The sequence below is a fragment of the Malaya genurostris genome, chromosome 1 (assembly GCF_030247185.1).
Source record: "Malaya genurostris strain Urasoe2022 chromosome 1, Malgen_1.1, whole genome shotgun sequence".
Lineage (NCBI taxonomy): Eukaryota > Metazoa > Arthropoda > Insecta > Diptera > Culicidae > Malaya > Malaya genurostris.
This window is the reverse complement of record NC_080570.1, coordinates 91,950,289-92,094,467: the sequence shown is the minus strand read 5'-3', so window position 1 is coordinate 92,094,467 and position 144,179 is coordinate 91,950,289. Positions and strand designations below refer to the sequence as shown.

At 36.7% G+C, this 144,179-nt stretch overlaps 1 protein-coding gene across 1 annotated transcript; it reads right to left on the bottom strand.

Moving 5' to 3' along the window:
• Positions 1–81,858: 81,858 nt before the first annotated feature.
• LOC131440731 (homeobox protein Hmx) lies at positions 81,859–131,656 on the bottom strand. Its single transcript, XM_058612259.1, has 4 exons — positions 130,536–131,656; positions 88,195–88,310; positions 84,241–84,646; positions 81,859–83,122 (listed from the first exon to the last, which is right to left on the bottom strand). Exons 1-4 carry the CDS (start codon positions 131,090–131,092, stop codon positions 82,810–82,812), a joined length of 1,392 nt encoding a protein of 463 aa, XP_058468242.1. The 5' UTR covers positions 131,093–131,656; the 3' UTR covers positions 81,859–82,809.
• Between the last annotated feature and the right edge of the window lie 12,523 nt (positions 131,657–144,179).

The window sequence follows — 144,179 nt, the reverse complement described above, 5'->3', positions numbered from 1 at the left end:
GATACGAGAAGCCTTCTGCTTACTTAAATGACCCTTGTCACGTCTCACTTTTCCGCACTTTATTCTTCACATCCTTGCTCTTCCTTGAGTACTATGGCTCTATGATTTCATATTCTTTCTCCTCTTATAGTCTCCAGTTGGTTTGATATCGTTGAACAACCGAAAAAAAATTATTTTGTAATCTATTATATCATTTTATGTTATATTAATTTCATTACACTATGTTTCATTGTATTTATCAATATAAAACATTTTGCACGGGGGCGTAAAGGGGAGGAAGCATCAGGGCATCGGACGAATTGATGACTGGACGAGGGATTGTGGATAGCCAGCCCAAGTCACTTGAAGGAAACTTGTTTCTTTCTGAAGGTTTGAAATGAGTCTGACGCGCCCTTCTCAAACAAACCATCAGGCGGGTTCAAGCATGTATAGCGATATGCTTCATCCATGCACTGGATATTATGGTTGGAAGAGCATCTTTTATTCCCGCGGAATACGAGTAAGTGACTCTACTTACGTATCCGCCCAACCCTTTTTGTTCGCTTTTCGGTAACAGCTATAGTTAGAAGGTGAATGGATGAGTCATATCGGGGCTACTGTAAGTCTACCCGCATCCACTGGCAAGTCCTTGAACTGATGGTGGCTTCACTTCACATCACATCACATCACATCACTTTTTATCAAACACGTTTACGCAATCCCTGTAGAAGAAACTATTCATTTTGAACTTCATTCTTCAATTCTGAGCTATTTGTTGTTTTCACTTGATTATATGTCACTTGATTGCCTGTCACATGTTTCTCACTAGTTTATTTATTTGAAGTACCAGATTGTTTTATATACAAGAAAATTTTCTTCTTTGTAAAGGGGATTCAAAGACGATCCACAATCGTTACAAAATGTAAAAATTTCCCGAAATTTTTATTTTAAACCACTATATGTCGAGAATGGCAGCATATAACAAAATTATGATGATCATAATTTTTATTGGAAATTTAGCGTTGCGTTTCAAAATTTTGTTGGAAGATATATTATAATTTTTTTCATGATGTACTGTGAAGTGAAGTTACCTTCAATTCAAAAACTTGCCAGTGGATGTGGACTTACAGTAGCCCCGATATGTCGATATCCATTCACCTTCTTAAAAAAGCTGTTGCCGAGAAGCGTACAAAAAGGGCTGGGCGGTTATGGAAGCAGAGTCACATACTCGTATGGTTTGTTTATCCTTTTCGACTCATGCTAAATCTTCAGAAGGAAACAAGTTTCTTTCAAGTGACTTGAACTGGCTATCTACAATACCTCGTCCAGTCATCAATTCGCCCGAAGTTCTGATGCTCCTCTCTTACGTCCCCACGAAAAATATGTTTTGTTACCATAATATAATACAATGTAATACAATATGATATAATATAATATAAAATGATGTAATATAGTATAATATAATATAATATAACGTAATATAATATAATATAATATAATATAATATAATATAATATAATATAATATAATATAATATAATATAATATAATATAATATAATATAATATAATATATCATTCAGTAAAAACCATTCAAGCGAAGTGGTTGTGTTTCGATTATACTGCTCGTGAGTTAACGGCTGCAGGTAGTTAAAACTGCTGGTGCTAATAGCAAAGGCAATATTCGGGGCGTTTCCCGACTGGAAAGCTAGCAACGAAGGCCATCCCATTCATACGCACAGAGGTGTAGAGACACAGAGGTGCGTGCGCATAGAAGTGACGAGTCACAGAGGTGCCATCGCATAAAGGTTCGAAGACTTCCTTTACGACGAACTAACTACAATGCTATTATTGGCTTGCAGAGGTTATTCAACCGCGTTTCATCAGGATTTAACTTCAATCTATCACGCAGTAGGATACTTGGAAATTTTTTATATATTACTAGAAATTATCATTAGGATCATATTGTGTCTGTTGATTATACCTAAATAAATAAATAAATAAATAAAGACGAAGGGGTGCAAAGGCACAGAGGTGCTAAAGGAACCCAGTGCTGATCTACCAGGTACGAGAATTTGTACGCTGCGTAGGATCGGAAGAGACGACATATATCGCGAGGTGCTACACTGCAAGCATCACATTTCTTTTATAACTGAAATTTTACTATACATAAGTTTTTATTTTGATATAATTAATTTACAAAAAATTATTTACAGTCAATGTAATGGATGATATTTTACAATAATTTACAGTCAATGTAATGGATGATCTAATGTAAGATCATCCGAATCCGATTCCGGATACTAGTGAGATATTAAATTCTCCAAGGGCTAAACATTATCCAGAGGGATAGTCCACTGGGCCATGGATAGTCTATTTTCGAAAAAAAGAAAAGGTATTAAATTTGATGCAAATTACTAAGGAATTGACATCACATTTCTCAGAAATCTCTAAAATTAATAAAGATAAAATTCGAGTTGTTGTTAACAATTTGAAACAGGCGAAAGAAATTGTAAATTATTTGCTGTTGAATATAGAGTTTACGTTCCATCGAAGGAGGTGGAAATTGACGGTGTTGTCACTGAAGCAAGTCTGACAGCCGATGATTTACTTAAAAACGGAGTTGGTCGTTTTAAAAACTCCATGCTCCGCGTTGCCTAGCCATGTCTATATCGATAAAATTCGGACATACAGCTAATTATTGTTGTAATAAGTTTAAATGTATAAAATGTTAAGGGCCTCATAAGAATAATATTTACGATATATATTTAAAAATGTGTTTATTGTGGGGAGAGTCCTCATGATCTCTCAGTATGCGCTGCATTTAAGTTGCGTAAAGACAAAATGAAGCTTTCTTTAAAAGCACGGTCTAAGCGCACATATGCAGAAATGCTTAAAATGATCATTGATGTCCCACCTTTGGAAACCGAAAACGGTTTTTCATATCCTGCGGAGCCAGAGGAATCTGACTCTGATGGGAATAGTGAAGATACCTCGTTTGTCACTCCTCAAGGGTCTGTTAAGAGGAAATTACCAAACCACAAAATACCAAATAAGACACCTAAAATTACACCTTCAAAAAAAGATCCATGTGTTAAGTCTAAAAAGCCAAATATAAAACCAAAAACTGTGTCTCCTTGTTTGTCAAATTCACAAACCAATCCAGGAACTAGCACAAGAAAAAAACAATAATCCAGTGGGTTCCGTTTCACAGCCACCATCAGGATTACAGAAGTTTTCGGAAATTGTAGAATGGATCTTCGCAGCATTTAATATTTCTGAACCTCTAAAGAACATCATAACGGCATTCCTTCCAATAGCTAGAACTTTTTTGGAACAGTTATCAGCTCAATGGCCAGTGCTCTCAGGTTTTGTTTCATTGGATGGATAATTTATCATCCGCCGCAAATGATTCAATCACTGTCCTGCAGTGGAATTGTCGAAGCATCATGCCAAAACTTGGTTCACTTAAAATTTTGTTGCATAGTCGAAAAGTCTAGCCTTAAATTTTAATGACTTTATCATTATACGTCTCGATAGAGACTCTCCGTTTAGTGGAATGCTTTAAAGAATTAAGAAAAGCTATTCGTTTTATAGAATAAATATACCTTCAACTTCTAGCATAGAAGGGGTTTCTTGTCAAATAAACAATAAAGGAAAGGACATTTGCATTGCTTCGGTGTATATTCCTCCAAGAGCACAAGTTGGACAGCGACAGCTTAATGAAATGGTCGAAGCCCTCCCTGCTCCACGATTAATTCTGGGAGATTTCAATTCGCACGGAATTATGTGGGGTTCCGTTTACAATGATAACAGATCATCCTTAATATATAATATTTGCGATAATTTTAGCATTACGGTATTAAATATGGGTAGCATGACATGCGGACCTCCTGCACGTAAAAGTGCATTAGATTTATCTCTTTGCTCGACTTCAATTCGACTTTAATAATCATTATCTCAATCAGCAGTAACAAAGGCGTTGCTAATTCAGTTAATATTCCATATGATTTGACAAAAAATGTAGACTGGATTAAATACCAAAGCAGAATCTTAAGTACTTTGAACTCAATGAAAGAGCTTCCCCCACCTGAAGAATATGACTTCCTCGTTTGTTCGATTCTGGAGGCCGCAGAACAAGCACAAACCAAACGATTTCTTGGTCCATCGTCTAACAGAAGGCCTCCAAACCCTTGGTGGGACAAAGAGTGCTCAGATACTAAACATGCGAAACAAAATGCTTTCAAGACGTTTTTAAAGCGAGGAGGATGAACTCCTCAGAATTTTGAAAAATTCTTGACTTTAGAAACCAAGTATAAGAGCATACTTCAGGCCAAGAAATGTAGCTTTTGGAGACATTTTGTCGAAGGTTCGTCAAGAGAAACCTCAATGAGCACTCTTTGAAATACGGCCAGACGAATGAGGAATCGTAACGTAGGTAATGAGAGTGAGGAATACTCGAACCGATGGATATTTGAAATTGAGAGGAAAGTTTGTCCAGATTCTGTTCCTACGCATAGCATTATTAGGGAGTCTTCTCCAAATAATAGATTCATTGATAGTCCCTTTTCAATGATGGAATTTTCCATAGCACTCATGTCTTGTAACAATAACGCTCCTGGGTTGGACAAAATTAAGTTCAACTTAGCGAAGAATCTGCCCGACCTTGCAAAAAGACGTTTGTTGGAATTGTTCAACAAGTTTCTTGACCTGACTGGAGGCTAGTGAAAGTTATCGCCATTCAAAAGCCGGGGAAACCCTCTTTCAATCACAGCTCATATATACCCATTGCAATGTTGTCCTGCATCAGAAAATTGTTCGAAAAAATTATTCTTCGACGTCTCGACACTTGTGTGGTTTCAGTTACTAGACCCAAAGCTATTGATCTGCAAAAACCATTACAAGATACCTTAGATAACTTGTCAGTTTGGGCTGTTCATTTGGGTTTCAAATTCTCTACGGAGAAAACAGTGCTGGTCGTCTTTTCAAGTAAGCACGATCCCGCACAGCTTCAGCTTCATATGATAGGAATGATCCAACAGGTTTTGACTTTCAAATACCTCGGTGTGTGGTTTGATTCCAAATGCACGTGGGGAGGTATCTGATAACAAAATGTCAACAAAGAGTAAATTTTCTTTGAACAATAACAGGATCTTGGTGGAGTGCTCATCCGGAAGATCTAATAAAATTGTATCAGACAACGATACTTTCAGTGATGGAATATGGATGCGTTTGCTTTCGTTCCGCTGCAAACTCTCATATTATCAAACTGGAGCGAGTTCAGTATCGTTGTTTGCGAGTTGCTTTAGGTTGCATGCATTCGACACATACAATGAGTCTTGAAGTTCTGGCGGGAGATCTTCCATTGAAACATCGTTTTTGGGAGCTATCATCGCGACTGCTAACAAGATGTGAGGTACTGAATCCCCTGATTATTAATAACTTCGAAAGACTAGTTGAGCTTCAATCTCAAACAAGATTCATGACAGTATGTCTTTTAAGTATAAAGTATGTCTCAGGAAATCAAGTCTTCAAGATATATTCCTATCCGTGACACGCTCCTAAACGTCCCTGACTCAACTCTATTTTTCGACACATCCATGCAGCGCGAAGTGCGTGAAATCCCGGAACACCTTCGCTCGATGGAAATCCCAAAAATATTTATAAGTAAGTTCAGGCATATTGACTCTGAGAAAATATTTTACACGGCCGGATCACGAATTGAAGAGGCTACTGGGTTTGGTATATTCAACAAAAATGTTTCGGTTTCATTTAGGCTTCAAGAACCTGAATCTGTTTATATAGCAAAGTTAGCAGCAGTTCATTATAGTTTGAGTGTAATCGTCGCATCATCTTCAAACCATTATTTTCTCTTCACAGATAGCCTGAGTGCAATTGAAGCCATTCGCTTGAACGCTGCTGGCAAATATGAACCGTTTCTATTGGGCAAAATAAAACAGTGTCTGAACGACATATTAAATAACAATTATCAAATCACAATAGTTTGGGTCCCGGCTCATTGCTCTATTCCAGGTAATGAAAGAGCCGATATTTTAGCCAAACATGGTGCTATTGAGGGTGAAATTTATGAGAGACCGATTGCTTTCAACGAATTCTATAGCGCGTCCCGCCAAAGAACACTTGCTGGCAAGTTTCTTGGGATATAGATGATCTGGGTCGGTGGATGCACGCAATTATTCCTAAAATATCGACAAAGGCATGGTTCAGGGGACTGGATGTGAGTAAGGACTTCATTCGTGTGATGTCCAGACTCATGTCCAATCACTACACGTTAGATGCACATCTCCTTCGAATTGGACTTTCCGAGACTAATCATTGTGCTTGTGGCGAAGGTTACCGCGATATTGATCATGTCGTTTGGACATGCGTGGAGTATCGTGATGTCAGATCTCAACTAATAAATTCCTTGCGTACTCAAGGTAGACTATCCAATGTCCCAGTTCGCGAAATTCTTGCTTGTCCTGACCTTACATATATAACACTTCATTATCATTTCATTGGAGTTCCAATTTAAATTTTATGTTATATTAGACTGTTTTCTCTTCCATGAGTTTAACCACTAGCCAGCTATCTTATATTAAATCAAAGTGATAAACAAACTTGAAAAAGTTATAAGATCATGTACAATATGAATGTATTTTATTTTATGTAATTTATAATAGCAAATCACTTGATAAAAACAATGTTTAGATTAACTAATGAATACCATAATACTAATATGATATTCGAAATGTATTAAGTTTAAAGTACTATGTATTAAGGATGTCACGGTGAAGAAAAACTTATGTATGTTGCCTATGAAATAAACTTATTTATGGAAAAAATATAATATAATATAATATAATATAATATAATGTAATATACCCTGTCATGATTGCTGAACTTGACGGTATTGCAAACATTATCAGATACAATCAATTGCAATTTAATATAAATATGTGTTACTGCTTTTAGCTTCTTTATTAAATTCATTCAACCATGAAATATTGTGGAACGAGATGGAATATTGTAGAATAGAATAAAATAACAAAGAATGAACATATGAGCAATCAGATAATAACTGCTAAACGACGTTCATCCAGTTTATTTTGTGAGATCGTGTCGTTTTCTTGTGAGACCTGATGGATGAGATGATCTGTGAGTAAAGTGTAAGAGGAAGTGCATGCAAGAATGGTAATAAAGACCACCGTTTCAGCTCAGGACTAATAGTTTCAGCTCAGAAGATAATAGAAATAAAAGTAGGGTACCGGTATCCCTTTTATCTCACTTCCATTAGTCATCTCATATACGAAAACCATTAGTTAGAGTTAGATCTGTTGTTCAATAGATTGACTTCAAGAGTAAGATAAAATATCCTAGTGTATGTGTATTGATTTAAAATATAAACTCATAGAAGCAAATCTTATCAAGGGTCCAGTGTAGAACTGAAGCAAGGGACTGCTGCCTTTGTGACTACTTACAAAATGATAATAATAATAATAATAATAATAATAATAATATAATAAGTGTTGGTGTTTGCCGATAATTTGACAGAAGCTGCTCGATATTTATCTACATTGTATATAACATTTTCAATCCTGTAGAGGATGCTACAAGAATCCCGTAGAGGATGCATGAATCGTGAGAGAATTTTTCTACATTTCTTCGCTCCACTTCATACTCTGAGTATTTCACGTCCCTTAAAAAAAATTACAGTCTGGTAATGATCGGTGCTGTGTGCAATTTACCAAGAGAGAATCGCAAGTTGAAGATCATCGCAGAAAATCGAATCGATGATTCGACTTGATGATTCTCATACTCGGTTGCTATATTTAAAAACCCTTGTGTTGAGCATTCACACACATTTTCATAGACACAACTTATACAAAGGTTATATGCAAATAATTAGAATAAGCGGCAATAGTAAAATGATTCTATCGCAATTATCAACTGCTCATATATAATCGGATCGTGAAACGAGAATAAGCGACCGTTTGTTGCTTCGGCGAGAATCCCCACAGCAGCGTGCTAACTCGTGATGCTCAAACAGTGTCCATTCTATGTTAAATGAACCATGCCGTTTTTTTTGTTGCTGAGATGATATCCGTCTCTCTTTGATGGCACTGATTAAAGCGTGTGTAGAGTTGGTAAAGAGCGTTCTTTGATACGATGAAACCCATTCTTGAATATAATATAATATAATATAATATAATATAATATAATATAATATAATATAATATAATATAATATAATATAATATAATATAATATAATATAATATAATATAATACACGATAAAATAATTCATCACAGTGTCACCATTTCATAAGTTCCTTAGATGGCCCGATGTGCGATGTCCAATTGATTGAGTATTGTAAGTAAGTTCATTAAGAAAAAGTGTGTGCTTGATTAGCTCTCTTACAATGACATTACTTTCACGTATATATGACATAAAATAAGCAACTGATTATCAAATTGCAACACAATTTATGTTTGCAATGGTATATGTACTGGTGAAGAAAATGATAGCATTGCTGATGAATCGCTATTTGAAAAAAAAGTAGCGGCAAGGGACGCGGACGAAGTGAGACCACAACCATAGAAATAAAATGTTTCATGATTTTCAAAAATTCACATTATTTGACTAGTGCTCTCAAAGATCAAAGTAAGCGACTAGCGCATGCGGCAGCATTTTGTCACAAGCGTCAAATTTTCGATTTTTTAAACTAGTGATCGGAAATTTTTAAAACTTAAGGAAACAAGAAATCGAAAACTGGCATAAGTGAGTTGCGGTCGATAGGGAGTACTTTGAAGGGGACAATATCGATTTTTATGAATAATCTTGTAGTTTTAATTTTCTGAATAAATTCCGGAAACTTTTTCCTCAAGGTAGTATGTTGCGGTTTTTCGAAATTTTTTTTTATTTTATTCTACAATATACAGGGTCCGGCACTCGAAGTGTAACCAATTAAAAAGGCCATAAATTCAGTTTGAAAAATTACTTTTACTTAATTCAAAGTACAAAATGTGTAAAAATAATACAAAATTCAGAATCAATTCACTTTTGCTCGATATGACCACCTTTTGCCTTGACTTGATGACTTGAGAGAGCGAAGGAGTTGCTTCGTTTGGCCGAATGTGACTTGCAGGTATTTTGGCCCACTCGCGGACAATAACTTTTTTCAGCACCTCGAGACTGGTGTATCTTTTAGTTCGGACTTTGCTCTCCAAAATGGCCCAAAGAGAATAATCCATTGGATTCGCATCTGGTGAATTCGAGAGCCATTGTGTGGACGTGATGAAGTTCGGAACGTTGTTTTTCAGCCATTCTTGGTTCACTTCACAGCTTTGTGAGACGGTGCCGAGTCCTGCTGAAACGTCCATGGTCTGCCACCGAGATGTTTGTCTGCCCACGGCTTCAAAGCAACCTCCAGAATACTTTCCCGATAATATGTCGCATTTACCTTGACGCCAGGCTCGATGAAAACGATTGGAGAGCGCCCATCTGCGGTTACAGCGGCCCAAACCATTATCTGTTGCGGGTGCTGCCTCCTGGTGGCCAATCGATGACTCAAATTCTCGTATGAACGGTCGGTCAAGTAAACCCTATCGTTTTGAGAGTTTACGAATTGCTCAATTGGAAAAATTTTCTACAATGTTCGGAAATTGACCGCTTTCGGCCAAACGAAGCAACTCCTTCGCTCTCTCAAGTCATCAAGTCAAGGCAAAAGGTGGTCATATCGAGCAAAAGTGAATTGATTCTGAATTTTGTATTATTTTTACACATTTTGTACTTTGAATTAAGTAAAAGTAATTTTCCAAACTGAATTTATGGCCTTTTTAATTGGTTACACTTCGAGTGCCGGACCCTGTATATTAAATTGAAAAAACAACATGAAAATAATAAATTTTTATGAAACGTATTGTCGTTTCTTCAATGTTTTAAATGTCACCAAAACCCTCCCTCAGTACCTTGACAACACAAACTCTAACAAATTTTTTTTATACTTTTGTGTTTTTACTATTATAATAAAAATTGCAACCTTATTCTAATTTTAGAACTAGTTCTCGTAACAAAAATTTCCGCGAATGCGTTCGAAATACCGCCCAACACACCGTCTTTTATTTCATGATGGCAAAACAAAGCCAAAGAACAAAGATGAGAAACTCACCTTTTCTACCCGCTGAATGTAATAGGTAATAGAATACACTGTCTTCCTCGTAATTCTACTATCAACAGCTACACTGCAGTAAATATAAAAACAGAGCATTATGATGACAATGATTGGCTTGTGGATTTGTACTTTGTTGATTTTCTCTGCCTGAGTGAAATAAGTTGGCCTGCTGGAGACTTCATGAGCAACAGTTTAATAGATGAGAAAAATCCGCAAAATAATCAACTTCCCTTTTGAAGTTTGATTACATAGATAAAAGCCCTCGTTCTTGCTTTTGTAACATGTTTTCACCGCTAACTTGTTGAAACATCAGAAGAATGTTGGTGACATGGAAAATGCCACACAGATAATCATCAGTGAGAGAGAAATAAAAATCCAGCAAAAGATACAAATAAGCATGCAATTATCATAACATCAAAAACAAAAATGTTCCTCTCTTCATTGAAGCAATTTTCCTGTTATAATAACCGACTGGTAAGTTGGTATTCGTCAGTGGTAGAACACCACGAAAGCAAATGAGGAAAACAGAAAGTTTTCTATGAAAAGAATCCACGCTGTGGAAAACTGCAATTCTTTCGAATGAAATAACCGATCCAAATTAAAAATAACTGGTCAAAAGACGTCCCTTGCTTTTGATGGTTCAATATGATGATACAAACCGTCAATGATTGCGCGTTATAAATTATGAACTCCGTTGAAAGTAATTAATTAAAAGTTACAGAAATTAATTAAGCCAACTAATGTTCTATCGTCGAGCGATTTGTAGATTACCTCTACCCTACTCAACAGAATATGCCTTGCCATAAGGTAGTGTAGATCCGAACGATAGAACGTAATAAAATGAATTAACGTAACAGATGCTTTTTGAATGTTGTACCGAATATTGTATTTTCAAGGGATGTTTCAATGCTGCAGATTCATAACAAAAAATTTACGAAAAAAAACATCATTTGGAAATTTAACCAGCCATTTCATTGTGTTATTTTTGATGTTATTTGAGTGTCAGTATAGAAAAAATATTATTCGTTAAACAACCAATGTGTTTTAGTCTGAATTTTCACAGTCCTTGTCTCGGAAAATGGATGTCCTATGAGAAAAACATGTTTACTATTTTAATAGCAAACAAAATCGGTATATTAACCTTGTTACTATACCGCCCCTCTGATCAGACAACCTTTCTGGCCCATCGTGTAGGGTTGAAAAAAAAAGAACTCAGATATGATGCGTGAAAAACGATCAATTTACCCCCGACGATTTTTCTTTCAACTCACAAATTCGGATGAACTGGACAATTTTTTTATTCACAGTCTAACCGCAGCCGACAAGGCTGACATTTTTTTTCCTCTTCGGCTATGAGTCCGGTCGTCGCTACGGTGCGAAGAACTCGGTGAGAAATATCGTTTCCAAAGATATCTATTTAATGTCGGGTTATATCGGAGGAGTCGGCTCGGCCAGGAGCGGTTAGACCCTCACTGTATACCCGAATATCGAATATAAGAGATAATATCGAGCAAAATCGAAGAAAAGCGAACGTCTTTCATTGACGTTCGTTGCATTTTTGATATTCTCGCAACATCGGGCAAAATAAAGTGGAACAAATAATGAGATAACGATAGTTTTGAGCATTAAGTCACACTTAAAAATCACCTTCGCTTCAGACAAACCGGAAATTAAATTTCGTGCTCGATAGCAAGTGCAAACCTAGCGAACAATACACCGGTGGCAGACATCGCATCCAACTAAACCTATAGTTACGGTGAGATCAGTTTGAGAAAAAGATTTGGAGTAAAAATTTCTGAAGTGACCCCGCGAGAGATAACCAATTTATTTTATAGTTCATGTATGCACAGATATGTTTGCAAAATATTTCGTCCATTTCGATTTTTTTGTAATATTTTCAGTTACATGACTGCTTTCTATTTTATTGCATCCAGACACAAGAGTTTCTATTCCAATTGTACGGAACTTTGCGAAGTGATAAAAAACTGTTTTTGTCAGAAAATAGATCAAAAAATAAAAGAAAAGTGTACCTAGTTTTTTTATTAACTGAACCAGAAAGTTGTATCTCTAATCATGAAGAACAAATCAATGTCAATACGTGATTTTGCCAAAACAGCAGGAACGAGTGTCGGAATGGTCCAGTGTATCAAGAGGCGAAATCACCTAAAGACCTACAAGAAGCAGAAAATCTCGGAACAAAGTGTAAAACAGAAGAAGCAAGCAGCAACAAGGGCCCGGAAATTGTATTCGCGTCTTTTGCAGGGTCCGGATGCATGCGTTTTGATGGACGATGAGACTTATGTAAAAGAGGACTCAAAAACCCTTCCAGGTCCACAATACTTTACTGTCGTCGTTGGGGAGGATGTGAGCGATGCGGACAGGTCGATTCAAGTGGAGAAACTGGGTCGAAAGGTACTGGTATGGCAAGCAATATGTTCCTGTGGTTTGAAGTTAACCAATTTTTGCACTACCGGAACAATAAATGCAGAAATCTATCGATCTGAGTGTTTCCAGAAGAGATTGCTGCCTTTATATTAAAAGCATAGTACACCTCCACTGTTTTGGCTGGATTTGGCGTCCTCTCACTATGAAAAAACCCTTCTCAATTGGCTTGCGGAAAAGGGTATACATTTCGTTGAGAAAAATATCAATCCACCAAATTGGCCTCAGCTTCGACCCATCGAACGTTACTGGGCAATCGTGAAGAGGGTCTTCAAGAAGACTGGTTAGGCAGCTGGGAACATGCAGGAGTTCAAAAAAATTTGGGCTCTAGCGCCAAAAAAATGCGATGCAACACTTGTCCGGAACTTGATGAAGAGCGTTCGATCAAAAGTACGAAAACTCGTGAAGGAATAACTTAAATTTCATCCGGTTTTCTTTATGCTCAAGTTTAATCTCGTACAATAAAGGATCAATTTTTAGTTTGAATAAAAAATCGTTTTTCATCATAATTTGAAAGAAAAATTTGTGGATAGCTTATTTTCGATACACTCCTTATGGGAGATCGATGTGTTTCGAAGTTTTCTGACCACTACTTCTGGGACTTTTGTTATCAGGACAGTTGTCAACACAATCAAAGAAATTTTATATTGCCTTCAAATAACTAGTTCTACAAATTTTATTGATTTTAAAACCAGTAATGGAGATATGATTCCTTTGAAAGTCGTCACTTATATAGGAATGTTGAAATTGTTCACGCTCATGATTCATTAATCCCGTAACCGAAATTCGGATCCGGATAATATTGAATGGTATTGTCTTTCACACTGAAAACCCTACTTTTAAATCGTTTAAACAAATGTTTACAACGCAGCAGATGGAGCCTGTTTCCTGTAAGCTGATCGAGCATCCGATGGAATTCAGTAGCAACTTTTTTGGATTAAAGTAGAGCACTCCACCGTAAATTATGAATTATTTCTTAAATTTCATGTTCGTTTTTGTTATTTGGTTCATGAACAAAAAAAATTATTTGTATCATCAGTTTGCCATTCTAACTCTGGTTTTACTTTTGAGAAAGGCTTTTGAATTCTAATAATTCAGTCATTTGTTCATGGATTTGTACAATTCAACTATCAATCGATTTGGCAATATTTAAATTAAATATGTATTAGATAGTACACCATTAAAAAATCAGTTTGAATCGACCTATGCTTTCACGATCCAATCATAGCATGCCATAATAATGTCATACTATTGATTCCTCTAACACGACCGATGGTTTTTATCGTTGTTGCACTCCTCGCATTTCTTTTAGTAGCAGTTATGCATAGGTCGGCGTAGGAAGGATTTATGTCATGTATGACAAAAATGCCACCGCTCTGTGCAGTACAAACTTGCACACAAAACGGAATCTTTAAACATATACCCTGTCGCATTCTTCAGCTCAGTCGGTGCCTGCCTGTCTGCTAACAAAACAAGTAGCTCCTCTAGCGACGGGATGATAAGGGTGAAAATTATATCAATTCGCTCACTGGCTTTTGCACTGTGTGGGATTTTCAGTTTGCTGCACACTTTACTCACATATCACTTCACTTATTACCAGTATCACACTGTAGTGAAAAATATCCTTTTTTTCAACAAAAATTTGGTGATTTAATGTTCATAATAACAACAAGCTCATCTAAGTAATCACTTTTTCTCTGAAACGACTTTCGTGATAAAGACCTACATTTACTTCACTTGATTTTCACCGTGAAGTGAAGTCGATAATAAGGTAAAAATCACTTCACTTGGTTTTCACCGTGCAGTGATGTAAGAAGATGTTCGTTTGAGTGTATTAAATATCAATTATCTATTTTATTCTCCGATGACTAGAAGGCCAATTTGCAACTTTTTGTGATAGAAGACAGCATTTGGAAGACTTGGATATCAGTTTGATGGATTTGCCACAATGAAATTGATTTTAAAACAATTGCCGTTTTTCATTGAAAAACACTGGTGGCGTGGATTGCTCTGGTTTTGCTCTTTCGAGCAGAAATATCAATAAAACACCGTCAGAATGTTAAATTTCTGCTCGAAAGTGCAAAACCAGAGCGATCCACGCCACCGGTGTTTTTCAATGAAAAACGGCAAATATTTCAATAGCGTGTGCTTAGAAGTGAACTTATGTTCTATTCACGTGGCATCGGTGGCACTTTCGGAAGGAAGGTACAGTGTCCCAAAACATGCAGGAGTTCAAAAAAAACTGGACAGCTGCCTCCAGGAAAGTCACAAAAGTAACTGTGCAGAATTTAATGAAGAATGTCAAGTCCAAAGTGCGAGCGTTTCACAGAAACTAGGATTTTCTTCAATACAATCAGTGAAATGCATAAAAATGTAATTTTTCTACAATATATCGAAAACTGATATCAAAATAGGTTTTTTTCGCTTTTTTATTCCATAATCAATGTTGCTAACTACTTTTCGATACACTCTTTATATTACTGGATTGCATTTAACGGATATATATCAAAAAAATTAAGCTCGAGCTCGGCTGCTCGGCTGCTCGGCCATCCATGGAAGTTGACCATCAATGTTAACTTCCCTCTCTGAGCAGCCTAGATAGCCGTGTAGTGTCGGTAGCGGTTTTCCAACTGGCTAAGAATAACGCTACGATCCACCTGTACCGGTGGTATAAGTCCACCAAACAGGTAAGCCGTGTGGTATCCGGCGGAATTATTTTTTACCAAGAATTGATCCACTGGTTTCCTGTTCCATGTCGTAAAAGGCCACAAAAATAGGAACTCCTAAGTCAAGGTGTATTTCCGTGCCGATGGCTGAATGGCTGCAGGAGGCTAAACATTGCAGTCGTGAACGGAATATCTTGGGTTTTTCCTCAAGGTGGTGTACTATCCCCACTTTTATGGAACCTAATCGCTGATGGTTTGTTAAAGAAACTTAATAACCTTGGATTTCCGACTTATGGTTTTGCCGACGATTATCATATATTGATGACCGGTATAAGCATTAACACTCTCTTTGATTTAATGCAGCAAGCCCTGCGATCTGTTGAACAATGGTGTTGTCAGGTTGGATTATCTGTAAATCCGGGCAAAACATCAATGGTGCTTTTCACTCATCGTAGGATAATTACAGGAGCTCGTCCGTTGCAGTTCTTTGGTTCAGAGGTCACTGTGGTCGATCAAGTTAAATACGTCGGGGTTATTCTTGACTCAAAACTGAATTGGTCTGCTCACATTGACTTCAGGATTGAAAGAGCTTGCATGGCTTTCGGCCAATGCAGACGAGCTTTTGGAAAATCATGGGGACTCAAACCCAGATATATTCATTGGATCTACACAACTATTGTTAGACCAATTTTAGCATATGGATGTCTTGTATGGTGGCAGAAAGGAGAAGTCGCGACAGTTCAGTCAAAGCTAAATCATCTCCAAAGGATGGTCCTAATGGCGATGACAGGAGCATTCATGACAACTCCTAATGCTGCTCTAGAGGCGCTACTGTGTATTAAACCACTACATGTGTTCCTAAAACAAGAAGCATTATCTTGTGCATACCGTCTTAGGGTTACAGGGCTTTGGAACAGTAACCCATTAGATTATGCTACCAGCCACACTCGCTTGTGGTCTCAAATGGTTACGTGGGATGAGTATTTACTCGCTCCTAGTGACCTAACTCTCACATGCAGTTTTCCTTTTAAAACATTCAATGTGAGCTATCCTCTTCGTTAGGAATGGTTGTCTGGTTGTCTGGAACGACAACTTGATGAACACATAGTTTGTTTTACGGACGGTTCTCTGTTGAATGGTCGTGCTGGTGCTGGTGTCTACTGTCGTGAAATGAGGCTGGAGCAGTCTCATTCACTTGGTAGATACTGTACTGTGTAAAGCACAAGATACGTTCTTGGGCTGCCTCCAAACATGCCAGCTACTGGCGCAGCTTGCAAACTTGCGCTCAGACAAAAGCATTTCTACCAGATTTAAATCTGAAAATGTCAAAGTGTCTACATCGTTTTCCAAGTATCATTGAAGTATTTTGGTCAGAGCTCTGACTGGACATTGCAAACTCAATTATCACATGGCTACTATTCAACGTGCTGAGTATTATTCGTGTGATTTGTGTAAATGCGATTATGGTACTTCATATCATCTGATATGTAACTGTCCCGCATTGACGCAGCTACGTATCCGGGTTTTTGGATCACCATACATGGTTGAGTCTGTGTATGCGGAGCTAAAATTGAAGGATATTCTCTCGTTTCTCACCCAATGTGGTAAGGAGCTATAGTCAGAAGGGTTCATCGTTCTTCCTGGAGTGAATGAATCCCTTCTGTATTCACCTTAAATAGGGTTTAGCAGATTGTTTGGCATCCTTTGGGGGGTACCGAATTTACTTCTGCTCGTACATACTGCGAATCGTTCTGCATTTTTCCGGGAGTGCAGAAAGGTGTCGCTTTTGTAAGATCTTCAAATCCTCTCGGGGGTTGGAGGTTTTATTAACAGCAGACTGTTCGGGACCTCGTAGAGGTTCAGAATTTCCTTCTGCTTCCACTAAATGTGATCCTCAGCAGATTGTTCAGCATCCCTTAGGGGTGCAGAATTTACTTCTGCTTTTATGTGTTTTTGTGTCGTCAATTTTTCCCATCCGCCTAGTCCAACCCTTACCATTTCCTTTCAATCCTTCCCTCTTATATATCCGGAAAATGATGCTAAAAACAAATTGATGGCAAGGCACAAATCTCCAAATATCAAGGGGAACGTGCCATTTGAGCCAATTTGTTCTGATTCCTGATTCCTGATATCAAAATAGGTTTTTTTCGCTTTTTTATTCCATAATCAATGTTGTTAACTACTTTTCGATACACTCTTTATATTACTGGATTGAATTTAACGGATATATATCAAAAAATTTAATTTGTATAATATTAAATTGTTTCTTTTCTCTATGAACTTTTTAGTTAAGTTTAATAAGGACCTGTCATTCTCTAGATATTGGTATATTATGGGTTATTTTAATATCAAATCTAAAGATTTATTGTTAGAAGATAGTCTTCAAAACCTTTGAAGTATACAAATTTTTGGGAAGAGTCTAAAGTATCTAAGTAGAATCAATCATTATCAAAGAATCAAGTTGTAATTTTTTTCATTCGCTAGCAATCTAAGCACTTAAAGTAGGATGAGTTTTTGAAATAAAAAAAAAATATTCACACGTGAAGAATAATCAAAATTGTGTCATTTTTAATGTCATGGTTCAATTTTTACCTTTCTCATACAAAAAAAACTATCTAAGATTTTTTAACTAGCGGTTATTTCGACATTGGTAACCTTAAAATAACTTCTGATTTGACAGAAACTTTGTTTTATCCTTCCGCTGAACGAAAATGGTTGTATATACGCTTGAGAAACGCGACGCCGCTTTCGTAAAAAAAATCATCTTCTCTGGTGAGGCACATTTTCATCTCGGCGGGTATGTTAATAAGCAGAATTGTCGTATCTGGGGGACGGAAAACCCCCACGTTATCATGGAGAAGCCGATGCATCCTCAGAGAGTGACGGTTTGGTACGGATTTTGGTCTGACGGCATCATTGGGCCATTTTTCTTCGAAAATGAGGCAGGAGCCGCAGCCACGGTCAATGGCGAGCGCTACCGCGCCATGATTACCGATTGGTTCTTCCCGTTACTTGAAGAGGAAGACTTGGACACCATTTGGTTCCAACAGGACGGCGCTCCGTGCCACACAGTCAACGCTACGATCGATCTTCTGCGCACAGTCTTCGAAGATCGAATTATCAGTCGAAATTCGGATGTCGTTTGGCCGCCTCGGAGCTGTGATTTGACGCCGTTAGACTGTTATCTTTGTGGGGCTGTCAAAGATAAGTGTTATGTGGACAAGCCAGAGACAATTCAAGCCTTGAAGGACAACATTCGTGCAACTATAGCTGAAATAAAGCTACATACAATCGAAAATGTACCGAATGGACCGACCGTATGGCGTACTGAAAGGCTAGCCGAGGCAGCCATTTGAATGAAATTATATTCCACAATTAACCGGAAGGATTGTAGTTTAATATGAAAAAATAAATTTTGAAATCCGATGAACCGTTTGTGTTTTATTGCTTGTTTTAAAAAAATTTACATGGCGGACCCTGTACTGGCACTGTAAGAACCGATTTTTGAACCGAGGGCTAGAGGGCCGAATGTCATTTGGATCTGACTTCCGGTTCTGGAATTACAGGTTGATATGCACCGAAAATGTGAAAATAGTGTCAGCAGCTTTTCTCGAAGATGACTCAACCGATATTTACCATTTTAGATACAAATGAGACGTCTTCAGATACCATAAGTATATTTCAATTTTTATTCCGATCTAACCTCCGCTTTCGAAAGTAGGTTGCTAAAAGTAAAAAGTTTTTTTCATAAGTAATGTGTTGAATAGCGAAATCATTAAATAGGCTAATAATTTTTTCTAGTTTGCTGAACAAGACAGTCCAAATAAACTTATATCAGATTTTCATAAAATCAAACTCGAATTAACTGGTCTGATAGTCTCATAAAAATATACACATCCGGTTTCTGGTTCCAGCATTACAAAATGGCAACAGTTAGGCTCGAAACTATTCAATTCGAAGGTCATGTTGGTTAATGGTCATATCAAGCATAGGAACCTCTTTCAAATTGGGCTTAAAACTGTTTCAGTTTATAGTTTATATGTTCTGATGGTTTAATGATCCGAAATTCCGGTTTTCGGTACGAGAAATTGTGAGCCAAAATCATTAAAATAAAGGTCACTTCATTTTCTCAAATATGGTTGAATCGATTTTCACTAACCTAAATTCAAATGTAGTATTTAGATGTGTTATACAAAGAAGTCTTGAAAACTGGGTCCTATGCTTTTTAAATTTGTAGTATTATGATTACTCTAGATGTAATATATAGATGATTTATAGTATGAGAAAAGCACCATTACACCACTAGATGGATTAAGTTGTTTATATGTTGTAGCAGACAACTAATGAAGCTTTTTTTACTCTAGCTCAAGAAGTAGAAATAATACACCAGAAGGTTATTTTTAATGCCACTAAATTTTTGAAAATTGGTCAAATATGCTTTCAAATGGTTTCAGTGAAAGAGCATAAATTGTGTTAAGAACAATTTTACCTTATGCTACCGTTCTCAAGATACAGCGAAGTTAAAACAACGTTTTCTGAAAATCGTTCTGGAATGGTGTTCAAGTCATGTAAACCTTACAAGAATTTTATGTGGAAGAATAGACATTTTTTCACTAATATGCTTATAGTAATTCCGTAATATTATAATTTTACCTAGTATGAAATTGTGTAAAATAATGTGCATATGAGAGATAGTGACAAAAGACCGCATTTCCATGTGTGGAATTTCTCACCCAGACATTTTCCAGGTGTGGAGTTCAGTACACTACCAGTAGGATTTCCGCCGCCCTATCATCGGACAATACTATTCGTAGTTTAATTTCTGAGCACACGACAGTGGGAGATCGTAAGTCGTTCATCAACGATCGAGACATTCCAATGAAGCTATTGAAGAAATCCACGAGAGCGTTGCACATAACCCAAGAGTATCACATTGTCACCGCGCTTAGCGCTTGGACGTCAGTGAAACCATTTTACGGTCAATTTTGAAGGATGGTTGGTATTTCGTATAACACACAATAAAAAAATAAACATTTTTACTGACAGGCCGTGAACGACGCTTGGAATACGGTCAAACAGTCGCTCAAATTGTTGACACTGAACCTGATATATGAAAGCGAATTTTTATGATCCGAGTTTCCAGACTTGACTCGAAAATTTCAACAAAATTAGGCTCGTTTGGAAACTACTATTGGTTACTTAAATAGGCTTGAAGTTCAAATGGTTATCACTTACGGTTCCGGTGATATAATGGTACAATTGACGTAAACGTCAAAACTCGTTCGCGTCTAAAATTGGACTGTGGATTGAATCCGAAGATCATATGGCTGATACTTCTAGTTTCGGAGATATAATCATACAAGTGAATCGAATCGACAAATAAATGTTTTTCTATTCGCATTCGAATATGTGACATTAACGCTGCAGCTTTCTTTTGTGGACTACCCGAATCAATCTGAATAAATTGGTGTCAAAAATGAGCCCAAATTCGTGTCAGAAATTATTATGAAAAAAGACAAAAAAATGTTTTTATGAGATTGTGTTGATGAAAGAGAAAGGCATTATCATACCATTAGGTGGATTAAGAATAGTTATTGAATGTTTACATATCGACATAAAAAATGGCGCAGCTTCAAAGACGTACCTCAAAAAATTTGTTTGGTGCCCCCATCGTTAGTAGTCAAAAAAGGTTCCTACAGTTCTGGGTGGACCGGTTTGGTGAGAAAATAAAGGTCTCAAGGTTTACTTTGCCGCCTCCATCGATCGTTGCGCCCGGGGCGGCTGCCTTCTTTGTATCTTCCTAGATACGCCACAGACTACAGGTATTGCTTTTTGCATAGTAGGTCAAAGAGATAAAAAGAATATGGACTAGAATATATGAATTTACACAATAATGAAATCACGAACTAATAGCAATCAATTGACAAAACGGTAATGAATCGAGTTCAGATAAAGAAATACGATAATTAAATAGAAATTATAGCGCTATGAAAAAAAAAACGTTATTGTTTGTCATCTGACAGAAGCGTACTAACACACAGAGAAATAGAGCATGTTTAAAATAACAAAAGAGTTAGTGGATTTTTAATTTGATTTATGTTAATTTCAAGCTAGAATATGATTGTTTCGAATCAATTTCTCCCTTCAACATCAACAATGATCTCTGACTGATTTGAATCGAAATTTTGGTCCAGCCGAACTAAAATTATATCTGTTCCAGCTGATTTTATTGTTAAAATGCGTATTAAAAGTGGAATTATCTTCTTGTTCCGTTTTCTCGGAGCTTTTCAACAATTCAAGCTTAAGTTAATAGTGGTAAATTAATATGATTATTTAAAACTACATGACACTACTTAACTCGTTCTCTTTATAAAAACTATTTGATGCAGGTTATCTCTGTCTTGACTGGACTTATAGAGCACCAAATCCCACGACAATAACGCATGGGAACCTTTGCTAACTTCCTCCTTCGATTATTACGGTGCCATAATCGAAATTACTTCAAAGATTCCAATTATATCCAAAGTTTGTGGTTGTGACTTGGAAAAAGTGCGAATGGTCAATTGTCGAATATAAAAGAATTTTGAAGTGAATACACATCGAAACAAGAGTAGAATCAAATATTATTTTTAAAGAAATCATGGTTTTTTTTTATAAACAAGAATAGAAAATGATTTTATCAAACAAAATCGTTTGTTGAAATAACTAATAGTTTTAAGTTGATTTATTTCTACTAAAAACTTTGTAAAGTTCGTTAATGTAAAACTGATTTTTTAAACTGTAAAAAAACTGTAGAATATTTGTTATTTTTATCAAAAGTAAAATGTAAAATATTTGTTATTTTTATCAGTTCTGGGAACACTGTTCAATTAAGTTTGTTGTGTTTTAAAAAGTCCGTTATTTTTGCAATTTAAACTGTTTTCCGCATCATTATATAGTTCATACTTCAACTGGTGATTGACTATATGCTGTTTGAATCTGTGTGAGGTGTTATTCTTGGCCATCAATTGCATATTGACTAGTGATTTACGTTAATTCGTGCTGTGCTTAGTGCTATTTTTACAGCTGCTGTCGCTTTGTGGTTTAAACAATAAGCTATCGTCTTGATCGAGTTCTTCGTATACTTAGTCATCTGCTTGGTGTATAGCCTAATCAAAGGCGCTTCCCTGGATGAACATGGAGAAAAATTGTGCTAAATGCAGTCAAGTCATTACCGGTATTGATTCAGTAGTTTGCCGTGGATACTGTGGATGTTCGTTTCACATGGCATGCTCGAGAGTCTCATGTCCTCTTTTGGGGTATTTTACATCGCATCAAAAAAAACTTTTCTGGATGTGCGATGCTTGCGCTAGTTTGTTCGAGAACTCGCATCTCCGCTCTATCACGAAAGCTGCAGACGAGAAGTCGCCATTGGTATCACTCACGGAGGCAATAAACGGCTTACAGAGTGAGATAAAAGCGTTATCTAAACCGACTCCACGGACACCCAATCCATTCAATCGGCCCTGGCCATCCTTGGACAATCGTCGTCCGGCTAAAAGACCTCGTGGACTTGATATCGAACAAAAAGCTTCCGAGTTTCAATCGGGATTTAAACTTATAGGCGATAACGTCGTTCATGTTCCAGTGTGCGAACAATCGGCTGATAAGTTTGGCTTTATTTGTCCCGTATTCGACCTGATGTCACGAATAACGAGATTTCTCTCATGGTACGAGCCAATCTCGGACTAGCACAGGACCCGGTTGTTGTTAAATTGGTTGCCAAAGGTGCTGACGTTAGCACCATGACTTTTGTCTCGTTCAAAGTCGGTCTTGATCGAGGGTTGGAGTCCGTCGCTTTAAATCCTGCAACGTGGCCAAAAGGAATTTACTTTCGCGAGTTTAAGGACAAATCTACTCAAAAATTTCGAATTCCTCCTGTAGTGGACCCGTCTCCTACGCCTGCATCGCCGCAAGTGGATGCTGCTCGACAATAACTGGATGTAACACACTGGGACGGACCGTTGCTCGATTAATGGAAGCCTCCGACACCCCCGCCGCCAGCGTTCATCAGCCGTCCCGGTCCTGTGGGCGGATGCGGTGAAGGGGGTTTCCAAACTTTTCTCCATGGCAAGTATTCATCATTTCCCAGTTATGTATGCGCTGATTCGTTCTCCGGTTCCAGTTCGATGACTTCTACTCACCGGATACTGGGACGCAATGCAGTTGGTATTATGGAAGCCTCTGATGCCCTCGCCACAGTCGTGCCATCGCAGCCAGCGCTCGTCAGCCGTCCCGGTCAAGTGTGCGAGAGCGGTGAAGAGGTCTTCCAACCCGTCGCCGCCGGCATGTATACTAGCAACTTGCACAATTCAACAATTGACTGCCTCCCTGCTTCCAGCTCAAACTTACATAGAAACGTTTTACAAATTCAAGTTTGTTATCAGAACGCTGGCGGTATGAATTCATGCTTGGAGAACTATCGACTAGCCTGTTCGGACGAGTGTTTTGATATCATCGCATTAACAGAAACTTGGCTGACCGAAAATACGCTGTCCATATAAGCATTCGATAGCAACTACGAAGTATTTCGAACCGATCGCAGCTCCCGCAATAGTAACAAAATCATCGGTGGTGGAGTTCTTATTGCTATTCGTCGTCGTTTGAAAGCACAACTTTTGCAAAACGCTTCTGAAAACAACGTTGAGCAGGTATGTGTGAGGATCGGTTTGAGTGATAGCTCATCATTATTTCTCTGTGTGGTTTATCTTCCACCGGACCGAATACGTGACCTGTCACTGATCGATACGCATATACAATCGATAGACGAAATTACTTCCGTTCAGCGTTTTTTTTAGAGAGACCTTAAGCCCGTACCAAATCTCTCAGGCGGCTCTTAATGTTCCCATATCGAGCCAGTCTTTGAATTTAATCAATATCGACATCGACTCTGTACTAACGGCAATCGTAAAACTTAAACCTTCACATTCTGCTGGACCCGACGGTATCCCGGCAGTTGTCTTGAAGAGATGTTCAAGTGCAATAGTAACTCCCTTATGCCAACTGTTTCAACTATCACTCACGACCGGAGTCTTTCCCGTTATGTGGAAATCTTCCTACATGTTTCCAGTTCACAAAAAAGGAGACAAAAAGAACATTGACAATTATCGTGGAATTACTGACCTAAGCGCCATACCTAAATTGTTCAAATTAATAGTTCTTAAGCCAATTTTCGACCACTGTAAACAATACATCGCGGAAACTCAACACGGATTCATGCCGAAACGCTCCACTGCTACTAATCTCTTATCTTTTACGACGTACATAATGGATGCTATGTCTAATGGCTTCCAAACTGATGCTATTTACGGATCTCTCCGCAGCTTTTGATAAAATCAATCACGCTATCACGATCGCCAAACTGGATAGGATGGGTTTCGGTTCCAGTATTCTTCGATGGATGCAATCGTATCTCTGCAATCAACGGCTGGCGGTTAAAATCAATGACAGTCTATCGCAGGAGTTCTTTGCTTTTTCCGGTATACCTCAAGGAAGCCATCTTGGTCCACTGATTTCCCTCCTTTATTTCAACGATGTAAATTACTCACTAGAAGGCCCACGACTATCTTTTGCTGATGATCTAAAGTTATACCAAATAATCAAGAGTGCAGATGAAATAATCAAGAGTGCAGATGATGCTTCATACCTTCAGCGTCAACTGACCATTTTTTCAAGATGGTGCGAGATCAACCGAATGACTTTAAACATTAGCTATATATTACACTCACTCATAAGAAAGACCCTTTGCGGTTTGATTATTGCCTCCATGATGCAGCGATTGAAAGAGTCACTTGTGTCAAGGATCTTGTCTTATCTAGACGAAGAAATGAATTACAAACAGCATATTGGTTACATATGCCCGGGTTGGCGGTTCAATGCATAGGACGCTGGTTTTACAAGCCAGTTGTCGTATGTTCGAGCCCCGACCTGGAAGGGTTCTTAGTGTCAGTAGGATCCATAGTACTAGCCATGCAATGATTCTGTACACTAAGAATCGGCTGCGAAGTCTGTTGAATCAGAAAGGCCAAATTCCACAAAAGGAATGTAATGCCAAGACTTTGCTTTGCTATATTGGTTACATAGTTACGAAGGCTTCTCGTTGTTTGTGATTTGTTATGAGAATTGCTAAGCGCTTCACAGATATATACTGTTTGAAGTCGCTCTACTGCTCACTTGTTCGCTCAACACTCGAATACTGCTTGGTGATATGGAACCCTAACTATGTTAATGGTGTTCTCAGAATTGAGTCAATCCAACGACGTTTCGTTCGTTTCGCTCTTCGCAAATTGCCCTGGACCAACCCTCATCAGCTGCCGAGCTACGAAAGCCATGGGATGCTTATCGGGCTCGATACTTTGCACTTCGGCCTTAACTGTTCCGTGCTATGCTGATTGCCGATGTCTTGACGAACAATATCGATTGCCCAGCACTTCTTAGTCAAATCAACATAAATGTTCGTTCCAGAGCTCTCCGCAACAACAACCTTCTCAGATTGCCTCTACGTCGTACTAACTACGGAATCAACGGTGCCATCATTGGATTGCAACGAACCTTCAACGGTGTTTCGACGGGACTCGATTTTCATTCTTCCCGCAGCCGAATAAGAGAAAAAATTTTAAATATTCTTAGAAACAATCATTAGGACTTAAATTTGTCTGTTGATTAAATAAAAATAAATAAATAAATAAATAAAATATAGGCTTTCTACGGAGTCTGTAACCAGCTGAAATCCCGTAGTTTGCAGACACGCACAAAACTTTCTCTATAGAAGTCGTTGATACAACTTGTTTCTCTATACGGCCACGAGACATGATCGTTGTAGAAAACAGATATTCGAGTACTCGGTGTCTTGGAGAGAGATATTTTGCGCTCAATACTCGACGGTAAAGAAGAGATTGGATAATGACGCAAACGCATGACTCACGAGCAGTACGAAGTATATATTGGAATAATTATAAAATACGGTAGAAAACAGTGGGCAGAACATGTAGCAAGAATGCAGGAAGAGAGAATAGCCTACGCGATGCTCAACAGAATACAATAAAATACTGGTACTGCAAAGACACAAGCTTCTAACCTCTAACAAGAAACAATAGTGCTATTGTTGGCTCGTTACACAAATCATCACTACTAGAGAGGGTAATTCGTTCATCCAAACGAAACGAATCGTATTTTTTAGGAATATTTGATAAAATTAGTTTTGGCACGTGTTTGTCATACCACGGAAAATATACAAACGTGCATACTTGAAGAAAAGATAAGATATGTTAACTGGGGCACGTTATTCTCCTACTACTTAAATTATCAAACTTAAATTATCTTCACCGGAATCCCAAAAATCTCTGGAATTTTGTAAATTCCAACCGTAAATCGACAGTACCTTGATCTGTATGTTACGATAGTGTTGTATCCAAATCAATATTGTAGTCTTGCGACTTGTTTGTAAAGTTTTTTGATTCGGTATTTGCTGGAAATACTGTCTCTGACATCGAAGCTAAGGTTGCAGCGTTGGATGTTCCTGAGATCTTAGTACACATAGATACTTTAATTATGACTTGGCCAGATGGCATACCCGCAGCAGTCTACAGTCACTGTGCCTCTCTGCATGATATTCAACAAATCATTTGAACGAGAAATTTCCCGATGATTTGGAAGCAGTCTAATATGTTTTCTGCGTTCAAAACCGGTTATCGTAATAATGTAAGTAACTACCGTGGTATAACAAATTTGTCTGCTGCTTCAAAGCTCTTTGAAATGATAGTGTGGAATGAGTTGTTCTCTCGTACAAAAAATACATCTCTACTGATCAACACGGATTTCTCTGAGAGAGTCGTGTCTGAGAGCAACACATAAGCTCACTAACTGGCTATGTTTTTACTTAAGTGGAAGAATCTTACGAGTCAAGTTTCATTCCTGTGTGTCATTGTCGTTCACGAACATATCAGGTGTACCTCAAGGCAGCAACATGTGTCCACTTCTATTCTTAATGTTTTTTAATGACGCTACTTTGCTGCTCGGTGTTGGCTGCAAATTAGTTTACGCCGACGATTGGAAACTATACCTTGAGGTACACTTTATTCACGACTGCGTGCGTCTTCAAAAGCTTCTAGATGAATTCGTCACCTGGTGTTGAAGAAACTGGCTCATCGTCAGCATTGAAAATTGTCAGGTCAAAACGTTCCACCGGATATTGAATCCATTACATTTTAAATATGAAAATGACGGATAAACGCTTCAAAGAGTTAATCGTGTTTATGATTTTGGAGTTTTATTGGATTCTGAATTCACTTTATATTTGTGTTCATCATTAATTACAAAAGCGACTCGACAACTAGGTTTTATTACTAAAATCGGACGTGATTTTAAAGATCTAAAATAATTTGAAGGCGTTATATTTCTAGCAAGTCGACATATACTTGAGAATACTAGCATCATTTGGAGTCCGTATCAGTTAGCTTGAAGTTGTTTGCTCTAAGATACCTTCCTTGGCAAAATCCGCAATCGGCAATTCCACCGTATCCCGATCGCTCTGATCGTCTGATTGGCTTGGAGTCACTGGAACGGCGCAGAAAGATTTAGTAAGCTATTTTTATTGCAAAAATAAGCAACGGGAATATTAATTCTCCGAAGCTTTCATCTAGTCTAGACTTCCGTCAACACAACTATCGCTACATTCTACTGGTTTATTTCAATCGAGATTTCACCAAACGACGTTTGGATTTTAAGAAACGATAATAGCATGTATCAGAATATTTGGAACTGTTGAATATCTCTTCGATTTCGGCGGACCTACACAAGTTTGTGCAGAAAGTGTTACACAATTTTATAAATTGACTACTTTGTATTCATTAATACCTTTCATTGTCGGATGAATTAAATAAAAATAAATAAATAAATAAATTAGTTATCAGCTACACCAAATCAAAAAATTAGGCTTCTATAAAATTTTATCCGGATCCAATTTCCGATCCCGGAAGTACCGGAAATAGTGGTCATAAACTCAAAAACGAAACTCAAGATCTTATGGTCCCATTGGATGTCTTTCGGTGCCGGAACTAGCGACGATACAAAAACCGAAAAAATCCAAATATGTCTCAAAACTGTTCGCTAAAGGTTTATGCTCAAGTAAACTATCTTATTTCTGTTCATGTAACACTCATGACACATATTATCATATGTGGTATGAGCAAAGCGTCACTAGGTTTATTAAAAGTGGTTTTTCTTAGGGGTAGGGTTTTACCCTACCTTTTTTTAAATAACAATTTATTAGAATATGAGTTAAAATTAAATTATTAAGACTTAAATTGGGCGTTCAGCCACAAGTGGTGACTTTTCAGCCCTATTATATAAATGATTCAATTTAAGATTGCATCGATTTTTGTCGGAATTTGCTTATAATATTATGTGACATTACATCTAATGGTTTTATACTTGTGAGTCTGTGTAACTCATTTGTACTAAACCAGGGAGGACGCTTCAAAATCATTTTCAGAATTTTATTCTAAATCCTTTGAAGCGTTTTCTTCCTGGTGGAACAACAACTTGACCAAATTGGTACTGCATAAAGCATGGCTGGTCTGAAAATTTGTTTATAAATTAATAATTTGTTTTTTAGACAGAGCTTAGAATTTTCGTTTATAAGAGGATATAAACATTTAATATATTTATTACACTTTGCCTGGATTCCTTCAATGTGATCCTTGAAAGTGAGGAAACTTACCAACTTGCTGCATTTGGTTTTTTTGTCATACGTTAAACCTAAGTATTTAGCTTGATCAGACCATGTCAATTCCAAGCCATTCAAATGGAGAATGTGATTATTGTTTGGTTTAAGAAAATAAGCTCTTGGCTTATGAGGAAAGATAATTAATTGCTTTTTCGCTGCATTTGGTTTATTTTTACATTTTGACAGATAATTATTGAAACTTCTTTGTAGGCGACTGCAGATCACTCTTAGATTTCTTCCTGTGGCTAACAGACTTGTGTCGTCACAGAATAGCGATTTCTGACAACCAACGGGTAGATTTGGAAGATCAGAAGTGAAAATATTATACAAGATTGGTGCTACGCTCGAACCCTGCGGAACACCTGCCCGTACGGGTAGCAATTCAGATTTACAATTCTGATAGCTAATCTGAAGAGTGCGATCAGTTAAATAATTTTGAATCATTTTGATCAAATAAATAGGAAACTGGAAATTAGAAATTTAGTGCCAAAAACTGTCGAATGCTTTTTCTATGTCTAGAAGAGCAACTCAAGTGGATAACCCAGAAGACTTATTTGCTTTTATCATGTTTGTTACTCTTACAAGTTGATGAGTAGTTGAATTTTCATGACGAAATCCAAACTGCTCTGATAAAAAAATGAATTCTCATTTATATGAGACATCATTCTCAACAAGATTATTTTTTTCAAAAAGTTTACTGATAGAAGAAAGTAAACTAATTGGTCGATAACTTGATGTTTCTGCTGGGTTTTTTTTCAGGTTTGAGGATAGTAATTACTTTAGCGTTTTTCCATCTTTTTGGGAAGTAAGCTAATGAAATACACTTGTTGAAAATTTAACCAAGAGTCTCAAGGCAACATCGGGAAGATTTTTAATAAGAATATTAAAAATTCCATCATTACCAGGAGCCTTCATGTTTTTAAGTTTCTTAATAATTGCCTTAATTTCATCAAAGTTCGTCTCAATAATGTCATTTGGTGATGACACTTGAGTTGAAATATGATCATGTTTCAGTGAGACTTCATTTTCAATGGGACTAATAACGTTTCAATAAGAATTGTGGACACTCTCGAACTGCTGAGCAAGTTTTTGAGCTTTTTCGTCATTTGTAAGAAGTATTTGATTTTCTTCCTTGAGAGCAGGAATTGGTTTCTGAGGTTTCTCAAGAACCTTAGAAAGATTCCAGAAAGGTTAAGAATAAGGTTTAATTCGTTCAACTTCTTTAGCAAAATTTTGATTTCGCAAAAGAGTAAATCTATGTTTATTTTTTTTTTTTGTAAATCCTTAACTATGTTTTTCATAGTAGGATAACGAGAACGTTGAAATTGTCGTCGACAAACATTCTTCAACCGAATGAGCAGTTGAAGATTGTCATCGATGATAGGAGAATTTAATTTAGTTTGAGCTTTGGGAACTGAAAGATTTCTAGCTTCGATAATGTAATGATTCAAATTATCAATTGCTGTGTCGATGTCCGCAGAATTTTCTAAAATAGTTTCATGATCCACATGATTTTCAATGTGAGATCTGTAATCCAACCGATTAGCTCTATGATAGTTGAATATAGAACTAATTGGATTAATTATAGCTTCGTTGAAAAGTCTGAATGTTACAGGAAGATGATCTGAGTCAATGTCCGCATGTGTAATCGGTTCACTACAAATGTGACTTTGATCCGTTAGAACCATATCAATTATAGACAGGTTTTTTACGGAAGAGGAGCAGGTCGGATTGCTGGGATGAAGAACTGTGAAGTAACCAGCTGAGAGTTGATTATGAAGTATTTCACCATTAACGTTATTTTGCCTACAATTCCACTGGACATGCTTTGCATTTAAGTCCCCTATCACGAAAAATTTCGGTCGATATCTTGTGAGTTTTTGCAAATCACCTTTAAAGAAATTTAAGGTGCATTGGAATGGTAAATATGCTCCAGCGATGAAATAAATTCCATGAATGGTGTCAACTTCGATTCCCAAGCTTTCAATAACTTTAGTATTGAAAGAAGGTAAAATTCGATATTTAATTTACCGTTGGACAAAAATGGCAACTCCACCACCCAACCTGTCAAATCGATGAACCACATAATGTGGATTGCTTTTCAATTTGACATTTGATTAAAGAAATGTTTCTGTCACAATGGCAATATGAATTTTGTGAACTTTGAGAAAGTTATAAAATCCATCTTCACTCGATTTTAAAGACCGAACATTACAATTTAAAATATTCAAATGGTATTTAACATCACTGTTAAATTTTAAATTCATTATAATCTTATTTGCAAATTGCCATCCTATTTGAAATGCTTCAAAAAGTGATGAAGTCGAATTTATTCAGATGATCATTTGAAAAAGTTGATCTTGTAGGTAGATCATTTTATTTTCCGTTATATCGCCTAAATCGACTTCGTTTAAAGAAGCGAATGGCATTGAAGGTATATTGGTAGGTAGATGCCTACCTGTTACGTTAATGTAACTGCCATTAGAAGAAGATGGCATGACCGATCTACCTACGATAAATTGTTTTCGTTAGAAGATGAACTGGAAGGCGTTTCTGTTTTTTGTTTTAAATTCGAAGAAATAAGTGTCTTAGAAGAATTAGGCGTGGTATTTGCAACGTTTTTTTATTTTCAGGTATGATTTAAGATCGATGATTTGACTTGTTGTCTAAGCGAACGATCGTTTAAATTTTGTTCCCTGACAGGACATTTCAAATAATTGAAGTTATGATTTCCATCGCAATTTGAGCAGTTTATCAGTGGTTTTATTCATTGGACAAACGTCTTTCGAATGCGATTTACCACAATTCAAACACCGTATATCCATATGACAATTTTGGCAGAAGCCTTGGCAACAACGACATTGCGTTAAGTTTGCAATACTATTATGCCGTTTATAATGTTCCCAAAGAATTTTAATGTGGGAAATGAAACGTAAGTTCATGGAAAATTCCAGAGCGTGGTTTAGACGTACCATTCGCTCTTTTTTTCATAAGTATTACTTGGGAAGGGGCAGAACCAAGCAAATCTTTTAGTTCATTTTTAATTTCACCAGTACTTTGATCATTTGATAAGCCTTTCAAGACAGCCTTGTAGTGTCAGTCTGATTTTATATCATATGAATAAAATTTATGAAGTTTCTCGGACAAATATCCGATGAGACGTTCGTAATCTTCCAATCCATCAACCAAGACTCGACATTCTCCTCTTCGTCCGATTTGAAAAGAGACTTTCACTTCCGGGAGAAACGGCATAGGATCAACGGAAGGGAAGTCCATCCGTTGTCTTTTATTTTTACATTCCGATTCTATAAGATCGTCTATGTTATTAGAAAAATTTAGAACAACGGATTGAGATTTCTTCCGTGTAGAATTACTTTTAGCCTTAGGCTTATTGCCTTTCCGGTTGGACGCAGACATTTTTGAAAAATATAAATTAACAAGGCTAAATTAGTTTTCGATTAGCCTCCTAGTTTGGATAAATCTTGATAAAGACTGATTTTGTTGTACTCTTGTGGCGTTTTTCATTTAAAAACACTGGTGGCGTGGATTGCTTTTGGTTTTGCACTTTCGAGCAGAAATGGGACTTCCGGCGAAACTCTCAACGGGTGAGCACGTTGCATCGTGTTAGTCCGGAAAAAATTCGAGTATTTCACCAAAAAGAAAGGATTTTCAGCCGTACTTTGACGATTCGACGCAGCCACACAGCGAGATTTTCGCTTGTAGTCAAGTGAAAATAAAGTCCATTGGACTATAAACGAAAATTAACTGGCAATATAGCCTTAGTTGCTGTGCCATCAAAGAAAGAAGAAGAAGAAAGAGTAGAAATGGCAATAATACACCGTCAGAATACTGCATTTCTGCTCGAAAGTGCAAAATCAGAGCAATCCACGCCACCAGTGATTTTCAATGAAAAACGGCATTAATAAAGATTGATTAGTTTGAAGAATAATTCTTTGAATGGCTGCCGTAAATTTATATCAATCTTTGACTGACTGACTAATTGTTAGTCTTTAAAAAGACTGTTAGTGATTCAGGTAGCCTTGAAAAAGACTGAAGCCTTGAATCAATGAAACTTTAGGTAGCCAGAAAAAAATTCCAGGAGCCAAAACCAACATCCAACAGTTCAACACCGACTGATCTTACCCTACCTATTTTCCATCTTATTTCTACTCTCACCACTGCGATTTTTTATGACTCGTTCCTCTTTCCCTTTTTAAAAAATAACGTTATGTACAATATTTCACTCGATTGAGATTTGTAACCAGATGAATAGACAAAACCCCTTCTTAATCCACCTAGTGGTGTGATAATGCCTTTCTCTTGCCATTTAAATAGTTTCATATTATGACGTTCCATAGATCCATATATATATATATATATATATATATATATATATATATATATATATATATATATATATATATATATATATATATATATATATATATATATATATATATATATATATATATATATATATATATATATATATATATATATATATATATATATATATATATATATATATATATATATATATATATATATATATATATTCAGTGTTTATGCTGCTTGATTAATATTTAGTCACCTCGTAATCAAGCAGTGACAGGAGAAATGAAGATAATATCAATCGCATCGGTAATCAATGAGCCTGGTTGGCAGCAGTCCAGTGACATAAGCTTTCCAATTTCCGTCGTGCAAAGTTGCTAGTTGATAGTGACATTTAGCAGCTCTGGTTATGTCACCTATACTATCACATCTCCGAAACCAAAAGTCACAGTCATTTGCTCTTCGAACTTGATCAATGATGCAATAGTAACTTGCAAACGAGCTTAAGCTTGTCAAAATTTATTTAGCCATCTCCGAGAAAATTGACCGGGTAAAAACTCGATGAAAGGTGCACGCACACACACAGACATTTTCCGATCTCGTCGAGCTGAGTCGAATGGTATATAACACTATGGGTTTTCGAGACTTCGTTTGAACGTGGGTTTTTTCAGCAACTCTAATACCTTTCTATAGAGAAAGGCAAAAAGCATTATCAACGAGTTCGTTCGGAGAAAATTATAATACTGTAGACATGTATAGTTTTGCGGTAATGATTCGTTCGCTTACACCGCAAACATCTCTTCATGTTTATATGCTTACTACAACTGCAGTACTAAGAACAGAAACCGTTGGAGATGCATTGTTTGCATTTGGATTGTAACATATATACATGCGGATCTCAAATCAAATATGTGGTAATGGAGTGTGAACTATTCATTGACCTTAAGCTTGCAGATGTCATGCAGTGACTTTATCGCCGGTGGCGATAGAGACGATTAACGGTCGCATATTGTGCTATGATTCTTTATATCAGAACGACATCGGTAATGCATCCCAGAACCACATTATTATGACATTGCGCATGGAGACCATGGAATGTGTTGTAACCAATTCTACTCCTCTGCAACTTTAATAAAATCGTTTGCATCTAACGACTGGTTTAGAAAAAAACGTTAACGTTACAGAGTATTGAATAATGTTCTGCCTTCTCATATAGAAAGGTTATGCAATCACTGCTGAGTGTCATATACCATTCGACTTAGTTCGTCGAGTACGCAAAATGTCTGTATGTATGTATGTGTGTATGTATGTGTGTGTGTATTTATGTTTGTAACATTTTTTGCACACACTTTTCTCGGAGATGGCTGAACCGATTTTCATGGACTTAGATTCAAATGAAAGGTCTTGTAACCCCACACAAAGTTCCTGAATTTTTTTTTAATCCGACTTCCGGCTTCGGAATTACAGGATGAAATGTCCAAAATAAATGAAAATAAGTGGTGTACTTTTCTCAGAATGGGCTGAAGCGATGGTACAATTGTCCTATACAAAGTTCCTGAATTTTATTTTGATTCGATTTCCGGTTCCGGAGTTATAGGGTGATTAGTGAAAAAAATCTTATTTCAAATAACTTCCTCACTTTTCTCAGAGATGGCGTGACCGATTTCAATAAACTTAGATTCAAATGAAAGGTCTCATAGTCTCATACAAAAGTTCCAAATTTCATCCGGATCTGACTGCCAGTTCCGGAATTATATGATGAAGTGTGTTAAAAATTGGATACCGCCACTTGATCGATCGATCCAAGAGAAGATTTTATATATTTTAACGAAAAATGTTGTACCAGTAAACTTAGTAATAGTGTAATTTTATTGATCCTTCTTGTGTCAGTTAATAAAATGGCCACAATATGAGGAAGCAAACTTGTGAAACAGTTCGCATAAAATATTTGGTTACTTACATTGATTTTTCAAGGTAGACTATCCAATGTCCCAGTTCGCGACGTTCTTGCTTGTCGTGACCTTACATACATGAAACTTCGTTATCATTTCATTAAATCCATTGGAGTTCCAATTTAAATTTTATTTTATGTTAGACTGTTTGCTCTTCCATGAGTTCAACCAATAGCCAACTACACTGAGGTCTTTTTTATGCGTTTTTTTATGCGACTTTTTTATGCGAATTTTCAGAGTTTTGCGGTTTTTTTTATGCGAAGTTTCAGAGTTATGCGGTTTTTATTCTGCGGTTTTTTTATGCGAAGTTTCAGAGTTATGCGGTTTTTTTAATGCGAAGTTTCAGAGTTATGCGGTACGTAAACTCGCATAAAAAAAAAGACTTCAGTGTATATCATATTGAATAAAAGTGATGAACTGATACAAACAAACCTGAAATAGTTATAAGATGTATAAAATAAATGTATTTTATTTAATGTAATTTAAAATAGCAACTCGCTTTATAAAAACAGTGTTTAGATTAACTAATGAATACCAACATACTAATACGATATTCGAAATGCATTAAAATTAAAGTACTATGTATTGTGGATGCCACGGCGAACAAAAACTTATGTATATTGCCTATGAAATAAACGTATTCATGAGAAAAAAAATACAATGATTTTCGCTTCGGCATTTTAGGAATATACGGAATGGATACGCAACAAAATTCCGAAATTTTGTTCATATTGTAACTTCATGTTATCACAGATAGCAGATATACAGGCTCGAACAAATTTTTTCAAAATCCTGTGTAAATTTCATATTGGTTCGATTCAATAAGACAAATAATCTTGTTTACATTCAGTTTTATAAAAATTTGGATGCAATTCAATTCGCAAAAGACAATAATAATGTGCATTATGTGGAGCACGAGAACATTAAGTACAACATTCCGGTATATATGGAAGATAGTGCTATAGAAGAGCGTGTGCATGATCTTCCCTCAAGCGTCATCGATCCTTATATTCGTAAAATTATGTCCCAATACGAAGAGATTCTCTCTATCGAAAAAGAAAAGTGGAAGAACTTTTTCCCCGGTATTCTAAATGGCGTACGTTTGTTACGCATGCGCTTGAAACTGTGAAAACCTAACCTTCTTATGTAACTTTCGGTCAGGATACAAGAATCCCGTTCAAATCACTTGTTACCTATGATAATCAGATGGCATCATGTCAATATTACCAAAGCTGTTCATTACGGTAAGCCATGTGATAAACTGGACAAGGAGACAACCACACCAAAGGACAACGGTGCTTCCTTCACACCAACCCCAAGCAATCCCAGTACACCTGTGATAGTCACCAACAACAGTGAAGTATCCCCTTCAACGAAACCATCCAACGTAACCCCTATAGAACAAAGTACACCAGCTGCAGTTAACAGCTTACCATCCAACCAACCAGCAACTGTAAACAATGTACAACAAGGCGCATCTACAGCAACTAGCAACGAAATCAACAACAATACCACGGCAATGGATGACGAGACGAACCACGAACAAACTGCCCCTCAATCCTCGCAGGAGGGAAATGGAAGCTCCTCTCCCCCTAGAAAAAGAATGACAACGAGATTCAATACAAAAAAAAATTTAACTAAAAACTCAGCTCAATCGGCCACATAAAGCTTGTACGCAAAAAGGCCTGAATAAAAATATCTTTAATAAAAAAAAATATTGGCTATACGTTGGAAACATTACTGCCTCCTACTCGACTGTTCGCCGCGATCTTTCAAAACTTTCCACTGCGTTCCGAAACGATAACAAAATTCTCCTGTCTGTTATAGAAATATTCAGGCGCGTATACAGGGGGGGGTTTTAGGGGTTCAAACCCCCCCCGAAACAAAAAATTATAACCCATGGGAAACATTGTGATATAAATTGTACATGTGTTGATTTATCACCATGTTCTAAAACCCCCCCCGAAAATTTTCTCTGGCTACGCGCCTGGAAATATTCCAACTACAACAATTTTAACACTTATCACACGATTTCCGTAAGTGTTTAAGACAACTTTATTTCCATGTCGCATAAATCACACGAGATTTCGATCGAAATAAAACAAAATTAAGCTTGTCATTTTAACCAACAGCAAAATAAAAATCAAGGGTGAAGTGAATGTTGCACCCAAAATTGTGGCTCAAATCGTGGTGGCACCTCACGTCGATCGTGGTGACATCTGCAAGTGTTCGCTACACTGATTGAGCAAATTTTACACACAGTTCATATGTGAGCCTGTATATCTGTGATGTTATTAACACATGAATGAACATTGTCATACTTACAACCAGGCGCGTACACAGGGGGGGGGGGTGGTTTAGGGGTTCAAACCCCCCACCCCCCCCCCCCCCCCCCGAAACAAAAAATTATAACCCATGGGAAACATTGTGATATAAATTGTACATGTGTTGATTTATCACCATGTTCTAAACCCCCCCCCCCCCCCGAAAATTTTCTCTGGCTACGCGCCTGCTTACAATGCGTGTAGCCATCAGACGCTTATTGTTTTGAAGCAAATAATAATTGAACTGAAACTGGCGGTTACCCAAATTCTACGAGGGTTCCTATTCAAACGATACATGTAAAATCGCAAGTAAGCTTACCTTGAATTTATCTTTGATACTATATAATATTGCATCTAATAGTTCTGTACATGTGAGCCTGTGGATCACTTTTATACAACTAAACCAAGGAGGCCACTTTTAGACAAGTTTCAGAATTTAATTTTGAATCTTTTGAAGAGTTTAATTCCTGGTGGGACAACAACTTGTTCAAATTGATACTGCATATTGATTTGCATTGCATTGTTTTTGTTACACTTAGTCTGGATAAAATCGTAGCACCAGCCATGCAATAGTTCTGTACAATCTGAATCGGCTGCGAAGTCTGTTGAAACACTCGGTCAAATTCCACTATAGAAATGTATTACCAAGGCTTTGCTAGTCCGAATTCCTTCTATGAGATTCTTGAAAGCTAACTTAGACTAAAATATAATGCGTCATAAGATTAAATCAATTTCTAACTATTCAATTAGATTATACGATTATTGTTTGATTCAATAATAGTGTCTGAGGGCCCCAGCCTGGGTTGGCGGTTCAATGCTTAGGGCTCTGGTCTTACAAACCAGTTGTCGTATGTTCGAGCCTCGACCTGGAAGGATTCTTAGTGTCAGTAGGATCGTAGTACCAGCCATGCAATAATACATATACAATAGATTCCCTTTTGTGCGATAGTTCATGTTTCGCAAATCGGACGAGAGGATGACAGCATTCACGCGCTGCTACTGTTATTGGCACGTGAAAACATAGGTCAATTCAAAGCAATTTTTCAATGGTATGTAATTGAAATATTTAAATTACGTTACCTCATAAGTTGAAGTTGAATGTTTCCGAATCTATTGGTTGTGAAATTATATAAATCCATCAACATATGACTGAGTTATAAGCGTTCAAAATTTTGACAGAAAAATGTTACGCGATAAGTTTTGAATTTTTTAAATTGACACCCAGCCTCGTGTAGCTAAGAGTAAGGCATATTTAATGCAAAATAGACCAAAAATTTGCTAATACATGGGAGATTTTAAAAGAATCGGTAACCGCGCTGATTCGGTTCTTCAATAGCTAGATGTTATATAAGATACTCAAGTGAACACGGTGTTGCGCGGACAGCAGAAAATTTCACCAACACATAATGCAAAAGCGAAAATCCAGCGAGCGAACGTAATATGCAATAATAATGTTAGTCCAGTCATCAGCTCACCTAAGCAAAGAAATATTGTGCAGCATATATTTATAGATTCCTCTTCATACTACGCAGAACGATGCGGTGTTTTTTATGCATAACGCAAAGCATCCTATGCCGAACAGTAAAATGACGTCAATTTGTGAACTGGGATTGGTGGATGAAAACATAGGTCGGTTCTAACCATTTTTTTCAATAGTATGCTATTGATATACTGAAACGACGTTGCCATACATGTTTAAGTTAAAAGCCCGAATCGATTGGTTGTTAATTATATCAATTCATCAACAAATGACTGAGTTATTAACATTCAAAATTATGACAGAAAAAGGTTGCTCGGCTATTTCTGAAACTTTTAATTGACACCCGGCCTTGCATATCGAAGAGTTAGGCATGTCAAAAATTTCTTAATTTACCTCGAAACTATTCCAATCGGTAGCCATTATCAATACACAACCAAACAATCCGATTCTAGCCATGCCGGTTCTCGTTTTCTGATTCCGGAAGCACCGGAAATAAAAAGTAAAGCCATAGTCTCAAAAATGGATCCCATTCACTTTTCTCGAACCAACTTCTGTGTGTGTGCGTATGTGTGTATGTATGTGTGTGCACTTTTAGAAGATATTTGAACGCGCTCAATTTTCTCAGAGATGGCTGAACCGATTTTAACAAACTTGGGCTCGTTTGAAAGCTACTATCGGATCATTGATCAAGTTCGAAGATCAAATGGCTGTAACTTTTGGTTCCGGAGATATGAATGTATAAGTGACGTAACCGACAAAACACGTTGATTTTTACCGCTCTTATATATATAAGGGTGCCAAAATTTTGGGATCAACTCTATTTTCGTAAAGTTCTAGTGCTCAAAAGTTTAAGCACCTCGAAAAAAGCCTTCATGCAAAATTTGACCTAAATCGGACATGCTTAAGGGGTGCTGCCCGGTGGTAAAGGTTTGACAATTTTCGATCTTGAAAAAGCACCATAGGGGGGAGTACATGAAGTTTCCAAAATCGAAAATTTTTTTTGATGCCAAAACTCTTAAAACTGCATAAAACATCGAAATTTAGTGTCATCTCAAAAAAATTTTTTTTTGAAAAAATCAACTTTCTGGGACTTTTTCGTATTTTTTCTAAGTCCCAAAAAGTCGTTTTTTTCAAAAAAAAATTTTTTTTTTGGATTAAGAAGGGTTTTTTTAGATTAGCATCACTGTTCTCATACAAATAGGCAACGCAAATGTCAAGCACTAGTTTGGAAAAATGATGCTGACTGTGTGACATAAACACTGAAGCATACTTTTTCGAACTACTTGAATCAATCTGAATCAATTGGTGTCAAAATTAGTGTGTTATTCAATGAAGGTATTAAATATATTTTCATGTGACTGTTATGAAAGAAGAGAAAGGCATTAAGAAGAGTTTTTTTTTGCATTAGTTTCAAAACTATCGGAAATTGAATATGTATTACTTCATTATACGGTGCCAATTCAAAACTGGTTATATCTCTTGTTGTATTGAGCTGAATTACATAATTCTTGCTTCATGAATTTAGAAATATCTTTAGTAAAGGATTCTTAGTGTATGTAAGATCGTTGAGCTAGTCTGTTTGGCTGCAAAGTCTGTTGAAACAAAAGGTTAGGTTGCGCAGCGAAGTTTATTATTCTAACTTTGTTTGCTTTTGTGTTGGAAAATAGTAAGCAATGTCGTTTTGTTTATATGGCTTTAACCTAATGATGGTCGTTTGCCGATGGAACATGTCGTTTAATCTTGGAGGCAGAAAAATAAGTTTAAAAAAAGCATAGCGTAATATGTTACAGGATTACATATTAGTACTAGCTGACCCGTCGAACTTCGTCTCGCCCAAAAATTTGTTCGAATTTATGTTTTCGTACATCAGAATTGTAAAACGACTAAGTGGTTAACGTTTCTCTCCATTATTTTTCTGATTACTTAACCTACAATCAACGGAACTTCTTTAGCCCGAAAATAAAATATCACAAAAAGTTAAAGTGAAAATGTGAAATACTTCTGTTAAGCAAAAATCGAGCAAATGCACAGATTCTCATCTCTAATTAAAGAGTTTCTATTCTAGAGTTGTTCATTCGGTAGTGTAGGATATATTTACAATTAGTATTTAGCCCAAGTAAGCAAAAGTTCGTAAAAAAGATTTGGTTTAAACAACATACAAAGCATTCTGAAGACTCAATTTTAAATAAATTGCTCATACTTGAATGTTCACTCCACGCAACAGAACAAACTTTGAAGCAGTTCCTAATACAGTTTTTAAACAGCGAGAAAGTATCCTCAGAACTTTTTCTGTACGGTCAAGTTGTCAAATAGGCGTATTTTTTCTGATTTGCTAAACTCACGCTCACAATGGCCAATGTTATTCATGTGACTTCATCACACAAAATCCTTTAACTGGTAAACAATATCAGAACTTTTTCTTTTGTCTACACTGCCCATACTCGCATATCAGTCCCATATCGATTTTCGCCAATTTTGAGTTAGCTTTAGGAATGCAATCTATCCTCAATATACTCTCAGAAATTGCAATACAAGTTGAGGGTTTGTAAATGTAAAATGTGAAAAAATATCAACTCATATCAGTCCCATTCAGTTCAATAATTTTATTTGTTGCAATATTGGAATAGCAAAGGTGTATTACCGATATTTCATGTAATAATACCACGATATAGCATTAGGTAGCACAATAAATCAAAAAAAATAAATAAAATTTTGATCGTCTTTTTCTCAGCATGCCGATTTTTCATATGGGACTGATATGCAAGTATAGGCAGTACAGCGGTCATACAGCCATATGCATTCCGCCATTATTTCATTTATTTCGTATTCACTTGATTCCAAACCTAACCCAGTTTCAACCCCCGGTTTTGTAAAACCGTTTCTTTAAAGTCAGTTTCGAACCAAGTTTCAACGTGGTTGAACTGAAAATCGAGTCAATTTCGAACCAGGTTTTATATCAGGTTTGCTCAAACCCCCGTTGCTAAGGGCGGACCCAACACAGTTTCGTGAAAAGTGTCTGTTTGATGAAACTACCCTGGGTCAGTTAAAACAGTCATGTGCATCCGGTAATTTTTCATGCATTAATTTCGATACCCAATTAAGCACGTGGCTCGAAGTGAAAAATCGCATGGATCAAGTATGCATCCACACAAAACTACTCGTTGCGCGCCAAACGATTTTTTCAAAGATCTAGTATACTTTTCTTCGACGACCAAACACTTATGCAACTCGTTATGCGCCAAACACCTATCAATGATCTAGCAAGCATAGGCGACTTTTTCAACGGAAAATTCCATTCTCCATACAAAACAACTTTATGGATTTTTCCCACTTTTCCGGCAGATTTTCCTAATTTTTTTGATGTACGAACCCGGTGGGGATAAAAACTGATCAAACAAAAAAAGAATCATGTAAATCCATACATACGTTCTTACGTGATGCGATTACAAAGAATGATCTCTGCATTTTTATATATATAGATGAATCAAAAAGAAGAAATAATAATATAAGGAAATATATTAGCATAAGTAAAAACAAGTGAGCTGATATAGTGAAACTGTATCACATTCTCACTAAGAATAGAAGAGTATCCTCCATGAAATGATAAATAATGAAATTTGATTGCAAGAAACCCTCGTAAAGACAGTTCAAGTCAAACAAACAACAGCGAACATAGCACATCCTGTGTTAAACGGCATATTTGCGAATGTGAGTAAACGCGTTAATAGGACGTTCGCCAAGTGTACATCACAATATGTATAAAAAAGGAGAGCATACCATTCCGAACGGAAAAATACGGTAGGACTACCATACACCTAACGACAACTAAAACAACTGTGTGGTAAAAAATAATAGCCTTGTCACACAATTCTTCATTATGTCTAAGGGGGTGACACATCAGCAAAAGCGTCGAGCGGCAAGCGCTCTGAATGGTGTCCTCAGCCGACAGATGGAGGATAATGTACATTCTCATCAACCACAAAAAACACACCGCTTTAGACTTATTGCAATCTATGAAATGATACGGAACATGTTGCTAAATGGCACACAGACAATAATAACAATAAAATGTGAAGCAATCTATTATCATCAAACTGACGTTCGGTGAGTGAAATTGGATTCCTAGGCTTGAATTTTTTTTGGTAGGTATGAAGTGAACACATGAATGCAGTTGATACAGTGGGATTTTTATTTCAAATTTTTTGACTTACTCTATAGAAAGGTAACAAAATCACTGGAGAAACCGAACGGACCTCCGGAAACCCATAGTGTTATACATAATTCGACTCAGCTCAACTAGTTTGGAAAATGTATGTGATCATTTCCGCGTTTTTCTATGCGGTCACTATTCTTGGAGATGGTATAACCGATTTCAACAAGCTTAGGCTTATTTGAAAGTTACTATTGGATTATTGATCAAGTTCGCATATGACTAACTCTTCCAGCTCTGTAGATATAAACGCATAAGTAACGAAACCGACAAGTAGTACAATTTTCTGTTTGAACATTTTTCTCAGATTCATCCCGTGATCAAGTTCAAATTTATTATTTTCCATACATTTGGTTTGAGGAATGTTGCAAATATGTGACGTAAGCGCTAAAGCATACTTTTGTTATCTGCCCGAATTAATCTGAATGAATTTATATAAAAAATTAAATTTAATTAGTGTTAGAAATTATCCTAATAAAAACTTTTATGAGACTTTGAAAATAAAAGCATAAAGGTACCAAAACTCACTCACTTCTCTCGGAGATGGCTGAACTGACTTGCATCATCTTTGATTTAGCTGAATGGTCCTATATAAAGTTTCTGAATTTCATTTAGACCCGACTTCCGGTTCCTGAATTACAGTATGATATGCATCAATAAGGTAAAAATAATGTCACTCACTTTTCTCGGGGATGACTCAACCAACTTTTACCATTTAAGACTCAACTGAGACGTCTTCAGATACGATAAGTATATTTCGATTTTTATTCAGATCTAAATTCCGGTTCTGAAGATAGGGTGCTCAAAGTAAGAATGTCAATTTCAAGAGTTTTTTCTTCATAAGTAATGTGATGAGTAGCGGAATCTTTGAATTGGCTAATAAATTTTTCTAGTTTATAGATCAAGATAGTCTAGGGGCAAATAAACTCATATCAGATTTTCATAAATTCAAATTCAAATTAACTGGGCTGATAGTCTCATAAAAATATACAAATCCAATTTCTACTTCTAGCATTACAAGGTGATAACTTTTCAAATTTTCAAACCGTCATAGAAATATCTTCTTCTTGAACAGTTGTGATCGAAACTGTTCCAATTCGATGGTCATGTTGATTAATGGCCATACGAACTGTTTTTAGTTATACTAGACCCGTCATTCATTTCAAACTGCCATTTAAATCAAATGTGCAGCAGATCATGGGAACTCTTTCAAATTCAGCTTAAAACTATTTTAGTTAATTATACACGGGCAAAATTCGGAATTTCGAAATGAGCAAAACGAGTCATGATTTGGGGAAAATAGTATATTTTCATGTTATGATAATACACCATGATTAAAAGTTCTCGGATCATGATCCATTTGGACTGATTTCGGTGAAATTTAAGCGTAACGCACTTGACGTTGTTGGGTGTATAACTTCAGGCGTGTTTCTGCTACTATGGTTATCTTTGCAACCTAAATTCAGGCGTTGTTTTAAAATATGAAGATTTCAAATATGAATTAAATGGAATGGTTTGAAAAGGAGTGGCGTATTTTTTACACGATCCTTACTAATGTCTCAAATGATGTACATTTGAATAGCAAAACAGTGAAAAGCACAACGAATTTATTTTAATCTGAAGCATCAACAATTAAAATATGTTTTTGAAAAATCACGATACCCAAAATAACGTGTTTACTTGCGTGCATTGTTCCAGTTTTGATTTTGTTTTTCAGAATTTAAAACCTTAAATGAACTGAATAAAAAACACGTGAGAATCAAACCTCTTAAAAAGAAACTCTATGTAGAATTCTTGCAAATATCGGGGATTGATTTATCCTTTTATTTTTTCGAAACATCATTTGGAAGATAGTCTTATTTAAAATATTTGGGTAAATCAATACAGCTTTTGTTGTTATCTCTATGAAACAAATTAATCGAAGTGGTTAAACAAAAATAAATTCTAATTTTCGATAGATCGAGTTCAAAATTCACAATCCATTGCATCACTTGAGGCAGAGGGTTCAAAGTGATATCCGGATAGAAAATTGGAGTTACGAGCTTTAAAAGAAATACATTCCTCAAGTAACACATTTTCGGACCATGATTAATTTTCATTGTAGATGTCTTATTGCTCATGGTCTCATAAGAAGTTTAAATGATTGGTTTCATGATTTTATAATCATGACAGCAGTAACGGATTTCTTTCCGTGTACATATTTTCTGATGAGTTTATGATCCGAAATTCCAGTTTTCTGTACCGGTAATTCCGGAAATAGTGGGTCAAAAACATTAGAATGAAGCTCACTTTATTTTCTTAAATATGGTTCAATCGATTTTCACTAACTAAAATTAAAACTCAGTATTTAAATGTAATAGTATTATAACCTGTTCGCACTATACCGGGACGGTACCGTCCGGGACTATGCGGGACGTTTTTTTTTCCTCATCGGCGATGACTGAGCTGTTGGCGTGTGTATGTATTGGAATCCCGGATCCGGGATAAAATCCATTTGATTGCCGCCGATATTCCTCGCCGAGTTTTTATCACCGTCGGCGGCAACCAAATGGATTTTATCCCAGATCCGGGATTCCAATACATACAAACACCAGCAGCTCAGTCATCGCCGATGAAGAAAAAACGTCCCGGATAGTCCCGGATGGTCCCGTCCCGGTCGTCCCGGTATAGTGCGAACAGGCTATTATTCAAAAGAAGTCTTGAAAACTGGCTTCAAAACTTTTTTAACTTGTAGTTTATTTGTTTGGAGCCTGGAAAAGCCTGCTGGAGCATACATTCTTTAAACCTCTTTCTCCAACTGGCAAAAATCCTTCTCGTCTTTTGTACCAACAGATAACAAATATCCAACAGATACATACACACAGATGCTTATGATTACAATTATCGCTAATATTGATCTCGATATTAGAAATTAAAAAAAACTGCAACCGTACCGGTTTCTGAGATCGTAAATAGAACTGAACTAGCAAGAAAGAGTATTCAGAAAACTTTTTTTTTTGTAGTGGATGTCGAAATTCAATTTTTGTAACAGATCTGGACAATCAAATCGTGATAATATTAAATCAAAAACAAAGACTGCTTTGGAGACATCTCGACAAACGGTTCAAGATCAATTAGCTTATTACGGTCCTGGTAGCTGGGAAGGTTATGAGGGTTGAACCAAGGAAGACGATGAAGTGCAAAGCGAACGAAGTTGCGTTGGATACATTCAATACGCTGGATGTCGTTTTGATAGTACGGTGCCCAAACAACAGCAGCGTACTGGAAAGCAGATCGGACCAAAGTACAATACAGCGCTTTTAAACATTATATATCCGTGAAGTGCTTAGCACCATTTTAGAAACTTGAAACTTGAAATCCAAGAGAACGCCTAGGTCTTTAACAATGGGCTTACGAGAGAATGAGATAACGGCGCATTTGGTTGCGTTCAATATCATCCTATTCACGTCGCACCACTAAGTAGGTATATCTAACTCTTTCTGTAAGAATTAGTGTCTTCGGAATCGCTGAGCCAAAAGTTCGTCATTGAATCCAAGCCTCGTTATAGCAACGGCTATTTGATGATTTATTTTGTCTAAAGCGGCTAAGACCTCAAAATTTGTGAAACGGGCGAACAAGCTGTTTCAAATTGGGTGGTCGGTTTTTCCCAAGCTTCATCTTTATTTGAGCCCAAACGTTCTGAATTTGATTGGCATCGAGCGGCTGAGAGGGCCATCCAAGGTCACAACACCATTTTGCTCCTTTGCCCATTCAAGACGTTTTTGCACATGTTTTTCACTCAACATCGGTTTTTGTAAAGTACTTTCACATTATTTTCGATCAAATGTCTGCAAACAGTTTCGTACGATATATTTAAATCTTTTTGGGTCAATTTTGAAGCACCTTTGCGTAAAGTTAATGTCGGATTCTTCAAAAACAAGTCACAAATCATTTTCGTCTTTTTCCGACAATACACCGACAGATCCGCGATTTGAGAAATCGTTGACATTGTTCACCTCTTTAAACCCACTTACTCACAAACTGTTTCGACTTTTCATGTATTTCACCGCGGCAGTTTGGGCCGTTTTGGGACCTTTCGGGTACGAGCACAAAAAAAACTCCTTGCGGTACTCATTTTGGAAAAATGTTGTAATCGTCTTGTAAACAATAGTCAGCTGATTTATTCTCGGATTGCATCAATGGGCACTAATGCCCTTTTTGTTAAAAAAAATATATCACACCATTCCACTTTACCGATCGCGAGTAATCGTGACCACGCTCTTATGTAACAGACTGTATATAGCATCGACCTGTAGTCGCACTTGTAATGACTGGACGATAAATGATGTATAAGGCACAAGATTTGAAGATGTAGATCTCTTAGGCATAAAACCGTACTGAGTTTAAGATGTATAGTTAGAGCAGTTATGAGTGATGAAGTCAAGAACGATTATTTCGAATAACTTAGAAACTGCACATAGCGCAGCTATTCGTTTGTAGTTTGTCGTCTTTTTTGAACACAGGGAAAATGAACGACTTCCTCCTCGGTTCAGGAAATGCTTTGATACGTAGAGAGGTACTATTTTGATTATTCTTGAAGTAATATATAAAATAATGAATAATATAAGAAAGGCATCATTGCACCACTACAGGGTCCGCCATCTAACTTTTTTTTGAACTAGCGGTTATTTCGACATTGGTAACCTTAATGTCACTTCTGATTTGACGGTATGGCGTACTGCAGACCAGCCGAGGCAGCCATTTGAATGAAATTATATTCCACAATTAACCGGAAAGATTGTACTTTAATATGAAAATATAAATTTTGAAATCGTATGAACCGTTTGTGTTTTATTGCATGTTTAAAAAAATGTTACATGGCGGACCCTGTAGGTGGATAAATTTTTTAAATGTTGTAGCAGACAACTGATGAAGTTTATTGCGCTACAGCTCAAGAAAAAAAAACAATAAACCAGAAGGTTATATAACCGCTGTATTTTTGAAAATTATTCAAATACGTTTTCAAATGTATTTAGTCAAACAGCATGCTCGATCCATAGCCGCAATTCGCCAGCCATTCAAGACCCGGATACTTCGTAAATCCTCCTCCACTTGATCGATGAACCTTGCTCGCTGTGATCCTCTTTTCCTTGTGCAATTCGTTCCATCTTCCATCTGAACTCCGCCATAGATAAACGTAGCACTTTTCTTTCGAAAACACTAAAGACAAGTTGATCCCCTGCCAATATAGTCCAGGTCTTGTGGCCATAGAGAACAACCGCGTTTTTAGATGGTTAATTTTGTGCGTTGACGTATTTTACTCGATCGAAGGGTTATTCTGAGCCCAAAGTACGCATAATTTCCTGCCAAAATACGGTATCATTATCCGCGGTCACCAATGAGCCCAAATACACGAACTCGTCACCTTGATATCGTCACCGTCTATCAAAATACGTGGTGGGAGGAATTGTGCTTCTTCATCAGAGCCTCCTCTTCTCATGGGCAGTACTACAAAAGGCCGAAATACGAAAGGCGGAAAAACGTAAAGCCGAAATACAAAAAGCCGAAAACAAGAAAAGCCGTACGTCACAGAATGCCGAACCCTTCTCATGTATTTTATTTTCGACGCATTTATAATGGTAGTCCATCACCCTGGTAGTCCATCACCCTGCCATAGCCCTCTCTGAGATTCGAAGGAACTCCAGAACATCCCAGATACTAGGACGTAGCACATCACTCTATTCATCGTTGCTTTAATCAATCGCGTCAGTTTATCCGGAAAGCCGTATTCGTGCATAATCTAACGTAGCTTTTCTCGATTGATTGTGTCGTATGCCGAATTGGACTTCTGGAATACTTATCTTATCGCTAATATTCGTAGTGAGGCGGACCTCAGTAAATCACGCTTTGTACGGCTCTTCGAATTCCTTCCATCCATTCATGTGGTAGAATCTTCTCCTTCCACATATTAGAAATCATCCAGCGCAGCACTCTAGCCAGTACCTTTCCTCCATGTTTGAGCAGCTCGCCTGGCAACTGGTCATTGTCCGCGGCTTTGGTACTTCTCTGCTTGGCGATCTCCTCAATTATCTCCGATAGATCAGGTGCTGAGAATCTCTCGTCGGCTAAGCGTGCACCCAAATTGATTTCTATGTCGTTTTCTGCATCTTGTATTTCGTCATTCAGATGCTCGTTGTAATATTGCTTCCACCTGTGGCCTGTTCACCTTCGTATATAACTTCCGTGTATCATTTACGCAGAACAGCTGTTCCATCGCTTCGCGATCATGATCTTCCAGGCGGCGCTTACTAACTCTTACTAACAGTAGGTTTATGCTCCAATGAAATAGAATCATCTATACATGGTTGTGAATGTGTGATGATATCAATAGATCTTACAAAGCAATTACCGATAAAGATATTAACTTCGCATTCCTGATTTCTACTGTAACTCCCTTTTATGACCACTCAGTTTTCTTATTCAACACAATGCATTTGGGGATTGAAGCAGCATGTCTGTCGGATTATTTGCGAATCCCTACGCGAACATCGAAGCTAGTCAAAAGAAATCAACTGCTATTTCACTGAAAAGAATCAATTCAGTATCACTAAAGCACCATTTCAACCTCTCCCTAAGAGCACTCATTTCTTAATTTGCTGCTCTCTTATTTCCTATTCACGAAACAATCACTCGTAAAAAACCAAAACTCTGAAACCTCACGATTGCAATCCTCAAATGATTTATTTACCATTAAATACTTGCAATTCTCTGCTCATAATCACCCTCCCAGCAGGTTCTACGCCAAGTGGTAGAAGCTGAGAGTGAAAAAGTAATCAAAACATAAAAATGCTTTCCTCCCCCTACCACAGTTCAGTGTAACTCTAGCAGACAGCACAAAGTGGAACATGGGAGTGAGTTTGAACATTCAACAGGGACTAGCATGCAGTTTTGAATGGATTTATCATATTCGGAATTCGTTTGCCATTTCCACGATGCGATGCTGGTTTTTCTTTTCCCGGTGTCAGCTTCCTCTTCTATTGTAAAAATCAGGAATCGTAGTCTGTATCCTTATGGTTACAACCCAGACTTGCACAAAAAACTGACGGCAATTACGTAGATAAAGATAATGATGTACATGCAACTAGAAAATAGAAAAAAATAGTGAATAGAGGCTTACCAACCATTAATTCAAAGGAATTGCGTTTCGTTGATGATTTATATTTTTTTCAATAATCGAAATGAAATAGTTGAATCTTTAAAGCTATTATGCAATAAATTGGTTAGAATAATAAATCCTGAAATTTATTATTATTACTACTATCCAGTGTTTTATTTCCATGTTTCAGGTTTATCGTTCTTTCGAAAGTTATTTATTCCAGCTGGCAGTGAGATGATACCTCATTTAGCAAAAGTCAAAATCAAACATACATTTCAATTCTATTTCATCGCATCTTCCATAGATTTAATTTAATATATATATATATATATATATATATATATATATATATATATATATATATATATATATATATATATATATATATATATATATATATATATATATATATATATATATATATATATATATATATATATATATATATATATATATATATATATATATATATATATATATATATATTGCCATATGGTTCAGATACCATTAGTAGATCAAGCCTTTTGAAAAAGAAGAAATAAATTTTTTGAGAGTAAGATCTCCGTTATAGTGGTTTTTCTGAAATGTTTGAGTAGTATGAAAGGTTGTTTCTCGCAAATTGCTGCTAGGAATCATTGCGTTCGAAAGCAACATTCAAAGCTCATACTATCGAGATATCGGGAACTTTTTTTTACAATTTATAGCTTGTTGGATATATATTATATCTTCAAAATTCACTCAGTGGTGTGCGAATGCATTTCTCATATCACTCATATTTTTATAAATATAAAGTATATTTTAGTATTCGAAATACTTCTTTTTGACTATTGAATAAAAACAAAAAAAAATGTGCATAATGGGAATAATGTACAAATTGAAACTGTTTTGAACCAAATTTTAGTAGAACTTTTATGTGTTTTTGCTTCGTTGTTGACGGTTTGAAGTTTCAAAAACTCTCCACTCTGTAATACCAAAAGCCGGATACCCTATTAAAATTCAACTACAATCTGTGAAACTATACGATCTTTTAATTAAATCTAAGTTTGTGGAAAATGGGCTATGCATTCTCTGAGAATACTATATCCAATACTTCTGTAACCGAGAACCGGTAAAGTTGATGACATTGCGTGTTGTCACAAACTGAAATGCTATTGAACCAAGTTTAGAAGAATTTCATGGTTTTTGCAATTTAAACTAACTTCACCCTGTAATTCCAAAACCGGAAATCGGTTTCAAATGAAATTCAATGGTGGATGAGGGGGTTCTCAAGGGAGGTTTCAAAATGGGGGATAGGATATTTTTCTTCGCGCATTTTGTCCACCATTCTATCCAACTAGAAAACGTTGTTCGTTGACGTGTCCAACACCGCCAACAATTCTGAAATTTCTCCAGCTAGCAAATGCGGCCATAACAACCAGTAACCTCTTCCTGGTTCGTGACTTAGGTGGGGAAGGCAAACTCGCACAGTTAACGCTATGTGATTGGTAAAAAAGAAAACGTGCGTGGCGGCACTTCGTAAATGCTCACCTTGTGATTCTAACTTCATTGCGTTCGGAACGTTGTTGATGTTTGTAGTACCGAGGTTATAACGGAAGTATTCAGCCATTACAACGGTAGATCTCCTTTTTCTCGCTTGTCGTTCTCGCTCTCCACCTGAGGTTTTTTCCCGATTGGGCGATGACGAAGTTGCCTTTTGGAGTTGGACAAACCTACCGAAGAGTCTGTCTCATTTCCGTCCGACTTGCTTATCATGTTTTTACGAGCCACTGTGCTGGTGGTTGCTAGACCATGATCGAGTTCGACGATTTCGGCTGCCGATTCACCGTCGGAAAGATGAGTTTCAGATGGTCCGAGCGGTTTCGCGAGGAAGTTTTGTTCGGTCGTAGCCGGTGAAGGCAAAAGCGGCTTTTGTTGACGTTGGAGAATTTGTTTCGGCGGTGGCATTCTTGCCGAATTAGTGGAGTTTGCGGCTGCCTGTCTCACACTTGCTGCCGGGGGACTTGTGTTCGTGATAGCGTGGGGAGAATATGGAGAATTACCAATCGATCTAGCAAATTTTTGAATTCGAAACGTCTTCCGACAAATCGAAAAGCCGCACTTCAACTACTCCCTCCTCCAGCAATCTCGTGTTTGTTATTGTGTTCCTCGCAGATACGTTGTGACATGGTTAGGTCGATGACCTTCACAAACAAAATACCGAGAGCTCTACTCTTCTGTATTCGAAGTATTTCACCCTTCTTTAGTCCCAAGATGGTCACATAAGAGCCGTGCACACGGGTAATATCCGGTTTCTTCGGAGCATTAGAGAAGTCCATTCTAACCGAGTTTTTCCGACGCATCATCGTGGATTCGTTTGGAACCGTAGCGAGACTAAACGGCACAACGATTAGCATAAGAGAAATTTTAATTGTTTATGCTGTATAGCTCACCTCGTTTGTAACTTCCGCGTTGACCAAGACGCCTGTGTAGCTCGGAAGATGAGCACTCACTATTGACAATTCCACTGCAGGAAGGTGATTGAATCATTTACGGCGGATGATAAATTCTCCATCAAATGATACAAACCCTGATAGAATTGGTCATTGAGCTGATAACTGCTTCAAAAAAGTTCTGGCTATTGGAAGGAATACCATTATGAGGATCTTTAGGGGTACAGAGATATTGAATGCTGTGAAAATCCAGCCTACAATTGTCGAAAACTTCAGTGATCCTGTTAGTGATACGAAGTCCACTGGATTATTTTTTTGTTGTTATTCCTGGATTGGTTTGTGAATTTAAAAACTGGGGGGGCTGTGAATTTGAAAACTGGGATTCTTTCTAGTGTAGTTTGGGGAGTTCTTTCTCTTAACTGACCCTTGAGTAGTGACAAACGAAGTACCTATTTTTATTAGAGTCAGATTTCTCTGTCTCTAGATTTAAAAAAGAGTGTTGTGTGTGTACGAGAGAAGGACATCAATGACAGTTTTAGATATTTCTTCATATGTGCGCTTAGACCGTGCTTTTGAAGAAAGCTTCATTTAGTCTTTGCGCCACTTAAATGCGGTGCATGCTGAGAGATCATGAGGACATGTCTTTTTGCATAGATTATCTGCATGGGGCTCTTCACATCTGATACATTTAGACTTTTTACTAGTAGCTGCAAGGCAGATATTTTTACAGTTCATAACATGCGAAACGAAAAACCGACCAAGAAGACAAACTTTATCGATATTAACATGAGTAGGCAATGCAAACCCGGTGAATGTAACTCGAAACGAAAAAAGGGCGATAAATGTCTGTTTTCCTTGTCTAAAAATTACTGAGCATAATTGCTTGCATTCGAGTATCCTTACTCCTTCAAGTATAGAGTTTTTAAATCGACCAACTCCATGCTGAAGCAAGTAATCGACCTAAAGACTTCTTTCGGTGACAACACCGTTAATTTCCACATCTTTCGATTCCCGAGTAAACTATTTACAGGAAATTTCATGAAATGAATTTACTTCAAAGAATCGACTACAACGAGAATCTTGTCTTAATTGTCCTTCAAAAATTGTCCTATTTTTGGTTGCAAAGAATCGAAATTGGAAGTGATACTTGTTGTATAGCACCATGCGATATGTGTTGTCTCTTTTGATTCACTGCAACAGGTACTGTACACTCTGTTACCTTGTGCCTTACACATCTGTGCCTTTGCTCGCCTGCGTTTTCGCACTTCTATGCAATGGCACCTCTGTGTCTCTGCATTTCTATGCGTTCGCATCTCTGTGTCTCTGCACCTCTGTGCGTATGAACGGGATGGTCTTCGTTACCTGGCAGTCGGGAAACGCCGAAGACCAGGGAATATTGGCTTTGTAGCTGCCTTGGCTAAAAGTCCATTCGCACTATGCCGGGACTACCCACGACGTTTTTTTCCTTATCGGCGATGACTGAGTTGCCGGATCGATGTAGTTGCCATCGATATTCCTCGCCGAGTTTTTCGCACCGTCGGCACCGGGAAAAACTCTGCGAGGAATATCGAATCCGGCATTCCAATACATGCACAAGCCGGCAGCTCAGTCATCGCCAATGAGGAAAAAAACGTCCCGGATCGGCTGTCCCGGCATAGTACGAATAGACTTCAATAATGCAACGTTACACGATTTTCATCAGCAGGTTCTTTACCTGTAGTAAGAGTTATCTTTGTCCTAGCCGTTAATCTCAAAACACAACCTCTTTGTTTGAATGCTTTTTACTGAATGAAATCTATGTGAATGTTAAAACTATATCGAACTCACAAGTTGTTGAACAATTTTCATTCAAAATTGTAGCATTCATTGAATACGGGCGGAGTATTTAATTGGTGCATTTTTACAGCGATTTTTTAGCAATCTAATAGAATTCTTCGGTTCCGCAATCTACTGATATTGAACAATACAGTATTTGAATCTCAACCTCTAATAGACAGAAATAAGAAGAGTCCGATTGACAACCGCAGCAGGTTGTTATGTTCTTAAAACACATAACTTTTATCAAGACCACTAAGAAAGAATTCCGTTTCAACTGATTATACAACACAGGATAAAGAATCTAGTAATTATAATGAGAAGATACTGCTCGTGGAGTGTGATCTAAATACTTTTTTTTTGGGATACGATGTTCCGATCATTCAACGTTGTCAGAGTATTCAAACAAATCAACTTTACTGATTTTTTCTTTGACATTTGGACTGCATAACACAATGTTTATCATTATGAAAGTCTCCCAGGCTAGAGCTTTTTGAAACGACGACTCCACACATTCAAAAGCACATAAAACATCTTATTTTGGTTCAGATTATTATGTTCTAGAGTTTCATCGAAATCTGAGATGCACGAGTATAACAGTGTGTCGGCAATTGGAGAAATGCCTCATATGTACATTCGTCCGGGCACATGTTAGGTACTGATGAACTAGATGAAAGATAGACTGAAAAAAAAACAAAAAACTAAAACAAGTTCGGTAGTAAGAGAAGGGTAATGTAAATGTTTGTACGAAAGTAATAATTGTTGGTACGATTTCAAATGCAACAACAATGTTACCAATTTCTTGAATATTCGTAAAGTGCCAGTACCGTGTTGAACGATTTATTGTATCTTGTACTGCAAAGATTACAAGTTTGCTTGTTGTGGGCCAACATACTATTAATCGTTCATCACTGATCCTGCAGGGCAATAATATTGTACGGATCAAAGTATACTGGAAGATTCTACTCGAATTCCGAATTTTAGATATTTTTAAAGCTTTACGAACACAATAAGTGTGTTTGAGGTTCATAATTTATTTGATAATTCATCCAAAACATATCCAAATATTTTCAAGAAGAAAAATTTTTTTTATAGGAAGGGCGTTTTTTTTAAGAGCTTGCTGATTTGAAATTGAAATAAAACACATGCCAAATGGACTTACTTTACTATGGGGTGCCTTTTCAAAATTTACCCTCTGAGAGAGTGATAAGTTTTTGATCGTGAATATCTCTTGTTGTATCTAACGAATCAACATAATTTTTTCTACTTGCCATCGGAAATATGATAACAATTTTATGACAAAATTTTCAGTTGTGTGACATAATCTCAAAAGGTTCAAAATTAATCTTTTCTGAAATGTTTGGTATAAACGAGTATCAAATAGGATAATTCATAAGGCGCGTTTGCCTTTCTCGTATTTTGAAAGCTCATAGTTCAGTGATCTGTGGAAGGATTTATATAATCTAACTTCCAATAGAATAGAAATTTTTCAACTTAAACGTGTATAGTAAAAGCATTGAAGTATTTCAATAGTACACTATTGAAAAACCTGTCTCATTTGACCCATGTCAACACCAGCCAATCAGAACGCGTTAAGAGGAAGAGAACAAAATATCTGATGCTGTACAACAAATCGTTCGAGAAAAATGTTCCGAAAAGTAATGAATATCGTAGTGAGTCCCTCAATTTGGTCCTTCTGAATGCTAGAAACGAATCCTCACAGCATATTGATAGTTTCTTTCAATAAATTATGCAAATCTGAAATAAAATAATCGACATTATAATTCTGTATGCGGCTATTTTAATAGCCATTAGGACCGCCCATTAGTGAAAAAGCTACAAACGAAATCACGTAAAAGAAAGCTCCTAACAAAAATTGAATCAGTTTGGATTCTATCGTCAATGAGTGCAAAGCCGTTCGCAAAGCTAATTTCGCTTCCGACAAAAGCGATTACGTCACAGCTGCCAGTCATTTGCATGGATGAAAAAGCAACGGTGGAGAGCATTACACAAAATCAGCCATTCTAATGGTTAACAAGTTTTCTAAAGAACTATTAGGATTAGTTGTTCGCAAATCGAAGGTACATATCCCCAGTTTAGTGCAAATCTAGAACAGTTTGGTTAGATTTGTGCACTTTTCGCTGTGTGAAATTCACAGTAATCTAGATCAAGTGAAGCCTAAATGTGGAAAAGGGGAATACTTGCATAATTCATACAATTGATCAACTAATTGATATTCGGAAGTGTTAAGGAACATGTCAGTTGTTTTCGTATTCACGACATTCAGTTATGTCTCTGACATTACCCACCCGCCTTTTTATATTCGGTAGATAATTTCCTAATATTTAACAATTGAATATGATTTCGGGCATATTGGCGTTACGACTATTTTTCACAAAGGTCTGGAGGTCCAAGTTCCGACCATTTTTTCAAGCATTTGAGGCGTATTTTAGCACTGGTAAGTTCAATATTGCTTTCCAAAGCATCAATCGTTGCTGGTTTATACGCAAAACCAATGAGTTCACGTATCCTTACGAAAAATATCGAGTAGCGTCAAACCACACAAACGCGGAGGACAATTCACCGGTCCATTTCTCGAAATAATATTGTCGTTGAAATGTTTTTTTCAATAAGTCGATTGTTTCGGCCGCAGTATGAGAAGTGGCATAAACCTGTTGAAACCCCATTTCGTCCACATCCATATCTTGAATATTTGGTGACAAAAATTCATTGATCATGGTTCTGTATCGATTTCCATTCACGGTAACGCGTCGTCCTTCCTTATTTTTAAAGAAGTAAGGTCCTATGATTTCACCAGTCCATAGACCGCACCAAACAGTACATTTATCGGGATGCATCGGTAATTCTTGAACGGCGTGTAGATTATCTTTGCTCCAAATACGGCAATTTTGCTTGTTGACGTAACAGATCGGCTGAAAAGTTCGTATCGTTTCTATGAGAGGGCGCCACTAGAATTAAATCCATACCATTTTCAGTTAGTACCAACCTTCAAAAGATACGTGTATAAATTTGACAGCTGTCTGATTATTAGTTTGTGAGATATTGCATTTTGAGTGAAGCTACTTTTGTTATTGTGAAAAAAAATGGAAAAAAAGGAATTTCGTGTGTTGATGAAACACTACTTTTTGATGAAAAAAGTGCCGCCGATACCAAAAAATGGCTTGATGAGTGTTATCCAGTCTCTGCACCGGGCGAAGCAACAATTCGTAAGTGGTTTGCAAAATTTCGTACTGGGCATATGAGCACCGAAGACCGAAAAGAGGCTGTTACCGATGAAAACGTGAAAAAAATCCACAAAATGATTTTCAATGACCGTAAACTGAAGTTGATCGAGACAGCTGACACCCTAAAGATATCAAAGGAACGTGTTGGACATATTATTCACGAATATTTGGATATGAGAAAGCTTTGTGCAAAATGGGTGCCGCGTGAGCTCACAATCAAGACAATGCACCGTGTCACAAGTCGATGAAAACGATGCTGAAATTGAACGAATTGGGCTTCGAATTGCTCCCTCATCCACCGTATTCTCCAGATTTGGCCCCCAGTGACTTTTTCCTGTTCTCAGACCTCAAGAGAATGCTCGCTGGTAAAAAATTTAGAAGCAATGAAGAGGTAATCGCTGAAACTGAGGCCTATTTTGAGGCAAAGGACAAATCTTACTACAAAAATGGTATCGAAAAGTTGGAAGACCGCTATAATCGCTGTATCGCCTCTGATGGCAATTATGTTGAATAATAAAAACGAATTTTAGCAAAAAAATGTGTGTTTCTATTAAACGATACGAACTTTTCAGCCGAACTGTTATCCATTCAACCAAAAATACGCGTCATCATTAAACAGAATTTTGCGCTATTGAACATTTGAATTTTTTTTTGGTTTTTGAACAAATTTTTATTTAGTACGAAAAAATTACAGGGTTGTGTACGATACACGACCGATCATGATGACATGCAATTTTCCAACTCTCCCATAAACAGATTTAAATTTAATAAATAGGAAAATAATTGTGAAACAACCAGTTGAGGCATTTTTCCAAATTTACAAAAAAAAGTAACAAAGGTTTCTTATTTACAATTTATTATTTCTACGATTTGAACTCAATGTTTTATTTGTTTGTATACAGGATATAATTAGATCAATTTTATGTCAGTTTTCGTTGTTAAAGCGCATCATTTTATTAACATGATTATTTTTGGCATAATTTGTCTTATTTTTTTACTACAATATTTGACGACTTCTAAGAGGCAGCTAGGAGCATAAAATGTTAGTAGTGAAAGAAATAATTCAGTACTTATTAAGAAACAATGTCGTTGATAAAATAAAGCATTGTAGCTTTGCGGCGTTCTTCGAGTGTTTGTAAGTTTATGTGCATACAAGTCGCCTTATATGATGGAAGAGGATACGAAGTGCAGTTTAGTTCACGAAACGCATACAGTAGACATTGTTTTTGGATAGATTAGATGCATTTTTCGTGTACGGAAGTACATGGGTTCCATACTATGCTGTAGTATTAGAAAATTGACATAACATAAGTTGTATATAATAATTGTATTGTGTAAGAATCCTGAAATTTATGACTGAAACGTTTAATGAAGCCTAAAATACAATTTCCTTTATTGACAAATGTATTATAGAGACAAATGTGTTATAAATTTCAGTTTCCCGTACACGCACGATCCCATCGACAAATCAATTCATTTTCAAGTTACAATATTCAAGTAATGCTTCGAATCAAGTTAATTGTGACAAATCCATTAAAAAATCACCGAGATACAAGCGCTTTAAATTAGGTACGAAAAATCTCTCGCCGATAGTTCTAAATTGGCTGCAAGTTACTGGATAATCAACAGCTGATCGGTATTCAATATCAGAGCTAATAAAAGTCATTTTCATTGACTCAAAATAGACTGTCACTCTCAGCTTCGCTTACAAAGTATGCGAAGAAATCCATGTCCAGTCAATGACATAAGTTGGAGAGTAGTTTCAAAATTGTGTTTTTTCTTTCATTTGCCCTTCCAGTCATTTGCGGTTTTCAGTGAAAATCCCATAGTATGCAGTGTCGTTATTCAACCGAAGCTGTGAGAATCGAAAATGACAGAAAAAGGTTTCACAATAACTTTTACCTGTTGGTGCTCGAATTGGTAGTAGTTTTGGTTTTCAAAGAGGTTCTGAGATGTAATTACTTCGATAGCCAATCGTCACAGATTTTCATTACATCGATGAAAAAATGAGAATTGAAATTCTGCTGATGCTTCCTGAAGACGTTAGTTTGGTTTCGTCTTGTCATAGAGGAAAGAGTGACGTTGGCAATTATTCTCTCTCATTTTGTCAATATGAAACGAAAATGCTTCGTCACTCTTCGTTTGTTCTAGTGACGGTCATTTACGAATGAGACAGTAAAATATTGAAAATGAGGCTGTTGGGATGGATTCTTTCATTAAGAATGCGTGACAATTTTAAGCCCTTCGAATCTCGGAGAGGGCTACGTCAAGGTGATGGACTTTCTTGTATCTTGCTCAACATTGCCCTGGAAGGTGTGATTCGAAGAGTGAGGATCGACACGAGTGGCACGATCTTCCGAGAGTCCTTACAACTTTTTGGCTTCGCTGACGATATTGATGTTGTGATGACCTTGATAAGATGACGGAAACCTACATTGGACTGAAAGCTGAAGCTAGGCGTATCGGTCTGGCCTTAAATGCGTCAAAAAAAAAATACATGAGAGGAAGAGGCTCTAGAGAAGAAACACTACGCCTCCCACTACGAATATTTTATTTTATTTATTTATTTTATTTATTTTGCGGAGCAGGGAAAAGCCCGATGGAGATGAAATATAGCAATCTCTCTCTCCAGCAGACATAAAACCTCCTCATCTTTTGTATCAACAGATTACAATGATCCAACAGATACATTTACGTTTAAAACTAACACTTGAAACTAACAGTTAAAGCTAAACCACTAACCCTATAACTAGTTGATGACACAATATTACAGTATTACAGAGCAGCTTCCTTGAAAGACGAGATAGAAGAGAAAAGTGGATATAAAGATGGAAGAAGAAGGTTAGTTGAGGGAGCAGTGAGTGAGCGTGGAGAACGACGGGGTCAGAACCGGCATGTAGATCTAGTTAGTGATCAAAAAGATAGTGGAAGACGGAGAAAATGAGAGGGAGGACGAACAGGTTAGTTTCGGCGAATCTGATTAGTTTCCAATGAAGATGGTGAACATTTATTTACTGGATATTTAAGGAATCGTTGAATAAGCGTTGTATCGCATTACACGAGAGATGAAAATCAAAGGCCTGCGAGCAACTGTTAAATAAACGACACATACTGAGAAACGGTTCATTATATCCGTAGTTAGTTCTAGCACGAGGGATTCGTAAAAATGGATGTGCGAGAGGAGGCGACGATGGATGTCAAAGTTGACTAATCGTAGGAGATCAGGCCAATCAATATGTCATTGTATTAAATCAGCGATGAAAACAGCCTTGTAGACGTTTCTACGAACACAAAGCGGATCCAGTTCGATCAGTAGGCAACGATCATTATAACTTGGAAGGTTTAATGGGTCTCTCCATGGTAGATTTCGGAGAGCAAACCTAATGAATTTGCGTTGAACAGCTTCAATACGATCAATATCAGTTTGATAATGAGGTGACCAAACGGCAGCAGCATATTCAAGCGATGATCGAACTAGTGCACAATAAAGAGTTTTCAAGCAGTGTATGTTAGCGAAATTCTTGGTAATTCGAAATATGAAGCCTAAGAGTTTCGATGCCTTCGAAATCACGTAGTCAATGTGATTCTTAAAATTAAGTTTATCATCAAGAATAACTCTTAAATCTTTCACGAACGATTCACGCTTAAGAACATTTTGCGAAAGATTGTAGTCATATCTTATTACTGAGTGCCTGCGGGAAAATGATATGACGGCATGCATATCGATAGACGATGACGATATCGTGGTGGTTGATTTGTTCAATATACCCAAGCGAACACGCTATGCAGCAGATGGAAAATGGCATCCATACACCGTGTAAAAGTGACTATCCAGCGAGCGAATCTTTTTTTGTCACCCATTCCCTAGACAACCTACATCTTTCGTTCGAACGCAGCCAGTGACAAAAGTGACTAAAGGATGACATCATTGTGGTATGCTGTGATTGGCTCGTGAAAACATAGGTCAATTCAAACCAATTTTCAATAGTACGCTACTAAAATACTGGAACGATGTTGCCATTCATGTTTAAGTTAAATGTTTCCGTATCAATTGGTTGTTAAATTATATCAATATCGAAACAAATGAATGAGTTATTATCGTTCAAAATTATGACAAACAAAAAATCACAACAAATGTTGTTCAATAGTTCAAATTGGCTATATGCAAAAATCATATTACACAAACAAAACAGTAATCACAGATAAAAAATTGATAATGATATCACTTAAAATGTAAATTATACTGATATGTAGAAAAAGAGAAACAATAAATGAATAATTTCACATAAATTATGACATGTCCTACAAACTTTGGGTGCATTCTGGAAGTTCAAAAGTTAATTAGTTCTACTCAGTTCAAGTTGCGCATGTTTTTAATGATTTAACCCGGTGGAATTTGTCGGCCGGAATCGGCCCGATTGTCCAACCGATTAATCACGCTCCTCTATCATTATATTATAGAAAAACAGAAAGGGAACGCGACATTTGAGCCAATTTGTTCTGATTTCTGATTCCTTAAAAATCTTTATGAAATCAGTATTTTTTGCAAAATCCGTATAAAATAAATTTTACCAATGTACCTGAAAATCCGTATATCCGGTAACCCTGGTGCACGCGTTCGTTCGTTATGAATTTGGGTTTAAACAAGACTTGAGAGTTCGATATGATAACATAACTATTGCTAGCATGGTGTTTGGTATTTATTTAAGGAAAACTGAACATCATTGATCGAATTTATATAGATGTGAACGAGTACAGCGTTATGAATCAAATATTTGACACAACCATAAGAGAACATATCTTTGAGGTTATCTACTTTCTTAGCAAAATTTGTTTTCAGGTTAACAAAGCCCAAAAAATAATGAAACCAAATCAAAATTTTGGTATATATTATTTAAAATACATTTAAAAGCATTTGGCAAAATTTCATGCTTTCGTTGTCCAAAAACATTTAAAGCAAAGTTATCGAAAAATTCTGGAAATTACTCGTTTTTGTATATATTTTTTCATTTTTTTGTCAGTTATTTCTCCATCGCGATAAACTTCGACAGTTGCTAGCTACTACATATCAACATATGAATGAAAGAAATACGCCTTTTTGAGAAATTTTGATTTTTAAGTGTTTTTTTTTTCAAAACAAATACGCCTAAAATTCTTACTATAATGCGATGAAAAAAATGATGATAATGTATTTTGCTCAATATAGAAATAATTAAAAAATTCCTAGCTTTCAAAACATGTTGGAGCTGTTCAGACTACGTAAAAGAAACCTTTCTCTAGATACCAATTAACTTGATTAAACTCCAATTTGTCAATTAATCAACCGATAATGTGACGATGACATCAGAACCGCTAAATAACTCAATCGAATCATTTCACCCTATTTCCTATTAGCCCTTCTTTGGTTAGATCAAATACATGCAGGTTCTGTTGAAGCGCCTAATGGGAGAAGGGAAAAGATTAGTAGGGTAAAGTAGCAAATAATCATGGCAACAACCAACAACCACTCACCCTGTACAGTTCCTACTTATCTAAACTCGCCTACTCAAAACCAACCAATTTCCTGTTATAGAAACATGAACACATACAATTGCAACGCGTTCCTTTGTATATTTTCTCGTTTATTCCTAACTGGCAAATCCATTAGACTAGGCACTTCCAATAAACGTGATGCGCAAACTTCCACATTAAAACCAGCTCTGTTATGTTGGGCACAAAGAGGGGGTGAAAATATGCTGTCCACCTTACAACCGTTGAAGTAGACGGTTTAGAAGCAGAGGAAAAATGTACTTCTCGATTTAATATCTAACATACATTCTATATGTAATCACATAAATATTGTTTTATAGGTAGCCCTTTGTCTGTGTGTTAGTACTCGTGAAAATTCTCCACACATCTGTAGAAGTAGAACCCAAGCGAATCAGACTTTTATCGTTGATAAAATACTTTACTTTTATCTTCCATATGGTAGTGTTCGCCCTGCTGATTTCTGTGATTGTGATACTCGAACCGTAATTTACGCCTGATGAAGTAATATAATATGTTTTCGCTATATTCGTTTATTTCTTTTATGTCAATGAGCTCTGGACGGAACATTGTTTGTTTTCGTTCTGCCATGTACAACATCACAATTCATACAGTAAGAAGTGCTAATAGAAATTATTTTACTGCACAAAATAGCAATCTATTATGCGTCCAAAATAAGGCATACACCATTCACTGCAACTGCTTTCGATTTTATTGGAGATTTTCACAAACTTAGATTAGAAAAATTAGTGCACTCGATTTTCTCAGAGACCGCTAAACCAATTTTCTTAAACTTAGATGATTTCTGGTAAACCGGATCTTCGTTACGGAAGTACCGGAAAAAGTAAACCAGAAATCACTCAAAATTTTCAGAAACAGCTGGATTCAAATTAAAAGTATATTGTTTCCATAAATTGGTGTTCAATGTTATCCAGAATACAGGGTGACAGTGTATGAAATTTTAACGCGATAACGCACATAAACGGAAAAGTTCTTCTAAATTTGACTCAAAATAGACTCAACTCAGACTCAAATGAAAAGGTTTGCGGTATCTTAGACTGCTATTGACTTTCCGGCTTCCGAATCCCTTAGTAATATTTATGAAAATATGAGTTATATGAGAAAGGTACCATTACACCACTAGATGGATTAAGGAGTAGATCGAAAAGTAGTTAGCAACATTGATTATTGAATAAAAAAGCGAAAAAAAACATATTTTGACATCAGTTTTCGATATATTGTAGTAAAATTACATTTTTATGCATTTCACTGATTATATTGAAGAAAATGCTAGTTTCTGTGAAACGCTCGTACTTTGAGCTTGACATTCTTCATTAAATTCTGCACAGTGACTTTCCTGGTGGCAGCTGTCCAGTTTTTTTTAACTCCTGCATGTTTTGGGACACTGTACCTTCCTTCCGAAAGTGCCGCTTGACAATTGCCCAATACCTTTCAATTGGCCGAAGATCCAGGCAGTTCGGTGGGTTGATGTCCTTTTCCACGAATTGTACATTATTTTTTGACAACCACTGTAGGGGGCTGTCCATAAAAGACGTCACGCTTTTTTTTGACGATTTTTGACTCCCCATCCCCCCTTTGTCACAAATTGTCACAGAATCAAAGATCCCCCTTCCCCCCTATGTTACGTGTCACGAATTCAAAATAAATAAAATTCATCTCAATAAATTCTCAATATGTATGACAAACCATACAAATATGAGGGAAAAATCGATTTATTACATGCTGTCATTAGATTAAAAAATCACTGCCGGAGAATCTTTTCATTATTAGTTATCAGTGAAAGTTCAATCATTGGATGATTCGATAAGCTTTTATGTTGGTGGAGTAAAATCACATATGATCAAGATAAGACATGACATGTTCTACGTCTGAAATCGTTGATCTCCCGCCCTTTTTCAAATTAAGTATAATTGAATAAACTGCATCAGAATCAGATAAGAGAAATTATTATGATATACTATTATCATTGCTAGAAAATCAAATTACTGAAAAAATTGTCAGTGCACATCTTAAGTTAAACTGTTTGAAGGCATCTTTTTCTTTTTTACTCATATTAGGCAAAATTTATAAATTTCACTAATTTACTCGCTCCTCCGTGCACTTTTGCTGATCACAACAGAAATGATTTCCTGCATCACTCATTTCCGAATTTACAAGAAAAAGCTTTTATATCTACAAATACACGTTTTCCTATAGAATGTAAACGTTTATTGTGGAGATTTTTTCAGGAAATAGGGCAAAACAGTAATATAATTAGGTATTTCAAAAATGCGCTCATTGAAAATATTGGACGTCACATTCCGAAAACCTCCCCCCCTCTCCCCTGTCACAAAAGGTCACGTTTTATGAAACACCCCCCTCCCCCTTGCGGCGTGACGTCTTTTATGGACAGCCCCTATAACGAAGTTGGCGTAGTGGGCTGAAGCCAATTCCGGCCAGAAGAGAAGAGGAGCCTTATGCTTTCTGTACAGTGGCAGCATTCTCTTCTTCAAACATTCTTCCTCGTACATCTTGGCGTTAATTGTGCTCGCCAGACCAACACCTTCTGTCCAAACTTTTCCATCGCCACCGTGGTGTCAGTGTCGTCCAGGTCCTGGTACACCGATTTCGTATAATATTGCGGTCCGGACAGCGCTCGAGAGTCTTCCTTGGCGTAAGTTTCGTCGTCGATCAGGATGCATCCGTCTTTATTCTGTAGAATCCGGTTATACAGTTTTCGGCTCTTGTTTTTGGCCTGAACTTGCTGTACCAAGGACTTTTTCGGCACCTTCTGTTTCTTGTACGTTTTCAGGGAGTTCCGAACTTTGATCCGTTGAATCATCCCGATGCTGGTGTTGAACTGCTCGGCCAAATCCCGCGTAGACGCCGATGGGTTTTTCCTGATGTACTCAACCACTTTTAAGTCCCGGCCGGGTTGGCTAGGACCCGTTTTCCTACCGGATCGGGCAAATCCTTCATGGAAAGGGTCTTACCGAACTTCTCGATAATATTTTGGTGTGGTGCACTTTCACCCGTTTGGCAATTTCGTTGTACTTTCTGAGCACCAAGTGTGCAGAATTTTCTTTCGCGTTTCCGGATCAATTCGACTCATCATTGAAACGACAAACCGTACCGAAACCAATCGATTGCGCAGCTGTTATTGACATGTAAACAAACATGTCACCGCAAAACACGCTGTAAAAAATTAAGCCATTTCAGAGTAATAACTGTTTGAATGTTGCTAACTACTTATCGATACACTCCTTAAAACTAGTTTTTCTCATAAATCGAATTTTTTAACCAATGTACATGAGTTTATTGTTTTCTCGTTTTTGCCATCGTCTAATAGATATTAGAATAATTTTTCTATACGTTCACTAGAGTCTCACACATAATAGTATAGAGAAGGTAATAACACTTATAGAAAAGATGGTTTACTATTCACATTTCCATTCAAGTTCATTTAATGAATTTCATTTTCACGTTCATCTAAAATCTTAATTAGCTAATAAATACATTTTAGAAAGGATAGATACTGTGAGAAAATGTGATGCTTTAGTCGAAACAAGCCAGAGTGCAGACAAGCCAGAACGTCTCCAAGTGGGAGACAGGCCCGTACCCAGGATTTCGTTTCGGGAGGGCCCACAAATAAGAAATAATGCGTCTAAGTGATGATTCTTGTGCATTTAGTATTTTTTGTTTTATTTTTTATTGAAGAGTGAGTGCAAGTATGTTGCATTTTAAGTGAATATGTACTCACATATTTCGGATTGGACAATGAGAGATTTAAGCAACAATTTCTATGTGTCAAAGGGAAGGGATCGATTTTTACATTTCTTCTAGTCCCATAGTTCGAATTCGACTTCTAGTTCTGGAAAAGCTGAATGATGAGTATTAAAACCTTCAATTTCAATGGTGTGCTCTAATAATTCACACTTATACTTATATTACCGAAATCGGTAATGTCCTGTTCTCTGGCGTATAATAATGGAGTAAGTCAACAGTAACCAACCGACACCATCATTATCAGCATAGGCGAACATGCTTCTCAAGCGTGCTCGCGTTCATCTTTTTTATCCTGAGTATGCAAGTGCAACATCCAGCAGCAGGACATCTTTTTCATTCGCAGAATCTTGCTAAAACTATGATATGTTTGCTCAGTACTAATCATAATGGCACTTTCTGATCATCCAGTACCATTTCCTTTAAGTTTGACATTGATTGTAATCACTGTGAAACCCGACTTTTGAGCCTCGAAAATAAATTCGATTGCATAAAGAAGCGGGCTATTTAAAACTGGTTGATAAAATATTCTAATTAGCACATCTTGTTAGTTGATAACCAAAAAATTCATTTCTGTTCCTGATTCCGGAAATAAAAGTTAAAAATCCCAAAATGGAAATTACTTTACTTCGATTTCGGCAGGGGCCCGGGCCCCTTCGGCCCCCCCTCTGGGTACGTGCCTGGTGGGAGATATTCCCCGAACTTTTAAGGAAGCCATAAGGTGAGACTCTGTAAGTGCAAAACCATGGGGATGTGCTTCTAACATGTCACTCCAACGAAATCTCGACTAACATCCAAATCCTCATCTCATTGAAACATTCGGAATCTTTGACTGCCACCGATTTAGATTGTTTGATGAGAGGCGCTGAGTTTCTTTCATTGCAGATTGAAAAAGAAAATTATTTTATTAGATCTTTGACCAGGTAGTTAAGAAAGTTTGAACTAATTTATTTATGTAGTATTCAGAGCATCATATCTAATGCACTAACATAGTGTATAAGAATATAGGTTTGATGTTATGAATTTACCATTTGATTTCATTTAATTCGTTATCGCATCATCAACTACACTGATAAAATTTGACACGTTGGATTGAAGTGTTTTACACTTAATTTCGCCGCATTTGACATAACATCCCTTAAAATCCTAATCATGTGATATAACATTAAAAGCTGCACTTAAATTATACCCACTGAACAGCAGATTTATTCCGAATGAATGATACTTAATATTCGATTGGCTTGACACCTACAGTCGAATTGTCCAACAAGTGCATAAAAACAGATAGAAATTATTAGTTTTTACACTTCATTTTAATGATGAATATTTTTGAAAAGATAGATAATCTGGATTTTATTAATGAAATGTCGTTGTTTCATCTATGAAAAGAGGCGATAATCAGAAGGTGACAGATCTGGTGAATATGACTGGTGTAGCAGTACTTCCTAATCAAACGTGGAAATTGTTTCTTTGACAATTTAAGCAGAATGCGCAGGAGAATTGGCGCAGTAGAATTGCTTTACCGTGTCTTCGAACCCTATTCAGGCAGTTATTTGATTGTTCCGTTGCTCAAATTGATCATTTATTAACAGTATTAACTGTTTCGCCGGATTCAAGATGTTCATAGTAATCTACTCTTTTCCGATCCCACTTTCTGTTGGTTAAAATCCTTGACAACCTTGTGCGCGTGTGTGCGTGTGCGCGGGACTGTTCACCTTCGATGAGAAACTTTAAACAACACTGGCTAGCAGCGATTTACAGAAAAAAGATTCCGGTATTCTGTGAAACGAATAAAATTGGTTTATGTTGTATGCCGAGCAAATCGTTGTCCTTGGTCACAATTCCTTCGAGAAAGCCTGTGATAAGATTTTACTTGAATTTTTTTGTAAAAGTTAAGATTGAAAATTACCCCTTAATGGATTCCTGCGTATTACAAAATATTCAGGAGGTTTTGGTTGATTAATTTAAGGTTTCTAATATACTTGACCTTTTTTAACCCAACACTTTAAATCCTTTAAGCCAATATTGTTCATATATGTTCTTTTACATGAAATCATTTACTTTATACTACATTTTCATCGTATGATATCTTCCTTGTCATTTTCGTTACTAATGCTCACTTAACTCTATGTTGTTCAAAATAGCGAGTAATACTCAACATTACCACATATCTCACAATTTCTTGGAACAAATCGTAGTAGTCTTCGCTGAACGTGAAGGCGATGATAACATGATCAACTATTTAGAATATTTGTTGATGTTTTTATTGAAGCGAGTTCCTCGGAAAAGACAACAACGATTATTTGGAGTAGCTTATTAACAATTATTATACAGACTTATTACGATGCAGTAGTTCTTCATATCAATATGATTTCTGCTCTTGTAAACAGGAAACTTATATGACTGCCTCCACTTGTATACTTTTCATTCTATTGTGAAGTGTATTCAATTAGTTTTGCAATTTATTTGTCATACCTTTCTGTATTACGAAACCTTTTCTCATATGTTCACATAAATGATATGATTTATATGAAAAGTTATCTCTCGATAACAATCACTAGCTTAGAGCCGTATTCATAGTGAGGTGAATGATGCGACCAGTATCCAACATCCTAGGGGTGCCAAATCATGATGGAATTGGTAAAAATTTGTAGTACAATTAGTTCACCAAAAACAATTTTTTTCCGGGAAAACTAAACTAGATTAAGTTTTAGATTAGTATAATACTGTGAGTGTGTGTGTGTGTGTGTGAGTGTGTGTGTGTGTGTGTGTGTGTGTGTGTGTGTGTGTGTGTGTGTGTGTGTGTGTGTGTGTGTGTGTGTGAGTGTGTGTGTGTATGTATGTGTATTACATAAATTCCAGTGGAACTAAAGCCATTACTAGTGAATTTATTACTATTTATTTGATCTCATACAATACTTATTGTTATTCTCATTGTTTATAGTATTAGCTCATCATGCCGCAAACCGTAGTGTGATATCTGACACAATCTTTCTTTTCTTTCTTGAACACTGAAGATTACAGATCGTTTGCTTGTTCAGCAAAGCAATTTGCTTCTGGTAACGTAACGTGGCTACGTAATTCACTCATGATCCGAGATTTCGAGATTCAAAAGCAGGATGATGTAACTGTTGCATGTTCATCGTACGAGACAGTACCTCACAAGATGGATGTGGCAGACGTGATTCCATCCGCCGATGAAAATTCAGATGCATGAAATTTTCAATCATCAATTATCTCGGACGACACTGCTGCAAAGCGTGGTACGCCGAAATGAAAAAAAAAATCACGGCCATTCTAGTATTACTGGAACTGAATGGACTGATTAGTTGGCCGGTGCCTTGAATGAAAGATTCAGTTTTATCTATACCAATTAGTTGGATAAAGCACAAGATTTGTTCTTGGGCTGCATCTAAACATACCAGCTACTGGCGAAGTTTGCAAACCTGCGCTCAAACAGAAGCATTTTACCAGATTTGAATCTGAAAATGTCAAAATGTCTACTGCATTTTCCAAGCATCATTGCAGTACTCTGGTCAGAGCTCTGATTGCACATTACAAACTCTACTATCGCATGACAATTATTCATAGTGCTGAGTATTACTCGTGTGAATACGATTACGATACATCACATCATCTGGTATATAACTGTCCCGCATTGACGCAACTACGTATCCAGGTTTTTGGTTCTCCATAGATAATTGAATTTGTATACGGGGATCTAAAATTGAAGGATATTCCAATGTTTGTCACACAATGTAGTAGGGAGCTACATTCAGAGGGGTTCATCGTTCTTCCTAGAGTGAATTAATCCTTATTATATTGACATTATAAGGTTTTAGTAGATTGTTTGTCATCTTTTATGAAATGCCGGAATATATACCGTCGGGATAAGTTAATTCATGGCCATACGAGCCGTTTTGGGTTATTCTGAATCCCGGTAAAATAAGATATAGAGTTTTCTCAAACTTATTAAAAATAATTTGAGCCTCGAAAGACGAATATCATATGTCAATCGATTCAGTTCAACGAATTTAGCAAACGTCTTAGTAAATTCTGCAGTTTCTTCGCATTCTAGAAAAATGAATGATGACCTCGATCATGGAGCTCTGGATTAACGTGATCAGCACCTTTCATCATTAACCCCAAAAAACTAAACGGTGATCTGACTTAAATATTCAAAACAAATATGATTAGGTATATGAAGCAGTGATTTTGACAAAATCGCATAGTCCTACGTGAAAACAACGTGTAGATCAAACCGCATGATAACATATTTCACATCGCAATCTTTAAATTGAGCAAACGTCTGTATATGTGCACAGAACATAGAGGCTCAGGAAAATACTTATTAGGCGTAGATCTCAGGAAAGTACTTAAAAAGCCTTGGTATTACATTCCTGTAGTGGAATTTGACCTTCTGTTTCAACAGACTTCGCAGCCGATTCAGAGTGTACAGAACCATTGCATGGCTGGTGCTACGATCCTACTGACACTACGAATCCTTCCAGGTCGGGGCTCGAGCATACGACAACTGGATTGTAAGACCAGTGCCCTATGCATTGAACCGCCAACCCGGGATGGAAAGAAAGTACTTACTTATATTAAATCTCCGGCTGACAGACACCTTCGGTCTGACTGGATCTGGCTAGATTTTCTCACATTTTTGTACACACACACATCTGGAATAACGGATCCAGATGAAATTCAAAAATTCCGTATGGGACCGGACCTTTCATTTGAATTTGTGGAAATCGTAAAACCATCCATTTTGGTATATATATATATATATATATATATATATATATATATATATATATATATATATATATATATATATATATATATATATATATATATATAAATATATATATATATATATACAAGGTGAGATGAAAAAACTGCAACCAACTTCAGACTGCTGTCATTTCTAAACCGCTCGTCCCACAGCTGTCAGATTTATTCTAGTGACAGCTCATTATATTATTTACAAGCGCACAAAAGCATTTTGGTGGGAATTTTTCAGAAAAAAAGTTATTTGTGATGGAATTCAAGTGTGATAGTGTGATTGCTTTGCATTTGGCTGGAAAACCACAAGTGGCTATCGTTAGAGCCCTCCAGCATTTAAAAGTGAATAAATCTTGTGTGTCTCGTACCATCGCTCGTTACCGTGATACTGGTAGCGTAGCCCGACGTCAAGGAAGTGGACGAAAAAAAACAGCAACATCGGCAGAAATGGTTCGAAAAGTGAAGAAGCGAATTGAACGAAATCCGCGTCGCAGTGGCCGAAAAATGGCTCGTGAGCTGAACATATCGCAATATGCCATTCGGCAAATATTGAAAAATGAGCTTGGACTAAAGCCATTGAAGTTCCAAAAAGTGCAAGATCTTACTGATGCGCAAAAAAAAGTTAGACTCGAAAAAGCTAAAGAGTTGCTTCGCTTGGCCGAAAGTGGTGAACTGCCGAATTTGGTTTTCTCCGATGAGAAACCATTCGTTATCCAGCAGTTTGTAAACAAACAAAATGATCGTGTTTACTTGCCAGAGAGGTCAGCTGAAAATTTGCAACTTCGGTTGGCCACCAGAACTCAAAAGCCGGCCATGGTGATGGTGTGGGCCGCCATAACAGCCGATGGTCGCTCGCCGCTCGTATTCATCGACCGTGGGGTCAAAATAAATGCGCAAATCTATCGCGAAAATATTTTGGAGGGAGTTCTGAAGCCCTGGGCACGCAAACATTTCGGCCGCAGACCTTGGACATTCCAACAGGACTCAGCACCATCGCACTCAGCACGCGCCACCCAAGAATGGTTAAGAAATGAGGTTCCTCGCTTCATTTCCACCGCACAATGGCCACCAAAATCTCCGGATGCCAATCCGTTGGACTATTGTGCCTGGGGTATTTTGGAAAGCAAGGTTGGCACTAAAAAATACCAAAGTGTCGATCATCTCAAGCAAGCGCTTCGCCGAGAATGGGACAAAATACCGCAGAGCCACTTTCGGGCAGCGTGTGATGGTTTCATTGGCCGTTTGAAGGCCATAGTTCGTGCCAAAGGTGGCCAATTCGAACAAATCTAAACCGATTCTCAAATTTGATGTTATTTCCGACATTTTTTGCTTTCATTCAATAAAATTTAAAAAAAAAATGAAAAAATTATGGCGTTTTACTTTGTTGCAGTTTTTTCATCTCACCTTGTATATATATATATATATATATATATATATATATATATATATATATATATATATATATATATATATATATATATATATATATATATATATATATATATATATATATATATATATATATATATATATGTGACCACTATTTCCGGTGCTTAAGGGTTTGATTCAATCTCGGTAAAATTTTAGACCGCAGCCACGACTTGCTCGGATACGGGCTTAACTTTTCGCACCACTGATCCAATCCTCTGTTCAACAGTTTATTATTAGTAACGTTTCAGTTAAGATCATGGTGTAAAAAATCAAAGATCACCGTTGCAATCAATTGACCATTAAGAATCGTGTTAGCAAAAAATCAAATACATTGTATGCGTCGAGTTTCTACTTCTTTTCTTGAAAAATTTGAAATTCTGAAAGCAATACAATCTTTTCACTATGTTGAGCCACACGAAGACAACGAATTGAAAATAAAAGTTAAACCAAAAGTCAGCGATACAAACAAAGTATTTTTTCAAAAGGTCAACGTTAGTTTAAGTTAAAGTTTAAATATTATAACAATTTATTGTGCGATTTCGAGGATAATAAAATACTCACCACAGACTTTAATTTTTTTATTGTTATTTTTATCAACGTTGAATATTCGATAAAGTGACTCCACTATCATATTGAAATAAAAAAAACTGTTTCAACCCACCTATTGGTGTTATGATGCTTTTCTCATGTTTTCATTCATGTTACTAAGGGAGTCTTTAAAAAACTTTTCTTTGAATATGGAATAAGATCAATAAAGTTTGTTTGAGCATACTTGCGCATAACCTTTTGTATTTGTATAGTTTGTAGCAGTTTATATCTGAGCTAGCGAAGATAGGTCTGGCCGCTTCTGAGCAATTGGAGTGATTTCTGGTTTGGATCACACGAACGCTTTCCCGGTACTTCCGGAACCAGTAACGATTATCCGGTATAACTTAAATGAATGTATTTAGTTATCATCTACCCATACCTATCTAATTGAAGAATTGTACGGCTATTTGAATGTGTTTGACTTGATTTTCCGGTGTCATGAATAAAAACACGCTATTCAAAATGAAAATATTGTACTTATCAGCCTATAATTCCAGATCCAGAGGTCTTATCCGAAAAAGTTATAACAGATCGGCTGAAAAGTTCGTATCGTTTCTATGAGAGGGCGCCACTAGAATTAAATCCATGCCATTTTCAGTTAGTACCAACCTTCAAAAGATACGTGTATAAATTTGACAGCTGTCTGATTATTAGTTTATGAGATATTGCATTTTGAGTGAAGCTACTTTTGTTATTGTGAAAAAAATGGAAAAAAAGGAATTTCGTGTGTTGATGAAACACTACTTTTTGATGAAAAAAAGTGCCGCCGATACCAAAAAATGGCTTGATGAGTGTTATCCAGACTCTGCACCGGACGAAGCAACAATTCGTAAATGGTTTGCAAAATTTCGTACTGGTCATATGAGCACCGAAGACGATGAACGCAGTGGACGTCCAAAAGAGGCTGTTACCGATGAAAACGTTAAAAAAATTCACAAAATGATTTTCAATGACCGTAAAGTGAAGTTGATCGAGATAGCTGACACCCTAAAGATATCAAAGGAACGTGTTGGACATATTATTCACGAATATTTGGATATGGGAAAGCTTTGTGCAAAATGGGTGCCGCGTGAGCTCACAATCGATCAAAAACAACAACGAATTGATGATTCTGAGCGGTGTTTGGAGCTGTTATATCGAAATAAAACCGATTTTTTTCGTCGATATATAACAATGGACGAAACATGGCTCCATCGCTTCACTCCGGAGTCCAATCGACAGTCAGCTGAGTGGACTACACGCGATGAACCGAACCCAAAGCGTGGAAAGGCTCAACAATCGGCCGGTAAGGTTATGGCGTCTGTATTTTGGAATTCGCATGGTATAATTTTCATCGACTGCCTTGAAAAGGGGAAAACCATCAACAGTGACTATTATATAGCGTTATTAGAGCGTTTGAAGGACGAAATTTAAAAAAAAACGGAATCATTTGAAGAAGAAAAAAGTTTTGTTTCATCAAGACAATGCACCGTGTCACAAGTCGATGGAAACCATGCTGAAATTGAACGAATTGGGCTTCGAATTGCTCCCTCATCCACCGTATTCTCCAGATTTGGCCCCCAGTGACTTTTTCCTGTTCTCAGACCTCAAGAGAATGCTTGCTGGTAAAACATTTAGAAGCAATGAAGAGGTAATCGCTGAAACTGAGGCCTATTTCGAGGCAAAGGACAAATCGTACTACAAAAATGGTATCGAAAAGTTGGAAGATCGCTATAATCGCTGTATCGCCTCTGATGGCAATTATGTTGAATAATAAAAACGAATTTTGGCAAAAAAATGTGTGTTTCTATAAAACGATACGAACTTTTCAGCCGAACTGTTATGGTGCTGTAAGACGTTCAATTTGAACCTAAGCATGTGAAAAATGGATGAGTGACCTCTGAAAAAAACGAGTGCATATTTTAGTAACTTTAAGACCGGAAATCGGATCCAGATGAAACTCAATTGGAACCTATGGGACTATAAAGCCTTTAATTTGAATCCAAGTTAAAGAAAATCGGTTGAACAATCTCTAAGACAATAGAGTGTACTTTTTCTTCATATTTTTGCATAATTCACCCCGTTACTTCCGAACCAACAGTTCGATTCAGATAAAATTCAATAGGAACTTATGGGACTAAAAGACCTATCATTTGAATCTAAGTTTGAAAAAATCGGTCCAGTCATCTCCGGAGAAATCGAGTGCTTATTTTTTTTGTTACATACACACCTACCCTACATACTTACATGCACATCTTACGTACTCGACGAACTGAGTTGAATAATATTTGATGATATGTGTGTGTATGTGTATGTATGGATATGGGTATTGTACAAATTACTATTTAATTTTTCCCAGATCGAAAGTCCGGCTCGAGAGTAACGGGATAAAATGTGCAAAAAATGCACTCGATTTTATCAGAAACCGCATAACCGATGTCCCGGGTTGGCGGTTCAATGCATAGGACGCTGGTCTTACAAGCCAGTTGTCGTATGTTCGAGCCCCGACCTGGAGGGATTCTTAGTGTCAGTAGGATCCATAGTACTAGCCATGCAATGATTCTGTACACCAAGAACCGGCTGCGAAGTCTGTTGAAACAGAAAGGCCAAATTCTACAAAAGGAATGTGACGCCAAGACTTTGCTTTGCATAACCGATTTTCTACACCACAAATTCAAATAAATAGCCCTATTTCATTGCCTGCTATTGTGTTTCATTCCAATCCTACCTCTGGTTCCGGAGTAACGGGGTGAAATGTGAAACAAAATTTTTAAAATGATTTCGACTTTCTCAAAGACCTCTGACCCAATTTTCTCAGACTTAGGTTCAAATGAATGGCCTTTCAACCCCATAGAACCTTATTCAAATTCCGGAATTACTGACTTATGAGTATAAAAATTTCTTTTTCAATAGCTTGGGTTTATATATCAGGTGTACAACTTTGCTTCCGCCGTTTTCCGATAGGTGGCTGTACCGGCTGAGGCTGGTCAAAATACATAGATGATAATGCTTTTAAAGTGAGTGTGTACAGTGCCTAACGAAATGTTATCGCCGTTTCAGTGACAGTTGTTCTTGTTTTCGTATTATTCATGCTCGAAAATGTCTGTTTATGTGCCTAATTCTCGCCATGTGCGGGAAGTTTTACTTTTCTGTTACAATTCGAGAAAAAATGCAGCTGAAGCGCATCGAATGCTCTCAGAAACTTACGGTGATGCTGCTCTGAGTAAAAGAACGTGTCGGAAGTGGTTTCAACGTTTTAAAAATGGTGATTTCGATGTCGAAGACAAAGATGGTGGTGGAAGAGAAAAAAAACCTGTTGCCGTTCTCATATCATCATCATGTTTGACCGTCTACTGATAAAAACTATCAATTGGATTTGAGGTCGATTTAGACATTTTTTTAAGGTTTTACCCCATTTCCAGTGATGGTATACAATTTTAAACCCACTTTACTCTATATTTCCGGATCCGGAAGTCTGATCCGCATGAAATTCAGGAATTACTTATGGGATTACAGGACCTTTCATTTAAACCTAAGTTTGTGAAAATCGGTCGCGCCATCTATGAGAAAAGTTGGAACACATATTTTCTTTTTTTTGCACATTTTACCCCATAACTCCCGAACCGGAAGTCGGATCCAAATAATATTCAGGAATTGGGACTTCAAGACCTTTCATTTGAATCTAATTTGACCTTTCATTTGAATATAATTTGTGAAAATCGGTTCAGCCATCTCCGAGAAAAGTTAGTGCAAAAAAACGTTACATACCCACATACGCACACACACACACACACACACACACACTCACACACACACACACACACACACACACACACACACACACACACACACACACACACACACACACACACACACACACACACACACACACACACACACACACACACACACACACACACACACACACACACACAGACATTTTGCGTATCCGACGAACTGAGTCGAATGGTATATGACCCTCGGCCCTCCGGGCCTCGGTTCAAAAGTCGGTTTTCACAGTGATTGCATAACCTTTCTATATGAGAAAGGCATAACTTGCCCCACCCACTGTATTCCCCAGATGTCGCCCCTTCTGACTTCCACCTATTCCGTACGATGGCACACGGCCTGGCAGATCAACTTTTTCAATCCTTCGAAGAGTCGGAAAAATGGATTGCTTCATGGATAGCGTCAAAAGAAGACTCCTTTTTTCGAACCGGGATCCGAAAATCTCCGGAAAGATGGGAGAAAGTTGTCGACGGACAATACTTTGAATAATACATCTGTGAGCACTTTTTCGCAATAAAGCTTTTATTTTTGAAAAAAAACGGCGGAAGCAAAGTTGTACACCTGATATGACACTGAAAAATCGAGCAAAATACTTTCAAATAGCCGTATAATTCTTCAATTGAACAGGTTTGATTAATTACTGACCAGGTGCAAAGAGTTTAGAAATAACGGATATTTTACCGGCTCCGGAGGTACCGAAAAAAGATATCGTGTACTCCAAAACCGAAGATCACTCAAATGTCTCAGAAACGGCTAGACCAATTTTCACAAGCTTAGCTTCCAATGAAAGGTATTATGTTCTCATTAGTGTTTGTAGAATTTTGTCCGAATCTGACTTCCGGTTCCGAAAGTACAAGGTGAAGTGTGCCTCTGGACCCATTAAAACATAAAAGCGGTGCTTGGGTGAAGTGTGTTCAATATTCATACCGTAATGTAATGTAGAGCGAAAATACCAAAGATAACGAAGAACTCCTATAAACTTGGCTCAAAACTGTTTATAAATAGGAAAGGTTACGCTAGTGTATGTTCAAACAACCTTTTTTGTTCTTATTCAAGATTCAAATAAAAGTTTTTTGAAGAATCCCTTAGTAATATTTATGAAAACATGAGTTATATGTGAAAGGTGTCATTACAACCCCAAGGTGGATTTGAACAGGGTTTTTTCTGTCGGCACATATCTTCAGAGAGTAATCAATCATCAAGTTTGAATGTTTGTTGTATATGCAACGTATACCTTGTTTGATATGCAACGTAAGCGCCCAAGCCCGCTTTTGTGAATTAGCCGAATCAATCTGAATGTTTTAGAAATCAGTGTCAGCCTTATTCGTATCAGAAATTATATAAATGGAAAAAGTATGTTATAATGAAACTAGTTGAATGAAAAGAGAAAGACATTATCACACTGCTAGTTAAATTAAGAAGAGGTTTTGTCGTGAATACAACTTACTTTACTATGGGGTGCTTTTCAAAATTTACGCTGTACAATTATGGGCAAAACTTTATTGCGAATATCTCTTGCTGTACTTAATCCAACAACATAATTTCTTCTTCAAGCTATCGGAAATATGATGAGGAATTTGTGATTGAATTTTCAACAGCGCGAGATAACAATAAATAACTGAAAAGCAAAGTTTTCTGAAACTTTTGGAAATAATGAGGAAATTCATCACGCTTGTCTGCCTTTTTCGCACCCGGACGACGGTTTTGATGTAGTTCCGATTATCTACTGGACGTGCCGGTGCGAGATGTACTAGCAAGTCGCGATTGCACTTATATGTACTCGATTTACATCTTTCTGAAAACTATTGGTTTATCAATCCAGTTACTGCTTCTCTTTATTTACAACCTTTACAGTTCACCTTTGCCCAAAATGCCATCTTGTGACGTACTAATTGGTTTTTGGTAACCACACATCGGAAATTTTGAGCCAAAATGAAAAGAAGATTACACGAAGACTTTGAAGTTATTACGTTATTATTATCTGTTTTGTGTTATTGTATATTGTTTGAGTGTGTATGTAACTATTTGTTTTTTCCATACTAACCTGGAGTAACTGCCAGTCATTCGGCTCCCTTTTTTAACACTAACCTTAAATTTTCTATAGTTTGAACATAATTGTATTCCTCACTCTTTAACTCTCCCACCAACCTTGTATGTGTATGTATATATGTTAAATAATATTTGTAATTATATTGTACGAAAAAAATACAATACAGACTTTGGCACCTCTGCTCTGTGCCATATCAAATAAACGATCTGAAGAAAAAAAATCTACTGGACGAGTATAAAAAGTTTGAACTTTGATTGAAAATCGTTCATTCTGAGTTTTATTTTCAATGAGTACACAGTTAAACCTTTGATACATACGAGTCGCTTAAGGCGACCGATTGTGATAGAGACGGTTCGAGATGGTCCGTAAAGCGGAAGAAAATGTTCCAGAGGAACATCTGTCAGCCATGTCTCAGTGGCTACAATTAACACGTACGCTTCGCTGGATATTGACAACAATAAAGCTCAAGCTGTCATATTTTCCCACTCTAAATCTCCCCAACTTTTCCCACCTGCGAATAATAAAATTAAAATAAATGGCTCTGAAATAGATCGGTTAAATGAGGCAGTTTATCTAGGACTGACCATGGATAGCAAGTTTCTCTTTAGGTCACATGTGGACAAAATAGTGTTAAAATGCAACATTTTATTGAGATCTCTAAAAACAAACTAGCTATTTACAGGTAAATAGTTTATCCAGTCATTGAGTAATTGCGCAAAATGTCATTGAGTAATTGCGCAAAATGTCATAAAAATAAGCTCGTTCATATCTTCTAGTGCTTCAGACGGAACTGGATGATGTCGAGGTGAGGTTCTTCCACCATCATCAGTAAGAACAAACAAAGTGTCATGTGTGAAATGCTCAGGTCGTGTTCTCTTTTGGATTTCGGTCGTCAGGAAGAGCAGTCGGCAATGAAAGCAGACCTTTTTCGAGGTACAGAACCTCAAACACTCTGGTCGCTGAGCCAGTTTTTCTTCAAAGAAGATCGATCGCATCATCCTGCCGGTGATCGTTTGCATTGGAGCAAAATACAACGAAAAATGGACAACAATGGGGAACATTATGCAAAATCAACCGTTCTAATGACTCCAAATGTTACCTAAGAACTATGAAGATTGCTTCTTTGCAAATCGGAAATTAAACCATCAGCTATATAATTAAAACCATTAACTACATAAAAAGCATAGCACCCAATCAGAAGTCATTAATTTCGAATTTGGCTTTCGTCAACGTGTTGATTATGACGCGATCGAGGCATGTCCAAGCGAAATGTTTCGTAATATTTGTGTGTCAGAATATTTAATGTGACTAATCTGTATTTTAGTTTAGGGGTGTCGTTTTAAATTCCAGTCGTGTAAAAGGGGAAAGCTTGCATAATACACACAATCGATCAACTAATTGATATTCGGAAGTATAAAGAAAGAGTGTCAGTTTTATTCGTATTCACGACATCCAGTTAAGTCTTTGACATTACTCACCCGTCCTTTTTTCTATGGTGATTCTATGGGATGGTATATCGATAACATACTTATTTATCGTAAAGACAGGAGTAGACAAATCTTATGAGAGCCGGTTGTCAGGAGTTTTACGAATTCCGGAAGTTTATTGTATTATGCACCGTTTACCAAGACATATCCCATATCTTCTCCTATCCATACTAATACATCTCTTATTCTGTGATACTCGTGGAGATGCAATGTACCCGCAGTCTCTAGAAACAACGAGTATGCACAGTGGAAATGACTTGCTTTTCCCAAGCATAATTTTTTTCACTCATTTGGTCAATCACGAAGTACAACTACGGGCAGTCTACATCAGCTCTGTTTCACAACAGTGAACTTCAATTGAACTAACTATCAAATACAATTGATCTTCCTCATAAACCAATGAAGTTAAGCAACATCGCGAATAAAATACATACACGAGTCTACTCAACTGCGATACAAGGATATATCTCAATAATGAGTTTATATAAATGTTATATAACAATTTGTTTGAATATTTTATTTATCATTTATTATTAGCCGTACATCATAAGACGTTAGCTACACGTTCCATTTGTTTTTTTCTTTGTCATTTTACCGTTAGATTCTATCAGTGTTTGGACTACTTAATATTTATACATATTGTGTTTTAAAAACTATATTAAAATAAACTAAATTTTGAAACAATCTATTTACACTGTACACTGTTTGAAAATTAGACGATGTGAACAATAAAACATAAGTTTTACAGTAATGAATAACCTATGCCAATAATGAAGTGAAAAGATTTCGATTTTGTTAATAGTAGAGACATTTTTTCAGTTATCGAATATAGTTTTACTAAATAGGAACCGCAAAAAGCGTTTTGAATATATACATTACTATCATAAGCTTTTAATGATCAGATGTGACATAAAATTGTTTGGTTTGTATTTTCTTTTACTTTCATTTTTTTGGCGCAATAGAAGACTTCTAATATAAATTTCTAAATAATAATATATTTTGAGTTACTTGAATTTCGCCTGTGTTTAAATGGCGACACCTGACATTCGTGTATTTAGCACGTCATCAACCAGAGTTGACAATTTTTCTATATAGTTTGTATGGATAACGATAGTTTCATCTTCTACAAAAAGACGTTCAGATTATCCTGTAGGTTAGAGATTTCTATGGAATATAAATTTTACAATTCGGAATTTCGTATTTTGGTGCACATACTTCAACATTATTTACATTTTAATCAATAAAATAATTTTTCTTTCGTTTACCATAGCCTATTATCATACCAACGTTAGGTTTGGTATTCACTAAAATGTAGAAATTTCCTCACAAAACGAATCTCGGTACCACTACTCTCCTTAATTCCAATTATCACTACTACAACCGTCTCTGCCAAATATGCCGAGAGAGCTGTTGCAGGTGGTACCGATGTTCGAAACATAATATTACACTAGAGAAGAAAGCGGTGGTCTTGGTGGACTACCCCCACGTGCCGCTGACGCTGTGTAGTACAACTGTTGTGAGTGGGGATGAGGCGGAGGAGGGACAAACCCACCACCAGAGCCATCGTGATACAGTACAGGCACGCGTACGAGCCGTTGGGCCGCATGCGCCATATTCGCCATATTGGCAGCTTCCAGCTCGGCTGCCAGCTGCCGTTTCCACTTGTTACGACGATTCTGAAACCAAATTTTCACCTGCGTCTCCGTCAGACGAAGGGATGCTGCCAGACCAGCACGCTCTGACGAGCTTAGGTACCTGTTCGGGAATGAAACAAAGCAGGGATGAGTGGGTTGTAATAAGATGAGTCGAAGTAAAAATCGATAGAATTGATTGCGGTTTGAATACTCCTTTCATTCTTGCATTACTGTACAGTCGGAGATTCTATATGAATATTTTGATCCATGAAACAAAATGCTTAAAAATAAGGAGAAATTTCTATTTCTTTCTACAAGCGACGAGTTGATAATTTCAGTATTTATTATATTATACTAAAACAGTCCGCTCAAAAAATAATTAACATGTAAGCTCTTTACAATATCAATTTCCATCATCTTTCTGGTGTTAGCTCACTTTTTTTGAGTTTTTTGGTTAGCACACCGTAGTTTATTCAATTTTAAATTGTCTGGTCAAAAACATGATGAAGATTTTTGCCCTTAAGATTAACTTTTTTCCCTTGAGCTCGAACACAAATGAAACACTTGAGGAACGGGTATAGTGTGATGGGTAATGCCTTTCACGCAGCCCACCTGGGTTCGATTCCCAACCCCGCACATAGGGTCAGAAGGATTTTCTGGCCCGAAGAGGCGAATAACCTTAAGGTTAAAACCCAGGCGCGTACCCAGAAAAAAATTTCGGGGGGTGTTTCAGAACATGTTGATCAATTTCCATACAAATGGAACTTTTTATATAATTATTTGAAATTTTTTTATTGTGGAGTCGTTTGTTGAAAATTATTCATTTTATTTTTTACTTATTTGAAAAAAAGAGTTTACATAATATCATACTTTTTTGAGTTTCGGAAGGGGTTAAAGGGGTAAAACACCCCCCTGTATACGCGCCTGTTAAAACCTCTATAATCGAAACAAAAAAAAACTAAACACTTCATCTTTTTAGATAGTTATTATATTATATTGAAGTTATTACAGTTGATCGAACAAGTAAGCGAAGGTGTTACGATATAAAAATACTATAAAAACGTCATGTTTACGAAACTTGCGTTTAATATTTTTTGAAATTCAAATGCTTATTGTTACATGTTGAAGTTGAAATAATTTGCTTATACAATTGAGCTGACTGGTTGCAATATCTACTATGCAGTACTAATGAATGTACTGAAGTTAACAACTATTCATAAATTAATTATTGACACTTACCTTTTCAAGTCAAACGTTGATTCTAGCTGAAATACTTGTGCTCTGGAAAACACTGTCCGGGTTTTCTTTTTCCGCTTGGCTTGCATTGCTCCATTCGAGTTGGGCGATGCTGAGTCCGACGGTCTATCACTCCCGTCATCATCTTCCTCGATGATCTCCTGACCGTCGTCATCGGATTCGCAGTCATCGCCTCCGGTGCTGCCACTGCAACCACCTAAGCTGCTTCCTCCGGATCCAAGTCCGTTGTGAGCGCTGTTAAGTGTACCGACGGTGTTGCCACCATTCGAACGACCGCCGCTAGCCGCGTTTGCCATGAACGCCGGATGTGGCGGTGGTGTTTTGGATTGCTGCGAAGGCGGAGGTGTTAGCGAGGAAGACTGATTCTCCATCATATTCCCCGTGTTATCTGTGGAAGTCAAATGCACTCGATGAGTAATCAGTTCTTATGGTTTTGCTTTTAACATTTCTAGCACTAATCAATAAATCATTACTTTTTCACGCAATCACACTTATGAATCTGAATGCGTTAACATGCGAAAAAGTTTTCCATTATGAATATGATGATTCATATTCGTCATGTTATTTGCAGTTAATAACAAAAAATGCGATTTTATCATACAAATAAAACTTTTAGATCAACTCTTCATAAACAAATGCTAATTTTGTTTTTTTTTTGTGGATAATTATTCTTCAACATATAATAAAAATATCATTACATAAAATTCTCACAGGAAGAATGTTTAAAATTATTGTCTATAATGATGAATGATTACGAAACTACTGCTATGATATTACAGATTAACAGTGATTGATTTATTGTACCACTATTCATTTCATCAGTAGATCATCCAGGCTATTTTGCGAATTACTCGACACCCAATAAACGAATTATGGTAACATTAAAAAAAATTGTCGTTTCGGCTCTAAGAAGTAATATTACCGAAAAATTAGTTTTACAAATGTGCAATACTGCTGTTATAGCGAGAAGAAAATTTGAAGCAAATTCACCAATTTTCATCTTTCTCTTCGAGCCAACGCATTAAAATAAATTATCTCTATCTAACTAAATGTATTTGTATATGAGAGGAATGGTTGGGCTTAGACAAAGAGGGTAACATTAACCTACTTCATATACAAATTTGAAGCATTTTACGGTAGGTACGGTTTTTTTTAATTTCTAATATTAAATATTCAATAACAAACAGATATATATATATATATATATATATATATATATATATATATATATATATATATATATATATATATATATATATATATATATATATATATATATATATATATATATATATATATATATATATATATATATATATATATATATATATATATATATATATATATATATATATCTTTCCGCGGACCATCAACTCAACCTGTAGGGGAGCGTCGGCAGCCTTGGATCGGCTTGGGGCACTCATGTTTCATCTAAAAGTAGGAAGGAATTTTTTTGAAATTATTATCAAGTCTTCATTATTCTTTCATTCTTTATTTCAGTAACCTCCGACCGAATTTAATCAAAAATATTTGATTATTTCGAACGAAAAAAAATTTGCTCATTTTTGCGATGGTAATGTTAATTTTTGGTTTCAAGATTCTTTATCGTAAAATTAACAAAATGTAACTTATTTTTTGTTCAGTTTTGCTGAGAATAATGGAATTGAGTATCAGAGGATATGGTTTCATAGATTTCATTACAACTCGAGTGTTACGAAAAATCTTTGATAAATAAAGATAATAAAGTTCACAATTGCATTGGACCATAGAGTAGTAGGCAGCTTTGGGTCACTGCTCATGAGCAGAGAAAAAGGACCAAAAATCAGCAAATGCCCTGAAATGTGCCGTTTCGGACAAAAACGTAAGAAGTCCTCAACACCTAGTAAATCAATGAAAAAAATTAATGAGTGTGTTGCGTCGAGTGTAGAAACCTATTTCGAGTCTAATTTTTTTTATTTAACAGTTTTAAAATAATGTACAATGAAAAATGGCCCAAGGCTGCCGACTCTCCCCTATATACAAATCGGAAATATCAGAAGTGTCGCTGCTAGACTTATAATTCTCTAACTGAATTCGATAAATTGTAGATCCAAGACTTTTGAATAATTTCCATTAAAATCATATCCAACGGAAATGGTAAGTCTTACATGCCCAAATCTGATCAATGTAACGAATCATTTGAAATACAAAAAGAAACCGGTAATACATTCCAATGTGGAACGTGACAATGTGGTTAGTTTCGAGAGAGCTCGTAGTGGATCCTTGGAGTACAGGACAGTTGATGAAACGACCCTACTGATTTTAAGAATCTGTCATAATCGGTGTTTGAGTGTACAATATCTAGGTAATATTACCAGTGCCTTCGATCTAGGCCATATATCAATTTAAATCAATAATTCAGAAACAAAATAGACGTTGAGGTTAAGTTATAGTTCACAAGAAATTAAAAACAAAACACACACAAATAAATTTCCGCCTTGTCATCGGAAAATTTATTCAACATCAGAACAATTCTCTTGAAAGTAGTAGCACTCATAGCCGATAATGCCTACAATTGAACTCTGTACCCACTATTTAGCACCAATAAACGATCAATATCGAGTAACCCAATTGTCAACGCGAGTAATCTGAAGCCTTTCAAGCCGATATATGCAAAAAAACAACCACTGTTAAGCTCGTAACAAAATGAAAGCGCATGACAAAGTGTTTATAAACTCGTGTTACAAAAAGATTATAAGAATCGTCATCGAAACGTAGTAGCACGAGGAAAGTAAAAGTAGGTTACAGTTGACTAGAAAATACTTTTATGTGTTCAATATGTTATACGTGTCTTTATTTCACATACATTTGTAGATATCGTGTACTGTGAATCAATTTTGTCATACTGTCTGAATATATCAAAATCAAAGCGACCATTGGTCATTAGGATTTCTTTTTATTTAAAACTTGTTTCCAAATTGTTAACTACTGACAACAATTAAGTTGTGTTAAACGGTTGGTTGACACGGTGGAGAATCTAATCCTCAAACAGAGCTATCGGTACCTGTTTACCGTCGGCTTCACTTGACTAACCCACAAATTTACTGACAGGCGGTAAAAGCGACCTGCTAAGAAGCTTATAATGAATAAAGGGTACCTTTACATTTTTTTTGTAAACTTGCCACCTACACAGCACTTGACAGTAGCGAAAGAGAAAATTGCGAACAGAAAATGTATACCGTGCAACTCTAAGGTTTCCTGTATAAGCAATTTTATCACCAACAACAAACTACTTTCATCGCCCTGTTCTACTTTCGGTTCTCTTCAGGTACGGCATCAAACGCCTTAGCTCAGACGATAACTATGGCTTGACTCTATGGTGAGTAATTCGCTATAACATTTTTTGCTTAGTATTGCTTTACATAAAAAAACATAAATTGTGTGTAGAGTATATTATATAGAGTATCCGGTAAAGTGCAGGTTTAACAAGTCACATGTCGTATGTTCGAGTCCTGACTTGGAAGGATTCTTAGTGCTCGTAGGATGGTAGCATGAGCCATGCAATAGTCTTGTACACTTAGGAGTCTCTTGTAAAGTCTGTTGAAACAGAAGGTCGAGCTCCGCATCGGAATGAAGTACATTGATATTGATTTGATTTTCGTCATGACACTTTTGAATCTTTTAAATCCAATTCAACTTCTTAGATCAATTATATATGGTTTTTTTTTCTTACAAGAGCAAAAGATTTTTCAATGCAAAATATGTTCAGAAATCCAACATGTGACTACAAAAATGATATCACTTTTTTGACGTTATTTTCTAAATTATTCAATTGAATCTGTAACTACTTAAGAAATCATTCACACATACACGCATTAACACATACACACACCGGCGGAAACACACACGAATATACACAATGATGAAATGAAACGATTGTTATGTGCAAATACTTACCATTGGTAGGGCTATGGAATGGCATTCGATGGGCTGCTGGAGGCCAAGGCCAGCCTGGAGGACAAAGCGCTGCGTACCGATTCGCTATCGCACTCCATTGTGACATGAATCCTAATCTGTAAGATAGAAAACGGAAAGAGAAATTCACAAATAAGCAACAATGTCAGCAACCATCAGTAACAAACACAACCCCTCAGGGGCGGAGTAATTAAGCGCAAAGACTCTACAAAATAAACCACTCAAAGTAGTCAAGAGGCCAAACATCGCATCCCCTCGCATTATGCGGCTTACCCACTCCATCCTCCTTTTCCTATAGCCTAGCTTGGTTGTTTAGTACCGGTGGTTGAATATTGTTATAATAGATCTTAATACCTATTCCCTCGAGGATATTAGTCGCACGTTTCAGCTAAGGGAACAAGAGGGGGAAGAAAACCTGACTTCCAATACAAATACAACCATGCTAGGAACTACCGTTTAGGCATCATGAACACCACCCAACAGGCGTTAACTTCCGGAAATTTTCGTTGGATTCTGTATCCGAAAAAATACTGCAAGGTTTAGAGAAAACCATTCTAACAAGAAGGCATCATCTGAGAAAGAAGGGGAAGTACTCTCCGTTAATAGTCTTCAGTCGTCAAGATCCATTATCTTGTTATTATTTCGTTGGAAAGGGTGCCTTGCTCTTCAAGCGGCACAGTTTTCCATAACAGATTCGGTCACACATCATCCGTTGATTGTTGACCAATCGTCGTGAAGGAGGAAAGACAGAATAAATAACAGTAAATCAATATATTTCTACGTATTACAATCATATATTTTTTTATATTTTCTAAATATAACTATACGAAAGTTTGAATTCGGAAAGACTACAATTTCCATTCATTGGGCAAAGTCAATCTGTTTCTGTTAAAATCGTTAACAAATTTTAAAAAACATGCTGTAGTTAAAAATGTTAGAATTCTCGAGCATACTGAAAATAAGAACCTGCTTCAATCCACCTTGTGGTGTGATGATACTTTTCTCACATCACTCATACTCTCTGTGGTATTCTTAAAACTACTCTTTTTAATTCTTGAAATAAAATCTGAAAAGTTTGTTTGGGCATCAACTAGCATAACTCACAAATTGAAATAGTTTTCAGATCAGCTAAGCCATTTCTGAGAAAACTAAGTGAGTTTCACTGTTTCAAGTACTTCCGGAACCGGAATCAGAAAACAGGTATAGTCGAAGTCGGTTCGTTTGGATATCAACATATCATCACTTTGCTTGAAGATTTGAAATTTTCAGCAATACTTGATGTACCGGACTGTACATTCATTGGAATTTATGTTTGTCTAACTAACTCTGAAAAATCAATGCGAGTTTTCTTTTTATAGATTTGGTATAATATAATATAACTAGCTGGCCCGTCGAACTTCGTCTCGCCTGAAATTATTTTTTTAAATTTGTGTTTTCGGACAGCAGAGTTGTCAAACGTTAATGTTTCTTTCCATTAGTTTACTGATTACTTGGCTTACAATAAACGAATTACGACAAATGCATATCCAACATCATGAATTATTGTGGATATGTTCAATGCTTTTGTTACGCAAAAACTAAACAAATGCACCAATTGCCATCTCATCCATCCTTCGAGTCAGTGTATTGAACAGAGATTGTATATCTCTCTCAAACTAAAGATTTGACATGTGGGATGATGGATTTGATTGAATCATATCTGACTGGTCGTAGTATGACCGTGAAAATTGGCGACTGCGTTACTCCATCATTCATCGTGAGCTCTGGCATTCCTCATCTGGAAGCCATCTAGGACTATTCATATTTCTGCTATATCTAAATGATCTAAATTTCGCATGCAATGCATGAAGCTATCATTCGCCTACGATTTCAAGCTGTTTCATTTCATCAAATATCTGAAAGACTCAAACTTCTTGCAGTCTTGCAGTTGGATGTATTTTTTAACTGGTGCAACGTCAACAGAATGGTTATAAACGCCTTCAAATGTTTCGTTATCTCCTTCTCTCGTAAACGAACCACGATCATGTATGATTACACTATTTCGCAAGTTGTACTAAAACGGGAGACATCAAATAAGGATCTAGGAGTGTTATTGGATTCAAAACTTAGTTTCAAAGATCACATAGAATCTCTAAAGCATTAAAGATGCTAGGATTCATCTTTCGCATCTCAAAAAATTTCAATAACATATACTGCCTGAAATCGTTATATTGCGCTCTAGTTCGTTCTACACTGGAGTATGTGCTGTTGTTGTTTGGGCACCATATTACCAAACTGATAAGCTGCGCATTGAAACTGTTCAGCGCAAGTTCATTCGTTTTGCTTTGCGTCGCCTGCCCTGGAGAGATCCATTTAATCTTCCAAGCTACGAAAGCTCGTTGTAGGCTCATACACTTCGATTTGCTATCTGTCCGCCGTGATACACAAAAAGCTGTTTTCGTCGCGGACCACATCCAGTGTCGAATTGATAGTGCAGATCTCCTACAACAGCTAAGTTTTGACATTCTTCGGCGTAATTTGCGGTTTAATCCCTTTCTCAGAATTCCTCGTGCTAGAACTAACTATGGCTTTAATGAACCGTTTTCGAGTATGTGTCGCGTATTCAATACTTGCTCTGATGAATTTGATTTAAATCTATCTCGTAACACCATTAAAACCCGTTATCTCCGATTTTTTTCCCGCTAGTTTTATTTAGATAATTAGACGATATCAATAGTTGTTAGCTAGCTTTGTAGTTTAAATAAGGGTAATTTAAGATTTCGTTATGTATCAGTTGGACAAATGTTATCTGTTGATACAAAGATGAGAAGGTTTTATGCCTGCTGGAGAAGGAGAACAAAGATCTCAGCTCCAGCAGGCTTTTCCCTTGCTCCTAAATAAACAAATAAACAAATTAACAGATGGATGAAAAAGAGATGACCAAGATAAATACTTTAAATTGACCCCACAATACTTTCCAAAAGCAGCCCTCGGGGATGGTTGTTTGTCATTGAATGTTAAGACTTATTTGTACTGAAGACGTTTGAAAATTTAATAGCAAATCCTTAGGGATTATCGAAAGTAATAAACTAATTTTGAACGGTTGTCCATAACTTGCTTCACCGCTAGTGATAGTGATTTAGTCGTTTTTGATGAATGTTCGTAGCAGGATAATGACAGGATCAATTTTCGATTAACGAATTAGCGATAAAATGAAAAATACTTGGACATTCGAAAGTTCAAATTACCCTTTTATTAAATATTCTGTCCATTAACTTTGACATGAACGCTATATTCGTTCAAGAATTGTATCAAAAGACCTCTCATTCGTCGAGCCACCACATCGGTTTGCTTAGTATTCAATCCTGAGAATCAATATTCTGTTCTAGCGGAGTGAACATGAGGAGTGATTATACCAGTATTCTTCTTATCGTTAAAGCCAATGTATAAAACAGCAGATCTCACAACTAATGGTTCTTACATGCCACGATTTCTCCTTCAGATATGATATTCACGATTCCCATATGGTAATTCGTCAAATAATCCGGAAGTTCGGAAAATGAAATGATTTGACTTAAGCAGCTTACAAATGTCATGAATACCATCCGTTTTGAAGTAAACCACTCTTGAAAACTCACCCGAATCGGCTGAAAAAACTTTCATCTGAAAATATTTTCGTCTGAACTCATTATTTCAACAGCAGAATCCTACCATTGATACGTAAAAAAATCGTTACATAATTTTATTTGTTCAACTCACGCCCACGATGGCCAACATAATCGTCATCTAACTACATCTACTGGTAAATGACATTAGAACTTGTGCTTCTGTTTACGGTATAGCTAAAACAGTCATTTGGCAAGTAATGATTTTGATACCCACGATAAGCACGTGTTTCCAAATGACGAATCAATCATGCATGTAAAATCTCCACCCAAATCTACTCGTTGCGCGCCAAAAGATTCTTTCAACGATCTAGTATTCCTTTCTTCGACGGCCAAACACTTATGCAACTCGTTATGCGCCAAACACCTATCAATGATCTAGCAATCATTGGCGACTTTTTCAGTGGAAAATTCCATTGTCCATACAAAATAACTTTATTGGTTTTTCCCACTTTTCCGGTAAGTTTTCCTAATTTTTTTGATGTACGAACCCGGTGGGGGTGAAAACTGATCAAACAAAAAAAAAAGCATCTCAATCCGTCCATCCGTTCTTACGTGATGCGATTACAAAGAATGATCTCTGCATTTTTATATATATAGATTTGGTATAAGTGAGATTGGATTTGGCATAACTAAAAATTGGAAGAAAATGTCACTCACTAAGCCAATTTCAAGGAAATGACTGCTCTTTTCAAGGTTCATTCTGAGCAGAAAAACACGTCAAACTCGACCATCTCTGGAAAAAAAAATAATGCACATATTTTCCTATTCTAATAAAATTGGAATTTTGTATGGAACCATAAGAACTTTCATTTAAATTTTTGTATGTGAAACTAACAGAAAATACAAATAATTATTGGGAATTTACATCTTCTAATTAGTTGTGTTTATACAAAAAATGAAAAGGTTTGACCAACGAGCAATTTTTAATCAGTGTTTATTTTGAATATAAGTAAATGAGTATTTAAACTCATTTTACTGCACTCTTTCTTCATTAAACATTTTGACAAGTTCGTTTGTACTTTTCATCTCATCCAACGAGAAACAGGCCGCGAGGAAAAAAAGGCATAATCGCACTATTGACGTGACTCTATTCGAGTTATGTGTAACGATTCAGACGCTTGATAATCAAAAATACTGGAACAGTATTCAATCATACTATGAGAGTTATGCAGATAGCATAATATATGTTAAATTCATGAACACTAGTTTTTATAATCGGGGTAATTTCTAAGTAACTGTTGACTCAAATTATATATACGGAAATTACCAAAATTCGATTGTCATCAAGTTTCCATTTTAATCTTGAAAATTATCAACCTGTTTTGATTCTCCTAATGGTGTAATTATGCCTTTCTCATATTACTTATATTTTCAAAAATATCACTAGAAGATTCTGACACAAGAAAATGATTTCAAACAAGAATACAATTAGAATAGTTTTTAGGGTAGAAGCTAACATATTCTTCTCAGTTTGTAAACAGTCATGTCAAATTAGGAAGAAATTGCGACTCGCACTTTTAAACACACTTTACCCTTCAATTAAAATATTGGAAGTCGGACCCGGATGAAGGGCTATAGGGCTATATGACCGTTAACAGAAGGTAAGTTTGTGAAAATCAGTCAATCCATCGCTAAGAAAGGACTTCAGGAACCGGGAACTGGGAATCGGTGTAGCCGAAGTCGGTTCATTCATTGAATAACTGATATAGCCTACAAATTAAAACAGCTTTGAGCGAAATTTAGAAGAACTTTTTTTCTTTTTTGCATCGTCACTCCAAACGACCGGAAGTCGAACTCGAATAAAATTCAATACCATCTCTGAAAAAATTGAATGCACCAAAAAGTTGCATACTTACATGCACACACATATACAGACACATTGCGTACTCGACGAACTGAGTCAAATGGTATATGACACTCGGCCCATCGGACCTCGGTTCATTGCGGTTTTACAGTGATCACTTAACTTTTCTATATGAGGAAAGCAAAATTTCGGTTGATAAGTATTCCATTCATTATAGAGACAAAGGCTGGTTGCATTACATTTGATTAAAACTTTTGTAAATGAAATTCGAGCTAAACAGACTAAGCATAAAACATGCTTTGTGAATGGATTATAATTTATTACGATCACAGCATGTATGGAAATTTATTGACTACATTGCTCCACTGCACTTACGACTATCAATTTTTTCACGAAACATGAAATTCCGATGCATGTCTTTGCAAATATACATAAATTCATCGAAATTCTTTCATTCTCTCATCCCGTAAACTGGTTATGATTTGTCACAACTTCCGCACCGTGTTCAACGAAAATCACACACCGGTAACAGACATTCGTGCCTGCACCGTGATTATGGTTTCTTCAACACGGTAGAAAACTCATGCGAATGTGTGCTCGGTGCCGTTGGACTCGCTTGTGTTTTCAATCACGAGCATCGGTGTACGAAATCGAACACAGCACGCTATGTGCTTCGTTCGTAGAGGTGGTATTATGTTTACCAGCGCATGTATGTAACGCTTCACTTTATATGAAGGTTTAAAATTTTTGACACTCATAATCCTGTAATTTCGGAATCGGAAGTAGGATCGGGATGAAATTCAGGATCTCCGCATGAAAATATAACAGAGGGGCAGTTGGGGCAGTTGCCTTCGGGTCAACGGTCTTAGGAGTCCTTGACAGGACCCACCGAACAAAAAAAAATTACAGGGTTTTTGGAAGGTTTCCGTGATAAATACAAAAAAGATGAAGATTTGATTTGATACTATATAATTTTGCATCTAATAATTCTATATATGTGAGTCGGTGCAGCTCATTTTTACGAAGCCGCTCTAAGATAACTCTCAGATTTTTGTTCTTAATCTTTTGAAGTTTCGATCCCTTCTATGCGATTGTTGAAAGCAAGATTTTCATTTTAGGGGAGACCGGGGCTAAGCTGAACACTTTTTGATAATTGAAAAAAACATCCATAACAATTAAGTTTTACCCATGTTACAGTCTGTTACATAAGAGCGTGGTCACGATTACTCGCGATCGAAAAAGTGGAATGGTATAATATTTTTTTAGCAGGGCAGTAGTATCCTTGACGCAATGCGAGAATAAATCAGCTGACTATTGTTTTCAATTCGATTTCAGAATTTTTCCAAAATGAGTACCGCGTACGCTAGAAAATCATGAAACCGCGTACCGCGTACGTTAGAAAATCATGAAACCAATCATTTTAACATCTCATGAAACCATGAGCAAAAAGTCTTCTCCCATGGAAATTAATCATGGTCCGAAAATGCGTTACTTGAGGAATGTATTTCTTTTAAAGCTCGTAACTCCAATTTTCTATCCGGATATCACTTTGAACCCTCTGCCTCAAGTGATGTGATGGATTGTTTAATAGATTAATGGTAAGACAAAAAGCAGACAATGAAAAGCATGAACTACTGAAAATTATTACTTGATCGTGAAGCTGACAGAGAATTGACAACATAAAGATAATGAACCGAAAATTGACATTATAAGTTTTACATTTTGTATGAAAATATCTGAATGTATTCTTACATATTCGATGTGACTGTTGTTGTTAAAATAATATTCCGAGCGATAACGTAAACCGAAAAATGATTTCGACTGTAAATTAGGAGCATCATCTAACGAAAATTAGATTGTTTTTTTTTGTTCAACCAGTTTGATTATTATTTAGATATAAGAGCACCAAAATTTTTTAAATAAGACGGTTTTGCAAACGATATTTTGAAAACAAAAAAGGAAAAATCCATCTGCGGTATTTGCAAGAATTCAACACAGAGTATCTTTTTAAGAGGTTTGATTCACACGTGTATTTTCATGCAGTTCGTTTACGTTTTCCAAATTCTGAAACAAAAAATCAAATCTGGAGCAATGAACGCAAGTAAACACTTTATGTTAGGTGTCGTGGTTGTTCAAAAACATATTAAAATTCTTGAAGCATCAACATTGAAAGAAATTCGTTGTGCTTTTCACTGTTTTGCTATGCAAATGTACATTATTTGAGACATTAGTTGTGAAATCGTATAAACAATACGCCACACACTTTCACACCATTCCATTTAATTCATATTTAAAATCTTCATATTTTAAAACATAACGCCTGAATGTAGCAGAAACACGCCTGAAGCTATACCCAACAACGTCAAATGCGTTACGCTAAATTTCAACGAAATCAGTTCAAATGGATCATGATCCGAGAACTTTTAATCATGGTGTATTATCATAACATGAAAATATACTATTTTCCCCAAATCATGACTCGTTTTGCTCATTTCTTGAATCGGAATTTCTCCCGTGTACTTATTTCGCTACATATAATAAACCTTTAAATTTATAGTAAACCTAGTTTTAATAAGTGGTTAGAAAAGGAATATAAATATAGATATCAATACTAGGGCTTATTTCAAGAATACGTTAAAAATTTCAAAGCGAAAATTACGTGTCCGGGTAAGCCCTACTTCATTTGTCCGGCTTGGCCACACACAGATAATTCAGCTTAGAGTAACAAAAATAATTTTATTTTCCACCCAATCGAAAGTATCAATAATCACTGGATTCATCACGAAATGAACATTAGAAAGCACTTAAGCTTGATCAAACAATATCAGTATTCTAACCATTCAATTAGATTACATGATTATTGTTTAGTTCAATAATAGTAGTAATGGGGTGATGCTTGAAGATAGCTAATGTTAACCCAGTTAACAAATGAATCCATTTTTAAGCGTTTAATAGCGAAGTAATGTGTTCGAATCAATTTAAAATATAGCAAGCTCATCAACGATTCACCAAGATACATGTGCTTCGAATTGGGACCGTCAAATTAATCGCCAAAAGTTTAAAATTGACCTGTTAGTCATCGGAACAACAAAAACTATTGAAGAATCTAGCCAACTCGTCTGAAATCGTACGTTCCATGGTTTGACTAGTTTTAAGAAGTTGGATTGGACGCTGTTTCAAAATCTGGGAAATTCTTAGTTTTTAAGGTTGGAGAAATTAACTGATAAATTTACATCGAAATGGATTCGCTAGTGTTTTATTACCAAATCAGATTGGTATGTTTGATAACAACACATGAATATTTATTTTTGTGAGGTTTTGCTACCTGAAGAAAATAGTCCTGTACAATTTGCTAAATGAATATGTCAAAACAATCACTATCACGCTGTCTCGTGGTGACCACGCTGATTAGATTCTTCAATAGCTGATTGATATTTAATATACTTGAGCGAACGCGGTGTGCAGCAAAGGGAAAATTGCACCAACACAGTGCAAAAGTGACTATATAGCGAGCGAAGGCATATAGGGTAAAGTGTTATAACATGCTTCCCCCCTAAAGAAAACATTGAGATGTTTATAAATGTATTAATATATTTTCTTCCATAATGTGGGTATTTCATTGCAATATGGCTGAGGAACATCATTTTCAATGATTCTAGTACTGCCCATACTTGCATATCAGTCCCATATGGAAAATCGGCATGTCGAGAAAAAGACGATTAAAATTTTATTTTCGAATTTTTTGATTTATTGTGCTACCTAATGCTAAATCGTGGCATTGTTACATGAAATATCGGTACTACACCTTTGCTATTCCAATATTGCAACAAATGAAATTATTGATGTTTGCACTGAATGGGACTGATATGCGGGTACTTTGCATATGGGACAGACATAAGTTGATATTTTTTTCACATTTTTCTGAACAAACCATAAACTTTTATTGCAATTTCTGAGAGTATATTAAGGATAGATTGCATTCCTGAAGCTAACTCAATATTGGCGAAAATCGATATGGGACTGATATGCGAGTATGGGCAGAGTAGAAGTGATGAAAATTGATTGATATAAACACATTTTACAAAACGACCACATTCTCAGTTTTTTCGCTAGCAGCTGTATAATGAGCCTTACAATAAATCAGTGCTCCATATCAAGGGATATTATGCCCCATGCCCCAAAGAAATTAAAAAAGCATTAAAAATATTATTTGCATCAGAAATTATTTGCTTAATCAACTAATTGCAATCCGGAAGCAATAATTTCGATTCTCCTAAAGCTGGATTTTGTTTGAATATTAGTTATAAATTTTTAAAACATTTTTTGGTATCGAAGCATACTGTTGAATCGAGGGTAGGGCATCATGTCCAAGGAGTGACTGTTATGAGAAAATTAGTATATCGAAGAAATGGCTTTGTTCGTCTGCATGTTTAAACGGTAAATAGCGACTCTAGCACTGCTAAAAGTTATGTACTAAGTAGTAACCAATCATTAAACGTTTTATACGGATAATATGCTTATTTAGTCGTAGCAAATCGAAATCTCATCGAAAAGCTGCCTAATGATATTTTCAGTTTTTTTTTTTCATATATTTTAGGAAACGAAGACTGCCAAACCTGCGTAACAGCAGAGACATCATATTAACATCCACCATCCGTTTTTCGATCACTTACCAGATCTTCATGCCGATTCTAACCCCGTCGTTTTCTCTGTCTTCCACCATATTTTTGGTCACTAATTAGATCTACATGCTGGTTCCAACACCGTCGTTAGCCCACTCTCGTTTATCACCCCACCCCCTCACCAACCCTTATATAACATTTACCTATTCACTTTTTTCTTCTCTCTCACCTTTAGAGCAAGAGCGCTATTACCGCCCTGCAATACTTAGTGACATCAACTAGTTATAGATAGGGTTATAGATTTAGTTTTAATTCTTAGTGTTAAGCCCAAATGTATCTGTTGGAACATTGTAATCTGTTGATACAAATAATGAGGAGGTTTTATGCCTGCTGGAGAGAGAGATTGCCAAATTTCATCTCCATCGGGCTTTTCCCTGCTCCAAAATAAATAAATAAATAAATAAACAAGATATACAGCTCTCACATTTCCCGAACAATTTATCGGCAACATCCTTTTTTGCGAGCATGGCGCCCTCAGGCGAGTCCGCATCGTATCTCGTACATAAAAGTAGGGGAGAGAAATGTCAAATTCGTGGACGTCAAAAAGCAGCACTGCGCACCCATACAATTGAACTGATATGTTGGATGTGATGCCGTGCGATGGCGTTGCTGAACTCAAGATTGATTTCGCTTCTAGCTGACAGGGTCTGGTAACAGAAAGATCCTTCAAAAAGATAGTGTCAGTGATCAAACTTTTGTTTAGAAAAGTCTTGAATGCTTAAAATAGTTTTGGCCAACAGTGGCGCTTCATAGTACTTTTCCCTACTTCACAAGCTAATCATCCGACAAGCTATTTCCTTTGTTCACAAGCAAGCACCTACTGAGCAAAAAAACAAATTACACAGCATATATTCAAAGATTCCTTTTTGTTCGAGCCTTCATATTGCACAGAACGATGAGGTATTTTTTATGCATGACACGAAGCCAACCGAAGCAGAACTGCTACTGACTAAAATTCGAGGTGTGAAGCAACGACCAAATCCGTCGGAAAGAGGAATCAAGAGGATAACATCATTTAATACTGCTGTTATTGGTTCTTGGACCCAGTTTCTTTTTAGGTTGAAATATTGAAACCACGTTGCCAAACGGGTTGAAGTTAAATGTTCCCAAATCGATTGGTAGTTAAATTATATCAATCTATCCACAAATGACCGAGTTACTATTGTTTAAAAACTTACGCGGCTAGTTTTGTATTTTTTAAATGACACTCGGCCCCGTATAGTAAAGAGTAAGACATTTTTTATGCAAGAAGGTCATTCAGTTAGTTAGAGGTACACGAATAAGTGTTGCCCATGGGCTCTCACATATACACAGATACAGCCATTTTGCCTACTCGACGAACTGAGTCAATTGATATATGACACTCTGCCCTCCTGGCCTTGGTTAAAAATCGGTTTTCACAGTGATTGCATAACCTTTCTATTATTAGAAAGGCAAAAATAACGAAAATATCAGTATCAGAAATTTTCTAGTCTCAGAGTTGATTTTTTTCAATAATTGAATTATTTTTATTCGAAATAACACAACATCTTGTCGTTTGAAGCATTTCTAAGACGTCTGGAATCACCCATTTTTTCGATATCGGAAATTTAAGAATAGATTTATTCCGAGATGACACAAAATCTCAACGTTCCATATTTTTCTAAGATATATGGCATCAAAAACATTTGATCAATTTCGGGTGATTAATCTATATCGCAGTTCGGGTCTCATTCCAATGGTCCGATTAGACTCAAATTTTGTCTAGGAACTATTTTGACGTGCTAAAGCATTCGGGCACTACCAGTTCGTGAAATTCAGAGTTATGTTTGGCACCCTAGTAAATATATTCCTGAATATTTTACAATGATTCTGAAAAAATTATGATATAGCGATACTTACTTCAGGGGGTGCATTTACCCCTTCTTTTCCGTAGTTTTAACTCGTCAATACCATTTTACTGGTGCAATGCGGTAATAAGTGTTCGAGAGGCGCAATTTTCGATTTTCGTTATAACTCTGTGGTCCTAAAAACGTGTCTGTATGACGATACATAGCACAAAGATCAACTAAACTGAATCGGTTCCCGAGAACAAATAGTTGTTCCCCCGAGAACGGCGAAAAAAGAAGAGCTTGCCAAGCCGAAAAAAGTTTTTCATTATTATTTTTCCGCAATCAAGGCAAAAGCATGCTGGTATTTTTTTTTCCTACTCGGGGATTGAAAAAGTCTATTGTTGTAATCGTTCCGCTTAAAAGTGACAGCAGGGAAAATTTCCGGTACGGCTGGTCGACATATGTACCTACTGGTTGCTCGTAAGGACTAATCAATGAAAGCGATTGTCAATTTTCCACTTGTCGAGTTTCCATTATGTAGAAAAAACGTCTGAACTTGACCAAATTATTGGAAGGGTGAACGGTAAATGTACACAATCTGAGTATCAAATACGGAATAGATGACATGCGAACCCAGTGATTCGAAATATTTACATCTTATTTACAGTAACCCATTACATAATTAGACAAGCGTGTTCACTAGCCAGGGGATTACTTCACCTGGAAATGCTTTATAAAATCAATATTTCGTTTTAGGGTGCAATTCAATATTGGGGAAGAGGTCGACTTTGACTTTCTTTTGTAGGCAAATTGGAACGAGAGAGCGTCAATGCAATCGGTGGCATTTAAAAGAGGCACATAAGTAGAAAAGAAGCTTAAACAGATTCAATTACTGAATTTTGTTCATGGTAAAGTGAACTGTGTTTAAACCGTGACAAATGTTTTTGGATGCGTATTAAACTCTACAATAGAAAATACGTTATCGAAGAAAACTCGATAATCGCATTAAATTTTGCTTCCGTCATTCAAGGTTTTGGAGTATGGAAGAAGCTATCCATAGAAAACTACCACTCTTAAATTTTCATGTGATGTTTCTACTAAGTATTCAGTATACCAATTCACAGTATGCATACTAATAGATTGCTGCTTGTGCATGAAACCGAGTTAAAAAATCATTTTAAACCAATAAATACTTTATTCAGCGTTTTTAATAAAAACATTTAAAGTATTCGATACACATACAGTCTGTTACATAAGAGCGTGGTCGCTGTTGTGAGAAAAAGAAAAGACTCAACCCGAAAATACTTTTGAATATTTTTTTATTAGATCAAAAACTTACACGCAAATACATACATTTTATTTCTTTTGGAGCAGGGAAAAGCCCGATGGAGATGAGATTTGGCAATCTGTCTCTCTCTTTCTCTCTCTCTCTCTCTCCAGCAGGCATAAAACCTCCTCATCATTTGTATCAACAGATTACAATGATCCAACAGATACATTTGGGCTTAACACTAACAATTAAAACTAAATCTATAACCCTATCTATAACTAGCTGATGACACTAAACATTGCAGCGCAGTAATAGCGCTCTTGCTTAAAAGGTGAGATAAGAAAAAAGTGATTACTGATAATTAAAACTATCCCTATTACTAACCTCAATACTCAAGAAGTATAGAAGTAATTCAGAAACGATTTTTTCACGGTGTTGCGAGATAGGTGAAAATCGAACAAGTGAGAACATCGATTAAATAGACGACACATACTAGAAAACGGTTCGTTATAGCCGTAATTAGTGCGAGCAGATTGAATTCTGAGAAATGGATGAGATCGGAGATTGCGAAAATTATTAGCTAGGTTCAGTTTATGTAACAATTCGGGGCAATCAGTTTAAGATTCTAACAAATCCGCCACGAAAATAGCTCTACAGATGTCTCGACGTACGGATAACAAGTCTGAATCGATAAGTTTACAGCGCTCACTATAGCTGGGAAGGTTGTTGGGATCCCTCCAAGGAAGACTACGAAGGGTAAACCGAATAAATTTTTGCTGAATAGCTTCTATGCGTTGGATGTCGAGTTGATAATAGGGAGCCCATACGACTGCAGCATATTCGAGTATAGAGCGAACCAGTGCACAATATAGTGCTTTAAGACAATATATGTTATTAAAGCTCTTTGTAATGCGAAATATGAATCCTAGCATTTTGGAAGCCTTAGAGATCGTATACTCTACGTGATTCTTAAAATTAAGTTTTGAATCCAACAGAACACCTAAGTCCTTGACAGTCGATTCTCGTTTGAGAATAGTGTGGAAAATGGTATAGTCGAATACAACTACTGTGCGATTACGTGAGAAAGAAATTACGGAACATTTTGAAGCATTCAGGACCATTCTATTGAGGTCGCACCAACTGGAGAAGATATCTAACTGTTTCTGCAGGAATCTGGCATCTTCCAAGTCTTTAATAGGCTGATACAATTTAAAATCGTCGGCGAATTATAGCTTTTTAAATTGCAGCGCAAGGTTCAAATCATTAAGATACAGCAAAAATAAAAAGGGTCCGAGGTGACTACCCTGAGGTACCCCCGAGTTAGTTAGGAAGGGTGCGGCTGTGCAGTCACCGATTTTAACTATCATAGTACGGTTAACCAAATAAGACTGCAGCCAGTTCAAAAAAGGACCGCTGAATCCAAGTCTTCCGAGTTTAGCAATAGCTATTTGGTGATTTATTTTATCAAAAGCAGCGGAGAAGTCAGTATATATAGCGTCAACTTGCTGTCGCGCCTGTAACGACTGAATGACATAGGAAGTATAACACACAAGATTCGTAGTTGTAGATCGTTTTGGCATGAAACCGTGCTGAGTTGAAGATATATAATTAGAGCAATTGTGTATGATGAAATCCAAAACGACTAATTCAAAGAGCTTAGATACAGCACACAAAGCGGCAATTCCTCTGTAGTTCGATATTTCACATTTATTGCCTTTTTTAAATAAGGGGGAAGATGAATGATTTCTTCCATGGTTCGGGGAAAATTCCAGAGCGTAAGGATGTATCAAGCAAGTCCAATCCCCTTCAGCGTTAATAATGGCTTGACACCTTCGAGGCATAATTTGAGCGAGATTTTGCACGTATTTTTCTGAAAATTTAGTGTATTCGGCGAACAAGCTGCTTCAAATTGTATGGTCGGTTCTTCCCATGCTTTATCTTCATTTGAGCCCAAACGTTCTCAATTGGATTGGAATCGGGCGACTAAGAGGGCTTGGGTCATTTTGGGACCTTTCGGGTGAGAACAAAAAAAAAACTGCTTCGAAGCACGAAGTGTACGCGGTACTCATTTTGAAAAAAATCTGAGATCGAATTGTAAACAATAGTCAGCGGATTTATTCTCGCATTGCATGAACGACACTACTGTCCTATGTGTTAAAAAAAATTACACTGTTCCACTTTACCGTTCGGGAGTAACCGTGACCACGCTCTTATGTAACAGACTGTATGTACTCCTTCTGGGATAAACATACAATTATAAAATTTTCATTTTTCAATTGGCAAATGAAATCTAGTTCAATACCATGTTTAAAAAATCTGTTTATCCACCTTGTAGTATAATGTAGTATAATGATACCTATATGATATTTGTGGTATTGTTCAAAATAATTTTCATTGATTCTTGAAAGAAAACATGAAACTTTGTTTGTGCATTAACTAAATGGTGGTTTTTGCTGGTACCTTTTTAGGAACACTGTTTTTGACAGATCACGCGTGAATCGTGTTTAGTGTCATTGTCAAACTTGTTCGGTTTAGTCTATAATATAATCATGAATCGACTTACGAACGAACAACGCTTGCAAATTATTGAACTTTACCATCAAAATTCATGCTTGGTTAAGAGATTAAGATCACTTTTGTTATCGAAAAATTGTGTTCAGCGACGATGCTCATTTTTTGTTGAATGGACACGTTAATAAGCGAAATTGGCGAATCTGGAGTGAGGACCAGCCAGAAGCGTTGCAAGAGCTACCAATGCATTCCAAAAAAAGTTATTGTTTGGTGTGGATTATGGGCCGGTGGCATCATCGGGCCATACTTTTTCAAAGACGACGATGGGTAGAACGTTACTGTGAATGGCTAGCGCTACAGTGTGATGATTGATGTTTTTTTGCCCAAAATGTAAGAATTGAATATGCCTTACACACGGTTTCAACAAGACGGTACCACATCCCACACGGTACGCGAAACAATGACCAAATTGAGAACCGCCTTAGGTGAACAGTTTATCACGTTTTGGGCCCATCAATAGGCCACCTAGATCGTGTGATATAATGCCTTTGGGCTGTTTCTTATGGGACCATGTTACGGCCCATGTCTATAAAAATGAACAAGTAACGTTTGACGCACTGGAAGCCAATATTGAAGCACATATTCTGGCCGATATGTTGGAGAGAGAGTGCCCAAATTGGACCTTGCGCATGGATATGATCCATGCGCAAGGTCGTGGCCTACAATTGCATAAAATTATACTCAAACATTAAATTATATTGGTCGTTCTATCGATTCCAATAAAGATTTTATCAATTTACTCAATATTTTGTGCTTTTTTTTTAAATCAAATCCTATACCTCTAAGAAAAAACACTCTTTAGTATCACCTACAAAACGAAACAGTTCTCAGATAGGTATGTTTCACTTTGGCTTTATTAGTTATTGGTTAAATTTAGAAGATGTTATGCCTTTTTGGTATCGTACTTGAACGGTTGGAATTTTCATGCATTTATCATCGTGCGATTCAGGAACCGGAAGTTACATCCGTGAGATTTAATTTTGAGGTTGCGAGTGCTTCTGTAACGGGAAGTCGGGGACTGGTACCTTATGTTTCTCTGTCTCTCTTTGGTCGAACGAAAAGATTAGCTATCAGCAAGTCAAAATTGTTGGTTTGCTTGCTGGTTTTGCATTCATTTGACACAACATGCCCAAATACTCCTAATATAATCGATGATAACTTCGTTTGGGTCAAAAAACTGTCACTAAACCAAGAAAAACGTGATTCTATAAGAAATAAATCGAAAGCTTATATTCTAATAACAGATTTTATATTTGCGTCTGTCTTTTTGATATGAAATTACCTGTCTTTTTGATATGAAATTACCAGGAAAGATGATATGTTGCCGAATAAAGTTAAAAGATCCAAATTTCAATGGTTTTTGCATATGAATAGTGGTAGGAGAACGTATTATAAAGCGCCCCTGCTTGCCAAAACGCCCCTCTTTCCGCTTTTGAGGTATTCAAGACTTTTCTAAACAAAAGTTTTATTACTGACACTATCTTTTCGTAAGATCTTTCTGCTATGTAAGTTTGGCAGTTGTCGTTTGCTGGAAAATATGAAAAAATTGAAAATATGAGGCAGCTTTTCGATGTAAGGTGCTGGTTCGACTAAACAAGCATTTTAACCGTGTAAAACATTTAATGGTCGATTGTTACTTAGTAATTAACTTTTAACAGTGCTAATATCTATGTTTACAGTATACAAATTCAGAGAAACAAAGCCATTTCTTTGATACACGAATTTTGTCATAACAGTCACTTCTCTGGATATTATTCCCCACCTTCGATTCAACAGTATGCTTTGAGTTAAAATCTTGTTTAAAAGATTTATAACGCATATTATACGGCTGCTGGGCCATTATGCCTACGGCAAGCGAAAAAAACTGGGAATGTGGTCGTTTTTGAAAATTTGTTTGTATCAGTCAATTCTCATCACTTATAACGAAATCATTGAAAATTAAGTTCTTCAGGCGTATTGCAAAGAATTACCTAGAAGAATTACTCTCAAAGAAAATATATCAGTACATTTAGAAATATCTCAATGTTTTCTTCAGGGGGGCACATTATAATACTTTACCCTAAACATTAACAGGAGCTCACAATGAGATTCGCACTAGTATGTACCGTGCAATATTACCCACCTATCTCCTACGCTAAATACATTTTCGACATCATGAACTGCATAACTCCCCAAATAAATTTACCGGAATTTTCGAATATTTCAATTACTAGTAATAATTTTAGGTCTTTGGTTTAGTGCTGTAAGGATTCTAGAAACATTAGTGTTGGTTTATAATTAATATCTTTTGGGTAAAAAACGTCTTTATCTTGACATGTCCTAGCAAGTGCGGGAATTAACTTGATTTAGACGACCCTTTTTAGAAGAAACCCAAATATCAAGATTATATCAAAAACCATAACGGATGGCTTCAAATAGGCATAGTAGATTAAATGAAATAAGAAACGCACCCTTCGTCAAACGACAGATGTGTAGGTGTCATAAATAGTTCAACTTGAAAGCAACAATGTTCAGTGAGTAAGTTGTGGTAGTTTCATGCCTACCCAGGAAGTGGCCAATGAATTTAAGTATCCCCTTAAATTCATCGTATTTCAAAAACAAAAATGACCGTATAGGTGATGAATGAGTGTGGTGGAGGGTCAGACGATTTGCGTGAAATGTTAATGCCAACCACCTCATTACGAGATCAACCCTTGAAATGTAGAGGAGAACAGTGTACGATTGGCATGTTAAGACTCAAAGCAGATTTTTGATTACTGCAAGTTGATTCGTTGATGTTATACAGTTATATTTTATAACACGAACGTGTGTAGACATAGAAACTATAAGAAATTAAATTTCAAGTTATCACTTTTGAAACAATGCCCGACTGAGGAAAGTTTCCTCTATTTTACCGACAGTACGAACTCGCCGGAAAAAGTAATTTATTAAGCCATTATTTTACCTCTTGCCTGTTGGATATACGGTATGACTCTATTTTGTATAATATTTCGTTGAGGAGGGGCAGATCTCTTTGCAAAACCGCATTAGTTATCAAAAGCCATGTCCATGATTTATGAGTGTAACTGGTTAAAGGGTTCGTGTAAAATATTATTAAGGATTAATATGTCTGTGCTAACCTCATTCTCTGCATTTTGAGGTAACTGGTGACGATGGAGATGATCTAAATAAAAAAATTAAAATGTAAAATGCATACACACGGTATTGTTTTATGCCCTAACTGAAAATCAACGAATTTGCTAATATAGCCTAGTTTCTTTCAATGGACTTTTGTATAGATTAACATTCACGAATCAAGCATCCTTATGAAATAAAGTATGAATATGGCGAAAATATGGATTGGATTTCCTCAGACCAGGTAGAATTAACTTTAACGAACGAAAATTCAAATATTCATATTTTGTTCTATTATATAAGTCAACATTTGTCCATCATCATTCCTTTCGTGACCGTCGTATCGATCGGATGGTAGTTTGCATTAGAGCAGCTGTGCGTTAATCCATTCTAATCCGTTTCAAGGTCATTTAATATCAGATCTTTTGTTCGTGAGCTTGTGCAGTAGATCAATACAGTATAAACAATAAATACCGTTAGACAGTGCCGGGTGCTATTGTGTTAAAACAATAAGAACAGTGAACCGACGTTTAGTGTGGTGCCGTGAACCGGTGCTGTGTGCATATTTATTCTCGGAGGTCGTTGTAACTAACGCTTGGCCTCAGCGGCCGAGTTGCTACGGATCATTAGCTAAGTATAATATTTTTTCCCTTCGTGTCCCTTTATCGTCTTATATTTTGACTCCCCCTATAATTTGCGCGGAACCTCAACCGCGCTATGGCAAGTCCATTAAATTCTCCCCTGCCCCCCGAAGATAAAATGGAAACAGATTTTAAATCTGCCCCAAATAGTAAGACTCACCGGGTTAAACAGTATCCCGAAGAGCCTTCACCCTCGGCCGGCCTTTATGTGGTTTATTTTCGGACCAAAGAGAAGAATAAACCGCTTAATATTTTGAAAATATCTAAAGACTTGGAGTCGAAATATACAACATTGAAATTTATTTCAAAAATTCGTCCCGATAAGCTCAGGGTCTCGTTGACCAGTCTGAAACATGCTAATGAGATCGCTCGAAACGATCACTTTACGCGGGACTACCGCGTTTATATACCAGCTCGCGAAGTCGAGATAGACGGAGTGATCACGGATCCAAGTCTGACATGCGAGGACATTCTCAAACATGGGGTCGGATGTTTTAAAGATCCCTTGCTTAAGAATGTCAAGATACTGGACTGCAAACGTTTGCATTCAGTATCGATCGCCGCGGATGGGACAAAGTCTTATCCCCACTCGGACTCGTATCGGGTGACCTTCTCCGGCTCGGCTTTGCCGAAATTCGTTCTCCTGGCCAGGGTTCGTCTACCTGTACGACTTTTCGTACCACGGGTAATGAATTGCACTAGTTGTCAACAACTAGGACACACAGCTTCCCATTGTGGAAATCGGCCCCGCTGCTCGAAGTGTGGAGAGAGTCATGCGGATGGCGTTTGCGACAGAGACATTGAAAAGTGTCTTTACTGTGGGGCGGCCCCGCATGACCTCACAGCATGTTCTGCGTATAAATTGCGTGGAGATCATTTGAAACGATCTCTCAAGCAACGATCAAACCGCTCGTTCGCAGAAATGCTGAAAATCGCCACACCACCTGAACAGAACCCCTACACCTGTTTGTCTGCGGACGATTGCGACTCTGACGATCCTCAAGAAGGTACATCTTCAACTGTCCCTCGTAGTTTTAGGAAGAGGAAAAATATATCATCTCCTAAACTCCCTAGAAAGGGTTCGAAGATATCTCTTGAAGGCCCTCCAAAAGTAACAGCAGAAGGAAGTGTTGGTAAAAAAAACGAAAAGAAGAAGCCAAAAGCTCCTAGTTCCGGAGACTTGAAATCGGAGAAAGAATATCCAACACTTCCGGGGACACCCAAAACCCCGAAAGTCCCCAAGGAACCAGAAAACACATCAAGTGCTGGACTTGTAAAATTCAGTGACATTGTGGACTTTATATTTTCCGTCTTCAACATTTCTGACCCCCTAAAAGGTATTTTGATGACTTTCCTGCCAAAAGTTAAAATGTTTTTGATGCAGCTGACTGCAAAATGGCCCCTCCTCTCAGCAATCGTTTCCTTCGATGGCTAATTTTTCGAACGAGGTCAAGGATTCGATCACTGTTTTACAGTGGAACTGTAGAAGTATCATCCCGAAAATAGATCCTTTTAAATACTTAGTAAATAATCTGAAATGTGACGCATTTGCATTGTGCGAAACTTGGTTAACTTCTGATGTATCACTAAACTTCCACGATTTTAACATTATTCGCCTGGATCGAGATAATCCCTACGGAGGAGTACTTTTGGGGATCAAAAAGTGCTATTCCTTCTTTCGAATTAACCTCCCCTCGATATCAGGTATTGAAGTTGCCGCATGTCATGTCACAATTAAAGGCAAGGACCTTTGTATTGCTTCCATCTATATTCCCCCTAGAGCCTCAGTTGGGTACCACTGGCTCAGCAGTATCATGCAACTTCTTCCCGCACCGACGTTAGTTTTAGGAGACTTTAACTCTCACGGTACGGGATGGGGTTGTCTTCATGATGATAACAGATCAGCTATGATCCATGATATTTGCGACAACTTCAATATGACAATCTTGAATACGGGAGAAATGACACGAATTCCCGCACCACCAGCAAGACCAAGTGCGCTGGACTTATCCCTCTGCTCGACATCGCTACGGTTGGATTGCACGTGGAAGGTAATCCCTGATCCCCACGGTAGCGATCACTTGCCTATCGTAATTTCAATCGCCAGCGGATTAAGACCATCGGAAACAATCAATGTTTTGTATGACCTCACACGAAATATTGATTGGAAATGCTACGCAATATCGATATCTGAGAAACTAGAAACAACACAAGAACTTCCTCCGGAGGAAGAGTATACGTTTATGGCTTGCTTGATTCTCGACACTGCGATTCAAGCTCAGACGAAACGTATACCCGGCGCGAATACTAACATTCGTCCTCCCAACCCGTGGTGGGACAAAGAGTGCTCATCACTGAACGCGGAAAGATCTTTAGCATTCAAAAAGTTCAGAAAATATGGAACACCTGATAATTATAGAAATTACGCAGCGCTAGATAAGCAAATGAAGAACTTAGTTAAAGCAAAGAAACTAGGTTACTGGCGACGGTTTGTTGACGGATTAACAAAAGAAACATCGATGAGCACTCTTTGGAACACAGCCCGACGAATGCGCAACCAAAACACAACGAACGAAAGCGAGGAATATTCTAACCGCTGGATATTCGATTTCGCTAAAAAAGTATGTCCTGATTCTGTTCCGGAACAGAAGATATCCCGCGCCGCGACTTCGAATACAAACGAAATACCGTTTTCGATGGTAGAGTTCTCACTTGCGCTCTTGTCGTGTAACAATAAGGCCCCGGGGTTAGACAGAATTAAATTCAACTTGTTGAAAAAGCTTCCTGACTCTGCCAAAAGGCGCTTGCTGAATTTGTTTAACAAGTTCCTCGAGGGTAATATTGTTCCACACGACTGGAGACAAGTGAGAGTTATCGCCATTCAAAAACCTGGGAAACCAGCCTCCGATCACAATTCGTATCGGCCGATTGCTATGCTTTCCTGTATCCGGAAGTTGTTCGAAAAAATGATTCTCTTCCGTCTAGACAATTGGGTCGAGACTAATGGTTTACTTTCAGATACACAATTCGGCTTCCGCAGGGGTAAAGGAACGAACGATTGTCTTGCGTTGCTCTCAACCGAAATTCAAATGGCATTTGCTCGTAAAGAACAAATGGCATCAGTATTCCTAGATATCAAGGGGGCTTTTGATTCAGTTTCTATAAATATCCTATCTAAGAAGCTGCACCAGCATGGTCTTTCGCCGGTTTTGAATACCTTTTTACATAATCTATTGTCCGAGAAACACATGTATTTTGCACATGGTGATTTGTCGACAATACGATTCAGTTACATGGGTCTTCCTCAGGGCTCATGCTTAAGCCCCCTTTTATATAACTTTTACGTAAACAACATTGATGAATGTATCAACACATCTTGCACGCTAAGACAACTTGCCGACGACAGCGTTGTGTCCATTATAGGACCCAAAGCTGCCGATCTCCAAGGACCATTACAAGATACCCTCGACAACTTGTCGACATGGGCTCTTCAAATGGGTATCGAGTTCTCTACGGAGAAAACTGAGCTGGTCGTATTTTCAAGAAAGCGAGAACCAGCACAACTACAGCTTCAACTAGGGGGTGGAACCATAGCTCAGGTCTTCACATTTAAATATCTCGGGGTCTGGTTCGACTCCAAAGGCACCTGGGGATGTCACATTAGATATCTGAAACAAAAATGCCAGCAGAGAATCAATTTTCTTCGCACAATAACCGGAACTTGGTGGGGTGCAAACCCAGGAGACCTGATCAGGCTGTACCAAACAACGATATTGTCCGTAATGGAATATGGATGCTTCTGCTTCCGATCTGCCGCGAACACCCATTTCATTAAACTGGAAAGAATTCAGTATCGTTGTTTGCGTATTGCCTTAGGTTGCATGCAGTCGACTCATACGATGAGTCTCGAAGTGCTCGCGGGCGTCTTACCGTTGAAAAACCGATTCTGGGATCTCTCATATCGATTGCTAATCCGATGCGATATCTTAAATCCGATGGTGATTGAAAACTTCGAAAGGCTTGTCGAGCTCAATTCTCAGACCCGTTTTATGTCCTTGTATTTTGATTACATGGCTCAGAATATTAATCCTTCTTCGTTTGTTTCCAACCGTGCTCATTTCTTGGATACTACTAATTCTACTGTGTTTTTCGACACATCCATGAGAGAAGAAATTCGTGGAATTCCGGACCACGTGCGCCCTCAAGTGGCCCCAAATATTTTTTATAATAAATTTAGAACAGTCAACTGTGAAAAGATGTTTTACACTGACGGATCAAACATCAACAGGTCCACAGGCTTCGGAATCTTCAATCAGAACATCACCGCTTCGTACAAACTCAGTGATCCGGCTTCAGTCTACGTCGCAGAATTAGCTGCTATTCAGTACACCCTCGAGATCATTGAAACCTTGCCCAAAGACCATTACTTCATTGTCACGGACAGTCTAAGCTCAATAGAAGCTCTCCGGGCAATGAAGTCAGGAAAGTATCCCCCATATTTCCTGGGGAAAATACGGGAACATTTGAGAACTTTATCTGAACGGTCTTATTTAATATCGTTAGTCTGGGTCCCTTCGCATTGTTCCATTCCGGGCAATGAAAAGGCAGACTCATTGGCTAAGGTGGGCGCATTAGAAGGTGATATTTATGAAAGACCAATCTGCTTCAATGAATTTTTCAGTATCTCTCGTCAGAAAACTCTCGAAAGTTGGCAAACTTCATGGAGCAATGGCGAACTGGGACGATGGCTGCATTCCATTATCCCTAGGGTATCGACGAAACCTTGGTTCAGGGGGATGAACGTGAGTCGTGACTTCATTCGTGTGATGTCTCGGCTCATGTCAAACCATTACACCTTCAACGCGCACCTCCGGCGTATTGGAGTCGTGGAGAGCGGTCTCTGCGCTTGTGGTGACGGTTATCAGGACATCGAGCATGTCGTATGGACGTGTACGGAGTATCGTGACGCCAGGTCTTTATTAAAGGACTCCCTAAGGGCCCGAGGTAGACCACCTGAAGTTCCGGTCCGAGATGTGTTGGCTAGTCGGGATATCTCTTATATGCTTCTTATATACCAGTACCTCAAACACATTAATATCCAAGTGTAATCTGTTATACCTCGCTCAGAAAGTATAATCTCCACCTACAGGTTCGACACTAACATCCGCCCGATTCTCTCGATCACCGTCCCTGTCCACCATCTTCATTGGAACTAACAAGATCTTTTTTTGTCACTAACTTTTCGTTCCCCCTTCCCCCGTCTCTTCACCATCTCGATGGCAACTAATTAGATCTCTGTAGTTTTCAGACATTTTGTTTCCATACCCCCTATTTACCTCGGTTTCCACAATATTTACTTTTTTTATTTTTTCATCTCTTCGTAACATCACCATCACCGCCTACGGTCCTACGCTCCAGTCGATGACCAGCATGCGGGCCACCCGCCGGGCCTTCGTAGCCTGGGGGTGTTTCCCGCGGACCCACACGAACTGAAAGGAAGCGGCCATAGATAGCACCAACTGGAAGTCATGCAATATTCAATTCACCGACCACTGCCGAACGCCAGCTAAAAGCTTTTTCCAAAAATTCTAGACGACATAATCTAATGATACTATTCTAGTTTTAAGTTAGTCGTTAATTAAGATTAGGAAATACCCTTGGCATCTTAGAGCTTAAGCAGTGTGCCTGAAAATATATATTTTACTATTGAAAAAAAAAAAAATTTGTCCATCATCGTGCATTGCCATCCTTTCATTAATATTCTTTCTCGCATTGAATGACCATACATTTGAACTCTACATTTCACACATTTTTCGATTATATAATCTATAGGCTGCCTAGAATTTCAAGAAAATACATATGAAAACGTATATATTATGCTATCAAATATATTCCCTGTATTTCTAAAAAATTTAATGACTGCAAAACTTTCACAATCTTCACACACTAAATGATACAACTCAATTATCTTAATTAAATTTCCATGTTAAAAGCATATTGTTAAAGTTGGTCAATGCGTTACAAAAGAGTATTTTAATCACTTGCTCTGAATCTTCACACAATCATAGCAATTGCTAGCACACGACCAACTGCCATCCCCTCTTGTTCAGCGGGAACATTTGGTATGATTAAAAAGCGATAAACCAACGTTTATAAAAGCCGAAAGAGTCGCTTGCCGCACTGTTTGTGAATGGAACAGGGAAAAAAGTACTCCTTCATCGTTACAGAGTAAAATGCGTGTGCGAAATTTCAAAAGAATACCACGATTCTTTTGATAACCATCTGCCTTTTCAGATACCTTGCACTATGTTGATTCAAAGAACATCTTTTCTCATATAACTCCCAAAATTGGATTGAGTCGAGAGTTCATTTCAACTGAAAAGGGGCAAACGAATAATACTTACTGCCTTGAATAGATTTATACGACTCGCATCACATGTTTTACCACTCTTTGTATTCTACACAAAATTAGTATTTCGAACAACTAAACTTAATCTTTTCTTTGTAACCGTTTTGAAATAATATTTACGCAATCACCCTTAAATCGAACAATTGATTCGCCTGAACCAGTATGAGATGTCAATCATCTGAACCATAACCACGTGTCCTCACTTTTAAATTCATCATTCTGACTATTACATGCAAGCCAAATGACGTGTTTTACCCAACCGGTATCGATTAATTTTCAAATGAGTTCTGTTATTGTTGTTATAAAAGCCATTGCCTGTGTTTCATCGTTTCAATGATTGCGGTAACAAAGCAAGGTAACCAAAATGAAACGATACTACCGGTAGCCATCGTTCAATCTGCAGATAGATAGTGCAGAATGCACTTCTCTCAATGGTTATCGATTGAAGGCAACGGACAACATACAAAACTATATCCCACCTGGATTACACTGAACTGTATGTACGGGTATATAGATGTCGACACACGGTAGAGTTCAGAATGGTTCATTATCACCCACTATCCTATCGTTAAATCGTATCGAATGCGCCCAGCAGAAATGAAGCAGATATTGCAGTGGTGTGTTCACATTCGCATTGTCAATTAACAAATCACATGTTATATCGCATGTTTACGATGGTTGAAACACGATCGTAAAGCTTTTCAGGTATTGAAAAGTACAACGAAACAGCATTGCGAACATTTTTCCCGTGGGCACTCAGTGCTCAATTTACGCGGGTAAACATTGAAAGGTATGCATAGCTTATCGATCCAGTGACAATTACATTTCCGTTTTGCCTCTCCCATGTCGCAGGAAAACTCATTCACTCCTTGTTTAATCGATGTCGCAGCTTCATAGAGACCCGTCGGCTGTTTTACGATGGATAAGAGTGCACTTTAATGGACATTGACCAGTATTAAAAACAACAAAGCATGATACAACGCACAATTGCGTGTCGAGTACTTTGGTGTTCGCATAATGTCCTACGGCGCTGTTGATCCCAGTAGTCCACCCATTCTGATAAAAATGGTATAGGCTAGGTACCACAGAATTGAAGTAACAGCGGTAACACAACACGTATACGAATGCTATGCTGCTGTTGCTGCTGCTGCTGCTGCTGCTACTGATGATGATGATGATGATGATGATGATAGACGACACGATAATGGACAAAAGAATGTCACCTAGGAAGAGTGTTTCGAATCTATCACAATTAAACCGCTAAACACATTCGCTACATTGCAATACAAACCGTATTCTAGGCTCAGAATTGTGGGCAGGTTATAATTCATTTCATTATGTTGGGTATGTACAACTAATATTTATCGAACATTCGAACATAGTCAGCAGAGATACTGCTCTAACGAAACTAAAGTGTTTCTTTATACCTTTTTTTATCGAAAGTATGAACAATTGCTGATAAACCAACTTTAGATTGGAGCTCCGGAGATATACATTAAGATAAAAAAAGAACCGGAATTTTCATTTTAAAATTCCCGCGCTTGTCCAAACGGTGAACTTTTATTCTCTCAACGTTGGCAACACTTTTATACACATTCTGTCAAATTTTGACGCATATCGTACGATTAGGTTTTGTTTGGCGTCTATACAAAGAAGTTGAAAAATTTTCGTGTGGCGATTTTTATAATGGATGAAAATTTAGAACAACGGCTCGCCTTCGAAGCGTCATTCGGTCGATTGTTGTGCGGTTTCGACGTCATATTCATAGATTCACACCTCATTACCAGTTATGATGCATTCGATGAATGTGGGGTCACTATCTGCGTTGGAAATCATCTCTTTGGCCACATCAACACGACGCTGTTTTTGAATGAAATTCAGCTTTTTTGGCACCAGCCGAGAAACGACGCGTTTCAAACCCAAAACATCAGTTAAAATGTGTTCGGCTGATCCATAAGAGATGCCCAACAACACAGCAATCTCTCTAATCGGTACAGAACGATTTTGCAACACGATTTGCTTCGCCGATTCAATGTTTTCTCCAGTAACAGATGTTGTTGGGCGGCCAGGGATCTCATCATGATCCAAGCTTGTACGACCACCTTTGAAGCGTTTATACCACTCGTATGCCTGTGTTTTTCCTAGACACGATTCACCAAAGGCCTTTTCCAACATTTTCAACGTTTCGAAACACTTAAATCCATTTGCAACACATAATTTGATGCACGCACGTTATCCTAAATTTTCATCCATTATAAAAATCGCAACACGAAAATTTTTCAACTTCTTTGTATAGACGCTAAACAAAAACTAATCGTTAGATATGCGTCAAAATTTGACAGAATGTGTATAAAAGTGTTGCCAACGTTGAGAGAATAAAAGTTGACTGATTGGACAAGCGCGGGAATTTTAAAATGAAAATTCCAGTTCTTTTTTTATCATAAGGTACAATTCAACTCAGCTCGACGAGATCGAAAAATGTCTGCGTGTGTATGAGTGTGCACCATTCTACGCTTTCTTCTCGGAGCCGCCTGAACAAATTCCAACAATGTTTGGCTCGTTTGAATGCCACTATCGAGTCATTGATCATTTTAAAAGATCGAATAACTGACGTTTTCGGTTCCAGATGTTTGATCTTACAAGAGGCGTAACCGACAAATCGCACTCTTTTCATTTGTTCATTATTTTCATAGATGATTGAGTTCAGGGCCGGTGAAACATGTAAAACTCAGGTGGACAATTTTTCACACCGTGGTAACGACCCACTATTTTAAAGTACACTAAAACCTCAATTTACGCGAACCTCATTTACGCGAATTTAATTTACCCGACTTTTTTCACGCGTTTTATTCGAAATAACGGGATTTTTTATTTAATTTACGCGATGATCGCGTAACAAAAGGTTTTTGCATAATGATGGAAATATCAATTTATATAATTACAAAACAATCTAACATACTTCAGGAAATTGAATATTTTGAAATGTACATTAATGCATTGTTTAATTTCAAAGAATCTAAATAAGAGCGTGGGCATCCAAGAATTATCTGGAAAACAAATATTGTATATAATTGCTTTTATATAACTATTAAGTGTTGTATGTACTCGTAGTACTATTTAAAGGAAATGGACATACTGTGATAAGATCTGTAGAAGAACTTGCTCATTCAGAACCTCCTCTACCAACGTAACCGAAGATCCAGCCGAAAACTTCCTGGAGTTTAGGCCTTAAGATCTACCAGTGTAACAAAGTGCATTAACGAACTTATCGTTCTCGGTCTGCTGAATGCTCGTATTGATCTTAAAATCTGTTTTCACTGAAGTTCTTGGACGCCTGGAAACCTACATGGAACAGCTAAAAATAAACAATTAAACAATGTGTAGCTCAAAAGTTTGAACTACAAACAAAACATGTATTAGCCGTTGTAGTTCTTGTTGTGAAACAGTGTAGTTCCTAAGGACAGTATTCCAAGTAGTTCTTGGATCTTGGAACATTTCTTAAGCATTTCCAAAGTCACAGAACATACTCAGAAGGTTCTCAGGCGCTAAAGCATTGGACGTAGTAGGATTGTTCATGTTATTTACACTAAAATCAAATGAAATTTGAAAAACATTTTTTTCCCGAAAAATTTGAAATAACGCGATGTTTTATTTAATTTACGCGAAATTTTATTTACGCACCCCGGCTCTGCGCGTAAATTGAGGTTCCAGTGTACTCCTTTGTTCTAACGTAAATTATATTTATCCATTAAAAGTGCAAGGTCGTATTTTTTCTTAATGTTCTGTTTATATAAAACATTGCATGTAACAAAGGACTACCCAGCTAGTTTCAATACAAAGGCAGCAGGCTTTCGTGAGCCGTTATAACTTATTCGTGTCTGCGAATTTTCATAATTTTTTTTGAGAATTTTCCAGGTCATCAGCATTTCCTCGAATACAAAGAAACAACCGATCTTCAATCAAAATGTGGCGCGAGTCGAACGGAGCATAAATCAAATCCATGAACAGTCCAGCCGCTGATGTACATAACGAACAATCATTGCGTCTGTTTTTTAGATGCTCGAGATATTATTAATATCGACTACCTTGAGCTAGAAAGTACCTTCAAAAGTTATCATTACATTGATTTATTGATGCGTTTGAAGTGCGAAATCGTAAAAATCGGCCTCATAAGATGAACCAAAAAATCACCGTTAACCAGCACAATGCATCGTGACATAAGTCAATGAAAATATTAAACGAATTGGGCTGCAATCTGTTTCCTCACTCACCTTATTCACAAGAACCTAGCCCCCAGTGACTGCTTGTCATTTACTGATCAGAAAAAGACACGCAAGTGAAAATTATTTGGCTCGAACGAGACAGTCATCACTACAACTGAAGTCTATGTTCATGTCATTGACAAATAATTTTATAAGGATGGAGTCTATTCGATACAGAATCTTGTTTTGTATGAGTAATTTTATTAAATGCGAACGTTCTCAATGAAACCCAGAAATCTTATGAAAACCGTGTACATACGATACTGTCTTGTTTGCTAAAGGAAACCATGACAATGATTTTCATTCCTAACTGAAGTTCCAATCACCAATTATCTGAAATATGGGTAGAAATATTTCCAAGCAGTTTGTGTGATGTTTGTATTTGTGATATTCAAAATGATTGAGATATTAATGTTCAAAACCTGTTTGTACAGTATTATTTTCTGTATTTTGAATTTGCACACTGGTGTAGAAAACATAAACGTCAAAAGATTTTGAGTGATTTTATTTATGTGAAAATATAAAAGTATCTTAGCTTTTACTTTATACCAAAGAAGTCGAGCTTAAACTTCTGCCGGAAAAATCCCGATAAAACACTTCTACCATTCACTATTAGATTCGTCAAAGCTACCAGAAGTTGTTACTTTCTATTGCATTCTTCTTTTGTCGGTTCGGATAGTAAAGGTTAAAAAACCTTATTCGGTACTTTCCGGTATATCGGAGACTTGAGTGGTTTGCATTGATGAGATGCTTAAGCTCGGCTGGAAGGGGAAAGTTAAGTTACTAAAAGATTTCTGCTTGCTCAAAAAGGATCATTTCATCAAGTCTCATCTTAATAAATATATTGATAAAAAAATTCACATCCTTGCTCTACCTTGAGAACCAGCATTCTATAATTTGGATTTTATTTATTATTCCGAATTACAATAATAAGACTAATGTTACCGTTGTTTTCCGCTCGAAATTTCAGGTGGGTAATTACCCACCTTTGGAATTTTTGGGTGGTTAGTAATACCCAACGTGCCCACCTCTTTCACCGGCCCTGATTGAGTCGATCTTACCAATCTGAGATGATCAAGTTGAATATAAATATTGCAGATACTTTCATCGAGCTTCATTCGCATTAGCATTATAATTGAATACTCAATGTACCTCAAGTTGTATCAAAACATTAGCTCAATGAAAAAAAATGCAGGTAACGATTTGAATGACAAGAGGAAGTCATTCTCAAACCACTAGATAGATTAGGAAACGATTTTACGTTTGCTCTTCGACTTTCAGTGCATATTGAGTTGTCAGTGAAAGGCAAAGTGAACGTAAAAGTTTACTCTATACGAATATGTACACTTCATCAATTGCTTAATAATTCAATGTCTTTCCACATGCATTAGATAAAACAAATCAACGACTTGCTGGCCGCCAAGAGGTGACAACCTGTTCTTATTCCTCTCGCTCAAATCAAAGATAAAACTATTACGGTGTAAACATTACACCATTAGCTAGTGTTACGAAAAATTTGATCACTTTTTACATTCAAGCAAAAAAAGGTTGAACGCATACATTTTTTGCACACAACGTCTACAAAACGTATAGAAGTTAGACAGAATTTAGCGATTTTTCATGCGATTACTCAGATTTGTCCGTTCAATTGCAGTGCAGTAGTTTTTGCTCAGCGGCCAAAATAAATTTCTGTAGTTGTCCGTAGAAAAATTCTAATTTCTGTAGATTTCCGTTAAAAAATCCAATTTCCGTGTGTTTTTCTAAGGATCCATAGATACGAAAAAATTCTCCGAATCCATAAATATAGGAAGATTTCCGTAGCTCTGACATCACTGGTTCCAATAGGAGCGAAAAATACTGACCATTTTTGGATACTTCGTGTCCGTCGGATATAGCCGATCTAAATACAACATTCTCTATCTTCAGGAGAAAGATACTTGCGGCTAACGGCAGCCTTCGCACTCCCGACGGTGCTCCAAGAACGTGAAGCGCAGGTGAAACAAAAGAAGAAGACCGAGAGCAAGGTGGCTAGAAGTGTAAATTGAGACCAGGCGGATTTAACTTAAGGTTTCTCTTTTTTTACCTAGAATAGAATTTTCCGAGGCCCGGAGGGCCGAGTGTTATATACCAATGCAGTACGACAAACTGAGCAAATTTCCGTGTGTATGTGTGTGTGTGTGTATGTGTGTTGTCAACAAAGAGGTCGAAATTTCAGAAGTGACTGGACCGATTTTGATCAAACTAGTCGCAAATGAAAGATCTCCCTTGTCACCCTGAACGCTATTGAGTGGTTTTGAGATCTGATGTATCCTTTTTTTGTCAAAATTTTCAGTTTTTTTGACAATATCTGTCACAATTGACCTTGAAAACAGAATATGTTTTTAAACTTAGATTCCGCACGGTAATAGCTATCCATCAAGCCATAAATTGTTAAAATTCGTTTTAATTTTTAATTTTTAATGGATTTGATATTTTTGTATACGCGACTTTCCGCGTTATTCCAGTAGTAGTAGTAGATGATTATAAAGCGAAGTTTCGGAGCCAAGTGAAACACTGTTTTATGCAATTGTTTCTTAGCACTTAAAAGACTATGCACAGCACCCTTTTTCATGACGTTTCGATTTTTTTTGAAATGCAAAAATCGATTAGAAACAATTTCCATCCAGAAATTCATTTCTGAATTCAGTTTCAGGCCTTAGTTCCTAAATTCAGTCTCAAAATTCATTTCCAGAATTCAGAACCTACATACTAGAACTAAACTCGGAGCATGGATTCTCGAGTTAGATTTTGAAACTTCTCCCTGTAATTTTCTCTGAGATGGTTTAGCGGTTCACTTGGAAGCAACCCATACACGACCTGACAGAAATGAGCCTGTTTCATATGTGTTCCACTGAATTCAGGACGGCGCTAGTGTACCTAAACAATACGGGTGCAACGAATCACGAAACAAAAAGATTACAAGAGAAACCAGTACTTCATTACGTTATTTGCGGTCACTGTGTATGCGTCCAGCAATATATTTGAAAGGAGCGTAATTTTCATATTGTGCCTCACGCAAAATTATACTTATACTAAACCATAGTAACTAATCATCATAATTATTTTATAAATGTCAAGAAAGGCCAGCAAAATTTATTTTACTTATTAAATATAAAAATTTAAACCGCAGATTGTCGAAAAACAGATACGTTATTTCCAAATGTTATTCTATTTACGACGCTATTGTGGAACCAGAGAACCAAAACTTTTACTTATATTCTCGATGTATGGGAGCTGTCAAGTTGTCCACGGGTTGCTTGGAAGCTACTATTGAGTTGTGAATAAAGTTCGTAGATCAAGTGTCTGTCATTTTCGATTCAGGAGATATATTGGTATAAGAGACTCAACCGACAAAACGCACTTTTTATCTTCACGCTTATTTTAGATAGATCAGAATGCAATGGTCAAGTTCAAATGTATTATTACTGATACTTCTGGTTTCGAGAATGTTTTCAAACTAATAGTTTTTCTGAACTAACCGAAACAATCTGAATAAAATTATCCTAACGAAAAACAAAATGTTTTAATAAGACTGTTAGAATGACAAGAGAAAGGCATTATCACACCACTAGGTGGATTATATTATTTTGGATAACTAACAGCTTTGAGCGATATTGGACAATCATGAAATAATTTAATTTAAAATTCGTGCTTTGTAACATCAACAGCAAATTACTCAAAAGCAAACATTAGATCCAGATATAATTCTAAAGCATGCCATATGACGTTCTAAGCAGGACTAAATGAACGTTAAAAAAATTCGGCACGTGAATAAAACCAATGAAATCACCGATAAGATCAGAAGATAAGATTAATGTTATTCCTAAGCCTTCACGAATTCAGTCCAAAGGGGATCCTATGCTTCGCTAAGGATATGGAACAAACACGCGCACGAATAAATAAATATTAAACTTCCATTTCCTAACGGGGTGCAGAGTGGTCGGATACAAATATGTTTTTTTAGAATTTAATTTCTACTAATTGACCGTTTCCCTGTGGAAACCACCCTGGTGAATAAACATCAGATTAGCACTCTACATGAAGGATCCTGTCTGATTTTTTAGTCTAAAACGAGGATACGCGTTTTTCGCAAGTTAATTTGTAGCTAATTTGTGAAATGGAAAAATAATGAGCAGATTGCATGATTGGTATCATTTTTCTCGCTTTGTTTCAACAGTTGTCAAACCGTAATTAGTATTAAAGTCGTTAACGGTACATTCATAGAATTCTGAAGAAGGTTTTATTTTTTTACACGCAATATAGACTCATACCTATTAATTAGAATCAAGCAAGACAAATACGCATAAAAATACTTATAAAATCTTAAAAACACTTCATCAAGTTTACCTTCGTCAATTATGTTGTTGGACATGACTTTAACTTTTCCTCTTCTCGCTACGAAATTGTTCGGTGGAAAAATAAAATAACATGAAACTGGGGTGATTTCCTTTTATACCAGAAGATGTTTCCACGAAGACTAGATAAGGAAGTACGAAAGACGACATTTGAGGATCCAGAAACATGATACTACTACTGGCCGTAAGTACCTCCGTTCGTAGGCGGTTTTGAGGTAAACTTGTGATTAAAAATTAGCGTGTTTTACACAATTTCCGACAATTGACTACGGCTTCTGTTTGTGGCTCGAATTCTTAAGTGGGGTGTTCCGATTGTCCTTCTCATTTTTCAAACGCCTAGGAAAAATAACTGAAACATCTGTTCTCAACGACACCCCACACCTTAATCATTACACTGTTTATTCAAATAAATTACAGCCAATTAGACGTTAGCGCAGTCCATTTGTATTCGCTTTTTTACTTTGCTTTGTGCAACTGAAGCGATTATCCCACCGTATTTATATGCCCTTGGTGTGCACAGCCTCCTGCAATGCGGTAAGAGCTCTTCTGAGGCTATTTCTAACAAACAAGGTCGGATTTATACACCCGGTGTATTCCGACTGGGACTCCCTGCCGACCGAAATAGGTAGTTGCAAAACCATGAAGTCTCACTCGTCTGCATGCCTGGTGTAACGGATAGTATTACCACTCATACTATTAAATCACTTAGCATTCAGAATTCGTTACTGAACGTTTCAGATTTTCTCCGGATTCGGTTCTATCATGCTTGAGGCATTATATTATATAAAAGCATATAAGGTAGCGCACTTAAATTCGATGATTACGGAAGGGTTCAGATTGAGAGATGCTCAATTCTACATGAAAGCCGTTCTTGGAGAAAAAGTTACTCAATTATATCAAATAATGTTATACTTATGATTGCTTCAAACAAATAAACTGGAGTAAATACATCCAATCAAATACCTCTGCGTTAAAAACTTCTAACCACTGCTGCATCACCAGTCCTAATTTATCAATTCCTAATTTATAAAACAGTTGAATTATAAATAAGATTTATTCAGATAGAATGAAACCGCTTTAATGACTGCAATGACTGCAATGATCATCCAGCAATGCAGGAGTATAAGTCGAACAATCCTGTCCATATATTTGAAAATCAGCTGAAGGAACCAGGTGAATAGTTTCACCATGTGCAATATAGATAGCTACATATTACGCAAACCATAGAAAATATTGTGAATTATTCGCACACTGATGCCAATTAACACCGACGGGTAAATAACACCGGCCAAAAATGGAAAAACATTTCAACTTGTATAACTTTGCTAAGGTAGGGCAATTAACTTCACCATTATTTTATGTTTTTTGTTTAACTTTTGTTTCGGGCTTAATTGAATCTATCTTTTTTCTATTCACTGATAATACATTTAATTACTCCATTACTTACTTTGTTTGACATACTGTATTTCTTTCTACTTCTGATGTTTTTCAGCAGATTCATCAAAACTATATCTTTTAAAAAGGAAACTTCGTATTAAAACAATTTGTTTTAATAAAACTAGTAGGACAACAGCTCTAGCAGTCATCTCAGCTCCAGAAGTCATCTCATTTACGAAAACCATTATTTAGAGTGAAATCTTCAACCGTAAAGGTAAGATGAAAATTCGAGTTTCCACGCAGCAGTATTGAGTAATTTTCGAACTATTTTTTTCTGCGGTATTGCTTCTAATATTTTACCCGATTTCAAGTCGAGTAATCGCAAAATAATATGATGACTCTACTAATGAGAAGACTATGTACACACTTCGAAAGAACCCTATGATTTTACAACTTATTAGATGTACATAAATGTAGCGTCACCGTTCACGCTAATTTACGTGCAAAAACATTTAATATTATGTCTAAAATTCAATGAAATGAAATTCATAGCATTAAATAAAATCATGCTGATAGCGACCGCCACGCGACTTGAACCGAGAATCATTGGATCACAAAGTACGTCCATTAATCGTTTGAGTCACAGAAGCACACATTTGCTTGGTTGGTAAAAGGTTCAAGCTACAATGCAAGCTACAGTCAAAACCAGTGAAATTCATGCTAATCTAACATTAGGTCATTATAAATGAAATTTTCCGCCATTTGACAAATTAGGCTTTAAAAAATTACATCGTATTAAGTTACTTGTAAAATCTAGTTTTCATTTGGTGTGTAAGCAGATCATATAAAAATTTATCATATCATTAAAACTTTGGTGAACTGTTGTCAAATCAGCAAATATTCGTATTTGGTTTAATCTCAAACAACAAAATTTCATATCAGCACTTCAATAGCGTTCATAATTTATTCAATTTTAATATTAGTAAGTAGACTTTTAAACAGAGAATAAGAATAGGTTCAAGTTAGAATAAGTTTAAGTCTGTGCGATACTATGTATACTAATCGTTCAGCATGTCTAACAAAAACGATTTTCTGGTGAATGCACTGGTATTTGATAAGCCTTATGTTGAATTTGACAGGTAGTTTGTTCGATTGGAATTACACTGACATTTTTTGGCATTAAAAATACCTTACTCTTCACTATACCGGGAAGGGTCTATGATGAAAAGATCATAATTGTTGCGATTTTTTTTTCAGAATTATCGCTCAACAAAATAAATTCAAAAGTTTTGCATATTAAAGAGAATCATTCGAACAGCATTTTGTATTTTTTCGTGGAAAAATATTGAGAAATAAGTAGGCGAAGAGGTATTTTGACGACTCTTCTTAAAAATCATGATTTGCGGTGTCCACTGTATCTCAGCGCAGACTAATCAGAAGCGAACAAATCAAAGCAGCATAGTTAGAGTAGAAGTTTTTCTAGACCCCAACGTTTCTGTTTGATTTTTTTTATATTTTAAATTTTTGGTGGTTGTTCAAAGTGAAAACTACGATTTTTCACGAAAAAATCCGCCATTTTGTAACTGTAAAACCTTCCCAAAGTAACAAACAACGAAAAAAAACGTTGGGGTCTGATATTTTATATGTAGAAAGTGCGTGAAAAATTTGAACAAAATTGGTGCAGTAATATATGAATGACGATGGACACGGTCTTTCAAAACCTGCTCTCGGGAAAAACGCGTTCTCGAGATATTTCGTTAAGAAAGTCAAAGAATTGACTCATAAACAAGTCGATCGTAATTCTAAATATATGAAAACAGTTACAGATTGAATGAAACATACAATTACAATGCCATACTGTTAGCCGGTACTGAACGATTGCAATGGGATGCGAAGTCTGGTGAAACAGAATTACTACGTTTTTCGCATATTCTTTAGTTTTTGATATATATATATATATATATATATATATATATATATATATATATATATATATATATATATATATATATATATATATATATATATATATATATATATATATATATATATATATATATATATATATATATATATATATATATATATATATATATATATATATATATATATATATATATATATTTATATATTCTATATCCTACAAAAAATAAAAAATCCATTACATTCAACATTCAATGATGTTATAGTTTAAAGATCAAAAACTAAAAACAGTCTGGTTTCTACTACACTGAAACTGGAACGAAGAAATGGTGTTCATGTGTGTCAGGAATCATTTTGGTATTCAGATAAACGCTACTCTAAAAAATTAATTAAATTTAACTAAAATTAGTTTCAAAAAAATTCAGCTGTTTTTTTTTTAATTTTAATTTTTTTGATCAATTGCCTAAGTCTAAAAACATGATTAATCCACCTAGCAGTGAGATGATACCTTTTTTTATCAATCCGCATGTGTTTTTTGCATGGATATTCTTAGGTGTTTTAGTTCTCATCACATTATTTTAATCATCGTCTTTTCAAACGGCAAATTGAGATTTTAATCACTCATTACCCTGTAATGCCGAAACTGCAAATCGTATCGAATTTCAATCTTAACGTGTGACAATCGATTGAACATTCCATGAGATGTCGAAGTAAGTTCCACTTTAGAGTTTTTCGTCATCATTTATGGTACTTCCAGAGCCTACGCCTACGCCAAACAATCTACATCTTCTATATCGGTATGAATTTTAAAAACTCATCATCAGTAATTCCAGAATCAGATAAAATTCACCAATTTTGTATGGGACATTAAGTCCGGATTTGTATTTTGTATGGGACCTGAATTTTTGTTTTTGAAGTTCAATTTGACGAAAATGATCGAGAAATTTTGAGAAAATCATTGAGCTTTGAGAAACGATTCGATACTGGAACCGGAATTCTAGAATCGGTGTAGCCAAAATCAGTTAAATTCACCTGAGGAGTGTGTAGACATCTTTGAGAAATTGTAGTGAGTATTAAAATTTGGGGGTACATTCCGAATCCAAAAACGAATACCGCTTAAACTGAAATAAATTTATTTGGTTATCGACTATCCAAATCTGCCAACCCGATAAACCTAATTAATTTATGTGAAATGGACATTTTTATACTAATCACCCTGTATCTCCTAAACCAGAAGTCGGATCTGACTAAAAAGTAAGATGTTTCATAGAAATCGTAATTAAGAGTGCGTACTAGTAGAGTTTGCATGTCATGTTAAAGCTTGCTTCAAATAGAATTGGAACAAAGACAATTGCCTGTATTTCAGTTATTTATTATTGTATTCAAGATCTTTTTTTATACAAATGTAGCGTTTTCTTCATACTTTTAAGAAAAAATACGGATAAAATTATTCGTCACGGTTTTGAAGGAATTCTCGAATTTTTCCTGTAACACGGCACAGTAGGCGGCGCACACCTTCTTCGTCCATCGTTTTAGCTATCTTATTCCACCAGGTCGTCATCTGATTGATGTCTTTGACAACGTTTCCCTTTGCCTTGAGTCTCCTCTTCATGATTGCCCAGTATTTCTCAATAGGGCGGAACTGGGGGCAGTTGAGTGGGTTAAGCTTTTTCGGAACAAACTGGACCACTTTCTCTGCATACCATTCTTAAACGGCTTTGCTGTAATGACAGCTTGCCAAATCTGGCCAAAACATTACAGGATGGTCGTGGGATCGAATGAACGGCAAAATTCGTTTTTGGAGACACTCTTTTTGGTATAGTTCCGATGTCATTTGTCTTATTTGTAACGAAAACTTTCGTTTTTTTGCCGCAGGTGCAAATGCCCGGCCAAATCATAAATTTTCTTGCAAATTTGTCGGCAAAAACAAATTTAAATTTGGCTGGAACATCCCCCCGAGCCGTTGCCAAGTAAAATTTTTGACCTGGGATTTGACCGAAGTCAGCCTTGACACAGGTTTCATCGTCCATCAGAAGACACCCGTTGAACTTGGTCAGCACCTGGTCATATAGTTTCCGAGCACGAATTTTGACCACACTATTCTGTTTCATGGTCCGATTAGGCTGTTTGCTAGCTCGATACGACTTGATTCCTTCCCGGAGTCAAGTTCTCCTCACGGTACTATGGGCAGCACCGAATTTTCTGACCAAATCACGGTCCGACAGATTAGGATTCCTCTTAATCGTCTTCAAAATCTTACCACGCAATTTCCGGTCGTCAGTTCGACTCCGACGATCGGCTTGAGGCTTCCGAATCGTCGTCAATGTTTTCTTATACCGTTTGATAACGCGCCATACGGTATTTCTGGGGAATTTCAGCTGTTTAGCTAGCCTAGATGCAGACCACAATGGATTTTCCAAATAACTGTGCACAATTTTTTTTCCTTCTTTCGGCTTCCATGTTGATTGTTTACAAAGCACAGTCGATTTTCGGAATGTCAAAAATCATACGTGAAGCTGACAAAATTCCCGACACGTGGGCGCCAAGAGCTTCCAAATCCGTCCACCAGGAGCGCCACAATATGAGCAAAAGTTTGTTCCAATTCTAAATGAAGCAAGCTTTAGTTGGTGGCCGTACGAACCGACTTTGATTATACCGGTTCTCGGGTTCCGGTGTCGGAAGTGCATATAATAGTGAACCCACTTCGTTTTGTTAAGGATGACCTACGCAATCAAAGTACTGTTTTATTCTGTATGTTATACTAGTTAATGGACAAACAATCTCTTGGTTTCTTTCAAAAATCGAAGAGAAAATTTTTGAATAGAATACCATAATGTTATATGTACATGAGAAAGGCATCATTACACCACTAGGTGGATTAAAACAGGTTTTTCACAATGTATATGTTTTTGAAGTGCTCAATCGATTTCATTTACTCAATTTTTATACAATTTACAATTTCCGGGTTACCATGATTTGAAGTAAGTGCATGCATAAATATATCCGCACTTTTTAAAACTCTGTCTTGAGTGGAATTAGTCTCTGCATCAGTGAAACACAAATATTTTAGCATAAAACGTGTTCAAAGTTACATCCGAATCGGAGTATGTGAAGTCTGATGACTTACTAACCATTCCTAGAATTGCTCTTATACCGTTATATCTCCGATACTGGAAGCGTTTACAATTTAATCTTTGAACTCGATCAATTACCTAATACAGCTTTCAAACAAGCTGTTATGTTATGGACATTTATAGTATTTTTGGTTTACGCAAAAATCACATATTTAATTTCAACTTTCTTCACATTTCGCCTTCGGCTGGTCAGTGCTTAAAGTAGTTCGAATTGAACTGCCATCTTCCCGTAGCAGTTCAATTTAAACCGCTAAGCAAACTCAAAGTTGACACTATGTATGTAACACTTTTTAGATATTGCACCGAGGTCCGTTATGGTCCGTTCTGACGTCTCGGGCATAAATGAGTCTGACTGACGACTGACTTTTTTTTCAAAAAACAAAAAATCTCCGGTTTGTCGATTACATCAGTCATAACAAACTTGAGCTCATTTGAATACAACAATGTGTTAGCAGATCATGTTTGAATGGATGTAATAAACCATGCGATTCCGGGGACTCAATCATATAAGTTACGTAACCGACAAGCAGCCATATTCAGACATATTTGGGATAGTTTGAAAACTGAAAAGAGGTCAATAATCTAGTTCAAATGTATTATTATAGATCCTTTCGATTCCGGAAATGATACCGTTGACGTCAGCTTTTAAGTACTCGTTAATGAATTACTCAAATCATTATATATGGAGTCGAATTAATCTATCTAAACTGAATCTAAATCGACTCATTTCCATACAACGTGATCAATATCGTGATCGGCACTCATCGAGCATAAGGGTTACACTCTGTAAACCTAATGCCATGAAGATGTGCCTTCAACGTATAATGATAGGACATTAAAAATTGACGTATACTGAACCAACATATGAGCCAAATCAACAAAATTTAATCAAGTCGCAATTCGTTCTAACGATTCTCGCAAAAAATAAATTAATTATATATACTTTCGTCACATGAAAATTAATAATAACACATTTCTACTTATTAATTACAATCACTGAATTAGCATTACAATAATATTCATTGTCTCAAGTAAATTTTTTGTAATTCGACACACTTGAAAATAATCGGAAACACGAACATAATTTTTAGTGAATGTCAACCTAAACAAGTGAGCATTATATTGCTATATAATGAAATATCAGCTACATATAAGATAACTACATAGGGTAATAAAAGATTTCATAGCTTTGTGTATTTACTAAGTCGTCATAATTAGATATTTACCACATTAAAGATGCCCACTTCATCAAGTATTTCAGTTAAAAATCACACTTCAACTCACCTAGAAAGCATTGCTGCATCTTGTGGGCTTGCGGTTCCACTATTACCATTCGAAGACACGACTACAGCTGCTGCTGCTGCCGCCGCTGCCGACAGTGGCAACGACGGGATTGGAGTTATTACTCCGACGCCTTTCTTGGAATTTGGCTCATGTCGACTAAGAATACTAGAGATTGAGAAGCTAGTGTATCCAGATGTAGCTGAGGTTTTCCCCACCGAAGGAGATTCTTCAATCGTTTCCGTGTGATGATTCATTGGCGGAGGAGTTTTTGGAGGACTAAGCTGTGATTCCGGACTATGTGAAAAACTAGTATTGTTATTATTTAGGCCGCTAGCTACACTGTGATAACTATGTTGATTGGATGTGTTCTGTTGCAGATGACTAACAAGTGCAGAGTGGTGCAGATGACTGTGATGAAGATGATTGTTATCCGGGGATGCTATATGCTCGTCATCACTGTGCAGCCCATGAGGACTTTCTGAACCTGTTATTCCGTGAGGACTTGGTTCTGGGCTGGATACCACGCTGACATCAATATCCAGTTCTGAAGAAGACATCACTGTTTCAAAATACTTAACTTTGCAGAATCTACACCAGTTTCAGAGTTAAAATCCTTTCCGAAAACATGTGTTAATTGGTTACTACACAGTAGCCATTTACGTTCACACCACTTTCATATTTTTTCTATCACAATATGTACAATCACGATTAATACAGGAACAATCGTTTAAAAACGTATATGAATATTCGGTATTTTTTAAGTCACAACACTTGGATTTAAATGCATCTGATTAACTAAATCCCAGTGAAAATCCTTTAATTAATGAAACCTTTTCCGTTAACACCTCTACATGACGCAATCCACCTGCTACTAGCATTTTCTGCCAGATGAAATGCAACTACTGGTACGACACACGTTGTTTACTCGTCAGCAGCGTTCAAATTACAAAATGAGTTTAACATACAACAAAATTATTAAACCCCATTTAACTAACAACTTGTGAATCGCTTGTTTGTTTTGTTATGGATTTTATTGCCGCAGTGCTTCTGCTCTACACCCTCCGCTAACGCGCGCGCATAAACAACATATGTTTCAAACAGCAGCAGGAGCAACACTCAAGGAAAACCGTACGCAAGGACTAAAACTACCCTCATTCATACATGCGAGAGAAGGACGAACCAAAATTAGCGTGAGCAAAGTGAATGTTTTCGAAAAGTGCGTCGAACTTCGAAAAGAGGTGGAGCTTGTGCTTTCATCCCCTACCGGTAGCCTATCACAGTGAGCAATGTTATTTGATGTGCATGTGTAGGTTAGTGAAAAGTCCTAAAGCTTCTGTGTTGGTCGGTGCTGTATAAGGGGTTACTGAGTTGTAATTTGATTTGAATTTCGGAGGGGATTTAGCAAACATTTTTCCTTTTTGTTACTTTCTCTGTATGTTGTATGTGCACAATAAATGCAGTCTTCATATAGTAAAAAGACTGATCTATTCTTATTATTTCTTTACTGTTCTTTATTCTGAAAACCAAATTTGAAAAAGTTCAAAATCTCTGTGAATCCATATGTTTGCAATCAGAGGGTTTTGAAAAATGTTAATTATTTTTTTCGGTTTCAATATCCAATGTTGCGTAATACAGTCGTGCCATTCTGCTGTTCACAATATATTTTTGAGGCATTCCACACAAAACCAGCCACCAAAATTTTGTTTTCTATCTGATTCTTAACAATACGAAAAATCAAATTTCGTGTCATGAAATGTGAGTCTATTCTTTAGCTTTCAAATAAGCGATTCCAAAAAAAACAACCTTATTGTTTATTCCATGAAAAAAGTTAAAAATTAATAAACAAATGAAAAACATTGAATCTTGAGCCTAATTTTTTTGCCAAAATTACATGTAAGTCAGCCAATTTCTGCATTTTATTACATCGTTTGTTTTTTAGCAATGGCTATAAAAACAAATAATATAAAAAGGCAGAAACTAGCTACCTACAAACGAGATAATATATTTCAATTTCATTCTATTAGAAGTTTACAATGGTAGTACAATCTCTAATTTCGTGAAGCGATAGTTCCCAAAAGATTAAGCGGCTCAAAAAAGTCCATGTGTACAATTAGAACTAAACCAGATATGAGTAAGTGGTGCTGCATGGCGATCAAAGTTTACAAATTTGAATCTTGAAAAATTACCAATGGGGGAGCTACATAGAATTTTCATAACAAAAAAGGCGATGACAAATAGCTTAGAATTAGAAGTTATTCGCGAAGGTTGAAAAAAAAATTTATTTGTATAGATATAGTTTCAGTAGGAAGTATTACCTGAATTCACAAATTTAAACCGTGGAGTTGTGATACAATTTAGTGTATATAAATATTCTATCTACAACATCTCAGTGAGTGTTTTTTCGAAAATGTTACTATGTAACGAAATAATGATAAATGATTCTAAAATGAAACTCACTTAAATTTCTAAGAAACGACGAGGCCGATTTTCACAAACTCATATTCAAACTTGACTCTTCAAACTTGATTTAGGTTTGTTAATATGTAATAGCTCAGAGATTTTTGAAGTAATTTATCTATTCAACGGGAGTTTCTATTACTATTAAGTTAGGCAGATTTACCGTTTGAGATTACGGTGACATTTTGAGGAAATGCGACTGTGAAAATCGCATTCCTGCATTCATGGAAATTTCAGGATAACTTCAGAAAACTATAAATTCTTAAAGAACCTGTCCATGTTACAATCCTTTCGAATATATGTAAAAATTCTGCATATTGTTTGTGGCGTCCATCCAGGAATTTTCTATAGCATGACTTGACATCATTAAACACTCTTTATATACCAGAAAATGACTTACGAAACATGTATGCGGTTCCCGAATTACAGTGTGATATGTGCATAAAATGAAAATATGTGCACCAACTTTTCTCAATGATAGCAAAACCGATTTTCAGAAGCTTAGATTCGAGCCTTAGTATTACATTCCTTTTATAGAGCTTGATCTTCTGTTTCAACAAACTTCGTAGACGATTCATAGCGTGCAGAACCATTGCATAGCTGGAGCTACAATCCTACTGACACTAAGAACCCTTCCAGGTCGGGCTTGTAAGATCCTATGCATTAAACAGCCAACCCGGGAAAACTTAGATCAAATGAAAAATTTCAAAACGCAATATGAAATTCCTAAATTTAATTTTAATACGATTTCCGGTTCCGATTAAACAGGCTGATTAACGTAAAATTTTATATTTTATTGTTTTTGTCTTTCTCATATAGAAAGGTTATGCAATCACTGTGAAAACCGACTTTTGAACCGAGGCCCGGAGGGCCGAGTGTCATATACCATTCGACTCAGTTCGTCGAGTACGCAAAATGTCTCTGTGTGTGTATGTGTGTGTGTGTGTGTGTGTATGTGTGTGTGTGTGTGTGTGTGTGTGTGTGTGTGTATGAGCGTATGTGTGTATGTAACGTTTTTTGCACTAACTTTTCTCGGAGATGGCTGAACCGATTTTCACAAACTTAGATTCAAATGAAAGGTCTTGTGGTCCCATACAAAATTCCTGAATATTATTTGGATCCAACTTCCGGTTCCGGAATTATGGGGTAAAATGTGCAAAAAATTGTGAAAATAAGTGCACTAATTTTTCTCAGAGATGGCTGAATCGATTTTCACAAACTTAGATTCAAATGAAAGGTCTTGAGGTCCCATACAAAATTCCTGAATATTATTTGGATCCGACTTCCGGTTCGAGAGTTATGGGGTAAAATGTGCAAAAAAAAGAAAATATGTGTTTTAACTTTTCTCATAGATGGCGCGACCGATTTTCACAAACTTAGGTTCAAATGAAAGGTCCTGTGGTCCGATGCGTTATTCCTGAATTTCATGCGGATCCGACTTCCGGATCCGGAAATATAGGGTGTGTTAAAAAATTGTACATTATCACTGAAAATGGGGAAAAACCTTAAAAAGTTTTCTAAATCGACCTCAAATCTTTTCCAATTGATAGTTTTTATCAGTAGACGGCCAAACAAATCTATTTCGATTATTTTTTTAAGAAACGAAGAAGAATAATTTTGAAGAATACCACAGTATTATATAGGTATGATAGTATGATTGATATGAGAAAGGCATCATTACACCACTAGGTGGATTAAAACAGGTTTTATAAATGATTTTAGTTTATAGATGTTGTTGGCAAATGTCCAAATAATCTCATTTCAGTTATACCGGTCCTCAGTTTCTGGTTCCGGGAGTACCGGAAATAATGATAAATAATTCTAAAATGAAACTCACTTAAATTTCTCAGAAACGACGAGGCCAATTTTCACAAACTCGTATTCAAACCTGACTCTTCAAACTTGATTTAGGTTTGAATTCCGTTCCCAGCTGAATTAGAATTACGTCTGCTTAACAGTTGAAATAGAGCGAAAAAAATGTTAAGGTTATACTAATTGATGTGCTAATTTTCTGTAGAATCATTTAGTCATATTTATGAAGATATGAATAACATTAGAAAGGCATCATAACACCACTTATATAAGTTTTTTAGATCTTGGAACAAACAAAAATGTATACGTCGTACCCGCAAAAAACGTTTGTTTGAATGACAGTCTGAAAGAATCCTCGATGTACTTTAATATTTAGTAGTTGTGCATTGTGTTTACATTTTGACGTTTTTCAATACAGTTAAAAAATGAAATATGTTACAAGTTATACAACGTTCCATTTAGAATGTGGATTTGATTTCGATGAAAAATCCAAATTTCGGACATATCGAGCTTTCCCGCAACAAGCTTTAAAAAGTCGTCTTCCGTACGTAATGTATGTAATTTATCACAAGGTTTTTCTCAAATGCCCAAATTTCGTATACTATATGAATTTCCTTAATTTCCTAAATTGTGCAACACATAAACAAACAAATTCCAAAAAATCTTGAATTTTAAAGTTTTTATTTCAAAATCTAATTAATAAATTTTTTTAGTAACATAAGCGGCTCATGAACTCCTCTGATCAGTATCTTACAGCATAAATGAAGATTCGTGTTTCAAAATATAGGCAGTTTAAAGAATGATTGAACGCGAGTAAATTTAAAAAAACTATACATCTGAAAGTATTCGATGTTCGACTATCGTTTAAAACCATGACTAAAACCCCGATTTCCCAGAGAGTGTGCCCCTTAATAAAAGGCGGTCCTTACCGGAGAGCTCACCTGCCAAAATTACCTGAAACAGTTTCGTTCCAGATCCGGTACTCTCAACACCGAGAGCCAGTGTTGGGAAAACTGAAACTGATATCACATTGCAAAAAAAATCAGTTCTCTTCAATAATATTTAAGAAAAGGTTCGCACATTGAATATATCTGAAACAGAACGTTTTTAGGTAATTATTTCCACAGCCTTGGTATCCCAACCATTACCTGAATACATGACGAATACATTCGCCGATGAACAAAAACTGAACTTTGCTGAGAACGTTCAGTGCGTCTAGGGTGGTTGAAGTTTTAAAAAAAGCTGAATTTTTAGCTCTTGCAGTTTGATATTCTGTTGATTAGTAAATTAATGTGATGCATTCAAGGATGGCTGTTATCGTATCAAAGAACGTTCACTGGCAACTCTTCAACGATTAAATCAGTGCCATCAAAGAGAAACGGAAATCATCGCAACAACAAAAACCTGGCATGGCTCATTTAACATAGAATCGACACCAGTGCGAGAACGAATTTCTCTCGATGACATTTCTGAGAATCAAAGGTTAGCACGCTGCTGTGGGGATCCTCTCTGAAGCAACAAATGGTCACTTATTCTCGTTTCGCGATCCGATTCTATACAGGCAGTTGACAATTGCGATAGAATCATTTAATATTGCCGCTTATTCTAACTATGTGCAAATAACCTTTGTATGAGTTGTGTCTATGAAAATGTCTGTGAATGCTCCACACAAGGGTTTTGAAATATTGTCACCTAGTATGAGAATCATCAAGTTGAATCATCGATTCGATTTTCTGCGATAATTGTCAATTTGCGATTATCTCTTGGGAAATTCCACACAGCAACGATCATTATCAGACTGTAAAATTTTTTTAAGGGCGTGAAATACTCAGATTATGAAGTGAAGTGAAGAAATGTAGCAAACGGTTCACGCATTGAGAGACTCGAGTTCTTGTAGCATCTTCTACCGGATTGAAAATGTTGTATACAATATAAATAGCAATATAGCAGCTTCTGTCAAATTTTCGGCAATCACCAACACTGGATGTATTTGATATTTATTCAGCGGTACCGTGGTGGTAGAGTAATATCATAAAAAACAGCAAATAATATTAGCATGCATGCTGTGATTAATAATAATGATTTTGCATTTGCTATTGCATAATGAAAACTGTATAATTAATATTATCAATTCCAAACTGACTATTTTCATAAAACTTTCATCTAGCATTCATTTATCTAGTAGTAATTTTATTGTGAATTAAACAACCGGTTGCAAAATTGAATAAGGTGAGCATCAGTTGAGAACATTTTTATTTTTATTTTATTTTATTTTGTGATTGGAGCAAGGGAAAAGCGCGATCTAGATGAAATTTGGTAATCTCTCTCTTCAGCAGGCATAAAACCTTCTCATTATTTGTATCAACAGATTACAATGATCCAACAGATACATTTGGACTTATCACTAACAATTGAAACTAACAATTAAAACTAAATCTATAACCCTATAACTAGTTGATGACACCAAGCCTTACATGGCAGTAATAGTAATGCAGTAATGCTTAAAAAGTGAGAGAGAATAAAAAAGTGGGAATAGTATACAAGGGTTGGTGGAGAAGGTGGTAGACGAGCGTGGGCTAGCAACTGTGTTAGAATCGGCATGAAGATCTAATTAGTGGCCAAAAAGATGGTGGAAGGCAGAGAAAAAGACGGGTTTAGAATCAGAATGTAGGCATTAATAGTTGTGCATTGTGTTAGACTGCGCATAACGCCGCAATCCCACGATAATTGGAAGCGTCAGACTTATTTCCTTTCTTGAATACTGGAAAGAAATATGAACTCTTCCAAATATCAGGAAACGTTCCTGAGGTGAGTGATGAGTTGAATAGCAGTGAGAGTGGGACTAAAAGGCTTCTCGAACACTTTTTTAGCACTATTGAAGGAATACCATCTGATCCAGCGTTCGAAGATGACTTTAGCTTGATGCACGCTAACTCAATCATAGAAGTCGATATGATAGGGTGAGGGCGATAGGAGAGCGGTGTGGAACATTGTTGATGGATTCAGAGATTTGATGATTAGATAGAGTATCGTCGGAGAAAACACTGCTGAATATTGACCATAACATGGCAACGGAATTGCAATCACTTTTAGAAAATAATCTCCCCCAGTTCAACAAGAGTAAGAACTGGTTCATAGCATCATAATTCCCTTTTTTGAAATCGTATTTACTGAAACATTAACTGAAACTACGTAAGCCGTTCCGTACCGAAACCGAGTTTGTAGATGCTTGTTTCATTCATGAAAATCTCGGAAGAAATTTTTTCAGTAACTAAGCTTTTTTAGAAAATCTCTTGAACTGATTTTTTCACGTGAGATAATGAAATTAACAGTTTTCCTTTCTCATATAGAAGGGTATGGAATGACTTGACAAACCGACTAGTAAAAATTGGCCCGGAGATTCAAGTGTCATATACCATTCGACTCAGTTCATCGAGCTGAGCAATGTCTGTGTGTGTATGTGTCAAATAATCTCACTAGGTTTTTTATAGGGTAAAGTGTGTTAAATATTGTACACCGTCACTTAAACCGGCGAAACAAAAACCGTAAAAAAAATCTAAACTGGTCTCAAAACTACACAAATCGATAGCCATTATCAGTATGCAACTAAACAAACCGATTCCGGCTATCCTAGTTCCCGATCTCCGGTTCCGGAAGTACCCGAAATAGAGGTCATATATTCAAAAATTTATCTCACTCACTTTTCTCAGCGATGGTTTCCACAAACTTAGATTCAAATGAAAGGTCTCACTGCCCCATAGAGAATTCCTGAATCTTACCTTCGGTTCCGGAGTTATAGGGTGAAGTGTGTTCAATATTGTATACCGTCACTTAAAACGGCGAAACAAAGACCGTAAAAAATTTCCTAGACACGACTCAAAACCGTTATTCCCAATTTTAGGATCAAATAAACGTTCTTATGGTCCTGCCTAAAATTACAAGTGTTTTCGGATACAATAAAAATTAAAATCGTCGTTTAGAATACGATGGCAAAATTATATAAAATCTTCAAAATTTGAATATAAACTAGTCGAGTTTGTACGTCATGTTAGTTGGTGGCCGTACGAACCGACTTTGATTTTACCGGTTCTCGGGTTCCGGTGCTGAAAGTACATATAAAAGTGAACCCACTTCGTTTCCGAATGGATGGCCTAACCGATCAGAAAATTGTTTTATTCTCTATATTATACTAGTATAATACACAAACAATCCCTTTTCTTTCAAAAATCAAAGAGAAACATTTTGAATAGAATACCACAGTATTATATATGAGTGAAGCATCATTACACCACTAGGTGGATAGGTAAAATAGGTTTTTTATCATAATTTTCCTAACACTGCCGAGAAAAATTCGCTGGAGACTGAAATCCATCCGAGGATGTCCACTGTGACTCAGGATCTACATCTGACACTGCCGATAACAGCTATGTCAAGTTAATTTAGATTTGAATGTGGCAACCCTGCACGCTATACAAAATTGAACAAAGCACACTGTGTGCTAGGCAGGTGCGTTTTCTTCTTCTTCCTTACCAGCACGTACCGTTGCGTACCGATTTTGCATAATTTTGTATGACAGTTTGAAAGTTTTGATACTCATTGCCCTAAAATTTCGGAACCGGAAGTCGGATCTGGATGTAATTGCACAGTGTCTTTTAAAACACTGAGAGCTTTAATTTGAATCATGATTTGTGAAAATCGGTTCAACCGTTGCGGAGAAATTGAAGTGAGTTCGGTTTTGGAACTTTTCTTTGCTATTACGGTGCGTTCGGAAGCAGAAACCGGGCACTAGTAGTCCCAAAGTAGATTTATATATCCACCAACTAACAAGGTGCATCTCGTTCCACCAGTGCTTGTGAAAAAATACACATGAAATTGAGAATTTTTACTAATCGCACTGTAATTCCGGAACCGGAAGTCGGATCTGGATCAAAAGTTCGGGAATTTTTCAAAGAATTTTAAGACCTTTCATTTGCATCTTAGTTTGTATAAATCGGTTAAGAAATTTTCGAGAAAATTTAATACGCATTTTCTCATAGATTTGCATATATTGCCTTATAATCCCGGTACCGGAAGTCGGATCGAAATAAAATTCAATAGCGATCTATGGGACCTTAAGACCTTTCGTTTAAATCTAAGTTTGTGAAAATCGTTTCAGACATGTCTGAGAAAACCGAGTAACATTATTTGTCACATACACACATACATACATACATACACACACAAAGACATTTGCTCAGTTCGCCGTGATTTCATAACCTCTCTATATGAGAAAGGCAAACGATAGTAACACTCGTTTAGATAAAAAAATTAGAGGGTTGTATGCAAGACACGAACGAGCACAATAACATTAAAAATGAAACTAGGGTCCCTATAATAAATATTTGCTAATTACAAACTTGCTCTGGCTTAAGCACTTAGATTGTTAGCGAATGATAAAGTTGTCAATTAGATTCTTTCTTAATAATTGAATTGATCTTCGGAAAGTGTCGGTAAATAATATGGCAATAATACGAGGAAGAAAACATATGAAACAGTCCGCATAAAATATTTAGTTACATTGATTTTCGCTTTGGCATATAAGGAATATACGGAATGGATAAGCAATAAAATTCCGAAATTTTGTTCATATTGTAACTTGATGTTATCACAGATAACAGATATCGAACAAAACTTTTCAAAATCCTGTGCAAATTTCAAATTGGTTATACGTTGGAAACACTACTGCCGCCTACTCGACTGTTCGCCGCGATCTTTCTTAATGTTCCACTTCGTTCCGAAACGATAACAAAATTCTCCTTCCTGTTATAGAAATATTCCAACTACAACAACACGATCACTTATCACACGATTTCTCTAAGTATTTAAGACAACCTTATTTCCATGTCGCATAAATCACACGAGAATTCGTGATCGAAGTAAAACAAAATTAAACTTGTCATTTTAACCAACAGCAAAATAAAAATCAAGGGTGAAGTGAATGTTGAACCCAAAATTGTGCCTCAAATCGTGGTGGCACCCTGCGTCGATCGTCTTATGGGAATGTAGATTTAAGTATGCAACCGATCCGTTGACAAATTAAAACATTTTTAGGCGTACAATATTGAAGCTTTCGAATCATTTAAATGAAGAAAATCCATCAACAAATGATCGAGGAAAAAGCGCTGCAAATTAGATCCGAAAAATCTATCGCCAATAATTCTAAATTGGCCTGATAGTTACCAGAGAACCAAAATAAAATACTACTATACTATACTGAGCACACCGCACACCTACAAAAGCGACTATCCAGCGAGCGAATGGATGAGACTTTCATCCACTCACTATTCAAACACCTTCACCGGCCTACGAGGCATGCTTGCTCACAGCATGGGGTTAACTAAAGCAGAAATGTATTTGAACATATACAATAGATTCCCTTTTGTGCGATAGTTCATGCTTCGAAAATCGGACGAGAGGATGACATCATTCACGCGCTGCTACTGTTATTGGCTCGTGAAAACATAGGTCAATTCATACCAATTTTTCAATAGTATGCAATTAAAATATTTAAATGACGTTTAAGTTAAATGTTTCCGAATCGATTGGTTGTTAAATTATATCAATCCATCAACAAATGACTGAGTTATTAACGTTCACAATTATGACAGAAAAAGGTAACGCGACTATTTTTGAAATTTTTAATTGACACCCGGCCTCGTATAGCGAAGGGTAAGGCATTTTTTATGCCAAAAACTTCAGTACCTTTTAGAACATTATAGTCTTTGTGATCATATATTAAACAAATCAGAAAACTAAGGAATAGTTTTCGTTTTTGCGCTTTAGTGGATTTGATGATAAGGTTGCAGAACATATGTTGATAATGAATTCTACACTCTTCATTTGTTTGAATGGATTGGTGCAGGTATACTTACAAGAAAAACCGATTAGGAATAATTTCCTTTTATTTACTTTTGTTATTATTCGCTTCATCAGACCCTTGGCAAAAAGGCAATTTACTGTCAAGCAGCTAACTAGCGATGGAAGGAAGGAATCGTTTAGAAAAAAAAAATGCTTTACTGCTAGCACATTCCCATTGACTACCTAAGCAACACGAGGGGAGGTAACAACATAGCAGTTTGTACTTGTGCGCACCGTCCTACTGTCGGGGAGATTTGATTGTGCTGGCTGGTGGTTTGCTACTATGATCTGCTCACGGTAAATTTCACGCCATGTTTACTTTGATTCATTCGCCGCTTTGGTCTGTGGTGCTGGTTATCTTTCACATAAAGAAAGGAAGTGGGTGTATGGATGGAATGGGATACAACTTGTGTTCAATTATACCGCACTCCCTTTCATAAAAAAGTGTTTGTTGCTATTTCACGAGTATTTTTCTCTTACAGGTCCACAAATTAAATTTGATTGTTGACAAACTTATAACTGGTCTAATAATCCATATTTCAATACATTGAATAAAAGCCTAATTGAACCGTATATTATTTGCTGACTACTGGTGGACGAGCAGTTGAGTCACATGGTTAAACGGAATAACAAATTAATCAAAGAATCTAAGCCGGTATGACTATAGGAAAGCTCTCTTTATATACCTCATGTACATCCCTCTCCCGTTTTATAGAGTACTCCTGAATAAAGACAAGAAAATGAGTTTCCATTCTTTCAAACACTTGACGGAAACGTAATTTGAATTTTCCATTCTTTGTTCCCGTTTTATCACGATGGCGAACAAAATTTGGAAATATAGTGTCATTTCGACACCTATGCCAACACAAAAGATTTTCTCTAATCCAACCATCAGTACGAAAATGCTATTCACACAAATTTCCCTTGTTACAAAGATTTGGGTCGCAATTAAAATTCAATCAGAAGTCGAATCCCTAATTGGAATTGACTTGTAAATCAATTGCTTTGTAATGTAAATATGAATATACGAATTTATTTTTAATTGTGTCGTAATTTTTCATAGTATTCTACTCAGAACATGAAAAACGAGTGCGCTGTGATTGGTGCAAATGTATTTACATAGGCTCTTCGGAACATAAATATAAAAATTGATAAAACGAATTTGGAATAATTATTTTATATCGAAACAACAATTACAAATAAATAAAATTTTCTTCCAATTCCTCTAGATCAAATAATACAACAAGTATGGCCGATCTCATTCTACCTAGTAATTTTAATAGATAGAATGAATTGACTAAATTGAGTTTCATGTCACTGCATAGTGGTTCAGCCAAAGGCCAAAAATAAGAAAAATCATTTATTTTTTCAAATTTGATATTTTTCCTTGATTGTCAGATAGTTACGCTATATGGAAAATCGGCATGTCGAGAAAAAGACGATTTAAAGGTTTATTTCCGATTTTTTGCCTTTCTCATATAGAAAGGTTATGCAATCACTTGAAAAACCGACCAGTGAAAAGTATCATATACCATTCGGCTGAGTTCATCGAGCTGAGCAATGTCTGTGTGTGTGCATGTGTCAAATAATCTCACTAGGTTTTCTCGGAGAAGGCTGAACCGATTTTGACAAACTAGGATTCAAATAAAAGGTCGTCCGGTTTCGTACAAAATTCCTAAATTTCATCCAGATCCGACTTCCGGTTCCGGAATTATAGGGTAAAGTGTGTTCAATATTGTACACCGTCACTTAAACCGGTGAAACAAAAAACGTAACAAAATTTCTAAACTGGTCTCAAAACTACACAAATCGATAGCCATTATCAGTTGGAAACTAAACAAACCGATTCCGGCTATCCTGGTTTCTGGTATCCGGTTCCGGAAGTACCGGAAATAGTGGTCATATATACCAAAATAGATCTCACTCACTTTTCTCACCGATGGTTTAACCGATTTCCACAAATTTAGATTTAAATGAAAGGTCTCGTGGTCTCATACGAAATTCCTGAATTTTATCCGGATCCGACTTTCGGTTCCGGAATTATAGGGTAAAGTGTGTTCAATATTGTACACCGTTACTTAAACCGGCGAAACAAAAAACTTTAAAAAATTTCTAAACTGGTCTCAAAACTACACAAGTCGATAGTCATTATCAGTAGGCAACTAAACAAACCGATTCCGGCTATCCTGGTTCCCGATATCCGGTTCCGGAAGTACCGGAAATAGTGGTTATATGTACCAAAATAGATCTTACTCACTTTTCTCAGCGATGGTTTGACCGATTTCCACAAACTTAGATTCAAATGAAAGGTCTTCCAGTCCCATACGGAATTCCTGAATTTCATCCAGATCCGACTTCCAGTTCCGGAATTATAGGGTAAAGTGTGTTCAATATTGTACACCGTCACTTAAACCGACGAAACAAAACACGTAACAAAATTTCTAAACTGGTCTCAAAACTACACAAATCGATATTCAT

Excerpts from the sequence above, each read along its gene's own strand:
- LOC131440731 (XM_058612259.1), bottom strand. The coding sequence starts at position 131,092 with ATGTCTTCTTCAGAACTGGATATTGATGTCAGCGTGGTATCCAGCCCA. Across the intron at positions 88,311-130,535 it reads GATGCAGCAATGCTTTCTAG|ATTAGGATTCATGTCACAAT; the intron begins GTGAGTTGAAGT and ends TCTATCTTACAG. Across the intron at positions 84,647-88,194 it reads ATTCCATAGCCCTACCAATG|ATAACACGGGGAATATGATG; the intron begins GTAAGTATTTGC and ends TGACTTCCACAG.